This window comes from Pseudonaja textilis, chromosome 3, assembly GCF_049901715.1.
Source record: "Pseudonaja textilis isolate UNSWEBS1 chromosome 3, rPseTex1.2, whole genome shotgun sequence".
NCBI classification, from domain to species: Eukaryota; Metazoa; Chordata; class Lepidosauria; order Squamata; family Elapidae; genus Pseudonaja; species Pseudonaja textilis.
In genome coordinates, this window is record NC_141992.1 from 200740181 (window position 1) to 200877594 (window position 137414).

The window sequence follows — 137414 nt, forward strand, 5'->3', positions numbered from 1 at the left end:
TAATTTCCTGGTTCTTTTCCTTCATCCAATTGTGCCATTTTTCCCAAGCTGTAGTATATTTTGAGTCTACTTTATCCCTAAGTTTTTGTGTGAGTAGGTCCATTTCAGCGCAGCCAAGAACCCTCACCATGAATTATCCAATTATTTGTTGGCATTTGGTCACCCTTCCAGCATTGGGTCAACACAATTCTTGCTGCCGTGATTATATGGAGAATTAAGTATTTCATTGCTTTTGCATAGTCCTCTTTTAACATTCCCAACAAAAATATTTTGGCCTTAAATTCTACTTGTATACTTGCAATTTCTTTTATCCAAATTCTATTTTTTTCCAGTACTTTTTACTTTTTGGGCAAAGCCACCAAGCGTGAAAGAAGGTACCCCTCGTTTGCTTACATTTCCATTAAGTCGGATTTAAGTTTAGGTACATATTCGCTAACTTTGAAGGTGCCAGATACCACCAATAACACATTTTGTATTGCTTTTCTTTATAAACAACCAATTTTGTTATTTTATAATTTTGTTTCCAGACTTTTTCCCAATCTTCCAAATTAATGTTGTGCCCTACATTCCTTGCCCATGTGATCATTGGGTCTTTAACTATTTCTTCCACTTTTTCAAATTCTAATAGATAATTATACATTTTAGAAATTAATTTTTCATCTATCCCTTCTAAAATTTTATCTAATTGGTTCGGTTTTACCTCAATTCCAAATTCTTCTATATCTTTTTTATATCTCATCTTGAGTTGTAAATATGGCCCCCACTCTATTTTCATCCCTTGTTCACTGAGTTCTTGGTTCGTCTTTAATTCTCCTTGGGAATTTAGGACAGCATAATACCAAATCTTTCTTCCAGTTTCTAAGGCATTGGGGTGGATCAATGCCTCCATGATGGAAACCCATCCTGGACTCTTCATGTAATGTTTATGTTTGATCTCTTTCCATACATCTAATAATGCGCTTCGAATTACATGTCTATTAAAGTGTGTATATCTCTTATTTCCGGGGTTCCACATGAAGGCATGCCACCCCTCCTCTAGATCGTGCCCTTCTGGGGTTAAAATTCTTTTATTTCTCAGATTGGCCCATTCTTTAATCCATGTTAAGACTACTGCTTTATAGTACACTGCTCAAAAAAATAAAGGGAACACAAAAATAAGACATCCTAGATCTGAGTGAATGAAATATTCTTATTAAATACTTTGTTCATTACATAGTTGAATGTGCTGACAACAAAATCACACAAAAATTATCAATGGAAATCAAATTTAGCAACCCATGGAGGTCTGGATTTGGAGTTACACTCAAAATTAAAGTGGAAAAAAACACTACAGGCTGATCCAACTTTTATGAAATGTCCTTAAAACAAGTCAAAATGAGGCTCAGTAGTGTGGGTGGCCGCCACATGCCTGTATGACCTTCCTACAATGCCTGGCCATGCTCCTGATGAGGTGGCGGATGGTCTCCTGAGGTATCTCCTCCCACACCTGGACTAAAGCATCCCCCAACTCCTGGACAGTCTGTGGTGCAACGTGGCGTTAGTAGATGGAGCGAGACATGGTGTCCCAGATGTGCTCTATTGGATTCAGGTCTGGGGAACGGGCGGGCCAGTCCATAGCATCAATGCCTTCGTCTTGCAGGAACTGCTGACACACTCCAGCCACGTGAGGTCTAGCATTGTCGTGCATTAGGAGGAACCCAGGGCCAACTGCACCAGCATATGGTCTCATAAAGGGTCTGAGGATCTCATCTCGGTACCTAATGGCAGTCAGGCTACCTCTGGCGAGCACATGGAGGGCTGTGCGGCCCCCTAAAGAAATGCCACCCCACACCATTACTGACCCACTGCCAAACTGGTCATGCTGGAGGATGTTGCAGGCAGCAGAACGTTCTCCACGGCGTCTCCAGACCCTGTCACGTCTGTCACATGTGCTCAGTGTGAACCTGCTTTCATCTGTGAAGAGCACAGGGCGCCAGTGGCGAATTTGCTAATCTTGGTGTTCTCTGGCAAATGCCAAACATCCTGCACGGTGTTGGGCTGTAAGCACAACCCCCGCCTGTGGATGTCAGGCCCTCATACCACCCTCATGGAGTCTGTTTCTGACCGTTTGAGCAGCCACATGCACATTTGTGCCCCGCTGGAGGTCATTTTGCAGGGCTCTGGCAGTGCTCCTCCTGTCCCTCCTTGCACAAAGGCGGAGGTAGCGGTCCTGATGCTGGGTTGTTGCCCTCCTATGGCCTCCTCCACATCTCCTGATGTACTGGCCTGTCTCCTGGTAGCGCCTCCATGCTCTGGAAACTACACTGACAGACACAGCAAACCTTCTTGCCGCAGCTCGCATTGATGTGCCATCCTGGATGAGCTGCACTACTGAGCCACTTGTGTGGGTTGTAACTCCGTCTCATGCTACCACTAGAGTGAAAGCACCGCCAGCATTCAAAAGTGACCCGTCCATCAGCCAGAAAGCATAGGACCTGAGAAGTGGTCTGTGGTCACCACCTGCAGAACCACTCCTATCTTGGGGATGTCTTGCTACCTGCCTCTGCTTTCCACCTGTTGTCTATTCCATTTGCGCAACAGCATGTGACATTGATTGTCAATCAGTGTTGCTACCTAAGTGGACAGTTTGATTTCACAGACGCCTGACTGACTTGGAGTTACACTGTGGTGTTTAAGTGTTCCCTTTATTTTTTTGAGCAGTGTATATTTCTCAGGCAGGGAGTCCAAATCCACTCCAGGAGTCCCTTGCAGGCCACCACCAGAGGCCAGGTCTGAGCAGCCTGACGCCCCTTCTCCGGGGGAAGAGAGCCCACCCCACATGAAAGGGAAGGGGCTTCCACGACCAGCGCCTAAACACCGGAGCCCTCCGGCGGGGCAGCCCCGCAAGGGCGGCGGCTCGGTGTGCTCGAGCGGGGCCACAGAGGCACGGCCGGACTAACTCGGGCGGCGGCGGCGGCGGCCGATCCTCCGCGCCGCCCCGCGGTAACGCCCGGCTGCGCAGCGCGGACCGCGAAGCAAAGAGGCGCGGCGGCTGGGCGTCCAGGGGCCTCCCGGGAGCAGCGGCGAGCGAGCCACGGCTGGGCGAGCGGAAGCGGACCAGGCGCGCGCAGCCGCGCAGGAGGAGAGCCCGTGTGACCGCTGGCAGAAGCGCAAGTAGCAGGGAGCCGCGGGCTGGGGCGGCGCGGAGGACCGGGGGAGCCGGCAGCCAAGCGCCCGCGCCGCTCTCCCGGTCCCGGGGGCGGGTATAGCTCCGGGAGCGGGCGGCCCGACTGGATGACCTTCGCCTGCGCCTCATCCGCAGGAATGCTGCCCGACGAGACCATTTTACGTGTTGGTTTACTTATGACCCGGTCGAACTGCATTCCCCGCTCCTCAGAAGCTCCTACGGGACCCGGGGTTTCTCATTCCAGCCTTTGCCTACAACGCTCACCCCGCGAGGTAGGCTCGCTGAGACGGCCCAGCTCTCTCCCCGCCCATCGGCCCCACCGCACCCGCCGGCCGCTCTGTCAGCGCCTGGAGCCGCCTGGCAGGAGGAGGGGGCGGGGGCTGCACCCCGGCAGTTCCAGGCCCTCCGTGGTGGGATCGGGGCGCCATCCCGGGACACGAGGAGCCTCCCTCCTGACCGCCGGCTCTCGGCACCCAGCACCCGCCACCTTCGACTGGCTGCCGGCGGAAGGAGGGAGCAGGGGAAGCGGCAGCTCTTCAGCTGGGGCAAAGCGCTCTTCCCCACTCCTGCCCAAATCCCGCTCCCTCCATCCCTCCGAGGGCCTTCTGCGGGTGGAGGAGCCTTACTTTGAAGGGGGGGGTGGGGGGACAGTGTCAAGGGACGCTGCCTGACTGTCCCAGGGTCGTCGTCGTCGTCCTCCTCCTCAGCCTGCCCGCCCAGCAAAGGCATCGCAGGGTCTCCGGAATTTGGCCATTCAGCCTAATTTAAGGCACCAGCGCAAAGCTTCCCTGGGCAGAGGGGTGGGGAGGGTGCACACCTGGCCTCGTTGTGAGGAGGGGCTTGTGGGACTCCTGCACAATATCATGGGGGGGAGGTTCCTACCCTGCCTGTCCTTCTCCCTGGCAGGAGGTGGCTGCCTGGTTAGCTACCCCAGATCGGGCAATACGGCTCCTGGCCCTCGTTGGAGCTGCCCCCTTTGTCCTTCCTCTCCTGCTCCCTGGCAGAGGCCACCTGGGGTCCTCTCCCCCAGCACCCCCCAGCAAGCAGCCACCCTGGCCTTTTGTCCCCCAAGGGCCCTCCTGGAGAACAGGGCGGGAAGGTCAGAGTGGAGGAACCGGCCTTGCAAGTACATGGCAGCTGCTTCCCAGCTGGGCTTTCCAAGGTGCTTTGTTTGGCAGCACCTGGGTGGGGTTTGGAGAGCTTCCCAGGTGAGCACTTTGCCTGGCCAGGGTCTTTCAGGCTGCTGCCCACCCCTCACCTTCACCCTGAGAGCAAGTGGGGTTCTTTCCCGGCTCACCCACGGGCCTCGTTCCGCCAGCTCCTGGGCCGAGCCTGGCTTTAGCTGGCAGCAGCAGCTGTGCCCACGAGGCTCCCCTGGGAACCCTTGGGAGGGGCTGAGAGCAGCAGCCTCTGGCTGGCTCTGTCATGGAGCCCCCCTGGGCCCTCTGCCTCGGGTGGGGCTCTGGGTCGCCTGAGTTTCCTCCACCATATTTCTTCCAATGGCCGGTTTGGGAGCTGCAACGGGTCTCTTGGAGGGGGCCGAATTGGGGAGCCCTCAGGCTTTCTGGTTTATTGCAGCTGACCCCCCCCCCCCCGCCCATTGCTCTCGGATGGTCAGTGATGGAGGAAGGATCTTGCAGGGCCGGTCAGGGAAGGGCATCTGCTGGCTCTTGCCCTTCGTTTGCTCCCCGCCCCCCAGGAGAGGCTACGGCTCCCCCCTGCATTAGGGGGAGCCTGGGCTTGGCTGAGCTGCTGCTGTTGCTGCTTATCTCCCAGGGAGGGGAGGGCCTTCTCCCGGTGTGGCACCTTAGACGAGCGAGCGCCCCCTCCCCTGTGCTGCTCTCCACAGCTTTGGCTGGGCTTCCCTGAGCTTTGCTTCTCGTGGCCTCAGAGGAAACCTTTGTTGCTGCTGGTGGGCAGCCTTGGGGTGGGGCGGAGGTGAGCAGCCATTTTGCCTTGCTGGAAAAGGAGCAATGCATCACCTGTCGCCCCTTCGAGGAAGACCTGGTCAGGAAACAGACCCCCCCAGACAGAGCGCCCCACTTGAGGTGACCTGGGCTCTGTGAAAGCCCGGGCGGGCTTGGGCAGGGCGCTCTTGAGTTTCTTCCTCACCCGCTTCTGTTGTGCCAGGCCAGGCCAATGCTTCTGCCCAGTGGCTGCTGCCCAGCCTCTTTGCGGGCATCTCCATGTTACTTTGGGAAGGGGTGGGTATAATTTCTAGGCCAGATGTAGATCAGGCAAAATGGTCGTACATCCCATCCTGACTCTACAGCGCCAGTAAACAGAACATGCAGTTCGCCTGGGGGACGGAAGTGGTGTCCGTGTGGAAACCCGGAATGCCTGTTCTCTGAGGGGGGCGCTCCTCAAACCACCCACTCGGTCCTGAGCATTCTGGTCCCTGGTGCCTCCCTGGGTTCCCAAAAGAATCGCCGCCGGCGGGATGGCCTCCTGGATCTTGCAGGCAGTTGCCATGACAACGGCTTCATCCAAAGGCTCTCCTTGGCGATGGCAGCCCCCTGCCCTCTCCCCGCAGGGCAGGGCAGGGCAAAGGTGGGGCTAGCTAGGCATGGGGTGAAGGGCCCTTGAAGTGGCAGAGGTTTCCTCTCCCTTCCCTGGGCAGACTTGTTTTTCCTCTTGTGTATTGTTTATTTAGTTGAGTGTTTTATGATGAACACCTTAGGCACTGATGCTCACCCAGTATCAAGAGAGTTCATCAAAATGCCTAAAAAAATACATTAAAATACACCCTATAAATCAGGGGCAGTCAACCTTTTTATACCTACCGCCCACTTTTGTACCTCTGTTAGTAGTGAAATTTTCTCTAACTGTCCACCGGTTCCACAATAATGGTGATTTATAAAGTAGGGGACAAACCCCTACCGCCCACCATGAAAGCTGGAACACCCACTAGTGGGCGGTAGGGACCAGTTTGACTCCCACTGCTATAAATTATCCCTGAGAAATAAACAATACTAAAACCCAGGATCTAATTTTACCTGCAAGCAGGGGTGGGGTTCAAATTTTGTAACAACTGGTTCTGTGGGCGTGGCTTAATTTGTGGGTGTGTCTTGTTGGTCACATGACCGGGTGGGCATAGCTTATTGGTCACGTGGCTGGGTGGGCATGGCCAGGTGGCCATGTGACTGGCAAATACAAGTGGTCCTCGCTTAATGGCCAGTTGTTTAACATGTGTTCGAATTTATGACTGATCTCCCCAGAGCTACTTGACCTGTTTTTGGAGTTTTGACAGTCATGCGCGCACACACACACACACACACACACACACACACACACACTTCTAACCCTGCTATTGCTTTGATTCTGTAAGGATCTCCTGCTGGAGAAGGGGGTTGGACTAGATGACCTCCAAGATCCCTTGCAGGCCAGCCCTAGATTGCTGTGCTGCTTCAAAGAGCCTTCTGAAGCCAGGATTTGTGTCCTTCCTTCCGCTCCTTTTTTTCTGTCCCTCCCTCTTTCCATGTATTTATCTATTCATTCATATATCTCATTCACTTTCTCCTCTCTCCCTCTTCCTCTTTCTTTCTTTCTTTCTTTCTTTCTTTCTTTCTTTCTTTTTCTTTCCTTCTTTCTTTCCTTCTTTCTGTCCCTTCCATCCTCCCTTTCTTCCTTTCTCTCCCTTTTTCTCTTTCCCTTTTCTTTCTTGTGTCTTCCTTCTCTCTCTCTCTCCCACTTTCCCTCTTTCTCTTTCCCTCTCTTGCCCCCCTTTCTCCTTCTCTCTCTCCCTTTTCCTCTTTCTCTCTTTCCCTGTCTCTCCCTCTCCCTCTCTCTTTTTCCATCTCTCTTCCCCCCACCCTGTCTTTCTCACTCACTCACACACTCACCTGGTCTGGGACAAACTGTGATACGGTGAGCTTCAGTCAGGTCAGCAGCGGGAGGCAGGAAAAGGAAGAAAGGGGGGAGGGAGGGAGGGAGGTGGTGGTGTGCAACTGCAGCAGAGCCTTGAGCACCCCTCACCCAAGGCCTCCCAAAACACCTCTGCCCTGGCTGCCTCCTGTTTGCCCCCAGCAGAAGCGGGCAGAAGCGATGGAGACACTGTGGTGATGGTGCTGCTTACAGGCAGCAGCTGGGTCTGCCGCTAACCGGTTGGAGCACTGCCACATGGTAGGGAGAGCTGAGAGAGCCAGCCAGCTGAGCCCGGGGATGTTGGGGGGGGGCAGCTAGGTAGACCGGGTGAGGCCCAGGGAGCCCCAGGGACATTGGGGGAGGGTGTGACTTGCAGGCTTACCTGTGAGCAGGCAGATCAGTGGAGAGGCTCGTGTCAGCATCAGGCTGCTTCTCTCACCTGCTCTTGCTGGGAGAGCCTCTCCCGGCAGAGTGAAAAACTTGCAAGTCCCCCTCCCTTCGGGAACCGGCTCCTGGGCAGCGGAGAGAAACAGGATTCAACCAGGCTGCTTCTCTGTTGCCCAGCAGCCATTTCCCGAAGGGAGGGGGACTTGTAAGCTTTCTGCTTTCCCGCAGCGAAAGGCCGGCAGCAACGGCTGGCCTGGCGGGCAAAAGCAGGCTCAGGCATGTCGCGCATGATGTTGCGCATGTGCGATAGGGACTGACTGGGCAGGGAGCGGAGAAGCGGGCAGAGAGTGGGGGGCAGCCAGGGGGCTGTTTAACGGTTCTCCAAACTACCGGGAACCTTAACAACCGGTTTTATAGAACGGGGCCAAACCAATAGAATCCCACCCCTGCCTGCAAGCTGTAAAGACATGGTGGGCGAATCCACTGAGTGATCTACCCAGACGCAGGCCAGGCCTTGGCAGCCATCAGAAGTGAGTGGGGAAGGGGGTGCAAGTGGGGTCTGGGCCGAGGAGGTGCTCTTCCTCCTCCTCCTCCTCCTCTTCCTCCTCCTGCTGCTGCTGCCAGAAAGCCGCTCAGGCGCTTGGCTGTGCCTCCCCATCCAAAGCCTCCAGTCTCAGGAAAACAAGTTGGCAGTGCCGGTTGCTTCCTCCCTTTGCTGGGGGTCCCACTACTGAACCCCGGTTCCTCATGGGCCCTGGAGGGGGTGAGGGGAAGGGCCGCCTTTCTTCTGGGTTCCCCTGAGTCGGGGCTCCTGGGATGCCTGCTGCCCACCTTAGCCCAGGGGAGCCCATCAAGGAGCAGAGAATCGGCAAACCAGCCTTGGCTTCTGCAGGAGAGAAGCGATTCCCCCCGGGAAGACAGATGCTGGTAGCCCTGCTGGCAAATGGCAGAGGAGAGGATTCTGGCAGCAACCTCAGGCAGCCACCTCCCTCCTGAGGGGCCCTTATTTGGACCTGGGACTACTCTCCTAAAGCAGCTCCTGTAAAGCTTGGTGTGGTGTGGTGTGGTGTGGTGTGGTGTGGTGTGTGTGTGTGTGTGCAGTCCCCTCCTTGGATGCCCAGCCAAATGGTCCTGTCCTTGGGGGGCCCAGGAGAACGGCCCTCTGCCCTGTTTCTTTGGGGAGGGGGCTGCACTCACTCAGGGGGCTGTTGCCAGTGCTGTGGCGATTGCGGTAACAATCTGTAGCATGCTGAGCTTCCCGTTCAGGGCTCATCCTATGGGGTAAGTCTAGAGGTCACATGGGTCACATGTGGGCCCAGGAAATGTGTCCATCCCAAAGGGTGTAGGGGGAGACCCCCTTTCCCCTCGAAGGGGGGCCATCCAGTGGTGGCACAGCTGGAGGGCAGGAAGAGGCCTCACCCCTTCCTCTCACAGGCCTCTGGGTGGCCTAATCCTGCTGTGGGGAAGGACACGGAGCCAGAGGGCAGAGCCATGGGCGCCCCAGCCGCTCGGCTTCCCCTTCTCCGTGTCCTGGCAGTGGGGAGAAGAGAGATGCTGCCTCTCAACCCAGGGTGTGGCAGGTGTCGTGTGGGTGCCCGTTGGTTCTCTGGCCAGCCAGGCTGCTAAAGCTGGACGATGCCCATAGGTGAACCGAGGCAACATGCCAGGGCTCCAGAGCACGTTCCTGGCCATGGACACGGAGGAAGGCGTGGAGGTGGTGGGGAATGAGCTGCATGCCAGCCTTCAAGATCTTCTACCTTTGCTTCGCATCTTTCGGCTGCCATAAGTAGCGGGGGGAGAGGAGAGGGGATAAGTATGGGAAGCGAGCTGGAGGTGGCACAAACAAACATTGGATAAACTGGGGTGGGGGAGCACATTCTTGCTTAGGTTTCTACTTCTTGCTTAGCTTTCTTCTCTCTGCGCAGCTGCAAACTTTTATCAAAGTATGCCAAGGTCAACGGACAGAGGCCTCATCACTGCCTGAAGATGTCCACATGATCATATTCACAACTTGTAACTGGAAGACTCATCTGAACTATTGGGGGTGGGAACATTTCCATCACTTTGTATATGTGATTTACGCGCCTAATTCCTCAGATTCAGAATTCTATTGTAGCTACCACTTCATTTCCAGTAAAATATATCTTTTCTCTAACAAAAAGAGTCTAAGTATTTCTTTCTTGGATTTTGAATGGAGCTCAGCATGACACTGCAGTTCATGGACAAGGCGGCTTTCACGGGGCACAAGGTGAGTGGGGTCCGCAGGAGGAGCGGGGCCTGTGCCCAGAGCACCCGTCTCTGGCTGGCCCTGGCACAGGCTCCCCTCCCCTGAAGTGCTGCTGCTTGCCCAACAGGAGAAGATCAAGGCCCCCTTTGAGCAGCTGGTGGGTGTTGACCATCCCAACATCGTGAAGGTGCACAAATACTGGCTGGACATGAAGGGAAGCAAAGCCCAAGTGAGTTGCCGTAGGGCTGGCTGCCGAACCTCTGGGGCTGGAGGGCTGGGCTCAGGATAAGGGGCTCCAGGAAAGTCCCTCAGAAGCCAAGAGGTCACCGGGGGAAGGACACGGTGGGCAATAGGAGGGTCGGCAGCATCTGGCAGGCCCGGGGACAAGGGAGTGGGGCTGGGAAGGGTGGCTGGGAATAGGGGCACCCACTCTGACCTCTCCCGGGCAGGTGATCTCCATCACCGACTACGTCTCCTCAGGGAGCCTGAAGCAGTTCCTGAAGAAGACCAAGAAGAACCACAAAGCGATGAGTGCCAGGGTGGGTGAGCCCCCCCCGCTTGCATCGACTGCTCCAGGGGGCCCTCCAGAAAGTTGGGCGCAGGGCCCCTGGTGCCGCAGATGGACCCCCACGGTTGCCACATTGGGCCCTCAGGCTGCCAACAGCCTGGGAATAGAGTGGGGGGGGGGGCTGGATGGAGGGGTTACCCATGTCTCAGGCGGCCTTTCTTCCTCTGCTCTCCCCCCGACAGGCCTGGAAGCGCTGGTGCACCCAGATCCCCTTAGCTCTCAAATAAGTCCTGGGTTCACCTCAGCCTCTCCTCAGCCCTGCTGGTGCCCGGCAGCCCCTGTTGGGCACCGGACTCCCCCAGCACTCTTTCCCTGCAGTTACCTGCACTCCTGCAATCCCCCCATCACCCGCGGCTACCTCACCAGTGACACCATCTTCATTCAGCACAACCGGCTCATCAAAATAGGATCAGGTATGAAGAAGGTGGGCCGGGTCAGTCTCTGGAGCCCCTGAAAGGAAATCTGCCCGCATGGGTCCCCGAGAAAGACCTGTGCCTGTCCCCTCCCTCCTGGGACCTGAAGCCCTGGTCGTCGTCTCTTGGTTGGACCACTGCAACACGTTCTACGTGGGGCTATCCTAGAAGGCTATTCAGAAGCTGCAGGGGATCTAGAATGCAGCAGTGCAGACTCTATGGGAGCCTGTAGCATCGCTGTTGCTCATTTGCTTCCGGATCCAACTCAGGGTGTTGGTCCTTCCCTGTAAGCCTCCTGTGGCACAGCTCCAGGGTAGCCGAGGAACTGTCTCCCCCAATAGGGTTGGCCCTCCCCACTTGCTTTGGATCCCGTAGTCCAAACTGTTTGGGCTGGTGGGTCCAGGACAAGACGACTTTTCTGCTGTGGCCAACGCCTTCTAGAATATTCTCCCTCTGGAGGTGTGGTCGGCCCCCACCCTCATGGCCTTCTAGGGCAGCCTTGGCTCTGGCGGTTGGCCCAGGGCCCTGATGGGGCATTCTGAGCTCAGGGTGGCTGATGGGGTAGAGAGGAGATCCCCACACCCGCCTCACCTGTCCTCTTCATTTTTAGCTTATTTAATTTTTCCTAATTTAAAATGTTTCCTATTTTTACTTTTTCTTATTCTCTAAGCCACCCAGAGTTGCTGTGACACTGAAATGAGTGGCATATAAATTTAATAAATAAAATAAATAGGAACGGGGCCCTCTTTCCATTGCTTTCATGCACACGCGTGTGTTGGCTCCATCCAAGTTCTCCCATGCTTCCTATGACCTGCTAATATCCCACCGTACCCATGGAAAAGAAGAACTCTTGTGCGTGGACCTGCCATGGGCAGCCTGGTGTGGTGGGAAGCATCTTTCCCTGGGCGTGAGATGAGGCCCACGGAGGCGATGGCCTAGGCTGAAACGTCCATTTCCCAGGTGGGAGGGAGCTTCCTCCAGAAAGGGGGTGGGGGTGGGGGCAGGAGGCAGCACAGCCTGAAGCCAAGTAGGAGAGAGAGAGAGAGAGAGGGAGGCCCAGAACCTCCCACAGGGGCAGATTCCTTAGGCCAAGGGTAGTGAGGGTCCAGCCTGGCAAGGTTCTGCCTGCGGCGCCTAAGCAAGCCAAGAGCTGACCTCTGGCTGAATGGCTGGTCATCGTTCTTGGCCTTAGCCTGACACGTTGTCCAGGACTTGTTTGCTTAGCACGAGAGGCCTAAACGCACGAGGCTTTTGCTGGGATGACACGGCTGGCACTCTTCTGCAGCTTCCGGGTAGGAGCCCCCACGTCTCTGTAACGGCCGTCTTCTCTTCTCTCCCCCTCGACAGTCTGGCATCGTGTTTTTGCAAAGGGTAAGTGAAACTGCTGCCTGGGGTTGCCTCTTCCCGCCTCTCTGCCCTCCAAAGGGCCCCTGCTTGCTCCCATTTGAGTCAAGCCCTACAGCCCTCCCCCTGCCTCAGGACTGGGTCCGGGGCCACCTCCTCTGGGCTGCCACACTCTGATGCAGAAGGCCAGCCCTTGGCCTCAGTCTGTGCCGGGCGGCATCTGCCCCGGCCTCCCTCTGAGCAAGGACCTCCTGCTCCTCCTGCAGCCCTTCTGCCCGAGCTCCACAGCCTGGTCCATACAGAGCGGGAAGACCCGTGGAACCTCACTTCTTCCCACCAGAGTACGGAGGTGAGAGCAAGCTCCTCCCGTTGGGGGGCGGGGGGAGGGCCATGGTTGTTTGGGGGCAGGCATGCCAGCTCCATGGGATGCTGTTGGCTTTTCAGAGATGGCCGACGGCACAGCGGTGGACATCTTCTCCTTTGGGATGTGTGCGCTGGAGGTAAGAAGGGCCTGCAGGGGCTGAATGGGAAAAGTTTCCCCTGCCCAACTTCTGCTGCTGGGGGGTCTGGAATGCAGCTGCTGCCTGCGTGGCCAGCCCGGCTCCATCTTGGCCTCTCCCACAGATGGCCGTGCTGGAGATCCACTCGAATGGGGACTCTTCCGTGACCAAGGAGGCCATTGAGCGAGCCAGGCACTCTTTGGATGACCCCAACGTGCGGGTGAGAGGCAGCATGGCCCCCTGGGGTGGGGCAGGGAGTTACCGGATGACTGCGATCCCCTTGGTCTCTGGCAGCCTGGTGGTTGCCATAACCCAGTGTTCTGCAACAGCACATAACATTTCCAGGGATCCAGCTTTCAAGCAGTTGTCCGTATCCTTGCGCCAGAGCTCTCCCAGCGGGAAAATCGAATCCTCGAAAGAAAGGCATTTTGACACCTTTCAACAGCACTTCTCCCGCTGAAGAGAAAAGCAGGGGGAGGGGATTTGCCCCTTCCTGGCTACGATGAGAGGTTTGAGGGAGAGAGAACCAAAGTACAAAGGAACAGCATGCACATTTACTCCTGGCTTCAGTATTGCAGATCTCAGGGCTTCCGGATTCCAGATTCTTTCATTCATCTTTTTAACTTTTTCCAGGAATCAAGATTAACTATATTTCTACTGTTCTGCTTATTAACGTCTGGATGGCATAAAGCAGACAGAGTAACTGCACAAAGCATCCATACAAAGTCTTTTTTATTGGTTCATTAGGCATCCTGTCAACTTACATTTATGACATGGTTCTTCTTAATGTCCAATCTTTTGCATATCTGAATTGTGGTGTAGAAAGATAATAAAGTCTCAATCCCATGATGATTGAAGCGACTGCATGGTATGGTGGATTCAGGCAAGAGTGAGGGAGCTTCCCCCAACCCAACAAGGGTCAATTTAGTGACCAATCCGGATTATGCATGTGACCACATGACATGGACTACATTTCCCAGGATGCCTTAACTACATTTACCATGATGCATTTCCTTAAGGGGACAGCTCTCAAATCCTAACTATCCCAAATCCCATTAACTCTAAACTGTCTGGACAGCAGATAGCCAGAAACTGCAAAGATGAAGTCAGGAAAGCAAAGGCTCAGAGTGAATAAAAACTTGCAATAAAAGTCAAAGATACTAAAAAAATAATCTTCCAACATATAAATAACAAGAAAAAAATCAAGGAAACAGTCAGTCCACTAAAGAGAGAAGACAGCAAAGACGTAACAGGCAGCAGAGAGAAAGCAGAGCTGCTTAACTCATTCTTTGCATCAGTCTTCACGCAAAAAGAAACAATAATCCAACTTATCAAAAACGTAACTGTAAAAGACAGACTAAAAATAAGTTAAAATAAGCAAAACAATTGGTAAGAGAACACCTGTCTGATCTTGACGAATCACCGGGACCTGATGGATTACATCCCAGAGTTTTAAAGGAGCTGGCAGATGTCATCTCAGAACCACTGTGCCACATCTTTCAAAAATCCTGGGGTCCAGGGAACTACCAGAGGACTGGAACAGAGCTGATGTGGTTCCCATCTTCAAAAGAAAAAAAGGGAGAAAAAAAACCAGACCCAGGAAACCACAGACCAATTAGCCTAACATTAATACCTGGGTGCAGTGGTGGGATTCCATTTTTTTTACTACCGGTTCTGTGGGTGTGACCCACTGGGCATGGCAGGGGAAGGGTACTGTAAAATCTCCAGTCAGAGGTGGGATTTTCGGTTCTCTGAACTACTCAAAATTTCCGCTACTGGTTCTCCACAACTAGTCAGAACCCGCTGAATACCACTTCTGCTGGGAAGATACTGGAAAAGATAATAAAAAAAAAAAACCAGATATGCCAACATCTAGAAATGAGTAAAATAATAACTAGAAGTCAGCATGGGTTTGTTAAAAACAGATCATGCCAAACCAATCTTATTTCAAAAAAGTGACTAAATTAGTAGACCAGCCAAATACTTTGGACACAATAGACTTCAGCAAGGCATTCGACAAAGTAGACCACAACTTACATCTTGGTAAGCTAGAAAAAAGTACGATAGCATCACTATCAGATGGATTTGTAACTGGCTGGCTGACAAACCATAGTCAATGAGTAGTCCTTAAGGGTACTATATCTACATGGAGGGAAGTAAGCAGTGGGGTGCCACAAGGTTCCATCTTAGGCCCAGGACTCTTCAATATCTTCATTAACGACTTAGATGAGGGAATAGAAGGGGAACTTACCAAATTTGCAGGTGATACTAAGCTGGCAGGAATAGCTAACACCTAAGAAGATAGGCTCAAGATCCAGATGGGCCTTGACAGACTAGAACACTGGACCCTATCTAACAAAATAAAATTTAATGTAGAAAAAAGTAAAATCTTACACTTAGGCAAGAAAAACCAGAAGTACACATACAGAATGGGTGAAACCAGGCTCAATAGCAGTAACTGTGAGAGGGATCTTGGAATCTTAGTGGACAACCAGTTAAATATGAGCCAGCAGTGTGCAGCAGCAGCCAAAAAAGCCAATGCAGTCCTAAGTTGCATTAACAGAGGGATACAATCAAGATCAAGTGATTGAAGAAAGACTCTATAAAGCCTTAGTAAGGCCACACCTAGAGTAAGGCATCCTGTTTTGGTCACCACACTATAAAAAAAGAGGTTGAGACTCTAGAAAGAGGGCAAAGAAGAGCAACCTGGATGATGAGGGGACTGGAGGCGCAAACATATGAAGAACAGATGCAGGAACTGGGCCTGGCTAGTCTAGGGAAGAGAAGGACCGGGGAGACAGGAGAGCATCTTCCAATATTTGAGGGGCTGCCCCAGAGAGGAGGAGGAAGGGGTCTCAAGCTACTCTCCAAGGCACTGAAGGCCAGACAAGGAACAATGAATGGAAACTGAACCAGGAGAGATTCAACCTGGGAAGGAGGAGGAATTTCCTGACAGTGAAAACCATCCGCCAATGGAACCCCTTGCCTCTGGAAGTTGTGGGTGCTTCATCACTGGAGACTCCCCCTCCCCCTGCCTGATGAGGCCCCATTCCGATGACCCTAAAATGGGCCACAACCAGGCTGGGTCTGCCGTCTTTGTCTTCAGCCTGGAGGGCCCGTCCACTTGCTCTGGGAATGCCAGCAGGGCCCCTCTCGGCTCAAGGGAACCTTTCTGGCTGCCACTGAGCGCCAGAAAGCTTTTGCTTGCAGAACTTTCCATTCACTGAACCAATCAGCTCAACATTCAGCATCTGCCAAAAGTTTGCAAGAATAAATTAGCTTTCATCAGACATGGGAAATATCATTCTGCATACTTGGGAAGATCCTGCTTAGCCAGCTGCCCCCGCCATCCTTTCAGAGTTAGTGGGCCAGAGGACTCTCATCCGCCACCAACCGGAAGAAGGGTGTTGCACTGGCAAGGCTGGTCTTTGCCAGGACGGGCTACGTAAACCTAATCAACATGCCACAGCCGGTTTCCTGGTCAACTCTCACCTGTCCCTGTGCAGGGCTGAGCTGCCTGCCCTAGTGGGAAGGGAAGGCCTTGCTGTCTGTAACCATCTCTCCTCCTCCCCCCACCACCGCCGCAGGCATTCATCCTGGGCTGCCTCCTCCTGATTCCCAGCCAGGGGCCCGCGGCCCAAGACCTGCTCTTCCACCAGGTGCTTTTTGAGGTCCACTCCCTGAAGCTCCTGGCTGCCCATTGCTTCATTGCCCACCATGTGAGTTCAGGGGGGAGGCTGGGGAAAGGGCAGCCTTGGGCAGAGAAGGCTGGCGGCTCCTGGCCCTGGAGTACCAATCCTGTGTCTTGCAGACCTGTGGCCTGAAAACGTGGTGATGGAGAAAACCAAGGAGCTGGATCTCAGCAAGGTGATGGCAGAGATTCGGCGGGCAGGGCGGCTGCCAGTGCAGTGCAGGTGGGTCTGGTACGCCAGCGACTCCCCAGGAAGGCTCCCCTGCAACATGGAGGGTGCCTGCCTGTCCCCTGGGATACCTGGGTGGTTGCAGGCAGAGATCCTCCCTGCCCCCCGCCCAGCCCAGCCCAAGGCTGTCCCCATCGCCCTCCCCCAGGGGGTGGCCCAGAGAGGGCAGGCAAAACAGAAGCAGCGTGCTGGCTGCATCTGTCTCTGGCCTTGGCCTGGGGGTTGGGGGGGGTTGCTGGCAGCCATGGCGCCTTGATCCCTTCTGGTCCTGTTGGGCGGCTGCAGCTGCCACAGACAACTGGCCTAAATTTGCCCCCCATATTCAGAGCTCTCTTTCCTGGAATTGGACAAAGGTGAGTTTCTCCGTCTTCCGCTTCTCCCTCTGCAGCCACCCGACTCTTGGTTGGGGGAGCACTGGGGAGGGGCTGGGCGTGGGATGGAGAACTCCCCCACTTTCCTTGCTGGGACCCTTCCCTGACCTCTCTGCTCTTTCTGCCAGGAATGGCATTTACCCCCTGATGAACTTTGCCACCGTCTGGCCCCCCACCCCCCCCACCCCCGGCCAGTTCCCAGGCCCTGGAAGACCCCCGGAAAGCCCAAAGCCCCACTCCAGAGCCTTTGGAAGTGGAGATGCGGAAGGGGGGGTGGCTTTGGCGGGTCAGCAGCCCCCCTGCCTCGTTTGGAGCCCAGGCAGGCAAGAGGGAGGCTGCCCACGGGACTCTCCTCTCCTGTACCCTTTGCACCACTTCAGCCTGTTTTCCCCGGGGGCGGGGGGAGGCAGATCCTTCCCAGGGTAGGCAGCCAGGGGTCAGGCCAGGGGCCTCAGGACGTGTCATGGCGATGCTAAACCCTTCACAGGAGCAGAGGAGAAATCTGCCTCATGTGGCGGGTTTATTGGGAGAGGGGTCTCAGCCATGGGAGATGCTTCCATGCAGGCCAGGGAGCGGAGGAGCTCCAGGAGAGCTGCAGGAGCGGCAGCTTCCGGCACCCGCTACCAGCAGGGCCTTGGCTGTGGCGGGGGGGCAGGGGGCTTCTGCTGGGGGCTGCCTCTGCCCCCATCAGGTGGTGCAAATGCAGTGCAACGTGGAGTGGCAGGAGGAGAGGCGGCAATAGCACGTACGTAAGGCAGCTCGGGGAAGCCAGAGGAACAGAAGGCAGGACTTTCCAACACCCTCGCCTTGCCCTGCATTTGGGGGCTATGAAGATTTAAGGACAGGGAGGCGGTTCCCCTCTGGGTCAGACCAGGTGGGCACAGGCAAGCGCCTAGTGGAGATCAGGCCATGCTTGGGGGCCTGTCTGTGGGGCCAAAGAGCCTCTGGGGCTGAGGCAGCCCAGTCCTAAGAGGCTCCCAGGCAGGAGAAAACTTGTTTTATGAAGCTTCTTTTTGAAACTGTGCTCCAAACCACCAGAACCAGCCTTCTCCGCTATATGTTCGCTTTCCCAAGAATCCTTTCATGCAAGCCTGTGCCTCCCTAACAGCTGACCCTCCTTCTCACCCTGGGAGACAAGCTCCACCGCCAGCTGAGCTCTGACCTGTTCCCTGGGGGCGAGGGGCAGAGAGGGAGTGGGATGGGCCATGAGGCCAGCTGATCTCACTCACTCACTCACTCGGATCTGTTGACTCCACGGCCATGAAATCTTCTGGTGCCGAGGAAGAATTGTACCACACCTGACCCAGTCACCCTACAGGAGATCCCGAAGGTCCACTGAAGCAGCCACGGGCACTGCTTTGCAAAAGCCAGTCTCTCCCGGGGAAGCTGGCCCTGGGGCCACACTCCCTAGGAGGAGGGCCCTGTGGGGAGCTTCTCTGGCAGGAGCACAGGGAGACGCAGCCCGAGAGCTGCCCAAGCCTCGGGGGGCTTCACAAGGGACAACCCGCACCTTGGATCGCCCTCACAAGCAGTCTTGGGAAGACCACCTTGCACCCACCCCTGCTTGGGCAGCTGCACGAACCCGGGCTCGGGGATCCATGAGCGAACCACCCCTTCTCCCCATCCAAGGGGGTCCCTGCAGTGGTTCTCCGCCGCCTCCCTCCCTGGAGGGGAGCCTGCCGGCCAGCCCCCCTCGGCAAGGGGCCGCTCCGTGGGCCCCACCCTTCCCTCCGCTCGCCCGCTGCTCTCTTCTAGGACGACCGGGAGATGCTGGCGGCGTTCCTGGAAGGCGCCCTGCCAAAGCCCCGGACTCCTCCCGCCCGAGGCGCCTTTCCAGGCCGGCGGCCAGAAGGGCCCATGAACCGGCGCCGCCCGGACGAGGGACAGGACGAAGCCGGCTGCCTCTGCTGGGACCGGTCCCGCGGCCCGCGGAGGAAGAAGCGGCGAGAGGCAGCGTCTTCCTGGGACACGGCGGGAACGGGGCTTGCCCGGGGAGCGGCAGGCAGGGCGGCGGCTTCTCCGACGGAAGCCGCCTTGCCTCCCCCACGTCCCGCCCCGCATTAAAGCGCCAGTAACCGACGCTCCGCCGGCTCTTGCCGCTTCCCCCGCGCCACGCCCCTCGGACCGGGGAGGGCGGGGCGCCCGGAAGGGGCGAGGCGGGAAAGGCTTCGGCCGGAGCGCCTCCCTCATGAGGCTGCCCCCGAGCACCGCGTGGCGGAGGCGCGGGCCAATCAGCGGGCTTGCGCAGGCGCTTAAGCCGCCCTCCGCTCCGGAGCGGTCTCGCGTTCGCCCGGCCTCCCGCCGCCTGGCTCTCGCGAGACTCCGGAGCTTGGGGCTCGAGGCGGCGGCGAAGATGGCGGCGGCTGCGGCGACCACCACCACCACCACCACCGCGGCGCTCTCTCTGGTAAGCGGCCTCACCGGGCCGGTGGGAGCGGAGGAGAGCCGCGCGACAGAGATGCGGGGCGTCCCCGGTTGAGCCGCTGACGGAGCGTGAGGCGAGGGGGGGCGGGGCTACACTTCCCAGCTGCCGCGCGCGCCTCCCCTCCCCCGCTCCTCTCGCCCGCGGTCGGTCGGTCGGGCTCCTGCGCCGGTTCACCCCCCACCCCCGGGGTTGCAGGAGCTGCGCCCCGTAGTCGTCCCGGGTGCCCGGGTCAGCCAGGCAGTTTGTGGAACGGGCCGCGCCATCTTGGCCGGGTTGTTCCCCCCCGCCAGCCAGCCGGCCCCCCCGGGAACCTCCCCGGATGGCTGGGCGTCGTCGGCCAGTTGAGGAGCCCCCGCCCCCCAGGAGAAGAACCCTCGCAGGGCCCCCCGAGGGGATGCCGGAAGCTGGCCGGGATGGGGCAGCGGCCCTTGGACGGTGGGAGGCTCTGGGCCCTCTAAAGGCCCCAGGTGGCCCGTTTCTCTCGCCTTCCGGGGCCCCTTGTGGTTGGGGGGTCCGGCAGCTTCTCCCTAACCTTCCCCCCCCCCCGCATTAGACGGATCGCCCGAGAGCAGCTGGGTCCCGTGCGGGAGGCTCGCACGGATGGCTTCCAAAAGGGCATTGCGACACACGCACACGTCCCCCGGTTCCCGCGCGGGGCGGTCACGAGTGCTTGGATGCAGCCCCTTCAGAGCCCTGTGGGAGAGGGGTCAAGACCCCTGTTGACGGCTCCGGAGCCCGCTTGCTTAGAAACCCGTGCCGGATAAAGACAGTTATGATGCTGTTCCAGGCTTTTTCTAGCTAAGTCAACAAAGGCGAATGATTCTCTCCGCAACCTTCTCTACTAAGAACTCACCCTGGTACTCCATGGATTGTCTGGCCATCGTTCCCTAGATGGTCGGGATCGTAAAAAGTGAATCTTGAGGAACTGTAATGGGTTCCTTGCATTTTCAGTTTTAGCACCTCTGGATTGGGCCTCTGTACAACCTGGCTGGTGGAAATGGCCAGGCAGGGAACTGGGAGCTGTATTCCAGCTGTGGTCAATCTATTTGAAGGAAGGTGAGGCCCCAGAAGTCCTGGAAGAGGGGCCGTTCCTTTCACTCAAGGAGCTAAATCTGAATCCAGCAGTTCCAAAAGGACCCCTTCTTGGGGAAGGTTAAGAAAGAGGTGGGACTGCCGTTGCAAAAGGCTCCAGAGATAATTTGGTTTCATACCTGACCATGGGATAGAAACGGCATTGGTCCCTCTGATGGTTGACCTGTGGAAGGACTCGGATGAAGGGAGACCCTCCCAATGGGTTGTGATGCTGCCAATCACAGCATCCTCCTGAACCGCATCGGAGGACTGAGAGTTTCTCTGGTAGACCCACTCCTACCTGATGGTTTCTGTTGGGAGCAGCAGAGGAGAGTCCAGATTCTTGCCAGGTTCTCTGTTATGGAGCGTCCCAAAGCTTCATCCTTAACTCTATCGTGTTTAACACTTACTTTAAATTCTCAGGAGAGGTCATGTGTTAGTTTGGGGTGAGTTATTATCTGATATATTCTAAAAATGCCCAGCACTCTAGTACAGCACCACCCATTAATGGGAAAAGGAACTCCGAGCCCAAAATGCCCAGCTACAGTTAAAGACAAAATGTCAGGTACTGCAGAAGCTAGTCAGAGTGGTTACTCACTTGAGATCCAGGTTACAGATCCAGGTTACCTTCCAGGTTATCTGTTACTCACAGATCCAGGTTACCTTGCAGGATTGTGTATATTTCCTGATAGGTCAGGAAAGTAAAAGTGCAGAATGGATGGCGGTTGCCTTTTTTCCTCCTTTTAGTGGGTTAAATCAGTAGGAAATAGTTGAACATGTGGATGATATCCCTTATATAATTGCTGAGAAATTCTGCACAGCTGCATAAAGCGTCTGACCACTAGCAGAGAATGATTGTTGCTCCTAACTTGAAGGAGGAGAGTCTTCAGAACTGCTGCACCCAAATTCTGATTAGCATGCTACTTAAATACAGTCGGTCTAAATAGGTGGTAAGAGCTCATTATTAGCTGCTGGTCAGAGTGGAGGAGGTCTCCACTCTGGGATGTTTCAAGGCTGTTTTGATTAAAGACTAGGAGGAGAAAGTGGAAGGAATCTTGTGGGAGATACTGGTTAGCTCCATATGCCCATTGATGCCTTCCGTAGGTCTCAGCTTGGAGGAAGTTCTACAGGCATCAGTCTCGAAAGAGATGGGGAGGCAGAGACCCAGGGAATGGCTTTATCAATTGAAATATCAAGCAGATTATTCTGAACTTACCGCTATTGGTCCTGTTTCCCTGCCCCTCGGTGAAACAGAGCCTCCCAGCCCCCTCTGCTTAGGTCTCCTTTGTTCAAGCGGGCTTTCATGAGCATCTCTCCCATTTCAGGGCACCGAAACCGTCAAGGTGGAAAATGGGCAGAGCACGTCAGCCAAGCTGGGACTCCCTCCTCTTACCCCGGAGCAGCAGGAGGCTCTTCAGAAGGTGAGCAGCTTGGCCAAGGTCACCATCCAGCCTAGGCATAGCCGGAGAGAGAGGCACCACAGGAAGGAGTGGGCTGTAACCAGATTTGGGGATTTCATCCAGCTATATTCAGTGAGGTGCTAACAGATGCAGAACGAAGGAATGGGCATTAACAAGGCTTAGCCCAAATCTGTAACTGCATGGAAGTTGCTCTTTTAGGGCAAGCATGCATCGCTTTGTGCTAATGGCTGTTGAGTTAAATTCTGCTTGCGTGTGTATGTATTCCCCACCCACCCCAATCCCATCATAGGACTAAAATCCAAAACACAACTCAGGATGGACCCCCCAAGTCCCTCAAAGTAGCTGGGGCCAAGCCCTCCCTGGAATAAAACAGCTTTAGCAGTCCTTAGAAAACTGGCGGAGGGCTGTCCTGGATGAGGACCGCCATAGGAAAACATGCCCCAAGTACTTTAGCCTCTTGTCCAATAGGGCTGGACTCACAGCAGAGAACTAGTAAAAGTGTTCCATGTGTGCGACGGTTGTAAATTCCCTGATGGAATCAGCAGGAACTGTGTTGAAAATGAAACGGCTCCCATAGGGAGGACCGGGATTGTGATCACTCCTGCTCGAGAAAACAGCGACACACCTGGGGAAGGGGCATGAAACATAACCTACCTTATCAGGGGGCGATTCCCTCTAGGAAAAGTAAGAGGGTGGGTCCTTCGTAAATACAGAGGAGATGCACGTGTGGCATTGGGGATGTGTGTGGGGGGCCTTCTCCCTCTCCCAGTGGCAGGACTGGGGTCAATGCATGGTAACCCCAGGCGAAGAGAGCGCTGCTGCTTTACCAGCTGGCGGGCACTGATGCGAGAGGAGGAGGCCGATGGCCCTCCTGTTGGGCTTACTCGGGGCATTGAGTCGATCAGGCGGGGTGGTGGTGGTGTAGAGGTTGGACCAGAGCTTCAGCTTGCGGGGGGGGGGGGCAGTCAGCCAGTGCTGTGGGGAAGGCCAGTGCTGTCCCAGAGTCCTGCTCCCAGGTTTGTTGTAGAGGTTCCCTCAGCTCCTGCTGGGCGAAGGGGTCCTTCCGGAGAAAGCGGTCCCTGCACAGGGATTGTTCTTCAGGAGGACCAGCTGGGTGAGGCTTGTCCCCTTCTACTGTGGAAGCGTTAGGAAGCTAGCTTTATCTATATTCTGAAACACTTAGAAAGGCAGCCTGTCTTATATTGAGCTTTGAGTGGCTCCCTTACCAGCAGTTAAAATGGCACCCGTGAGGAAAACAAGATAGTACACGCCTAAGGAGTATACGGTTCTAAAACTCTCATCCCCATAAAACTGAGAAAAATGGTGCCCCGTAGGACCTCAGATGACTAACTTACACAATGGGTCCAAAATCTGGGACCCATAACTCCCACGGAACTGAAATCTGGCAAATTTTAGAAAACATTTTATGATGTAAAATTATCGCAAGGCATTTTATGATGTAATAGGGAACGTTCCACCTGGCCTCATAGGGGAGCTGGCGGGGGGGTGAGGAGGAAAGCTGAGTCTGTCTTAGGTGCTCCGGCCAGAGGTTTGCCAGCTGCTGGTCTCTGTGACTTTGGTTTCTCTCCTCTCTCTCCTGCCAGGCCAAAAAATACGCGATGGAGCAGAGCATCAAAAGTGTCTTGGTGAAGCAGACGATTGCCCACCAGCAGCAGCAGCTCACCAACCTCCAGGTGAGGCCCTGCCAGGACGCCCTTGCTTTGACATGCCCTCGCCTCCCTCCTCCCCTCCCCCTTCCCCAGGGCCGCCCCTTACACACTTAGAGCCATTGCCAGTCCCCAGATCTGCCTGGAGTGCTGCCTTTGGCCTGTCATGACCTTCCAGGCCTAGACCCAGCCACCTTGGAGGGAAGCTTAGCTGCCTGGAGGGAGGGAGAGAATGAGAGAGAGAGAGAGAGAATGAGAGAGAGAATGAGAGAGAGAGAGAGAATGAGAGAGAGAATGAGAGAGAGAGAGAGAATGAATGAGGGGGGGAGCTGGTGTGGAACGCAGCAATCGGCCTCACTCGGGCAGGGAGGGGCAGGGAGTGTCTTGCAGGGGAGGGGGGCTGCCAGCTGCTCTCCGAGCCCCTCTTCCCGAGGAGTTAGAGCGGGGGGGGGGAGACCAAAGCCCTTGGGGCAGCTCTGGCTGCTGTGGGTGTGGGGGGGCTGTCCCTGTAGTTAGGGGTCTGCTGAGGGCTGGAGACTGTCCTGGACCTCCCTGCCTTGGCTGCCCAGGGTTGGCCGGGGGTGTTCAGTGAGGAGGAGGAGGAGGAGGAGGAGGCAGGCAGGCAGGTGAGGCCTCTTTCTCCCACTTGAGTTTTGACAAACCCCGTGGTGGTGTGCTCAGCTCCCACAGACTGAACTCTGTCTTTACTGTCTTTCAGATGGCAGCAGTGACAATGGGCTTTGGAGATCCTCTCTCACCTTTACAATCGGTCAATAGACACATTCACTTCTTCTGGGCACTGGGTCTTAGTCAGGGCCTAGCCTGGGGGAGGACGTAGCTGTGACCTCCCTCTCCCGCCACTCCCCTGCTCTGGATATAACCCACCCCACCCCCAGCCAGCCAAGGCCAAGTGTAAGCTCCCAGGGGAAGACCTTGGGCTGGGGGCAGCTGGGATCCCTGGAGGCACGGGGCAGGGAGAGAGAGAGAGAGAAAGGGAGAGCAAGAGAAAGCGTTAGTCTCAAGCAGCGGGAGAAGTGCCTCTCTAGGGATGCTGAGGTCCTGGCCTCAAAGTAACTGCCAAGGTAACTCACCAGGGGGCCAGCGCGGGATGCTAGAGGCTGGTGGCCGGGGTCTGGGGCTCGGCCAGCTCTCCTAGACGAGTGGAAGGGTGCTAGGAAGAGGGGCCGCTGGCTGGTACCGGGGCAGAAAGATGGTGGCCACGGGGCCTGCCTGCCAGGGCGCTGGTCCCTCGCTTTTGGAGCCTTGGCCCGGGCCAGCGTACCAAGGAGGCCAAAGCAGCAGGAGCAGGCCCATCCCTCTCCCGGGGGAGAGGTGCACCCAGGCAGGAGCCAGAGGTCCCCCTTCATGTGGCGGTGGAGGATCTTGCATAGGGCCCCAGCTCCTCCTCCTGTGGCCTGGGCTGGTCCTCTTGGAGCTGTTGAAGAGCCCGGCTCATCGGAGCAGCCTCTGGGGTTAGGCCATCCTCGGACGGGCTTAGCTTAGTTTCCGTGGGGCAGGTGGAAGAGAGGCACGACTGGGTGCCCACCTCAGTTCAGCCCCTCATCCTGGATCTGGTTCTGGGATGCTAGATGGCCGGCCGGCTGGCTTGCCAGTGTCAGGGCTGGGGAGGAGGGGGGGGAAAGCAGGTAGCCCAAATAGCCAGGCAGCCCCCATGGGCTTCGTTGTAGATGCCCGTTTCCCCTCTCCCTAACTCTTTGCTCTGCTGGCTCCTGAACGCTGGGAGTGCGTGCCCTTCGTTGAGTTTGTCCCGTGGCACTGGCTGTCCCCACGTGCAGCAGAGAGCCTCTTCCTACACAGGGCCCCTCCACCCTCTTGGGGAGCAGCGAGACCTCCCCCACCCTACCCCCAGAATTGTCTGGAAGGGAGGCTGAGCTTGGAGGCCTTGCCTGGCATGCGCCCAACGCAGTTCTCTCCAGGGTTGGGGAGGGACCGAGTGGCAGGCGTGCCCCAGAGAGGGAGCAGGGAGAGCGGATATTTCCTAGTCTCGTGGGCCTCCTTGGAGTGGGGAGGGACTGCTGCAAAGCCCCCCAAGGCGCTCTTGGCTCTGAGGGACAGCCAGCCAGCCAGCCAGTATCCCCAGCTGGGTGGGCCTTTGCCTCTAAGGAGTAGCCTTGTATTTTTTTCCAGCTCCAGAGAAAAGCGCTCCAGCGGCTTGTCCTGAGCCTGGCTGTGCTGCCAGGCAGGGAGCTGCTGCCCGGCCACTGAACCCGAGCGGTGCATCTGGACTGTAGGCTGCCTAGACTTTTGGCAGAGGAACTAGGTCACCGCGCACCTTCTGCTACTGTACCTCCTTGGGACAGTGTCAGACGGTCCCTTGCACCAGCCGGCCCGGCGGCTGTTGGCACTGTGGCGGCTGTTTGCTCCCAAAGGCGCCTGCCAAGAAGAAGAGGCAGCGTCCTGGGGTGGGAGATGTCTCAGGGGAAGACAGAGACGAGGTGCCCGGTCTGGATCTCCTGCTGCGTGGGGGCAGAATCGTGGGGAAGGGCCCTTTGGGGCGGCAGAGGGCTGATCCCTCCGCCCGAGGGAGAGGGGTGGGCTGGGCTAGTTCCTCCTCAGGGAGACTCCCCCCGGCCACCCCGGAGCCTCCTGGGGAGGGCGGGCAGGGGAGAGCAGCTGGGCTTCCCTCCTGCTCTGACCGGCCAGACCTTCTCTCCGATACAGATGGCAGCACAGCGGCAGCGGGCCCTGGCCATCATGTGCCGGGTCTATGTGGGCTCCATTTACTATGAGCTGGGAGAGGACACCATCCGGCAGGCCTTTGCCCCCTTTGGGCCCATCAAGAGCATCGACATGTCCTGGGACTCCGTGACCATGAAGCACAAAGTGAGTGGGGCCTCTGGCCGGCGGGCGGGGGGGTCGCGGGGGTGGTGGGGGTGATGGTAGGAGCAAATCCTGAGCTTCACGCCTCCTTTCCTTCTCGGCCAGGGCTTTGCCTTTGTGGAGTACGAGGTCCCTGAAGCTGCTCAGCTGGCCCTGGAGCAGATGAACTCCGTGATGCTCGGAGGGCGGAACATCAAGGTACGTGGAGGGAGGCCGGTGGCCCCACCCCGCCTGTCTTTGCGCCCTGCCATGCCGCCTGCCTGCCTGCCCCGGCTCCTGCCATCTCTCCGGCAGGGCTAAGGTTTCAGCAAGGGCCTATTTAGAAGCAGGCCGAGGGCCTTGCCCAACACCATCCCTGGCCCCCTGAACTGCCAGTGGGGAACCCCTAGTCTGCCTGCCTGCCGCTTGCAACTTGCTTTGTGGCCAGAAACCCCGGGGGCTTCCAAAGCCAGCCTAACAAAACTTCCTTGCTGCGTTCCCATGATGGGGGGGGCCCAGAGGGAACAACGAAGCAGAACTGAATGCAGCGACTGGCTTAATACAAGAGCAGGCCAGGTTCCACCACCACCACCACCCCGGTCTGTTGTCACACCGGGGCTTGTGAGATGGGAGGGGCTGGGCTGCAACAGAGGGGGTCCAGATTCCCCTCGCTGGCCGCTGTCACTCTCTCATCCCAGCCTACCCCACCGGGTTGCCGTGGGAAAAGTAAAATTGGCAAGAAGAGAGACAGGATATGTAGCCTAATGAATACGTCTGGATGTGGGAACATGTTGACCCATAGTTTGCCGAATAGTGGTTTACAGAATGTCGGTTGGGCTGGTAGGAACAGGCTAGCCTCCCCCCCCCCTTTATCTGAGCACGTTGACTAGGCCAAGTGCCCCCTTGGCAGGCGGTTGAGAAGCTGGTGCTCTGGGGGGCCCGGCGGTGCCCAGGGGCCCTCACGGGTCGCCTTCCTGCAGGTGGGGAGGCCCAGCAACATTGGCCAAGCGCAGCCCATCATCGACCAGCTGGCAGAGGAGGCTCGAGCCTTCAACCGCATTTACGTGGCCTCGGTGCACCAGGACCTCTCTGACGACGACATCAAGAGTGTCTTTGAGGCCTTTGGGAAGATCAAGTCCTGCACACTGGCCCGGGACCCCACCACGGGGAAGCACAAGGGCTACGGCTTCATCGGTGAGCCCCGGGGCTGGCTGCCCTGCTGCTGAGGGCCCAGAGCCAGCGGCCAGGGCTCCATGTCGCTCTTTCTGCCCACTCAGAATACGAGAAGGCCCAGTCCTCGCAGGACGCCGTCTCCTCCATGAACCTCTTCGACTTGGGGGGCCAGTATCTCCGTGTGGGCAAAGCGGTCACTCCGCCCATGCCTCTGCTGACCCCGGCCACCCCGGGAGGCCTGCCCCCTGCAGCGGCCGTAGCCGCAGCCACTGCCACGGCGAAAATCACCGCTCAGGTAAGCCGCGAGGGCTTGGGGAAGGAGGGGGCTCGAGGCTGGATTGGCCTTGCTGCTCTGAGGGTGGCCTGCATTCCTTTTCCTCTGCCAGCTCTGGCAGGTGGGGAGTCCTAGGGGCTCAATCTGTGTAGCTGCTCTGCAGGCTCCTGTCCCTGGAAGCCCGCCCCTCCTCCGTCTGCTGCCTGCCATGGCTCGGTTGGGCCTGGCTGATGTCTCTAGGGCTGGGCAAGACCACCGGGCAAGGAGGAAAGGCTAATCCTGGCCTGAGGTGCCCCTCCTCCCTCAACCCGCCCACAGGTGGCGATTGCCGTTTACCTCCCAGAGATGTGCCCCTCCCCCCACTCCCTGGGGTAGCTCCTGGCTGCTGTGGGCTTTCTCGCGTGGACCCCGTGGCTGTAGAGGCCGTAGCAGAGCTGACTTTTCTCTTGTAGGAAGCTGTGGCAGGAGTGGCAGGTGCTGCTGTCCTTAGCACATTAGCCACCCCCGGACTGGTGACCCCAGCCCTGACCCTAGCACAGCCCCTGGGGGCCTTGCCGCAGGCTGTGATGGCAGCTCAAGCTCCAGGCGTCATCACGGGTGAGTGGCTGGGCAGCTGAAACGCCCGCCTCTTGCTGCCTGGCCTGGGACGAGGGAGGGAGCTGCCCTGCGTGGGGGTCTCTGCCTTCGGCCCAGCCATCGGGTAGGAGGCCGTTGCATCCTCCTTGGAGAAGTAGTAGTCTGGCCTTGAGGAGTTTCCATAGGAACGGAAGGGCTGCCAGTTGGTGCCACCTAGGCCGGGTGGGTTGATGGCATGGCGCTTTACACCCCAGGGAAGCAGGAGGAGCCCTCCTCCCCCCCGCTTCTCAGTTAGGCGGTCGAGCTCTATAGCCCCGCCCCAGGGAGCATGCTGGATTGGCGAGTGTTTTAGTTTGGGCAGTGAGGAGACCCTCGTGGTGTTTATGGGAAAGCCTGGAGGGGGGCGGCTTTGGGCCAGTTGGTCCTCTTAGCCCGGAGGCCCCTCTGCGTGGGAACCTCCTTTTGGGGCCCCTGCCTGGCCAGGTGGGAAAGAGGGTCGTCACTCTTGGGGGAACCGTAAAGCCTCTTGTCCTCCTCTCCTGGCTTTTGATTGGCATCTTCTGTATCCGGTGGGCTCTTGGCTCAAGAGCATCGGAGAAGGGTCTCTCTCAAAAGCCTCTGACAAATTCTCTAGCTGGTGTTTTCTTTAGCAATTTGAATGATCCTAGCTTTACAAACCTTTCTCACGAAGAAGCAATTGGCCCCACTAGTGGTGGTGGAGTGCTGGTGTGTGCCTCTTCCCCTCTGGGGCTCTGCTGGGGCTAGCCCCACAGGTGTCCTCCTGAGTTCGGATGGTTGTTCCCTCTCACCCTCCCAAGCGATCACGTGGTCGCCCTTTCGGTGTTGCATGTATGGCTGTCTGCAGCGTCCTGTGGTCACACGACTGCATTTTACGAGTTTTGCCCACTCAGCAAAACCGCATCACAATGAACAGTAGATATAATAACTGCTGCAAAAAGTGACTGATCCGTTTTATGACCGATGATTGTAACAGGCAAGCTCCCTTACGGTTGCGACTCGAGGGCTGCTTTTCTTCCTCCTCTTCCTGTTTGTCTTCTGTGGAGTGGAAGGATGGGTTGAGGGGTCTTGAGCCTCTGAGATTTTCGCTCCTTGTTGATACAACTAAGCTGAGGTGCTTGTGAGTTGAGCGAGTGCCCGTTTCTCTAAACCCGAGTTGATCTCATGTATTGACCATCCTTGCCGGAGATGCATTGGATATTCTGTTTAGCTTTGGGTCTGGAGCACGAGGGCGTATGACTAGTTCTTTTCACGTACTTCAAAATGTGTTTTTCCTCCAGGTGTCACACCAGCTCGCCCACCTATTCCTGTCACTATTCCCCAGGTGGGTGTGGTGAACCCCATCTTGGCCAGTCCCCCAACGCTAGGCCTGCTAGAAGCCAAGAAGGAGAAGGAGGAGGAGGAAGTTTTCCAAGAATCTGAAAGGCCAGAGATGCTCAGTGAACAGGAGCACATGAGCATCTCTGGCAGCAGCGCCCGCCACATGGTGATGCAGAAGCTTCTCCGGAAACAAGAGGCGAGTTCTTCAGCGGTGCTGGTGGAAGGGCTGCCTAGGGTGATTTGGGGGGGAAATGCCTTGAGTCCTGAGGGGTGACGTTTCCCTGCTTTTTTTCTTCACACAGTCAACAGTCATGGTTTTGCGGAACATGGTGGACCCCAAGGACATTGATGATGACTTGGAAGGAGAAGTAACAGAGGAGTGTGGCAAATTTGGGGGTGTCAACAGAGTCATCATCTATCAAGAGAAGCAGGGTGAGGAAGAAGACGCGGAGATCATTGTCAAGATCTTTGTGGAATTCTCCATGGCCTCAGAGACTCACAAAGCCATCCAGGCACTGAACGGGCGCTGGTTTGCGGGCAGGAAGGTTGTGGCCGAAGTGTATGACCAGGAGAGATTTGATAATAGTGACCTCTCCGTGTGAACTCTTTCACAAAGACTTCTCTTCCATTTTCCCCAATGTTTTCTGGAATATTTTTGGACCAGCATTATCCTGTGTTGTACACATAGTTGTCGGTAAAGATGCCAGGAAGAAAATCCTTCCGTTGTCCGTGGTCTGTGCGGGAGTATTACCTCCACAGTGGCAAAACGTGAATGCAGGTTGGGGCAGGTAGCCATTCCCAGGCAATTTATTATTAGGCACCAGATCCAGAACAGTTGGGGCAATTTCACTTGGCCTCCCTTGTTAATTCCAACTAATGGAAAAACACCAGTTTTAACAAGAAAACCAGTAAGTCCCAAAAGTGCTTTTTTTTTTTTTAAAGAGGCAACTGGACTTTCTGGTTTTTCTTTTGAAGACGTTTCACTTCTCATCCAAGAAGCTGCTTCAGCTGACCTGGATGACAGAGAGTCTCCCCATAGACGAGAAAACCAGGACGTGGGCTCTTTGCTTAATGTCCTCTCTTCCACGCTAAAGGTAAAGGGGTTTGCCCTGCCTGACTCCAGGGGGCCAGTGCTCACCTCCATCTCTTAGCCGAGGGAGCCAGCCTTCTCCAAAGACAATTTCTACAGTTGTGCTCATGAGTCCATGCCTTCCCGCCGAAGTGCTACCTGTTTACCAACTCACGTTTGGAACTGCTGGGGGAGCAGGCGTTGGGGCAAGTCAGGAGAGCTCACCCCATCGTGCAGTGCTGGGGCCTGGAACCCCGGACTCTCAGCTTTCCAGCTGGCATACATGCTCCATCTCTGAACCACCATACCCTTTTTCCCCCCAACTACACAAAACACAAGGAGAGCCTCCAGCTGTATTATTTGCTCCAGAAACCCGTTTCCTGCAGGGTCCGGTTTGGAGGAGGTGGTGATCCCAGCAGTAGGAAAAAGCCCAGAAACAGGAGGAGCCTCTTCCTTGGGAGGGACACGTCCGCTTCTCCAGAGCCCATCCTTGGACTCGACCCCATTGGGTAGTGTCGGTCTGGGCTCCCCCCTTCCCTTTTGGGGGAGCATCGCTCAGAGGATCCTGGGGGTCCCCTGTCGTCCCGCCCCCCTTTTTTCCCCTCCCAGGCTGAGGCGCGGGAGGGAAAGAGGGCGGGTGGTGCTGGAGAGGGAGGCCTCTGGGAAGGTTCGACCACCTGGGCTGCCTCCGCCGGGGCTGGGGGGCTAAAAAGGGCGGCATTTTGCAGGGCTGCCTCCCTCCCTCCGGCTGGTTCCCATCGTCGTGTGTGTGTGTGTGGGGGGGGGAATAGATCAAGCGCCAGGGCTCGGGAGGGCTCCGGGTTCTTGCCCCTCCTCCGCCGCACCATTCACGGAGGCCGCCGGGAGAGGACCGGCAGCCCAGGGCGCCTACGGCCAGTGCCGGCTCCGCCCTGGGTCTGAGGACCGGGGGGGTGGGTGCTGTCTCCCCGGGGCCGGCTTGGCGATCCTGCCGGTGCAGCTCGGCCCGTCCTCCCGGCTGGACTACTGCCGTGCCCTCCGCGCGGGGCGGCCCTTGAAGGGGGCCATCTCGGAATTGCGCCGGCCACTCGCGGCACCACCGCCTCTTTCGAGCGTATCTGGTCGCCACACGGCGTTGGAAGGGCCCGGAGCCGGCGACCTCCTTCCGCGGAGGGCTGAACCGGATCGGCCTACGGAGACCCGCTTCTTCCGGAGAGTGGGGGCGCCGCCTTGGGCCGCAGGAAGAGCCAGGCGGGGCACAGAGAGGCGGGGAAGGAGCGGCCCCGAAGCCTGCGCAGACGGCGGAACGCGCTAGGCCGTGCGGTCTATGGTTCCGGCCGGGCGCTCTGGGAGCTGTAGTCCTCCGCGGCGGGGCGGCGCCGTCCCAGAGTGCCTCGCGGCGGATGGCGAGGAGGAGACCTGCCGCCGGGATGCCGCGCCGCCGGCTTGGCCGCTGAGCCCGCGCGGCCCGGTGTGCGCCCGCCCGCCCGCTCGCCCGCCCCAGCGCCGAGGATGCTGCGCTGCATGCCGCCGCTGTGGCGCTGCAACCGGCAGGTGGAGACGCTGGACCGGCGGCACTGCTCGCTGCAGGCCGTGCCCGACGACGTCTACCGCTACAGCCGCTCGCTGGAGGAGCTGCTGCTCGACGCCAACCAGCTCCGCGAGCTGCCCAAGGTGGGCCCGCCGGGCTCTTCGCGCGGGCTGGGCTGGGCTGGGCTGGGCTGGGGGGTCGCCCGCTCGGAGGCCCCGCCCCTCCCCTCTGCCCGCCCGACCCCCCGCGCACCTGTCGCTGTTTGACGGGGGGATTAGGGTGGGTGGGTGGGGCTGAGTCCCCCGCCCCCGGCCGCCTCTTCTCCGGTTTCCCCTCGGCCGCCGGGGATGGTGGCCGTAACTCTGGGACCTTTGGCAGAAACGGTGGGTGCGAGGCCGGTTCCCCGTCCGCTTTCCTGCTCTGCCGCCCGCCTGCCTCTCCCTCTGGAAGCGGAGGAGGAGAGTCGGTGCCGCCTGGTCTGGGCTTCCTTCCCGCGGCTGGTCCCGAACCCCGATCCCCTCGTTCCTGGGCCTCCGGAGAGCCCGGAAGGTGCCCCAAGCGCCGCCGCCGCCCCCGCCCCCGCCCCCCGCCGGTAGGGATCCCGGCCAGAGGGGCCCCGCTCTCTCCGCCCGGGCCGCCTGTCTAGCGGGGCGGAGGGAGCGGGGAGGGAGGGAAGGACGCCCGGCGTAGGAAAATGACAAGCTGGGCCTGCGGAAGAAGTCAGCGGCCTCCAGTGGCAAGGAATTCACCAGGGCAAGAAGGAAAGTACCGAAATGCTGCGTGCGCCTTGGAGCGAGAAAGGGGAAAGTGGATGGATGGATGGATGGATGGAGCCGACGAATGGAGTCGGCGGCGTCGCGGGTCTTTTTTATGAACGATGAAAGAGTCGAACTGTGGACTGGTGCCTTCAGTTTTTGATGGGGAGGGGGGGACCCCGAGTAAGACTCTCTAAGTGGGGGACAGTTGCACCTTATTACCTTCCGGTGGGTGGTGATAATGGAAGAACCGGAGACGGGGATTGGCAGGAATTGGGTCCTGAATGCCTGTGATGTAGGGTAGAAATATTCCATCGGATGAGGTGGATGGATGAGCAGGCGGGACCCAGAAATGGATGAGAATGGTGGTTGGGGAGTACTTGCGCAGATCAAGTTTGCTTCGGATGTAAGGCTTCAGCATAAGTCTCCCTCTGATTTGTAAGGGGCCCCTATTCCATGGCAACTCCCGCTGGTGTACAGGATTAAGAACTTTAGATTTACGTGTAAACTTGCGGAAGCTGTGAAACTAAAGGCAGATTTGATTGAATGTGGAAAGTCTGGGGATGCTCTTAGTACCAGAATGAAACATTCTAAACGTGGAGCAGACTGTTTTCTAGTAGGGTCAAAAGTGGATCTTGGGGGGGTGGGGGGGTGGGAATTTACACACACAGAAAAAGTGAAGCGACTCTCTCGTGGCTGATACCATTTGCATATATTTGGTCATCCTTCCTCCTCTCTGCACAGCCAGACCATTTCAATGTCCTTTTGTCCTGGTCACCCACTTCTGCATGCAAGCGGCTTTCTTCCCATTGTCTCCAATTTCTTTCTATGGTCTCCATGGCCTATTGAGCGCTCACTCGCGGGTGGGAGCTATGCTAATGAGAAACGCAAAAAAGAAAGCATGGTGGAATGAAGATGTGAGGGGGGGCTCTAAACGAGGGGGGAAGGATTGCTGCAAAATGTACAAATGACAAATCATATGCACATTGAGAGAAAAAGTTGCAAAAAACAATAGTGAAAGAGAACAAGGAACAAAAGAGGCAAAGCGGTGAAGACTGAAAGAACAACTGTTTTGCATGTGAGGGAAGATGACCAAATAAAGAACCTCCAGCAGAAGGAGTAGAAATGAAACGACTTGGGAGGAATGGAAGTGAGAAGATTTTAGGGATTTGCATGGAACTGGTGTGGGTCTGTTAAAGAGTGGAATTGAAACCAACGCTTAGGAGTGCCGCGGTCCAAAAAGAGAGAGAAAGTAGATGTGATTTACTTACAGAGTGGATCCGCAGCTAATTTAATGTGTAGGGGAAGCTTGCATCGGTGCTTGGTGAGTGGAAGGATCAGGATTATTGTGTCACCACAGCAAGAGGGAGCACAAGAACTGTAGGAGTGTGTCCTTGGGAATTTTATTCTCACCTGAAAGGAGGGAGAGCTGTCAGTGAGCAAAACTGGGAGAGGCAGCGCGGCTCCCACCCCGCTGGTCCATGTCTTTCCTTCAAGTTAGGCATCCGGCAGGAATCGGATGGAGCAGCTAAGGGGGACCTAGCAGGAGCATAGAATCCAGGTGGAGGAGCAAGTGGTCCCTGTTCTCTGGCCTCCCAGGTTCCTATGGAGTCCTGCGTCCAGTCCTGCCCCCCCCTCCCAATCCAAGAAGCCCAGGTGCTGCTTGGAGCCAGGCCAAAGAGGGCCAGCAAGGGGCTGAAAGGAGGAAAGAGTTGAGTTGAGGCCTGCTGATTCTTGTTAGCGTCCAGGGGTGGAGGGAGGACAGCCGCTTTCCTACGCCTGGAGGGTTGTCCTGCAGAAGAGGAAGTGGGCTCGTTCTGTAGCTCCCCCCCCCCCAGAGCTGGTCAGAAGTGGCGGGGGGGGGGGAAGCTGCAAGAAAGGAGAATCTGGCTAGACCTCCTCAGCATGGCAACGGATGTCAGCCAGCGGGACAGACTGCCGTCACAGGAAAGGAGCTGTTTTACTACAGGTCTTTAAAGAGAGATTATCAGAGAAGCTCTCCTGGACGGAGCGGGATGCAGGATGTTTGACTAGATGTGGCTGTGGTTTTAGGATTCCAGACTTAAGTGCTTTGATTGAGAAGCAACCTCATCTTTTGATCTTGATATTCTGCTTCCGTTGCTGCAGTCTAGAGTGGCACTTGCTTTCTTTGCGATTGCACTGCGTGGTTAGCCCATGTATTGGTTAGCATCCTGCTGCGGTGCCCCATCCTAGCAGGTGGGGTGGGGGATTGTCCCTGGGTGGGACAAGGGAAAGGGTGCCAGGAGTGTATAATCTCAGCAAGATCACTCAAGGCGAAGGGGGTATCCCAGCTGCCCGGCTAAAACAAGCAGGCCCTTACTGTATATTGGGCAGCAGCGACACAGGGCAGCACTGCTGGATGATGCGCCCCTCGGGTCATAGGGCACTTGGAGAGCAGCTGAGCACCTTTCAGGGTGCAGACAGCCCTCGGGTTTTTAACCCTAAGGGAGCTTGTCCATCAGGGTCACAAGTCAACTCTTTGTAAAATGAACGGGGCTCATGTTTATGACTTTTTTTTTTTACCCCGCTCATTAAGCAAATCAATCGGTCATTAAATGAAGGGAGATTGGGCTCACTGTTTGCTTTGGTTCGTGAAATGACCCTCACCATCCTTAAATGAACCAAGAGGCTTGCCAGGGCTCCCCAGTGGAGCCTCTGCAGGGAAGGTAGGTGCTTCCAGGTGGGTGCCCGGGTTTAAATTGGCCTGGGAGGCTGACTTTGCAGGGCTCAGTACTGTGAAAGGTGAAAGGACCACACGGCAACATCTTGGAGCATCATCAAACTGAAATGTACTCAAACAGGACACTTTCAAACAGACGCGGTTGTTTACTACTCAAGGCATGAAAACCAGAGAAGGAACCGCGTCGCTTTTCTAACCAGGAAAGAGGTATCAGGGACAATGTTTGGGCACGATGCAGTCACGGGGGCAGTCCCTGAACACCACCATTTAAGTTTATGCTTCTATCCCTGATGCAAAAGAAGAGGAGTTTGGGGGTCAAGCTCAAGTTGAAATCGATGAAACATGTAGGTGTGATTGGAGCCTGGAATGGCAAAGTTAGAAATGCTAAGGAGGACAATGTAAAACTTTTGTAAAAGGTTCTGTCAATCTGTTGCTTTCTTGGTAACTCAGACCCCACCCTCCCACCCACCCCCCAAAAAATGATGTTTATATGTAAATATCACCAGTGAAACACACAGAAACCAAATTGATTATGCTGTTACCATAAGGAAGCAAAAGAACTCCGTTATTTCTCGGCTGAAGAGCTGAGAGTTAAAAGACGTAGCCAGAGGCTTACTGTGAAAGACAATAGAAATCGCTTACGCACAAGTTCCAGGCCAGGCTCAAGTGGACATTTCTACCGAATGCTCTTGAACGCATGCGTGTCATTTTCAAGGAAAACAGGTTTGTGCGCCAGTGGTGGGTTTGGCTCTTTGGTCTGAAAGTTTTGCTGTCCCAGGTAGATGTTGAGCATTTGCAGGAAGAGAGGTGGGGTGTTTGAAGGCCGTCGGTCGGGGTCAGCGTCCTTGGACAGTGGAGCCAGAGACCCGAAGAGGCCCTGCCTGGCTCAGCCATGAGGTTGCATGTGAAGGACCAGTAGTCACCTTCTGCTCTGGGGAGCCTCAAGGGTGGTGTGGCCCTTGTTGAGGCTTCCTCTGGACTTGGGTGCAAAGGGGTCACCAAAGGCTGCTCTTCCCTCCAGTCCGCGCTGAGCTGCCGTGGCCCCTTTGCTTCCTCCGGCAAGAAGAGCAGGCAGAGCCGCTCCCAAGGGAGGAGGGAGGGAGGGAGGGGGGTGCTTGGAATGGGGGCTGGCCGAGGTTTCCCTCCATCCGGTAAGCAGCCCCTTCCTCTCTGCCCGCAGCCTTTCTTCCGACTTCTGAACCTGCGCCGGCTGGGCCTGAGTGACAATGAGATCCAGCGCCTCCCTCCCGAGGTGGCCAATTTCATGCAGCTGGTGGAGCTGGACATCTCCCGCAACGGTGGGTATCTCCGTGCCTGGCGGGTGGAGGCAGCTGCCGCCGTCTTCCTGGCCTGTGCTGGGCCTGGCCTGCGGGCATCGGGAGCGAAGTGGAGCTCCGGGGCTCCAGCCTCAGCAGCAGCTCTCTGGCTTGTGTTTGGCTACCCAGGGTGGTCCAGTCTTTAGGCTGCGGCGGGGTGGGTGGGTGGGGGGCTTGCTTCGCTCTGAGCTCGTCTCCCTCGCTGACTCCTGCCTGCCTGCCTGCCTTCCTTGGGCTGCTCGGCTCCAGACATTCCGGAGATTCCTGAGAGCATCAAGTTCTGCAAGTCCCTGGAGATCGCAGACTTCAGCGGAAACCCCTTGTCCAGGTAGGGGAGAAACGGCTGCCTGGGGGTGTCTGTCTGTCCTTCTGGAAGGACCCCTCTGACCGGAGGGGACCTGGCGGCTGCATGGAGGGTCTGCCCCACGGGAGCTTTGGGGCTGCCGTGTGGGTGCTCCGTTGGAGAGGCAAACGAGCAAAGGCCCGGGGGCGGAGGTTGCCCTGGTAGAGGCCAAAATGGCCAGGGCCGAGCTCAGCCAGCTCCCTTTCCTCTGGGGTCGTGAGGGCCCCAAACACCAACTGCCCTGAGGGGCTCCATCTGCCCAGCTCCCTGCACCCCTCCAGGGTCTCCCTGCGTCTCTCTCCCCAGGCTCCCCGAAGGCTTCACCCAGCTGCGCAACCTGGGCCACCTGGCCTTGAACGACGTCTCCTTGCAGAGCTTGCCCAGTGATGTTGGCAAGTGAGTCCATGGCCGGCCGGGGGAGTAGTCTTGGCCGTCTTCTGCTCAACCCCGGCCCTCCTGTCTCCCCCAGCTTGGCAAACCTGGTGACCTTGGAGCTTCGTGAGAACCTGCTGAAGTGCCTCCCAGCGTGAGTGCCAGCCTGTCCCTGTCCGAGCTGAGATGGGGGCGCAGCTCCCCTGCTCCCAACGCCCCCCCTGACTTTTGTCTCTGGCTTGCAGGTCACTCTCCTTCCTTGTCAAACTAGAGCAGCTGGACCTCGGGGGCAACGACCTTGAAGTGTTGGTAAGGAAGGCTGGCGGGGGGACGGGGGGCGGGGAAACGGACACACCTGCCTTTCTTTTCCCGGCCAGGCTCTCGCCCTGTGTCCCCAGCCTCACCTGCTGGCTCCGCAGCCCTTTCCCACCCAAGCGAGGGGTGCTGCGGGGCGGGCAGGGCCTGTCCCTGCTTCGGTCTCCTCTCTCAGCAGGCCCCTCGAGGGCTGGGCCTGAAGGCACTGGGGGGTGTCCCCGAGAGGGTGTTTGCCACGGAGAGTGACGTTGCGCTCCTCTCCTCCACAGCCAGACACCCTGGGCGCCCTGCCCAACCTGCGTGAGCTCTGGCTGGACAGGAACCAGCTCTCCTGCCTGCCCCCGGTAAGTATTTCCCCCGCCCTGCGTTGGCCTCGGGTGCCTCTTGTGGGCTGCCCCCCACCTGCCCCCAGGAGCTCCAAGGGGAAGCCCTTGGTGGGGGCGCTCAGGCAAAGCCAGATGGAAGGCCGGGCCAGGGAACGTGGGCCGAGGGGCTTCGCTAGAGATAAGGACGCTGCTAGAGCAAGAAGCCCCTCACCAGGGACAGGAAAGCCGGCTGGGCTCATGCCGGCCGTTGCCCCTCGCTGCTCCCGCTTTCCCTCAAAGGACGGGCAGGGAGCAGGTTTCGGGGAGGCCTAAAGGTTGCCTGCTGGGCTGCAGTGGGGTGACGCTGCTCCCGCCCAGTGGATGGGGAAGGGAACCAGGGGGCTGCTGGGGGGGGCGCTTCGGTCACCCTTGCCAAGGTCTTGCTGGCCTTGTTGGGAAGGCCCCACGTCCGGCACCTCTGGTGCAGTTGGGCACAAGGCCGGACGCCTGCAGTTGTCCCTCCAAACTGGATAGAAACTAGGAGCATAAATGGGGGTCCTGGGACACTGGGCCTTCCCACCCACCCGTGATCCCGGGAAGGAGGGCCGGAGAGGGAGGTGCAGCTGGGGGCAGAGTGACCCCTCCCCCTTCGAGCAGCAGGCCTGGGTGGGAAAGGGAGTCCCAGAGGGGACTGCAGGCAGGCAGCCCCCTCATGATGAGGGACCTCCCTCGCCCTCACGCCATCCCAGAGAGACGTCTGGAGGGCCTGGGTTTACGGTGCCCATCACAGTCTAGCTGCCAACAGAGGGGTGTAGTTTGGCCTCAGTCCCAGGCAGTGCCTGGAAACGGGTCCAAGAATTGCTGGGACTCGGGGAAGGTCCTAGCCTCCCGTTTGGCCTACGATGATTGCCAGGAGGAAAGAAGAAAGCAAATGCCAAAATGTAGCCTTTTGTTTAAAAAAAAAAAAGGTTGCAAAAGAGAGCAAGAGGCCTCTGAAAAGGCTTTGAAGTGAGTCCGAGCGGCCCCTCCGGAGGCGCTTCTCAGGCTCCCTCTCGGGTGAAGGAAGGGGCCCTGAGCCCCGCAGTTCCCTTCAGGCGTCCTGGCCAAAGGGGCAAAGGAGCGTTCGTAACCAGGTGCAGGCGGCCAGTGGAAAGAGGCAGGTGGACCCTAGCATGAGCCACCCAGGCAGTCCCACTCAGCTGGTGGACGTGGCCAGGGCCTTTCCCGAGCAGACGGAAGCCCCGGGAAGTAACAAGGCTTGACGGGCAAATTAAAAGTCAGTGAATAGTCGGGTCCAGATGATTGGAGGATCCTTGAAGAGCTCTCTTCGGAAATAGCCGATTGTCCACTGTAAGCAGGCAGCTTCCCGCTAGATCAGTGGATGGAGAAGTGGCTGCCATTCTTGAATAGCTGGGAGAAAAGGAGAGGGATCCAAAACCTTACCTGGGGGTGGGGGGGGCGGGGGGGCAACGCTGCCCAGGGGAAACCTTGGGCTCCCCTCCCCGCCTGCAGGGCAGACAAGCCACCCAGTCTTTTCAGTCTGGAGAAAGCAGCGATAAAGCCCTTCCCCCGAGGGTGACTCGGTGGGCTTTGGCCCATGCCCGAGCTGCCAGCCCCGTCCCCTTCCTAGCCTAACCAGGGGACCAGCTTGCATCTGCAGGAGAGAAGGAGGCCCGAGGGCACGGCCTGGGCTCAGCCTGCATTCTGGGACTGGGCAGCCTCCAGCGCGGGGTGGGGCGCAGGTCGAGCATTGAAACTGGGCCGTTGGTTGGTGGGTTTTGCGCTGAGCAGCAACCGAGCAATCAGGCCCCCCCCGAGCCTTCTTGGGGTGTCCCCCTCTGCCTGTCCACAAAGGTTCTGCCAGCCTTGCCCCTGACGGGTGGGGTGAGCCATGCCCCCTCCCTCAAGATATTGCAAGGGGAGGCACCGGGACCCGAGGAAGGTGGCTCTGGACTTAAAACCAGGGTGGGGGGTATCTGAGGAAGAGCAGACTGGAGAAGGGGAATTCTGAGCTGTGCCCACGTTTGCCCCGCATTGCCCATGCCACGTGAAACCAAGCTGGAGAAAAGCCCGGCTCTTAAAAGCCCAGCTCTGTCTGTTGAGGGCAGCCTTTGCTCCGAGTGTCGCTGTCGGGGCGTTCCAGCGTGTCCAGAGGCAGGTGGAGGAGGGGCACCCTGGAGCCGATTGCGCTCTGCACCCCAACTTCCCCGAGAGTCCCCCGCCAGGTGTCTGGGCAGGGCAGGGTGAGGCTGGGGAGCTGGAAGAAGGAAAGGGCTCGAGGGGCAGGGGGTCTTCAGCTCTTCCCAGAGGTGCTAAGCTGCAATTTGGCTGCTGCCCGGCGAGGCCTCGCTCGGCCGCGGGGTGGGCACCTGGCGCCTGCAGCAGGGACCAGAGGCGGCAGAGGGGATTGTTCCTCTGCTCTCTGTGGCTCTTCCTGAGCCCTTTAGAAAGTGGGGCGCATAAGGGGGGTGCGCAGGCTTTCCCCGACCACACAGTGCTGGGATTGGTGGTTATACAGGCAGAATTCCTGCACCTCCCTGTCCGTGGGTGGTGTGGTTGGGGCGTGGCCTCAGGAGCAGCCAGCCGAGTCAGCCTGCCTGGCTTCACTCTGTGCAGGAGCTGGGCAACCTGCGCCGGCTGGTGTGCCTGGACGTCTCTGAGAACAAGCTAGAGCAGCTGCCCAACGAGCTCAGCGGCTTGGTGGTGCTGACGGACCTGCTTCTGTCGCAGAACTTGCTGGAGGTGATTCCCGATGGCATCGGTGAGTGTGGCCACGCGTGGGGGTGGGGGACGACCCTCGAGAGAGTGGGGGGGCGGGGCGCTTTGGAAAGAAGGAAGCTGTCTTGCAGTGGCTTCGGCCTTGAAATCTGCTTCTCGTTTCTCTGTCTCCTTGTTTCTGGAGTTGGGAGGAGCGTCTTTGAGAACCATTCCTCGGTACGGAATCTTGCTCAGGGGGCGGAAGGCGAAAGAAATGGTTGGTTGGGAAAAGGGCTTCAGGAAAGTAAAACCTTTCAAGCTTTCGGCCCAAATTAAAAGTCCTTGCTGGCATTGGGTTGTTTTTTTCTCGATATATATATATATATATATATATATATATATATAAAGTTTTATTGTTCTTTAAGACAAACGTAGACAAACAAAACAAAAACATCAAGCCATCTTGCATATACATATACATACATATATATATATATATACACACACACACACACACACACACACACACACACACGCACATACAGTGTGTCGGTTGGTTTACAAATTGTTTTGTTCTTCCACTTCGTAGTCTTCAATTACAATTACATTGTATATACTCTCATATTGTCAAATATTCCAAAATACATTAATATCATTATTAATTAATCATTTGACTATAGTATTATTCATTCATGTTTTACAAGATAATCCATATTTTATTTAATTTGTTTTGAGACAGTTCAAATTATCATCTCAGATCTATCCTACAATCATTTTGTAGATATAATAAAAAAAATACATTTTTATATATTATGTTCTAAAAATCTACATATTTCATTCTAAAAATCTACATATCTTATTGTCTAACCATTGATAGAATTGATCCCAAATTTTATAAAATTGTTTATCATCTTGTTCTTTGATTTCAAATGTCAATCTACTCATTTCAGCTCATTCCAATATTTTCTTAATAATGTCCTCCTGTGATGGCGCTTTCTCATTTTTCCAGTTTTTGGCAAATACAATCCTAGCCGCTGTTAAGACATTTACAATCAGGTATTTCAATTCTTCACCATATATTTCAGGTAAAATTCCCAGTAAAAATATCTCTGGTTTCAAGTCTATATGCTTTTTTGTCATTTTTTCCAACCATGTGTAGATTTTAGTCCAATATTTTTTGGCATCTGCACAAGCCCACCACATATGGTAATATGAACCAGGTACTTGATGACATTTCCAGCATTTTTCAGATTTATTCTTGAGCATTCTTGCTATTCTTGTTGGGGGAAAATGCCACCTGTAAAACATCTTATACAAATTTTTTTTATATGCTGTTGACGATGTCATTTTATAATTTTGAGACCACAGTTTTTGCCATTTCTCTAAATCAATCCCATATCCAAAATTCTTCCCCCAAGCAATCATTGTTTCTTTAACTTGTTCTTCTTCTAGTTTAATTTCTAATAGATATCCATACAATTTTTTAATCACCTTTTCATCAGTACCTGTCAAAATCTTATCTAAATCAGTCAATTTATCATAGAAACCTTCTGTTTTAGAATCTTTATCATACCTAGAATGTATTTGTGCATATGAAAACCAATTCATCTTTATACCTTGTTCCTCTAGTTTTTGCATAGATTTAAGTTCACCCTTTTCATTCAATATTTCACCATATCTAACTGTTTGTTCCTTTTGTATATTATAGGATAAGAAAATGCTTCAATAGTCGATAGCCAGACTGGAATTTTCAAATAACATCGCCTTTTAGTCTTCTCCCAGTTTAACCACAGAGACTCCTGTATATAATGTCTTCTAAAATAGCCCTGTGTTTTAGTTCCTTTATTACCGTAAAAAAGCATGCCATCCCAACAACAGATCATGTCCTTCTAGTGTCAACAATCTAGCATTTCTTAATGTTATCCATTCCTTAACCCACATCAAATTTGTAGCTTGGTAGTACAACTCCCAGTTAGGCAAACCAAATGCTCCTCTTATTCTAGCATCTTGGAAAAGTTTTAATTTTATTCTCGCTTTCTTACCTTGCCATATGTATTTCAACACAATTTTATTTAAATCTTCAAAGTACTCTTTTCCAAGCCTAACTGGAATTGTTTGAAACAAATATAAAATTCTGGGTAGTATATTCATCTTCATGGTTGATATTCTCCCTATTAATGACAGTTGTAAATTTTCCCATTTCGCCAAATCTAGCGCTATCTGCTGCTTAAGTTTAATATATAGTTATTCTCTTTTAGTGTACTACATCTTGCTGTCAAATGTATCCCCAAGTACTTGATCTTATTCGTGACCTGGATTCTTAATACATCCGCCAGTTCTTCCTTTTGCCTTAATAGCATATTCTTTGTCAAAATCTTTGTTTTGTCTTTGTTTATTTTCAAGCCAGCCACCTTCCGGTATGCCTCTATCTTGCTGGCATTGTTATTGTTTGTACCGTTTGTCTCGGCTGCACTTTCCTGCTAAAGGCGCATAAGATGCTTAAGTGCCAGGATGGGAGCATAGAAGCGCCCTGGGGGCCAATCAGTTACGGCTTCTGTTCTTCTGCCCTCGGACGCCCAAGTGGACGTCCATTCTTCTGCCCTTGGACGCCTTTCCTTGAGGAGAGGAGCACTGGGGAAGGGCTGCTCCAGGAAGCGGCTGGGCCGCTTCCGGCTCCTCTACTCCCAGATAATGGCTCCGTTGTTAATCCCCGTGAACCATGCGAATGGCACCGCCGTTCTGAGGGAGGGATTGCCATCGCCTCCTGCAGAGCCCAGCCTGGAGCCTCCCCGGCTGCGCAGGGTCACCTGTCCTCTTTTGACCTTTGCTCAGGCCAGCTGAAGCAACTCTCCATCCTGAAGGTGGACCAGAACCGTCTCACCGAGGTGACCGAGGCCATCGGGGACTGTGCAAACCTGTCGGAGCTTATCCTCACCGAGAACTTGCTACAGGTGGGTGTGCAAGCGGGCTGTGCCTGCTCTGTGCCTTAGGTAGCCTCTCTCTAGGTGGGCTAGCCGGTCTGCCAAGAGTGGCGGTCTTATGCCTCCCCCGGATGCTCTGCTCTCAGACCCTCCCCAGGTCTCTGGGGAAACTCGCCAAGCTGACCAACCTCAACGTGGACCGGAATCGCCTGACGGTGCTTCCAGCAGAGATTGGGGGCTGCAGCAGCCTGAACGTCCTCTCCCTTCGAGACAACCGCCTGGAATTGCTGCCCCCGGAGCTTGCTGGCACCACTGAGCTGCACGTCCTGGACGTAGCAGGCAACCGGTACGGCTGGGGTGGGGAAGTGGGGAGCAGGAGGGAAGACGTTCAGGCTTGGTTCAGAACTGGCGCCCAGGGCACACGCACAGCCCCCCTCGTGAGCCGCCCCCCCCCTCGGTGTGTGTGTCCGCCTTGTTTCCAGGAGGGCCTGGAGGTGGCTAAAGAGGGCAACCTTTTGCCAGTGACTGGGCAGAGAGCCTCTCTCGGACATGCCGTAAAACGTATCGATTTCATGCTTAGAATGAAACAGCCCATCGTCACCTGAAATCCAATCAGTGAGTGAAAATCTCAGGAGCAATTAGCAATTAGCCTCGCAGCCTGAGTATAAACAAGAGCCACGCGGGTAAGCCAGACAGGTTGTCCTTGACTTACAACTGTTTGTTCCACAACCCTTCAGAATTCTGGCATGGCTGAGCGAAGGGACACCCGAGCCCCTTCCGAAGTTCCAGGCGTTGCAGCGTCCCTTCGCGATGAAAACGTAGCCTCTTTGCAGCGCTCCTGCTCTTAAGACGGCAGGAGCTCTGCAAGTCTCCCCCCCTCCGCGGGCCTCATCTGGCTAGGCCCACTGGCTAGGAGCCTCCCTCCCACCCACCACCCACCCCGTCCTGGCCCTCTCCCGGGGCCCGGCTGCGTGGGTGCACTGGCCGCCTTCCCCCTCTGTGCAGCTGCTGACAAGCATGCTCAGCCGACGTGAAGCACAGCCACGGTGGGACCCTAGCCCTTGTGACGTTTCCCAAAGGAGTGTGATGACCCGTAGTCTCTCAAAATAACCCCAAACCCAAAACATACATTAAAGTCCAGTAATGCCTCCAACTTAACTTCACTGTTTTATTAGGCACAGTTTAAAGTCACAAATATAATGAGGCAAAAAGAAAACCAAAACAAACCGCATTGACGAGAGTTCTGAAGCAAGCCGAGATAATTAATCATACATTCCAGAAAGATAACCGAGGAGAGTCCATGGGAAGAACGCCAGCAAAGATAAACCTCTTTCAAAGTAAAACACTAAACTTTGACTCAAGCAATTCTGACTGCGCAGTTACAAACTTATATACATAGTTCCCACCTGCAAGCCACGAGGAGGATCATGGTAATCTCCTCTTGAGTAGACCTCGCTTTTCCCTGATCCTCTCCTCCCTGCGTGACCTAGGATGGATAGGGGATGGGCCTGGATCCTCCTCTGACTGCCCAGCCGGCCTCTGCCCTTCCCCAGCCTCCTCAACCACCTCTGGAGCCACACTCCCACTCCCTGTTGGCTGTTCCTCCTCTTCCTCAGAGTCAGTCTCCGCCAGGGGCATGACAAGGAGAAAGAGCCCCACGCCGTGGCAAGGGCTGGCACTCGTCCTACAAGGTTTCTTGTCAGCCTTCGGGAAAGGCCTGAGGGCTGCCCTTCCTCCAGGGCGGCTCTGGAGCTGCCATCTCTTTTTCCGCTCACTCCTGCTTTCCTGCAGGGCTGGCTGAATTAGCAGGCAGAGAAGCATCCACTGGCACTCCTCTGCCCTGGAAGGGCCCAGGGCCAAGGGTAGGCCTCTGCTGGTCAGAGCTCCCTCCGTTGTCCACAATTGGTTGCTCTCCTCCCAAAGGCGTAGCTCCCTGGCCTGCGAAGGCTGCCCGAGGACAGTCTCTCTGGGACGGGGTATCAGCTCGAAGCTGGTGGTAGCAATCCTACTTCCCAACCTATGTTCCATGGAATAGCAGGAGGTCCCCGGAGAGGCTGTTCGCTCGTGGATGCACCTGTTTTTATTGCTAGAGCTGAAAACGAAACAGCCCACAGCCTGCAATAAAAATGTTTGAAAACCTCAGATAAAGATATTTCTTCCAGCCTACTTAGAAAAGCTGGACATAAGTGAACAAGTAGATGGAAAAGAAATTGGTCTGAGGGTGTAGAATATAAATTTCTCCTCCCTGTTGACGACTGGGAAAAATATTTCGTTGGATTGTTTGTTTAATGAATTGTAATGAACAGGACACTTTTGCCATGCAGCTCAGAGTAAATGAAGTCATCAGCGCAATAGTAATGCAGATAGTCCTTGGCTTCCGGTCACTACATAAGCTAAGTGATCCGGTCATTAAGTGAGTCACCACAGGACCATGCCTGATGTTACGGCCATTTGTGCCGCAGGGACAAGTGCATTACAGGGCTTCCTCCCCTGACTTGGCTCCTGGGAAGCTCACTTTGCCCAGAGCTCTCCCAGCCCCCCCCCCCAAAAAAAAAAAGTGTAGGGGGAAAAGTCAGAGGAGATGCCCTCCCCATTTAAGGTGGCAGCTTTTGGACGCGGGACGGACACACAAACGCACGCACACGCACACAAAGGGAGGCTCCTCCCTGACGGCTCTCCATGGATGCAGGCTGCAGCACTTGCCCTTCGCCCTGACCAACCTGCACCTGAAGGCCCTCTGGCTGGCAGAGAACCAGTCGCAGCCCATGCTCAAGTTCCAGACCGAGGAGGATGAGAAGACGGGGGAGAAAGTGCTCACCTGCTACCTGCTGCCCCAGCAGCCGTCTGCCAGCTCAGGTAAAGGAGCTGTGGCGGGACCCAGCCTCTCCAGGGGCGTGGGGCAGCCCACCTCGCCCTCACTTCCAGCACCCCTCCTGGTCTCCCCTGCAGAGAACCTCCTGCAGAACAGCCTGGACGAGAGCTGGGCGGAGGCCAACCCCAACCGGATCAGCGTGATCCAGTTTCTGGAGGACTCCCAAATGGAGGAGGAGGAGGAGGAGGAAGCCGGCACTGAGAAGAGGGTAATGGCTGAAGGAGAGTGGAAGGACTGGACAGCGGGGGTGGGGGTGGGGGGAACCGGCTTCCCCAGCCTGGCTGGCAGGGAGGGGCAGCTGATCCGCCTGCTTCCTGGAGGGAGCAGCCGGAGCCTTGGAGGGGGCCTTGCCATGCCCTCACCTGCCTGCTTCTCCGCCCCCTCCCCCACCCCTGTGGTTTTGGCAGGGGCTGCAGCGCAGAGCCACTCCGCACCCCAGCGAGCTGAAGTCCATGAAGAAAGGGATGGAAGTGCGGCGCAGCGAGGCCTCTGTGGCAGCAAGGCGAGACTCCGCTAACTCTGAGGTGGGCATCGGTGGCTTCTGCCAGCGGTCAGGTGGCCTAGCAAAGAGGTGCCCGCTTGGCCCTGGTTCACATGCGCCCTGACCTCCGCACCAGCCTGGTCTCTTGGAGAGGAGTCCAAAGAGGGCAGCTCCTGGGCCTTGGCACTCCTTCCTCTCCTTGCCTTGTGCTTCAGAGGGGCGGTTTTAAATGGGGGGTTTAGTGAGGAGAGTGGGGGCCTCAACAATTGACCCTTGGGGGGGGGGGAGGCTGTCATTCAGCTGAGGGCCATGTTCAGACTGGGCCAGGCCAGGTGGTTCTGTAGCAGATAGGGTGACATTTGGGCGCTGCAGCTGCAAAGCACCCTGCCAGGACCCCCAATTATTCTCTCCGGATCCCGGAAAGGCGTCGGTGGTTTGGGAAGAGCGGCCTTGGGTCGCAGTCCCCAGCTTTGCTCCCGCCCAGGGGAGGTGGGCGAGGGGAGCCTCCCAGTGACTCTGATTCTGGCGGGGATGTGCCCAGGTCCTCAACTGGCTCCCCTCCCACACAGGGCAAGAGGCTAAGTGCTGCCTCCAACCACAGCGAAGACTCTCACGTCTCTGGTAGCACCCTCTCTGCCAGTGGAGGCCCAGAGGAGGGGCGAGAGGCGCCACAGCCAGAGGGCGCGGCAGAGGCTCAGCTGGAGGGAGGGCGGAAGCTGGTGGCCGGGGAAAAGGCGCCCCCAGAGGAGGGGGCCACGCTGGAGGAGACGGCGGGGGACCAGGAGGAGGAGCCGGAGTTGGACTACTCTGAGGTAGGAGTCGGGAGGCCTGCCAGGCAGCTCCCCCAAAGGCCCCGGGCCCCGGTCTCTTTCCCCGCCGTGCCTGAGGCCGCTGACCCGAGCTTTCCGGGGCCTTTTGGACAAGGAAGGCACCTCACCGGCTTCTCCCCGAAAGCCTCTTGGCAGCCCAAGGGTGGAGCGGAGCGGGCGAAGGAAGGGCAGCGGGTCAAGCAGAGGCCCAGGCGCTGGAGGCCATGATGTTGGGAGGTTCTGGTGGTTCTGGCCCGTTGCTCTTCCGTGAGCCTGGTGGCAACACAGCTTTTTTGGAGACCTTAGGGATGAAAAAGTCACAACACCCAGCAGTCATTTTGTCCTTAGTTTTTCTGTGCTCGTAATTCCTGGGTTTGGTTGGCATTTTCCTTTTTATTAACCCTCAATTTCTATAAGCTGCCCAGAGCCCAGCTTGGTTTCAGGCAACCGGATGCATTTTGCCAAGAGGGAAAAGCTCAGAAGCTTAGCTGGGTGTTCGGCCCAGCCGGCCCCTCCCTCTCTCCCTCCCCACAGCTGGCAGCAGAGCTGGCAAGGAGAGCCGGGTGGTTGCGGGGGGCCCCCGGCTGCCCCTGCCCGGCTCCTCCGAGTCCTTTCCCTGCCTCTTCCGCACAAGCGGAGGGGCTGCCCTCCGGAGAGCGATGGAGAGGAGGGGCCAGCCCGGTCTCCTTTCCTGGAGGGCCCTTTGCCAAGAGCCACCGTCCGTCCTACAGCCAAGACCTCGGGGCTGACGAGGGGGAAACCTCCCCAGGCGAGGGGTGCATGCGTGGCTTCCTCAAGCCGCCCAGAGGGGTTGCCTGGCGGGCAGGGCAGCCCTGTGTTTCCCCCCATGGCCTGGGAGGGGCCGGCCTGACCCTCCCTGCCTTGGCGGGTGGTGGTCTCTTTGCAGCCCACGGTGCACTTTGCGGAAGACACCCTGGTTCGCAGTGAGGACGAGGACGAGGAGGCCCCCCCATTCCCCACGGGAAAGCAGCGGCTGATCCGCAAGGACACGCCCCACTACAAGAAGCACTTCCGGATTGCTCAGTTGCCCCACCCGGAGGCGGTGGTGGCCCTCCTGCAGGGCTTTGGGGCCAGTGGGGGCCCCCAGGAGGAGGAGGAGGAGGAGAAGCCGGAGGAGCAGGAGGAGGCCCTGGAGCAGGCAGCATGGGGCCAGGCAGAGGTGGCCAGCGAGGGGGGCCCAGCGGTCCCCCCCTCGATCAAGGTGAGGGCCTTCCGGGGAGGGGGACTGATGGGCGGAGGCTGGGAGGGAGACCCGGGCCTTCTCCCTGCCAGGCCGGCAGGGTCACCCGCTCCACTGCCTGGAAATGGCAAAAGCACCTGGCCACGCTCGGTGCTCCCCCCGCAGCCCCCCGGAGGGCGGGGGCGTCCGAGGTGGACCGCAGGTGGGGTTTTGGCTGCTCATCGCTCTCTCTCCCCCCGGGGAGTCCCTGGCGCAGGAGCCCTCCAGGGTCCCAGACCCAGAGCGGCCTGGCTTCCGGTTGCCTGCAGCTGCCTCTGGTACCTGCAGCTCTTCGCCTGGCCTTGCCAAGAGGGGCAGCGAAGGGCCTTTCCCAGGGTCGGGGTGGGGGAATGGGACAGGGAGGAGGAGGAGGAGGAGCCCCCGCCCGCCCGCTCTTGCTCTCTCCCCGCCTTCTCTCTCTCTGGTGGGGTCTCTCGGTTCTGGGTGGGGTCTGCCTGCTTGCCTGCCTGCCTGCCTGCCTGCCTCTCCCCGGTGGTGGTCTGGGGCTTCCCCACTAATCTGCCCTCGGCCTCTGCCGGTTGCTGTCCTAACAGGGGGTGTCGTTTGACCAAGCCAATAATCTGCTGATTGAGCCCGCGCGCATTGAGGAGGAAGAGGTCTGTACCGCCCCGCTGGGTGGGTTTGTCTCTCTCCCTGGTCCAGCCACAGGTGGTGCAGGGGTGGCTCCTGGACCACCCTGCCCGCTGGCAGCTCCTCCTTCCCAGCCCCCTCCTCTCCTCTGCCTGAGCTGGGAGGGGGCTCACGGAGCCCCTCAGGGAAGAAAGGGCCCGGAGGGGGCAGAAAGCTGACGGGGGCGGCCCCTTCTCGGAGGCGGCGGCTCTGGGACCATCCTTGGGCCCAGCATTTTGGAGCTGCTTTGGGTGCCCGCAGAGACAAGGCGGCTTTGCGTCATCCCTAAGAGGGATCCGTGGTGGCCCCTGGGCTCCTTGCACTGCTGCTCCCTGTGGCCTGGCGCCCACTGCGGCCAGACAGCCCTTCCTCCCCCCTCCCCCGCTGCTCCCTCTTCCTCTCACGCCTGGTGCAGCGTTGGTGGCTGGGCTTCTGCCTCTGGCCTCCCTCCTGCGTTCGGAAAAGGGGGGGTCAGAATGGCTGCTCCACTTGAGCCCCTGGGCTGAGGCTCTGATCCCCCCGCTTTCCTGTCTCTGCCCCTCTGCTTCCCTTCTCGCCCTGCCGGGTCCTCTGGGGAGCTGCTGGCTTCCTGGGCGGGGGGGCTCTGGGCCTCTTCTGGGAAGGGGGGGTCCTGGGGGGAGTTTTGCTCATTGTTCCTGGTTGCCACAGATGAGTGTGCACAGGTGCGGGGGGAGGCAACGAGAGCAGCCTGTGACAGGTGTGCTGGTCTCTGGCTGGCTGGCTTGGCTTCTGTCCCTCTAGGGCTGCCCCCCCCCCAGGCCTCCCCCTTCAGTTCCTCTGCTCCCTAGTGGGGCTCCTACCGCAGTGAGGCCGGGGGGCTGTTTCCCAGCCAGTCGTGCCCCCCGTCCTCACAGCCAGCCTCCTCCCTGGCCCCTCTGCCGTCACCCCTGCCCAGGCAAGGCTCCTCCCTGGCTGCCTCTCTGGAGGAGGAGGCTTCCCAGGCGAAGATTCCCCAGGAAGCAGGTGGGCCCCCTGGGCGGTGGGTCCTCTGGCCAACCCAGGACGAGGGCAGGCCCCCCCCTCCCTTGCACCCATCGTCCCCGTCCACCCCCTCTGCTTGGTTTCCAGCTGGCTCTGACGATCGTGCGGCAGACAGGCGGCCTGGGCATCAGCATTGCGGGGGGCAAAGGCTCCACCCCCTACAAGGGGGACGATGAGGTGAGAGTCGGGGCAGCCCTTCAGGGGTGGGGGGCTCTGGGGTGGCTGTTGGGACAGTCCCCAGAGACTTCTCCCCCTTCTCCCCCCCACCCCAGGGCGTCTTCATCTCCCGGGTGTCAGAGGAGGGCCCTGCAGCACAGGCCGGGGTGCGCGTGGGGGACAAGCTCCTGGAGGTAGGATCATGGGGGCAGCCGCGGTGCTGGGGGCAGCGGTGCTGGCCGGCTGTTCCTCCTGCTAGCAGGACAGGGATGCCTGCCTTGGCCAAAGGGCTGTGGGGCTGGTGGCCACTCCATCCCAGCAGCCACTGCCTGCTCTGCCCTGCTGGTCCCTGGCCCAGCCGCCTGGAGGTCCTGAGCTTTGGGGGCCATTCGTTCAGGGGGCTCTCCCTGCCCCTCAGGTGAACGGGGTGTCCCTGCACGGCGCTGAGCATCACGTGGCGGTGGAAGCCCTGCGGGGCTCGGGCAGCAGCGTCTCCATGACGGTTCTGCGGGAGCGGATGGTGGAACCTGAGAACGCCATCACGGTGACACCGCTGCGGCCTGAAGACGATTACAGCCCGCGGGAATGGCGTGGAGGGCTGCTCTTGGCCGCAGGGGCCAAGGACGCCACCCAGACCGAACGACTCTCAGCCTGCCTGGTGCGGAACGAGCGGGGCCTGGGCTTCAGCATTGCCGGGGGCAAGGGCTCCACCCCGTACCGGCCAGGGGACACGGTGAGACGAGAGCGGGGGGGGAGCCCTTTCCTGCTGGTGATACTTGACCCTCCCCCCCCCTTGTTCCCCTGGAGGATTACTTCTGGGTCCCGCTGACGTGGGCATGTTCCCAGTGGGCGGAGGCCCCCACTTCCACTCCCTCGAATGGGGAGACCCCCCCTTGATCCGGCCCTTCCTTCCCAGGGGATCTTCATCTCCCGGATTGCGGACGGAGGGGCTGCCCACCGGGAAGGGACGCTGCAAGTGGGCGACAGGGTGATCTTGGTGAGCAAAAGGGCCGGAGAGGTGGAGGGACCCCCCCGCTGGACGCTCGGAAAAAGCTCCGTCGGCTGAGCCAGTCTCTCCTGACCCCCACCCCATGTAGAGCTCCTTCCTTCCCCTGCCCCACAGCCATGCTGGGGAAGGGAGCCCCAGACGGCCTCGTCAGTGCCAGCTTCCGTCTCCCTGCGCCCCCACACCTTCCCTGCTAGATGGGGTGACTTCCCTGTCCCCCCACAGCTCAGGTGCCCCCCACCTCCATGAGTGAGCCGCTGGGAGGCAGCATAGAACCGGCTCCCTTCTGGAACCCCGAGCCTGCCTTTGCCCCTCCCCCTCTGCTAACGCTCATTTGCCGCCCTTTTAGATCAACGGGGTGGACATGACGGAAGCCCGGCACGATCAGGCTGTAGCCCTGCTGACCGCCTCCCCGCCCACCATTGCTCTGCTGGTAGAAAGAGAGGCGGCACCCCAAGAGAAGGACCTGCCCGTGGGGCCACGAGGGCCCCTGGCCTCCTCGCCACCGCCTCTGCCTCCCCAAGGAGAGACCCTGCTGGAGGAGGCGGCAGTGTGCCGCCCCAGGAGCCAGCTGCCCGAAGGCACGGAGAGCCAGTACCCCACCGAGGTGGGTGGCCGGGGCTGCTCTGGGCTGGCACGGGCCTCTGGGCTCCCTCCCCCACCGGGAGAGGAGGCAGCTGGCCCCCCAGTGACCGCACGGAATCCCCGGCCTGTGCTTGCAGGAGGTTTGCCTGGTCAAGGCCGGGGGGCCCCTTGGCCTCAGCATCGTAGGAGGCAGTGACCACTCCAGCCACCCCTTCGGCATCCACGAGCCGGGAGTCTTCATTTCCAAGGTAGAAGCGCTGGCCGCCCCTCTTCTCCCCCCCACCCCCCACCGGGTGCTCAGGCGCCCAGCAGAAGGGCGCCGTTTTCCTCCCCCCCCCCCAGGAGAGTGGAGAGGGCTGCGGGGGGCTGGGGCCCGCTTTAGGGGCTCTCCGGCAGAACTGCCTCCCTGCTGCCCCTTGTGCAGGTCATTCCACACGGCCTGGCCTCCCGCGGCGGCCTGCGTGTGGGAGACCGGATCCTGGAGGTGAACGGCCTCGATCTGCGCCAGGCAACCCACCAGGAGGCCGTCAGCGCTCTGCTCTGCAGCAGCCCGGAGCTGCGGATGGTGGTTAGGCGAGACCCTCCCCCGCCTGGAATGGAGGTAGGGAAGCTCTGGCCCCATTTGGTCGAGGCCAGAGAGCCTCCTCGGCCCCACAGAGTGCCCCCCAAGACGCCCGTTTGTGTGTCCTGGCAGGAGATTTGCATTGAAAAGAGGCCTGGAGAGAAACTGGGCATCAGCATCCGAGGCGGCGCCAAGGGCCACGCGGGGAACCCCTTCGACCCCACCGACGAGGGGATCTTCATCTCCAAGGTACTGGGAGGGGGGAGGCAGCAGCAGAGGGGACCCCTCTCTTTCCCCCCAGGCAACCCAGAGCTTTGCGCCCACTTGGTTTGTTCCCAGCGTGTCCCAACGGGGCAGGTCAGCCCCTGGACCCGAAGCAGCAGCCCTCCCCTCCTCCCCCTGGAGCAAGGGGGTCTTCTGAGGGATCCCCGGGGGGGCATGGGGGGACGGTCACACCGGCACCGTCCCACTTCCTGGGTGCCTTTCAGGTCAGCTCTGCTGGGGCAGCGGCCCGCGATGGCCGGCTGAGGACAGGCTTGCGCATCCTGGAGGTGAACCAGCAGAGCCTGCTGGGCATGACCCACGCGGAGGCTGTCCAGGTCCTGCGGGCCGTGGGGGACCGGCTGTTGGTGCTGGTTTGCGAGGGCTTTGACCCCAAAGCCATGGCTGCCCTTGAGGTGGGTGGCCGCTCGGTTGGTGCCCTGGCACGCCCCTCCTCCCCCACATGGCCCGGCCCTTTCCCAGGGAAGGGTGCCCCGCCCTCTGGCGGAGCCTGCCCTGACAGCCCTTCCTCCCCTCTCCAGCTGTCTCCCGGAATCATCGCCAACCCTTTTGCGGCCGGCATGGGGCGCAAGAACAGCCTGGAGAGCATCTCATCCATCGACCGGGACCTCAGCCCGGAGGAGGCGGACCTTCTGCAGAAGGCAAGGGCGGGAAAGGGGCCGCTGGGGGGGCAGGGGGCCCCTCGGGGTCCATCCATGGGAGGGGCGGAAGTGGCAGCCGTCACCCTCGGCCTCCCTGGCCCCTCACTGGTCTTGGGCTGCTGGCCCCTCCCTCTGTGCGCGGAAGCCACCACCACTCCGCCCAAGGCTCCAACGGCTGCTGCTCTTGGGCCAGGCGCTCCCCCAGGCGCTCCCCCCTCAGGGTGGGTCGGGGGGCTCTTTCCACTCAAAGAGGGGAGTGGGTGGGCCCCGGCTGTCCGCATGGCTGGAGGAGCAGAGGCCGAGGGAGGCTCGGGGGGAGGAGGAAGGCAGCTCTGCTTCCCTTCAGTTCCCGCTTGGCCTTCTGTCTCCTTCCTGGGGGGGGGGGCGACTTTTGATGAGGCACCATCCCCCTTCCAGGCAGCTTAAATTGCCGCCAACGTCATCGTTGCCACCAAGGCAAAAAGGGAGAAGTGCACACACTCACTCACCACACAGTCCGTCTCCTTTCGTCTTTTTTCCCCAGATCCCCCAGTCTTGTGACTTTTCCTTCAGGGCCAACCCCGATCATTTTGTTTGCTAGTTTTGCGCCTTCTTCTTAAGCGGGGAGGGTGGGTGGTATTGTGTGTTGCTGCCGCTGCTGCTGCTGCTGCTGCTAATCCCCAGGGTTGCTGCCTGCTTCTCTCCGGAGGATGATCCAAAGGGTTTCCAAAGCCACCGTAGGAAGCGCACAAGAGAGAGCAGAGGACCACGGGGGGTAAAAGGGGGAGACAAGGGCTGGCCTGCCAGCGGGATGGTCCTTACCGAGAAGCAGCTGTGGGCAAGGCAGAGGGGCAGGCCTGGCCTTCTGCCGAGCAGACCTGCCGGGGTGAGGCCTACAGGGCCGGGGGAGGGGTCTTTCCTTTCCACCTTCCCTCCCGGGTGGTCTTCTGCGAGGGGCTCTGCTGTCTTCTGCCCCCTTTGCCCCCTCAGCCCTACCCCATTTCCTGCTTTTGAATGCTTGGCATCTCCTCCAGCCGGCGGCATCCTGGGGACAGTCCTGGCGGGGCCTGCCAGGTCCCTGGCGCTGCTGGAGAGGCTGCTTGTGCCTTTCTGCAGCCCGAAGGCCGGTGAGGGCAGAGAGCTGCCCTGAGCTGGTGCCCCCGGCTGAGGCCCCGTGATTTGCCACCCCTGGGGCCTCTCTCTTGCCGGTGGAGTTTGGCCAAGCGGGTTTCCGGCCACTTATCCCCGTTGCCAGCACCGGCTGTGCTCAGCATCTGGGGACCGGAGTTCTCTTCTGCGGGAGGCACTGCTGGAGCCCTGGGGCTGCGGGCAGAGGAGGATCCGGACTTGGAGGCACGGAGCCCTTGAGCACAGACAGGGCAGCCGCGTTCAAGTCCCTCAAGGGAAGCCGCAGGGAGGATGCTTCCCAGCTCCAGGGACAGAAATGGCTGGATTGCTTGCAGGCCCAGGCTGTCCTTCCCTTAGCGGCCATGGAGTCTGGCAATGACCGTTGCGAGTCAGGATGGCTGGTGGTTTTACGACCTTTATATGCCAGGGCCGTGGTCATTAAGCAAAACCCATTGTTTGCTATGGGGATTTTGTTTCCAGGAAACAGAATTAAATAGTTTCCAGGAAAAAAACATCGTAAATAGCAGTCAGGTGATCGGCATCAATGGGATCTGATTGCTGAGTGCCCCAAATATGGACACTAGACTGAGCCTGGGGGGCGGAGAGGTTCTCGGGACAACCAGCTAAATAGGAGCCAGCCGTGTGCAGCAGCAGCAGCAGCAGCCAAAAAGCCAGTGCAATCCTAAGCTGCATCAACAGAGGGATACAATCGAGATCCAGGGAGGTACTAACACCACTCTATAAAGCCTTAGTAAGGCCACACCTAGAGTACTGAGTCCAGTTTTGGTCACCACACTATAGAAAAGAGGTTGAGACTCTGGAAAAAGTGCAGAGAAGAGCAACCAGGATGATGAGGGGACTGGAGGCTAAAAGATACGATGAATGGTTGCAGGAACTGGGCCTGGCTAGTCTAGGGAAGAGAAGGACCAGGGGAGACAATGCTTGAAGGGCTGCCACAGAGAGGAAGAAAGGGGTCAAACTATTCTCCAAGGCACCCGAAGGCCAGACGAGGAACAATGGATGGAAACTGAACCAGGAGAGATTCAGCCTGGAAATGAGATATTTTTGGACAGGGAGAACAATCAACCGATGGAACAGAAGTTGCCTTCGGAGGTTGTGGGAGCTTCATCCCTGGAAGTTTTCTAGAAGAGACTGGACTGCCCTCTCTCAGAAGTGGTGTAGGGTCTCCTGCTTGGGAAGGGGGTTGGACTAGATGACCTCCAAGGTCCCTTTCAACTCTGTTAATCTCTAATGTCATAAATTGGGAACAGCTGCATAAGTAGAGGAGGTCTGTCATAACTTGGAATGGTTGCCAAGCGACCACTTACTCCAGAACAAACATCTGGAAAGAGTTGGAATTCAGAGGGATTTTGGATGAGTGAAAAGCAAACCCTCCTTCTGCGTTTTCCCAATTTTACAGGGAATTTTAAGTAAAACAGGTGACTATTTTGGTCCCCAAATGCCCCCAAAGCTCCTCCACCCATGACTTTTGGTCGTTCTTCTGTTGGCTTGCGGTCACAGGAGGCTTAAAAATGACCCCCCCCCCCATTTTGCTGCCAATATGGTGCTTTTTGGGGGGGGATAACCCAGAAGGGAAATGAGGGGAGGGGCTGGGGGGTGGGCTGGGATGAAGAGCTGTTGCCCTGAGGCCTCTGTGGGGCTGCCCGAGGCTGGGGGCTCCTCCCTGGCCACTGTTTGCTGGGTCTGCTTGCGCCCTGCGAGCTCAGAGCCAACCCTGACCCTCCCTATTTCCTTCTCTAGGAGGGGGTCAGCACAGAGCCCCTGCAGCTGGATTACCGGACGTTGGCAGCCCTGCCCAGCAACAGCAGCCGTCTCCAGAAAGGGCCCCGCAGCGTGAGTGACAGGGTGGGCCCCTTTGGGCCGGGGGGGGGCGGAAGCCTGCCCTGGCTGTGGGTGCGGATGTTGTCAAGTTTGCCCCCGGCTTTGCCTCTGTTTGACTGGCATGGAAGGGGCTGCCAGCCACAGCCAGAGGAGCTGTTCCCTCTGCTGGGGGCCCTTGGGGGGGGTTGTTGCCCCTGGCTGGCAGAAGGGGGCAGGCCCTGGAGTCCGTTTCCAAGCAGAGGAGGAGGAGGAGGAGGCCTCCTGCCTTGGCGTCTCTCTCTGCCACCAACTTTGCCCCCCCAGTGGAGCAGGAAGTGGGGGAAAGGGGGGGGGCATGGCTCAGGAGTTCAGGGGGGCTGTGGGGGTAGGGGACTCAGCCCTTTGGCAGAAGCAGGGTCAGGGCTGTGGTGGCCCAGACTTGTATCCCCTGGAGGGCCCAGGGAGGGCTGGGGGGCCTGGAACCAGGATGGGCCCTGCGTGCTTGCCAGCCTTCCCTGTATCCTGGGTGGCAGGCAAGGCGGCCTCCGCTCTGGCCCTCTTCCGCCCGGTCCCCGGCCGGAGCTTTTCACGGGGCCACCTTCGGCGTTCCTCCCTCCCACCCACTTCTCTTCTTGCCAGTTTCTGCTTGGTGAGATGGAAAAGGACAGGTGGCCGCTTCCCCTGCTGGACGTCCCCATGGCTCAGGCTCCCTCCTTGGACGTGGGGCAGGCGGGTGGCGCCAAGGCGGTGCTTTCAGAGAAGCAGAACTTGGTGGACTCCCAGCCCATCCCTTTCAGCGCCAACCCCTTTGTGTTGGCCGGTCGGCAGGGCCCGGCGTGCCTGGGGGGGCTGCCCCTTGGCTATGGCCGGGGGGCACTGCTGAAGACCAGCCTCTACTCCAAGGCAGGCGGCCGTGTGGCCGAGCAACTGGCGTGGCGTGGCGTGGCGTGGCGTGGCGTGGCGGGATCCCGCATGGTGCTGCCTCTTTTGCTGTGGCTCCATGTGGGGAGAAGGGGGAGCTAAGGCTGGCCTTGCCACAGGGGTCCCCCTCAAAAGGGAGGGGAATCTTCCCAGGGAGAGGCTCCCTTCGGGGTGGTCTCACCTCTTAAACTCCAGCTTCAGCTCTGCTGATTTGCTTTTCTAAGGAGTGTGTGTGTGTGTGTGTGTGTGTGTGTGTGTTTAACTTTGTATGGTACTGATTTTAGTTTTTGCTAAGTAAGGACTTTGCAAAATGCAACAATGAACCAAACCACCCCAAAGCCGACCTGGGTAACAAGGCAACCGAGAAGGAGCCCAAGAGCTCCTCCGTTCAGAGGCATTGAGGGGGCTGCCCAGACCAGCCGCCTGCCAGTGCTGTGGGTCCATAGGCTGTGGAGGCTGGACCACTGAGTTACTGATCAGCGGGTAAAGTCCAAATTTCTAGGATCTAGATTTAGAACACATTGACCTCTACGAAGGTTCTGTCTCTGAACCAGAACATATAAAGTAGCACCCAATCAGTTAAAACAAAAAACCCCACCAGAACCCACTCGAGGAACGTTCCCTCCGGTTTCTTTGCCTCTACCGCTCTCCAGCGTGGCCAGGAAGGGGCCTCCGGAGCCTCCTTCAAAGACCAGGAAGTCCCTGGAGCACTGCTGGCTGAATTAAGTTGCACAAAGCTGACTTACTAGGGTTGGTTAAGAGCTATCAAAGACAAGGTTTTCTCTACGACTCTTTCTCCCTTCCTCTCCCTTTTCTTTCTCTGTCTCCCTCTCCCTTCCCCCCCTTCTCTCCCCTCTCCCTCTCACTCCCCCCTTCTCTCCCCTCTCCCTTTCCCTCTCACGCTCTCCCCCTTCTCCCTCCTCCCCTCTCTGTTTCAGCTCTTCCAATGGTGCCCCCATCAGCAGGGGATCTCAGTCCAGCCCTGCCTGCCTTCTTTCCGGCCCTCTTTGCATCGTGGTGGGCCTGAAACAGGATAATTCAGTCCTGGTTGTTTGTGCCCCGTTTGCTTTCCTGGCTGCCTGAGACATCGGCTCCCACCGGTTCCCCTCCCGCCCTGCTTCTTCCGTGCCCATTTCCACAGCTGGTGGCACGGAAGGCCTTCCCCGCAGGGTTCTGATTTCGGCATTGAACGCACGGACGTAGAAGACCTGCACAGATAGTCCTCGACTTTATGACGGGTTATTTAACAGACATTCAGAATTACAATGCCCAGGAACAAGTGCTGTAAAGCATCACTGGCTAATGTAAAAGGTTGAGCCGCCCGCCGTCCTTTACAAATTAGCGCAGCCGGGTCTTGGGTAGGCAAATGCTTTGGGGAGCTCAGGGACCCCCCCTGAGATCTCCAAGGGGAGGCAGCTCCCCTCCACCCTCCGCAGTTGGGGGAGGGGTGTCCGTCCTCAGGGCCACCGCCTCCTTCTCTTGCAGGGGGGCCTGGTAGTGGGGGAAGCCGAGTCCGCCCAGCGGGAGCCTCCCAGCAGCCAGCAGGTAGGGAGACTCTGCGGGGAGGCCCGGTCTGTGCCAGTTGCTCCTGGCAGCCGGTCAGACTCTCTTTCTCTCTCCGCTTCCGCTTTCTCTGGCCTGGTCATTCTCCAGTGCTTGGCCCCGTCCCAGCCCTTCTGCCTGGTGGGCAAAGAGACGCGTTTTGTAAGTGCCCCTCGGTTGCTGCCCTCTGCCTCCCCCCACCCCGGCTTCTCGGTCCTGCGACCTCAAGCGGTCAATGGGCAGCGTGGGGAGGGGTGGCTTCCAGGGCCCGAGCAGCCCGTGCAGAGGGTCAGCCCTGGAATCCAGAGGCAGGAACGGCTGTTTCTGGGATCCCCTCTCGGCGGTGTTCTCGTGTGGCGGTCCCCCCGCCTCTGCCTGCCCTGAGGTGCTCTTGGCTTCCGTGTGCTCCGGGCAGCTCTCTGCTGGGCACAAGGCCAGGCTGCCCTCTGACCTGCTTCTCCCTCTGGGGGGCGTACAGACCAAGCCTGGGAGAATTCAGCCAGTCTCTCGCCTACGCCTGACCTCGGCCCTGGGCCCCGTGGAGGGGCAGGACAGTCCCAGCCCTTTTCAGCAGCCTGAGCTGGCCTCTAGCCCCAACGGTCTGGTGAGTGCTCAGGGAGACGCCCCCGTTCTTGGCCTGCCGGCCTGCCCCATGCCGTCTTGGTGGGGCCTGTCCACTTGGAGAGGCAGGGTGCAGGCATCGTGGGGGTCGCACCAGAGCCCAGGCAGCCTCTGGCGGGGTCTTCCTGAGCCTTGGTGGCCCTCCTCGGCCAGTCAGTTGCCTTTCCCGGCTCTCCCCATAGCCTCGGCAGTCCAGACCCCTCTCACCAAGTGAGGACCTCGCTCTCAGCGCCAAGCAGGCGTACAAGGCCTTGGCTGCCGTCCCAGGATCGCAGCTGCCGTTGGAGCCGGAGGTGAGGCAAGCTGGGCCTGGGCCCCGGGGGAAGGCCGTGGGCCCGACCTGTGCCGTGCTCATCCCACGCCCTGCCCCGTTCCTCCTCCCCCAGGAGCTGCCGGGCCAGAGTGATCCTGATCAGGGGCCCCCTGTCTCTTCCGAGGTAAGGCGCAGGGGAATGGGGAGCGGCCTCAGGGCAGGGTGCCTGAGCCCAGCTGACTCCATGCCACCTCTGTGTCCCTGCTCCACAGAGCCAGTGGGTGGGCCGCCCGCACAGCCCGGAGCAGCGGACCTTCCGCGAGAGGCAGAAGTACTTTGAGCTGGAGCTGAAGCAGCCGCTGCCTGCCGGGAAGCCCCTGAAGCGAGTCTCGCTGGTTGGGGAGGAAGACCTGAAGAAAATGAAGGAGGAGGAAGGTGGGGCCCGTGGTGGGGTGGGGTCCTTCTGGCCGGCTGCTGCTAGAGGTGGGCCCCCCACTCCTTGGGCAGGAGGCCCAGCACAGTCCTGGCAGCTGAGGGGCTGCGCCAACTGCTTCCATGCCACCCCCCACCCCGGAGTCCCTGGGGAAAAGCAGGCTTTGGCTGCTGCCCTTGCTGGATCAGCACCCGGGGGGGCGAGGGCCGCTGTGGGGCTCGGACCCGGCATCTACAGCCGGCCCTTTGGGAGCTGCTCTCGAAGAGGAGGAGGAGGAGGAGGAGGACTAGCAGGGAGGGGAGAAGCCCAGCGACTCCCGTTTGGTCTGGGGTGCTTCTCCGTTGGGCTTGTGTGATGTGTTGGGTTGCTCTCTCAAGTGCCTCCCTACCGAGGGGGCAGCCTTGGTCCCCACCCCGTCCAGCTGCTGTTCCTTGGGGGCAGTTCAGAGCACCTCCTCGTCCAAGGGGCTCCCTGCTTTGACACACACACACACACACACACACACACACACACAGACACCGGCCTCTTTCTCAGCAGCTCGGAAACTCCAGCAGAAGCGAGTCCAGCTGCTGGAGGAGGAGGAGGAGGAGGAAGAGGAGGAGCAAAGCCGGGGCCCCCCCTCCAGCATCTTCATCGAGGGCGTTGAGTACCGAGTTGAGAAGCAGAACGGGAACAGCCTCCCGCCATCCGCCTGGTGAGCTCATTTCCCAGCCATTGCCTCAGAAGTGCCTGGAGGGAGCCCCAGAGCAGGGCTGCCCCCTTTCCCTTGGAGGCCCTGGGCTGGAGAGGTCCTTGCCAGGCTGCTCCGGCATAAGGGGCTGCCACATCAGGGCGAGCAGCAGCACAAGCCCCCGTGGTGTGCCCAGCCCAGTGCCGGTTCCTGGGCTCCGTCCCCCTTCTCTGCCTCTTGCTGGGGAGGGTGGGGGCATCCTGGAAATCCGTTCTGTGCTTTTGGTGCCAGTGGAGTGTTGTCTGGAAGACCTCTGGGGGGGCCCTGCCTGTGGCCAGCCCTCCTTTGCACCTTTCCAGACTTCTGGACCCCAATGGCCCCCGAGGAGGAGGAGGCTACGCAGAGGACAGCTCGGCCCCCAGGCAGCTCTTTCCTCCTCCGGGGGTGGGAGGGGTAAGCAGGGGTGTAGGAGCGGAGAAGGGCCCCCTGCTGGGTTGAGCCTTGGCAAACTTCCTCTGACAGGATGAGTCCCATCTGCGCCAGAGGGGTGGAGCTGGGGGTGCCGGTCCGGACAGCCAAAGCCGAACGTCGGCATCAGGAGCGCCTGCGAGTGCAGAGCCCCGAGCTGCTGGCCACCCCGGAGAAGGAGCTCTCCCCAGCCGAGCGCCGAGCCCTGGAGGCGGAGAAGCGGGCCATGTGGCGAGCAGCACGGTAGGTGGGGGGGGAGTAGCTGGAGTGCCGGGGGCCACCTGGGAGCCCCGGGTCCATCCCGGGCAGGACCCACAAGGCCCCCGGCGGCTCTTTCTCCTTGTGGCAGAATGAAGTCTCTGGAGCAGGATGCCCTCAAGGCCCAGATGGTGATTGCCAAATCCAGGGAGAGCAAGAAGCGGGGCACATTGGAGCAGCTGGCAGAGTCGCCTTCCCCGGCCCCCACGCCTTCCCCCACGCCCTTGGAGGGTGAGTCTCCTCTTTGTTTGGACATTGGCACTGCGGGGGCCAGGGGCGGCCCTTGTCCCTGAAGCTCCTCTGCCCCCCCTCTTTTGCAGACGGAGCTTTCCGTGTCGCAGTTTCACCAGGCCGGCTGGTAGGAGACGCCTGCGCAGTGGAGAGGCCTCTCTTGGGGAGGCTAGGCATGGCACAGGGACTCTGGGGACCCCACCTGGAAAGGAACCTGGGGCCTTTGGCTTTCCCTCAGCCTTTTCAGCCAGGCGGAGGGGGCTGGGAGGGCACGCTGGGGTCTGGTGGGGACCCAAGCCCAAAGCAGCTGGAGGGGCAAGTGAGGCTTCCCTGGGCAGAGGCGTCACCTGCCTTCCTGGGCTCTGGTCACTCTTGTTCTCTCTCTGTCTCTGTCTCTGTCTCTGCTCCCCCCCCCCCCCCCCCCCCCGCTGGTCCTTCCAGTCTCTGCCTGAAAAGAAGTTCCTCTACAGGGAATTTGCGGCCATTCCTTCTTCCAAACCTGTATATGAAATCCAGGTACAATTTGCATGGAGCCGGGCCCGGTCAGGAAACCCCTCCCCCCCCAAGTGAGGGGGGCGGTCGAAGGCCTTCTTGCCCGCCTGGGGCCTCTGGGGTTCTCTGCAACTGGAGGTTGGCGCCCCCCACCCCCTTGGCCCTCTGCGTGCGTTCAATAAGTGGCTCCCTCACCCTCTGGCCAAGGAGCCCAGGGGGTTAATGAGGTGCTTTTGTCTGCTCCAGACCCCTCCCCATCGCCCTGGGGCTGCTGCCTCCCACTCTCCACAGGCCAAGGGGGTGACCACTTCCTCTCCCCCGGGGTCTTTTCCTTCGGCCAAGAGCAGCTCCCTTTCTCCTCGGATTTGTCCCACCTTCCTGGCTGTTTCTGAGACCATGAGTGGGGCGGGACAGGGCTCGTTGGGGGGAGGGGGGAGTCCAACAAGGCCTCCTCCTTCCTTTGGGGTCCCTGCACAGACGTCGTTCCTTGAGCCCCAAGGCCAGTTGCTGCCTTTCTCAAGCCAAGTTTTCCTTTGCTTCACCTGGTGAGCTGCGTGGGGGGGAGTGTTGACCCTCCTCCCTGTCACTTTGCGCTTCACCTGCAGGCCAACACCCCTCCGCTCCCCGGGTTCACCACTGAGTTTCTGGGGGCCACGGTGGTTAGCCAGCTCTCTGCCCCACCCCCCAGTCCAGACCATTTATGAAAGGGCTAAAAGGGACCAGTCCATCCACACCCCCAGTGGAGCTTCCCTCCCCCATCCCTATCCCTTCCCTAAATGGAGTAGCCAGGAGGGCCCCTTGGGCATCCATTGGATTCTGTTGCCTTCGATGGGGAAGATCTGCATTGGGTGGGCAGTCCGTGCCAATCAGGTGACCTTCCCCCCCCCCCGGGGTGCTCGTAGGTGGGCTCAAAGTAGGGACTCTCTCTCCCTCTTATAAAGCCAGCTCCTCTGGGAGAAAGGGGAGGGGCCCTGAGGGCCGGAGGCAGAGCTGCTCCAGCTGAGAGTCCCTGGGCTGAAGCAGCCGCATTCGGAGAGAGGTGCCGCCTTCTGTACGGATGCAGTGGGAGGAGAGGCAGCCCAAGCCCCCGGGGGGGGAGTCCCTGAGCCCCCAGCACCAGAGGCAGTTGGGGCAGCGGCTTCAGAGAAAAGCATGGCCACAGAGTGAACCTTTAAAAAAAAATTGGGTTTTTGGTATATCATTTTTTATTTTTAAATACAGTGGAACCTCAGGTTGCGAACGCTCCTGTTCGTCATTACAATAACACACATCACATCACATCATTACAATAACATTATAAATATTACAATTAAAGTTGTTAACGTTTTAGTATTTGCTCCACCATGTATATAATCCATCATCATTTAATTATTCAGTATTTTAATAATACTAATAATCATAATAATGTTATTTTAAGTGTACATAATACAATCATTTTTCAACTTCTGATCCTTTCATCTACATACTGATTTTAAAATATTATATAGGAATATGCATAATAATATTTTCCTTTCTAATTTCTACCTCTATTCTAAATCTTAATAGCACAAATCTTATATAATCTTAATAGATGTTATATCTATTTCTATCCATCATCTCTTGCTCGCTTTAGTATTTCAATTCTTGTTGATTTTTCTGCATGTTTTCCATCCTCCTCCCTTGGGATTTTGTATCTCCATGAATCATTCATATTTGATCTAAATGTCTCTACCTCTACCTCTTGCTGCCAAACCTTCACTATGCCTATCAGTGTCTGTATCCTCATTTCAGGAATGTCTATTTATCCAGTTCTTTATTTTTATCTCTTAATGTACAATCTGCCTGATCTATTTCACCCGTTTTATCTCTTCCTTCTCCTTGTCTTTTTGATTCATTCGTTTTTTATCTGCTCTGTCCTTTCTCTGTTTTGTCTATTTCCTTCTCTATTTCCCGGGGTTCCTGTTCATTTTTCATTGTCACTTGCTGAGCATTTTCTGGTCTCACAACTATATCATGTATCAAATCCTTTACCTCCCTGTGGTTCTTTGTTATAGTTTCATGAATACTTTGAAACATAAATAATATTTCTTTTTGAAATATACTTGATTTTTGCCTTTTGAAGCATTTTATCTTATTTAATATCAAAAGGTTACTCATTAATCTACCAAGGTCTCAAACTCTCAGTTGTCTATAGCACCCAAAAGCCAATATTAAAACAATTTACTCAGTCCCCAAATTATTCCTCAGGATGTACAATATTTATAGTTCTTTATAGTCCTCGACTAATCAGTTTACTCCTTCCAACTACTCCAAAAAGTCTCCCCACCTCCATTTTTCCTTCTTTCACCTCTTTATTATACAGTTATCAGTTTATACTCCTAGGTGATCCATCAGGTTTTCCCATGTCTTCATAAACCACATGATCAACTTTTTAATTTCAATGATAATTCCAGGTATTTGTAAGCCACTCTATTTAGCACTTCAAAAGTCTCAGAATTTATTCCTCCTTAGCCGTGAAACAAACAGGTATAAAACAATATGCAAAAAGACAGACTTCCAGGTGTTGTTTGTCTCCACTATTTTATTAATCCTCAGATTATTTCACGGACATTCCCAGCTTTGTAAACAAATAGTGTATATTCTTTCACCAGTAGATGGCACCATCACCTAAAATTTCAATGTTGCACCCAATCCAACATCTGAAAATCTGTTCCGATTTTCTTCATGCAATTTCTTCCAACCAAATGTTTCCCGGAATTTAAAATGCCTTTTCAAAATATTAACAATAAAATATTCAAGTCCAGTCTTTCTGTATTCAAAAATTGATATTCTCCCTTAGGTTTCACTTTCTTTCAATCTGTAATCTTTCTCTGTTCGCCGCGTTTTTACCACTTTAGAGAGCCTGTCTTTTCGGAGTTTCTTTTCTTTGGAATTAAATTTCTAGTATAGAAGTTGAAAATCACCTCACCCAGTTCCAGACCACTGTTCACAAACCACTCCAGCCAGTGGTGGGATTCAAAATTTTTACTACCAGTTCTGTGGGCGTGGGTTGGTGGGTGTGGCTATATGGTCATGTGACTGGGGGGTCAAAAGAGAGAAAGTCACTTTAACAATGCTCTTGGAGCAGGGGGTTGGACTAGATGACTTCTGAGGTCCCTTCCAGCCCTGGATTGCTGTGCTGTTTCAAAGCATTCTCTAAAGCTACATCTAGTACCAGGGTTTGTGGGCCTTCCTTCCTCTTCTTTTTCTCTCCCCCATCCATATCTCATTCACTTTCCCTTCCCTCTTTCTCCCTTCCCTTTTTTCCTTCCTCCCCTCCCCCTTTCTTTCTCCCTTCCCTTCCTCCCTCCCTGGAACCTCCTGGGAGCCAAAATGGGGCAGGGGGCACCACACCACCACCCCTGTGCCCCATTTTGGGCCTAGCAAGCCTCCCCAGAACGGCATGTGTGTGTGGAGCACACTGCACACCCACCTGTGTCCCATTTGGGGCCTAGGAGGCCTCCCTGCACCGTTTTGGCTCCCAGAAGCCAGAAGGGAGCACGTGGGGATCCCTAGGAGGGTTGAGGCAGGGTAGGGTGGGGCCAGCTGGTCGTCAGAACTACTGGTTTGATGAACCTACTGAATCCCACCCCTGGCTCCAGCACATTTTTTTCTTCGGTTGTCCCAGCTTCATGGTCGCCATAATGGCCGCCTCTCCTCTTCGTTGTTGGGTGGAAGGGAGCCACAGATCAAGCAGAGGAGCTGCCACAGTCTGCAACCTACAAAGCACCCCTCCTTTCTTTGTCACCCTTTCAGGGTGACTTTAGCCCTTTAAGGGCCTTCCAACAAGGAGGATTCAGCCTAGGTTCGAGAGCCCAGCTCCCTACAACTGTCCTGCAGTGATGGCAAGCTGGACGTCACCACAGAGTACACCTTTGAGTGGTTCCTTTGAGGTTGTCCTCCAATAAGGGAGCCCCAATTGGTTCTTCGGTGCGGGCCAAGGCCCACATTGGCAGGGGGGGCAAGATGGACGGGAAGCTTGTGCGAAGGAGGCCTTTCAGCTGCACAGAAGGAGTCCGAGGAGGCTGTCCAGCAGCTGGGTGGGAGCAGGATGGGACCCCTGGGGAAGGGACGCTGTTTTTCTGCTAGCAGGAAAGGGCCACTGGTCCCTGCCTTGAAACACTGTGTAAGTGCGTGTGTGCGCACGCACACACACACGTGACTTCAGCATCGCCTCCTGGCCACTGCCTTGGCCATTCCTGCCATTTTCTCTTGGCAGCCTCTGTGGAAGTGGTTGCCTCCTCTCCCCCCTCCCCCCCTGAGCTGAGAAGGAGGAAGTCGTCCTGGGTCTCCCAGCTAGCTTAGAGCCTTAGGCAGGACTCAAACTCACCTTCCACTCTGCCTTCTTACCCGCTACATCAGACAAGTCCTGCCGCACCTCGCCACGGATGCCGAGTGAACCTCCAGCAATGCTGGCCCCATTTGTCCCTGCCAGTTCGAGGGCAGGGATGGATGGTATGCTGGTTCAGATCTGAGGAAGTGCCCAGAGTTGTGGGTGGGCTGATTAAGGGCCCTCAAGAGGAGGAGGAGGAGGGCTGGGGGCCACGGTGGCTTCCTGGCTTCCCGAGAGCGTGGAAGGAGCTTCATTTCTGTTCCTTGTCTTGGCCCTTTCCATTCTTTTTCTTCTCTCTCTCTCTCAGCTGAGCCCCATAATGCTGGCAGAGCTAAGCAGCCATGCAAGTCATCACTTGGCTCTGGTTAGTGCCACTTGGCCCTCAGGTGCAAGAGCTGAGGCGATGGCAGCTGCCTGTTTAAACTAGCAGCCCCCTCGGACGCTTGTCCCAGCCCTGCGGCCAGCACTTACTCCCCTGCACCAAAAGCCTCCCTTTGAATCCTGCCCTCCTTGAAATATCCCCTTTCTCTGGGCAGCCCCAGCGGCGGAGGGGGTGGGGGAAGGCAGGTGGGAGGGTGGGGCCCTAATCCTCCTCTGTTCTTGCAGACTCCAGATGGGCGAGAATCCTGCAAACATCTCGGCAGCAACTCAGGTGGGTGGACAGCCTCTGCAGCCCCAGACAGCAAAGAGGGGAATGCGTGATCAAGCCATTGGGCGAGAGGATAGGGACCCCCCCGTCCCCCGGGGCTAACATGCTTAGCCAGTTCCTGACCTTGCTTGGAGAGAAGAAGGGGTGTCCGTGACTGAAGGCTGCTTCCCTGTCTGTCTGGGGGCTCAGGCCCCAGCTGCCCCCTCCTCAGCCTGCAGGCCCTGGTCCTGAGAAGAGGAGGGGGCTTCTGCAGGGTCTTCCTGCCATTCGTGCTCTGCCCTATGGAGTGAGGAGCACCCTCTGGAGGGCCACGTTCCCAGAAGGCAGTTGGCTGAAGAGCAGGTTGACGCCTCCTTTTTCCTCTCCTCAGGGCGCCAGGACTGTGGTGGGACCTCGGAGCCCCTGACGACCCACGGTCCCTCTGTGGGCCAGGAGCTGGGCCTGTTTGGTGACGAGCTCAACCTCCAGCAGGCCCAACACAGCATAGAAGCTGCCGTCCCGACATAACATGCCTGTCGTTGGAGACTGTGCGGACACTGCCAGGCCAAGGGGACAGAGCGGGGTGCTCAGCTGCTGGGCCCCTCGATGGACCATGGGGCTCTGGATCCCCTTGCAATGCGCTGGGGCAGATTGTGACAAATCAGAGATGGAGCATTGGGGGCGAGGGGAACCGAGGGGATGTGGGGTCTGTAAATAGTGGGTGGAGGACGGCCACAAAACTGTTTCCATTTGGCATCAGCTGTGGTCGCCAGAGACCTGCCAGGCGTAGCCAACCAGCAGTGGGGGCCCCGTGCCTGTCCCCCACCTTCCCTTGGGGCCCCAGCAGCACCTGCTGGCGGGGCGGGGGAACGTTTGGGCGCTGCCATGCCAGGCAGGATAGAGAAGGGTGAAGCCGAGTAGGGGCAGACTAGTGGTATTAGGCGTGGCAAGGCAGAGGTTGGGGGTTGGAGTAGTGTGTGGGGAGGGGCATGGGGGCCTCTGGTGGTCCCAGGATTGTGACTGTGGCCCCCACCGGTGCTTTGCAGCCTGGCCGGTGGAGCTGCAGGGCCATCTGGGAAGGGGGGGCTGAGGGACTTTCCTGGCACCCACCAGGCAGGCTGCCACTGTCCACGGGATGGGGGCCGTCGCTTAGGCCAAATCACTAGAGAGGCTCGTTTAAAGGGGCTGTTTGGTTTTAGGAAAGTAGCGTGGCTGGTCTCTCTCTCTCTCTCTCTCTCTCTCTCTCTCCCCTTCTCTCCCTCTCCAGCTACAAAGGCGGCTGCCTCGCCCCCACCTATTAGAGCGTTTGTTTTTAAACTAATTTTAGCATTTAAGGAGCAGCTGGGGAGTGGTCAGGCAGGGATTCAGTGGCTAACTAACTTATAGGTGCTGGGCTGTGATCCATCGCTCCTCCCCGCAGGTTATTCTGGGGGAGATCAGGACTGTAACTAGTGACATTTGTACAACCAAAGAAATCTATTTTGTGGTTCAATGACAATAAAGTTTACTTTACCTTTTAGAGCCCCGGATCCTTCCTTGACTCAGCCTATCCCCAGGGCTGTTCTCCCTCCCCCACCCCGAAATGAGGCCAACTGGGGAGGGGCTGCCTTCCAGGACAGATTGCAAAGAGCAGCTGAGCTACTTTAACCCACAAAAGGATCGAGACCCAAAGCAGTGGAGGGGCAGCAAGGGGGCAGAAACGGGGGTGTCTGAGCATGGGCAGAACAGGCGAGGCCTTGGCAATGACCTTTCCGTATTGGCTGGTGGTCTGGGACCCCGACGTGCAGGAGGACGGGAGCTCCCTTCCCTGCTCCGACTGGCTCCCTCCCCTGTGGGCCTTCGGGAGGAGCCCCTGGAGCAGCCCAGCCCTCTCCGGCCTCGGCCTGCCTTCCTGTTCGGAGCATTACGTGGGGCAGGAAGGCTGGCCAAGACTGACCGCTTCCTCCTGTCCAAGGCCACATTGGTCCAGGCTGACCAGCAGGAGACGGTGAGTTCTTGTCCCAGCTTAGCCATGACACTAGCTGGATGACCTTGGGCCTTCCAACCCAACCCACCTCACAGGGTTGTTGTTATGGGGGGAAAAGGAGGAGGGAGGCGTGTCGGAAATTTTCCGTGCCTTGGATGATTTGTAAAAATAAAGGCAGGATACAAATGGAACGAATTGGAAAAAAGAAATAAGGCCCCAGGCAGCTTGCAGCCAGCAGGCTCCAAAGGAAACCCCACAGACAGACAGACAGACAGACAGACAGACAGAACACACACACACACACACACACACACACACACACACCGTGGCTGGGCCTGCCACCCTGCGACTGCAGCCATTTCCCGCAGCTTCCCTCAGTCCAGGCCTCAGTCTAGGCTTCCTTCCAGGGACAAAGTGCCTTAGTATTTCCCTGCTTGGCCCTCCAAGCTAAACCTAGCAAGTGACCCCTTCCCTGTTTGGAGAACGTAATGCCTGGTCCCGCCATCCTCGTTCCTGCGGCTGTTGGTGCTGCTCTCATCCGTGCTTGAATGGCAAGGCCCAGGAATGGGGAGAGAGGAGTTACAGGTGTCTCCTGCAGAAGACGGGGGTGGGACTGCCACTTCCTGGGAAGTCCCGTTTCTCGGGCCGCAGCCCCTATGGACAAGCCCCCTTGCCGCCTGGTCTGGAGCCCGTGTGGTTTACTTGGAGGTTCCCAAGACGGGTAGCGGCCGCCCTGCAGCCATGAGGGCACCTGAGCATGTGTGCACGTGTCCTGGAGGCCGCCTCTGTGGCCTGCCATGCCTTGTCCTTCCTCTGGGGCATTAGCCGGCCCAGGGGTTTTGCGTCAGTCATTCTGGCTGCCCCTCCAGCTGCGTCCTTGTGGAAAAGAGGGAGGGGCATTTACTCTCACCAGGGTCACCCACCCTTTCAGCCAGAATGGAAACCAACATCTGTGGCTGCTTGGCAAAAGGTGTGGCTGGCCTTTTTTCCCCCCTAGGCTTCAGCCAGGTGCTGGGAGGGGCTTCCTCTTCCCCACCCCATTACTTTGGCCCAAGGATGAGGGCTAAGTTAGGCTGCCTGCTTGTCTTGCCAAGTTTAGCAACTTGGGCCACTGGATTAAGCCAGGATAGCTTTCTCTTTGGCCACCTCACTGGACTGGAGGGCAGGAGTTGCCCTTTGTGAAGGGGCCACTGTTGTATGACTTGGATAAGAACTGGGGGGAGCAGCAGTGGGCAGAGGCCACCGCCCAGGCATGGGGTGGCACAGGGACCGTCCTGGGAGGGACAAACTCCAGAGGTTGGGGAGAAAGGCTGAGAGGCCACCGTGGGACTTCCCAAAGGAACAACTCTTTATTGGGGCTCACGGCCTCTGGGAGAGAGGGAGGGGGGTCTGCAAAGGGAACAGGAAGGCCCCCTGGGCTCCTCCCTCCCACTCAGCGCGTGGGGCTGGCAGGAGCCACTTGGGGGAGGGCCGTCTTCTGAAGCTCCGCTTTCTGAAAAAGAGTTGAGGGTAGTCAGGGGAAGCCTGGTCAGCTGCTGTTGCACCAGGGGGTGGGCACTGCCCACCCGCCATGGGGTCACTGCAAGACAAGCACGCACCCCTTGGGGTGGGGGCGCTGTTGAGCCGGGCACTGCCGAGCTGTGCCTACCGCCTGGCCATTCCGGACAGGAGCACTTGGACCGGGAGGAAGGCCTGCAGCAGCTCTTCAGGGGGGTGATGGCGCTTGGTGACCACAAAGAGCCTGAACTTCTCCATCCGGGAAACTTGAAATTCCGTCTCTGCATATTCCGGCCCGTCCGTTGCCCTCAGTAAGGAGCGATACCTGCCCAAGACAGAGGAGGAGGCGTTTGGCCTGGCCGTTCTGGGGAGCGTTGGGGCCACCAGCTGAGAGCAAGGTGATGCACGGGGAGGGAGGGAGGGAGGGGTTGGCTTGCATCTTGCGGTGCCGTCTCAGGTGGCGAACGTCCTGGGCTGCAGGCGGGGGGGGGGTGAGGCAGGGCAGTCGAGAACAGCCTCTCCCTCGAGGCCCTCTGTCTCCCCGAGGGTGACTGGTGGGGCGCAAGCCCTTCCTCCAATGGGGTAGCGATGGGTCAGCCTGCCACCCAAATCCTCCAAGATGGAGGACACTGGGGGCAGGTGAAGTCCAAGGCCGGACACTAACCCTCCCACCCCTCCCCTAGGGAGTTTAGGGCTAGGGGTCCGGAAGTGCCTTGTGTGAGTCCAGCTTCCAGGGAATGGGGGTGTCACAGCCCTAGAAAGCTGAGAGGGTTCCAAAGAAAAGAAAGCTCTGGGGAAAGCATGGAATTGATCCCCCAGGAGAAGAGCACCTGCATTCTGCGCTCTGCTCACAACAAAGCTTTCAATCAGGAAGACCCAGGGCTGCCTTCTTACAACGCTCTAAGCTTGGGGAGAGCGGACGGTTCAAATGTTCTGTTCCTTCGCATGTAATGCCAGCTCAGCCCTGCTGATTCCCCTGTGACGTTCTTGTAAACCCACTAAGTGGTTTGAATCTTTGGTTAATCTATCATCAAGAGACTCCTCTGCTATGGGCCATGATGCATGAATGCAGCCACCGCGGCATAGTGCATCTCTGGGTTTCTTAGGCCAAATGATTTTATGGGGATGGTTGGCTTCCTTTCTGAGTGCCAGGGACTCCCTTTTGGAAGTGGCCAGAAATTGCACCTCCGCTTGTCTCAGAAGAGCCATGGCCACAGGAGGCCTCAGGCTGACATCTACTGAAGGTGACCCAGGAACGTTCGCAGCTGCTGCTGGGAGACCATCCATCTCATCCCAGAACCTCAGGATCCATTTCCTGCACCCCACGGCCAGCGATTCACCCACCCCTCTTTCCTTCAACCGCTCCATTGGTGGGTTTTCGGGCACCCGAGAGGTCTCTGGCCCATCAGTCTTGCTTGGTGACACATAAAGAAAGGGCTCACCATTCACTCTCCAGGATCTTCTTGCTCAACACCGCCTGAGTGAGGCCCGTCTGCAGCCGTTCCAGCTGCTTTTTCACTGTGTCAAACATGTCCAGTTCCATCATGTCAAAGACCAGGGGCTTCCCATAGCTGGCGATGGGTGGAGCAGAGCCAGGCAGGGGGAGGAGAGGGGGAGAGGGGGAGAGAGAGAGAGTTGTCCCTCATGGACATAGCTAGCCATTGGCCAGAAGCCGCCTCCTCCCCCTCCCCCCCCCCCCGTGCTCAACAGAACCCAGCTTCCCCTGCCCATCCGTGTCATTGTTTCTGGCACATGTGCTGCCCGGCTGCTTTCTGGATCAGTGCTCCATTAGTGGGAAGGGGCCTCCCTCCCCTCATGGCAGAGCCCTACCGAAGAGACCCCAGCAAGGCCAGGCGAATGGCTTCCACGGCCATGTCGGCGGGATTGGCAGTGTTCAGGTAGTTGGTATCACGGTAGCGCAGGAAAATAGCTGCTTGCCCGGAGGGGTCAATGATCAGGGGCCACCTGGATGGAGGGAAGGAGAGAGCTGGGGGCCTGAGCCAGCCACCTCCCGCTGGAGGCCAGAAGGCTCGGCTTCCTAGGGAGGGCTGCCAGGGAGGCTCCCACCACTCACCGCCCGTCGGCCTGCATTTTCCCACCCACGTCCTTCATCAGCACATCGTCCAGCTCCTGCATGGAGCACTGGAGACCCGGAATCTCGGAGGGTGATCCTACCAAGGCAGAGAAGACCAGTGAGGGGCCAGCCAGCGGTTGCCTTCTCCACTGCGAGGGAAGCCCAGCAGTGTAGCATTGCCCTCTTCCTTGGGGGCCTCTTTCCCAAGACCTGCCAGGGTTGCAGAAGCCGACTGGCTGCTTTTATGGTGTCCAGCCCCACCTGGCAGGATTCTGCATCCACTTCCTCAAAGAGGCATCTTCCTCCTCCCGCTTCCCCAACTCAGCCAGGGCAAGGAGGACCCCTGCTTTCTTCTTGGGGGCAAGGGGTTCAAGAAGGGTCCTGGCTCAAAAGGGGCAGGGAGCCCCTGGGAAGGACGGCTGCGAGGCTGAGGCAGCCTAGCCCAAGCCCTGGAGCCTCGCCCCTTGCAGCCGCCATCAGCTGCCTCACTGACCCTCCTGCATTTGCTCTCGCAGCTTCAGGCGGGCCAGGGACAGCTTCTCCTCTGCCTCCTCCACAGCCACGCGCAGCTTCTCCACCAGCCCTTCCGCGTCGGCGATGGCCTGCCCCAGGAAAGGATGGGTGAGCCTGGCCCAAGAGAGCCTGACCCTTGCTGGGCAAAGGGGACCACCCCCACAGAGTGAAATGGGGTTAGCCCATTTCAGCCTCGCTCAGCTCTCCTGGCGCGTGATTTGACGTCCTGTCCACAGCTGGCACTTATTCGTTAGCCACTTGCAGCTGTCCCCAATTGCAGGCCCCTCCCCCAAGAGAGATATAGCCATAGCAATCCCGTAGTTCTTCTGAATTCTTGAGGGGGCCTGCAGATGGCCCGGCTGGCACCTGGGTGCCTGCACCCCATCACCCAGCTCCTTGGCAAATACAGAGGGCTGCTCGGCCAGCCTACGCTGCTGGGAAAATCTTGCCGTGCCCTGGCGGAGAGCCACCCAGCCGGGCAATTGGCAGCACCCGAGCATGGCCCTGGAGGGCACCTGGGAAGGGAAGTGGCGCTCACGTGCAGGGTCAGCTCTGCATTCCCCATCTGCTTCCGCTGGCACTTGTCGTGCTCGGTTATCCGTCGGTTAAGCTCTGCGTAGGCCGCCTGCAGCTGCAAAAGGAGAGAGGCCGTGTGCCTGGGAAGGTACAAGTGAATGAAGCCATCCTCCCGGGGTCACTGACAAGGCCACAGGGAGGCCAAAGCCCCAAGGCCAAGGACGCTATGCGGTGGGCCCTGCACCCCACCCCCAGCTGGGATGGGTGGGCCAGAGAGACTCCCTGGGACGGAGGAGGCGTCGGGGCTCACCTCCCTGCTGCATCTCTCGTGCTCCTTGGCCAGCTGCTCCACAGCTTCGGCTGTCCTGTGGGGACCAAGAGCTGCTTTTGAGGAGGACACTTTGCCCCCCCACTCCCGCCCCTCCGGGTCTTTCTGCTTTTCCAAAGGGCCAAGTCCTCGGAGTGGGGCTTTGGGACCCCTCTTGCCCTGAAGCTCCAGGTTCCCTCAAGGCTTCTTTGAGGGACGCTGTCACAGCCACACCCACATTATAAGAAAGAGGGACTACACCGTCTTGTGCGTTTGCTTTGCTTCTGTGCCACTTGCTATGCTCAAACACTGCAGAACTTGCACACAATAAAAGCAGCACAATAGATAATCAAACACTGCATTAAAACAATATAGAAATAGATTAAAAAGAGGAAAGGGGTGGAGAGCCCAAACAAGAAAAAGAGGGGAGGGGAGGGGAGGGGAGGGGGAGGGAGGGAGAGGAGCGATTCTTTGGCAATTTATCCTGAGCTGACGGTGTTTCTAAAGACCTCTCTGAATTGCAGCTGAGGGGTGGGGGGAGCATGGGAGGAGGCCCCAGAAAAAAGCCGGCACTGGTCAGTCCTCTGTGACTAGTCAGGACTCCAAGGGCGACTCCAAGGGGGAAGCCATCCTGGGACCTGCCCAGCACAACTCTCGCTACTAGCCAAGGGCAGCTGCGTAGGCAGCTGTCTTGAGCAAGCAGCTGCTACATCCAGCACCAGCTGCACACCGACAGCACCAACTCCAGGAGACTCTGTGTGTGTGTGTGTGTGTGTGTGTGTGTGTGTGTGTGTGTGCTTCCCTTGAGGAACAGGTGACCAGGGACCCTCCCAAGAGGCGGGGCTTTCTTGCAACCCAGTTCCTGAGCCCAGGAAGCCCTTGCCCCTTAGTGGCCCTCCATCACACCTTCAAAGCAGGAGCCGCACCCAGCTTCTCCCGAGTCGGGTGTGCAGGCCAAGTACATCATCTGCTGAGTGGCCACCCCACCCCAGGGGTTTCCTCTAGCTGGCACGGCTGCCAAGCTTTGTGGGTAGATGCTGTGTTCCAAGGCCATCCCTTCCCGGGGAGCCACCTCACAGGAATGGCCCAGGAGAATGCTGTAGCTGAGGATCCTTCTGCACAGGATTCTTCTTCACAGACCTGCGCCATCCCGAGGTCATCCCGAAGAGCCCCCAGATGCTGGTCCCTCACAAGTGCTGCAGCGGGCGGGGGGGCAGGGGTGGAAGGCACTCACTGGCGCACTTCGGCTTCCTGGTGCCTCTGCTTCTGCTGGGCTCTCCGCTGCTGCTCAGCCTCCATCTTTTGGAGCATGGTGTCTGTCAGGGTGACATCCCAGGCGCTCAGGATAGCCACCACACTGTCCAGAGAAGCAACCTTGAGAGGAACAGCAGAAGGTCACATCCTGAGACGCTCACAAGCAAGGCTAGTATTCTTGACCACTAAGGAGGCACAGAGGAGGTTGGCAAGGCTGCTCGTGAAGACGCAGCCCTGCACCAGCCCTGCACCTTCTCATCCTTCACCCCTGGGGAAGGGTGGTTTAACCACAGATGCTGGGGGAAGGTGTGATTGACAGAACCACCCGTTAGCTCTGATGCAGACCTCCCCAGCTTTTGTGAATACTGCCTAGTGCATCTTGGATCTTGTTTCTTAGCTCAGGATGTTGCACTTCATTTGTGGCCTTTGGACTTGGCTCTCTGACTTCGGACTCTTGGACCTTGCTTTGGTTTTTAGAACCCTGGACTCGATTCCTTAGGTAGTGCCGACCCGATTCCTTAGGTAGTGTGTCTTCCCTCTTCACCTCAGCTGGGAACCAAGGGATTTGGACTGAGGGTAAACAGAGGTCAGAGGTTCGCCGGCATCATTGGTGGGATGTTTGGCACTGTGTTAAGTGTGTAATAAAAGTGTGTGTCTACTTAACCTCTCTGCCTTGCCAATGTGACTTGGGCCAGAACACAAAGTGAGCCCAGCAAATGTAAGCGCATGGGAGGGTGAGACAGTGTGACACTGGGCTCCAGGCATGCGATGCAGGTGGCATGGGTGCAGTTAAACTGATAGTCCACAGCATTTGGCAAATGTTTAAGTTGACCAAGGGCCTGGTGGGTGGCTGTTGACGACCTCAACCTACATATCAAAATTGCACTTTGTAATGTAAAAGGAGTGAATGGCAAAGAGCATGAATCAACAAAGGAAATGGAATGAAGGAAGAACAGCCACTTGAAATGAAGAGATAAGGGAAAGACCGATAGATCTGAATGAAGGTGACCGGGTCACTGGAACGCAGCGAATGCAGGGTTAAGAACAGAGCTCAATGTCTGCCCAAAGCTGTGAACTGGCAATGGGTACAAACGTGGGAAGGGAGACGCTGCCTGAGACAGCAGCCCTGGAGGAACCAAGGAAGAGCTGGGGAAGGGGAAGACATGCAGTACTTTCAATAAAATTATTCCGTTAGGCAAACTAGCCTGTTGCCTGACATGAGCAGTTGAGTGGGGGAACAAGCAAGGCGGGAACAGAGAAACGAGTGTTGAAAATGAGGCAGAAATGAGCAAGCGGCCCCCGATGGACAGGTAGTCCTCAGGTTACGGTGGCAATTGGGACCGTGAATTCTGCCACTAAGTGATGTGATCATGAAGTGTGACATCACGCAGCCGCCTCACTTAGTGACGGCAATTCAGGCAGCCATGACAGTTGTTACGTGATGGCAGCTTCCAGCTTCCCATCAGCTTCCTGGGAGCCGGAGGGAAACCTTGGCCATCGCGATTCTGAGGCTGCCATGGCCAGAAATCTCCCTCTGTACCTTTCAAGAGTTGCAACCTGAGGACTACCTGTACAAAATCCCCTCCTCAGAGAGGCTCAGCTGGTGGCTGGCATTATTTTGGCACCTTCCTATTCCAGAGCAAACATGACATCTGTTTACTTGGTAGGAGGTGCACTGAAGGCAGGGAATTTGAGGATGTGTAAATGCTGGCGGTGGCTGGCGTGTCGAGAGCTTTTGCCCACCATGCTACAGGTGCGTTAGGAGGAGAAACACGAAGACGCTGAGAAGTGGGCACTGCTATTCATCCACCAACCACCACCCTTGTGGTGCTTCCTCACTGGGGCCCCAGGGCAACTGGTAGAGCCTCAGGCTCCTTGGAGGGTCAGGAGCGTGGGGGCAGATCTCAACCTGGGGAGGGGGGAGCTAGATGTTCCCAAGGAACAGGGCCATGGAAGAGAAGGCGCCTCTGCTGCAGCCCACCAGCCAGGATCCACAGCATGCCTCCTCCTCCTCTGCCGGCACGGGGGGAGCGGGCCCGTCCCATCAGGGTGACCTGGACCCATGCCAAGCAGGGCTTTAAAAGTGATCACCAACACTTGTCCATTACTCTGGCTTACAACTTTTTACGCTTGGCATAACGCTACTTACCTGGCAAGAAACAGCTAATGGGGCCTTTTCATGCAAGGCAGCTTCACTCCCAAGACCACAGCTGGCGGGGGGGGGAGGAGGAGGCGTTCTGTGAGGGCAACAAGACCAGGCATACCTGCTCCGGTGTGTTGCCATCATCGGCATAGAGTCGAGGGTCAGCCCCATGCTGGAGAAGCAGCTCCACCGCTGCCAAGTGTCCCCCGAAGGCTGCTCGGTACAAAGGAGTCCGATTAAAGGCACCCTAGAAAAAGAAAGAAGAAAGGATAGAGGATAAAGAAGAAAGGAAGGGAGGGAGGGAGGGAGGGAAGGAAGGAAGGAAGGAAGGAAGGAAGGAAGGAAGGAAGGAAGGAAGGAAGGAAGGAAGGAAGGAAGAAAAGAAAGAAAGAAAGAAAGAAAGAAAGAAAGAAAGAAAGAAAGAAAGAAAGAAAGAAAGAAAGAAAGAAAGAAAGAAAGAAAGAAGAAAGAAAAGAAAAGAGGGAGGAAGGAAGGAAGGAAGGAAGGAAGGAAAGAAGGAAGGAAGGGTTGTTGCCAGTCACATCACTTGTTGGGCGAGATGTAATACCAAAGGGGGCATCCTGAGGCTATCTGGGAGCCAAGTCAGAAGGATTTAAAGCCATCCTCTTAAGTTTCACTGTGAGAATCTCTGACAAAATTTGTGCCATGGAGCTGAAGCCCTTGCACCAGGTGGGCTCCAGAGCCTCCCCCCCCCCCCAGGGCAACCTCTGAATGATCGTCAAAGGGGACCCATGTAAAGCAAATCCACGCCACCATATGATGCCTCTCTTTTGCGGAGGCTTCTCTCGCAGCTCCCAAGCGTGAGGTAAGTCCGCAACGTCATCTCTAGCTATCATCAGCATGCTGATGATCCCTCACCCCAAACTGACCCATAACTTCTCCCTGTGATTTACATTCCTGCTAAAGGGGTGAAGGAGCCACATCCTGTGCAGCCCACAAAAAACGAGCCAACCGCTCAACTGTTCCTTCTCCAGCCCCAACCCAGGAAGGAACGGGGCCAGTCCTGAGAGATGCACCACCAGAAGGCTCTTCCAATGCCACGGGGCAGCCTCCCACACTGAGAGGGCTCCTCTCATATACAACTGCAGCAGCCAGTGTGGTTTCAACGTGCCCACCCAAGAGGGAGGGAGGGAATGTGATGACCCAGAGTATATCAAAAATAGAACAAAAGCCAGCGGTTTCCAGTGAGGCCGCGTCATGGCGGTGCAGAACTTGGCTCTGCTCTCCTGCATCAGGTTTTTTACCTTTGGATAGTGGTTCGTGGTGTGGTCAGATCCCAGAGGGATCACCAAAGTGAGGAGGAACTCTTGGAGTCTAATTTGGAGTTGCAATCCTGAAGCGGCGAAGAAGAGAGCCCGAAGTCCAAGGCGAAAGAGCCAGCCCATTGCGGGCAGACCCGAGGACGCGACGAGTCATCAAAGAAGGAAGCAGCAAGGAGATAGTGAATTGAGATTTGGCAAGCTACCGGTATTAGAAACGTTTTGTGGATTATAACTGGAGTACTGCTTGAATAAGAACTGCTTATATCATTGAAATTCAGAGTGAAAGGGGTGGAGGTGAAAAGTGGCAGCAGCGATCTAGCGTCCCACCCCCAATGCTGGGAAACAGTGGAAATATGATTTTAAAAAGAAAACTGAGAAGGAGAGGCAAGTGAACATTGCTGGAAAGAGCCTTCTGTTATTAACTGTTTTAAGCAAGACCGCTGAATTTACTCCGTCTGAGAATGGGATCAGGACAGAACTTTAAGAAAGCCTCGAAGAGACAGTGCAAACTCTGGAGGTGGCCATTGAGAGTGGCAACTGAAAGTGACTAATAGAACTGAGAACAGAACGAAACTGATACAAAATAAGTCAGATAAATGTTTATTATATTTATTGTTCCTACAATTGTTATCTAATATTTGAATAGATTTATTTATTGATTACTAGAATATTAAGGTAATAGTAAGATATTAAGAGACCTTATACCCTTCTCCCTCCTGAAGTTTCTATTCTTCCTTTGAATTTATTGGATTTGGATAGCTTTATTTTATATATATTTATCTTATATACTTAAATAATAAGAAATTAATATTGATTGATTATTTTACATAGAAATTGGCTTGGAGAGTGATAATTAATTTCTCTAATTTGTATTTCCCCCTCTTTTCCTTTTTCTTTATATATATATATAAAGATTCACATACAAATATATATATGTTTTCTGAGGTTCTCGCGGGTATTTGTATGTGGATCTTTGGTTGTTCGGGTTTTCTCCCGCATAAAATTCGAAGTATGTGGTAGGGCAGGCAGTGCATACATTGGACAAACTAACAGAAGAATAAGTGCACGCATTGAAGAACATAAGAACTCAATCAAAAAAGAAGAAATGACCTCTTCCTGGTCCAACACCTCAAAGCCACAGGACATGAAATTGATTTTAAAAATACCAGAACTATCGCCAAAACCGAACACTTCAACAGCAGAATAATCAGAGAAGCCATAGAGATAGAAAAACGCCCACACAGCATGAACAAACGAGATGACACCTCCCGCCTTCCAGCCATTTGGAAACCCGCCCTCATGAACAGACGAGTACCTAACATGAAGAAGGACACCAGACCCACACCCATGAGAGCCACACAAGATGCCACCACCACACTTCCATGTAGAAAACAGACTCACACCCACTCAGAAGATGAGACACAACCATGGACCAGAAGCTGCACTGCAGCTGCATCACTACCCACTTCAAACCCCTCCGAGCCATACATGAAGCAAACCGACACCCACTATGAAGATGCAGCACGACCACGAACTCGAAGCCAAACAGCAAGATCACAGCTCACCAACTCAAATCCCCCAGCAACTAAGACTAACCTGAGCACAACCAAGCCCCCACCTGAACAGAACACGCCTCCAACCAATCAGAACACGGCCAACCCCCAACCAATCAGAACACAGCCAAACCCCCTACCAATGAGAACACCCCCCACCCAATTAGAACACAGCCAAGCCCCCACCCAATCAAGTCCCACCCCACTAGCAGTTAAAAGGAAGAAGCAGCTGCAATCTCACATCACTCTGAGAAGCACAGAGCTGGAGACAGAAGCCTGAAGATGATGAATGAGACTTCATCGAAACGTTGCCTAGATACTTCGAATCTTACGCGGGAGAAAACCCGAACAACCAAAGATCCACATACAAATACCCGCGAGAACCTCAGAAAACGTATTGTGGTCTACTAAGACTTAAGAACTGTTAATTTGAACTCTGAATTTTATACGCTGTTTAGAAGAGCAATAGATGAAATATTATAACAAATTTAAACACTCATACTTGGCTATAATACTGCGGGACATTTGCTTATTTGATTAACTTGATTAACTACCAGATAATTTGACACCTGATATTAGACTATATTTATTAAGATTTATTAATACCTTAACCTATTGCTAATAGAGAAGCTAGACTAATATTGATTGATTTGCCTCTGAGAGATTGAGTATATAACTGGGCATTGTCTGCTCTGAGCTGTTCCATGGTCACCCCACGAAAAGCAGAAACAAGTTGAAGGGGTCCCTGGAGACAAAACGTGATGGCCCGGAGTGTATCAAAGATATAACAAAAACCAAAACGTAAATAAAGGTCCTTTAATGCCTTCAACTTGGCTTTACTGTTTAATTGTTCACAGTTGAAGATTAAACTATTTTCAAAATAACATTCCAAACGAAAGAAATACAGTTCAAATTGAAAGAGCAGATAATGAAGCAAAAACCAAAAACAAACCACACTGAAGAAAGTTCCACGACAGACCAGGATAATTAATTACAAACTTCAAGAAGATAATCAGGTATAGTCTGTTGGAAAAACGCCAACCAAGATAAACCTCATCCAGGAATAAAACACTAATTTGTCTACAGCCTCTGTTAGCATGCAGGTCCAAACTCTTACGCAGATCTCACACCTGCAACCCATGAAGAGGATCATGGCCCTCTCCTCCCGAGTAGACCATGTTTTTCCCTGATCCTCTCCTCCCTGCATGCCCTAGGATGGATAGGGGATGGACCTGGGTCCTCCTCTGACTGCGCAGCTCATTTCTGCCTTTCCCCAGCCTCCCCCACTACCTCTGGAGCCACACTTCCACTCCCTGTTGGCTGTTCCTCCTCTCCCTCAGAGTCAGTCTCCACCAGGGGCATAACGGAGAGGGGGTGCTGACAATCCGCCCTTCATCTAGCATGCTGGTGCCTCAGCACTTTCTCCAGAAGATGCTCTTAAAGGGGGCGACTTGGGCATGGCTGGGCCCAGAGATGGCCATTTCAAGGAGTCCCGCAATCTTCTGCCAGGCATCCAGGGATACCTCCCCTTGCCAAGGGGCTTCAGATAGTTACCAGAATAACAGAGCTGGCAGGGACCTTGGAGATCATCTACTCCAATCCTCTGCTCAAACTGGAGACCCTGTATCGTTTCAGACAAGTGGTTATCCAACCAGGGGAGCAGCTTCTGCCTATGAACAGTAAAGGAACCGGCAGCCAAAAAATACCAGCTGGCCTTGAAGGAAAGGAGGTTCAGCTGTTGGAAATAGCTACCCAGAGAAATATGGGAATTGTTTGGATTCTGCTGAACTGAAGGAGTTCCTTGGAAAATGAGCAGTGAAACGTTTCAAACCAGCAAGGAAAGAAGTCCAATTGCCAAACCTCAACTTCCAAACCATTTTACCTGGAGGATGACTGAGAATCTTTGTTGACAATTGTTCAGACAATGGTTTTCTATGAATGGGAAAGTTTGAAGAAGCAGGATAGAAACAATGTTGGCACTTTTGAAATTTATGCTTTAAAAGGCTCTTGAGAATACCATTTGTGCTGTCCCAGCCAGTCTATGGGAATTGGATAGTTACTTAGGAATTACAAGCTGTCCCTTTAAGGGAATGCATCATGGGAAATGTAGTTAAATGTAGCGGGAAATGCATCATGGGAAATGTAGTTCATGTCATGTGGCCACATCTGTAATCCCGATTGGTCACTAAATTGACCCTCAAGGGGTTGGGGGAGGTTTCCCTCATTCTTGCCTGGACTCACTAACTCATAGCAGCTTGTCCTACCGCTATGAGATGGGTTAGGAGATAACCATCTTTTACCTGCAAGGCTGATATACAAAGGATTGGTCATTAAAGAAGAACTTTGTCACAAATGTGAGTTATGAAGATACCTGATGTACCAATAAGTGTACTTTGTTATGGATTTTTTGTGGAATTATCTATCTGCATCTGCACAGCTACAAATCCACCCCTGTGCATGAGACAGAAAAGTAAAAGATGATCCTGAAACCCATCAGTATAAAAAATTGTTAATTTGGATTTGTGATAAAGCAAAGTCATATTGAAGCCAGGAGTGAATATGCCATGTTAATCTAAACCTGCATTTCCCACGGTCTCTCCCTGTGAGCTACGGAACTCTTTACATGCTGTTTGCATGGTGGGAGGGGGTGGAATTCCCCCACATGCTACAAACAAACAGAACCAATAACCCACCCAGCCACCCCTTCTCCATTTACGCAAGAGACTTTCAAACATCCTATTCTCTGGCTTCATCTGCATCTTCCCATTGTTGGCCAAAGTAACCTTACAGCCTGTTTGGAATTGAAGGAAGGGGCCAGGTATTCCCCATCTATGTCTATCTCCAGTTACAAACCCTTTCCAAACACAACGGAAATTTTGAGAAATCTTGCATGTATTGCTAAAAGGAAAGACTTTGCATTCTTTTTTTAAAGTTTTTTATTTTCCAAACAAACACATAAAAACAACACATAAAACAATACATAAAAACAATACATGAACAATACATAAAAACAATACATAAAAACATAAAAACATCTTTCAGTTACATACAGTATGTCGACTGGTTGCAATTCTTTTGTGCTACGTGTCCACAGTCCTCCTTCACAAGTCACATAAATTCTCATATTTTCCATTTTATCTATCTATCTATCTATCTATCTATCTATCTATCTATCTATCTATCTATCTTTCTATCTATCTATCTATAGATAGATAGTATTATTATCATTATGGTTCTTTCATTTAACAATAACTAATTGTTCCACCACTTCATAAAGGATATTCAACATTTTAAACCAATATGTAATATAACTTCCATTGCCACTTCATCTAATAAAAAATACATTCTTATATCATTTTCTCTTAAATTCTACTATTTTTATATTGTAAAGTTATCCATAAAATATATCATTTCCACACTTTTTTTTTCTAACCATTGATAAAATAAATCCCATATCTTATAATATTGTTTTTCTTCTTGTTCTCTAATTTCAAATGTCAATTTACTCATTTCAACACATTTCACTATTTTCTTAATTACTTCCTCCTGTGTTGGTATTTTCTCATTTTTCCAATTCTTTGCAAATACAATTCTAGCTGCTGTTAGTACATTCACAGTCAAATATATCAGTTCTCTACTGTATATCTCTGGTACAATGCCCAATAAAAATATATCTGGTTTAAAATCAATATGACTTTTTGTCATTTTTTTTAAACCATGTGTGGATTGTAGTCCAATATTTTTTTGCCTCTGTACATGTCCACCTCATATGGTAAAATGAGCCAGGTATCTGATGACATTTCCAACATTTTTCGGATTTATTCTTGATCATTCTTGCTATTCTCGTTGGGGGAAGATGCCACCTGTAAAACATCTTATGCAAATTTTCTTTATATGCAGTTGACATTGTCATTTTATAATTTTGAAACCATAGTTTTTGCCATCTCTCTAAGTCAATCCCGTATCCAAAATTTTTCCCCCATACAATCATTGTTTCTTTTTTTTAATAATTTTTTTTATTTTAATAACAAGATAAACATAAGCATACATAACAAGATAAACATAAACATACCACAAAAAACATAAAAATATCCTCCTTCTTCATGAATTTACATACAGTGCATCGATTGGTTTACCACTTTTTTTTGTGCATCCATTTCCTAGTCACTAATTATATTACATAATAGCTCATATTATCAATCAATAATCATTGTTTCTGTAACTTGTTCTTCTAATTTAACCTCTAATAAATATCCATATAATTTCTTAATCACCTTTTCATCAGTATCTGTTAAAATTTTATCTAAGGCAGTCCATTTATCATAAAAACCTTCTGTTTTGAGATCTTTATCATATCTAGAATGTATCTGCGCATAAGAAAACCAATTCATCCTTATACCTCGTTGCTCCAGTTCTTGCATAGATTTAAGTTCACCCTTTTCATTCATAATTTCGCCATACCTAACTGCTCCATTTTATATATCACTGGATATGAAAACTCTTCTATAGTTTAAAGCCAGACTGAAATTTTCAAATAGTGTTGTCTTTTAATCTTCTCCCAATTTAATAATAAAGCCTCTCGCATATAGTGTCTTCTAAAATATCCATGTGTTTTAGTTCCCTTGTACCATAGGAAAGCATGCCAACCCAACAACAAATCATGTCCTTCAAGTGTCAATAATCTAGTATTTCTCAATGTAATTCATTCCTTGACCCACATCAGAGTTGTCGCTTGATAATATAACTACCAATTTGGCAGACCGAACCCACCTCTTATTCTAGCATCTTGTAACATCTTTAATTTTATTCTTGCCTTTTTCCCCTGCCAGATATATTTCAGCACGATTTTATTTAACTCATCAAAATATTCTTTCCCTAATCTAATTGGAATTGTCAGGAACAAATATAAAATTCTTGGTAAAATATTCATTTTAATTGTTGATATTCTCCCTATTAATGATAATTGTAAGTTTTCCCATTTTGCCAAGTCTGTCACAATCTGTTGCTTGAGTTTATTATAATTATTCTCTTTAAGTGTGCCACATCCTGTTGTCAAATGTATTCCTGGGTATTTAACCTTATTTGTAACCTGGATTTCCAAGACTTCTGCCAATTCTTCCCTCTGTTTTACTAGCATATTCTTTGTCAGAATCTTTGTTTTATCTTTATTTATTTTTAAACCAGCTACCACTCCATATTCCTCTATCTTTTCTATCAAGCTAGTCACTTCTTTCGCTTCTCTTATATCTCTAGTTAGCACTTCTAATGTTAACACAAACAACAGAGGTGACAGCGGGCAACCTTGTCTTGTACCTTTCTTTATAACAATAGAATCTGTTAATTCCCCATTAATCATTACCTTTGCTGTTTGATCATGATATATAGCTTCTATGGCTTGAACAAATTCCTTACCAAAGCCCATCTGTTCCAATTGTAATAACATAAATCGCCAATTTACATTATCAAAGGCTTTCTGTGCATCTAAGAATATCAAGGCCATTTGTTTTTCAGGATGTGCCTCGTAGTATTCCAATGTGTCCAGGATAGTTCTCGTATTGTCTTTAATATGTCTCTTTGGTAGAAATCCATTTTGATCGGGGTGAATAAACTTATTTAAATATCGTTTGAGTCTTTCTGCCATTATTGAAGCAAAAATTTTATAGTCTGAGTTCAATAAGGAAATGGGTCGATAGTTCTTAATTAGTTGCGGGTCCGCTTCCTCCTTTGGCACAAGTGGAATATATGCTTCTGACCATGATTTATGTGTCCTCTTTTTTAACATAACTTCATTCGTAACTTCCAGAAGCAAAAGATTCAACTGCTCCTCGAATGTCTTATAAAATTCAGCTGGCAATCCATCCGGGCCTGGTGCTTTTCCATTATTTTGTTTTGTAATTGCTTCCATTAGTTCCATCATCGTTATGTTTCCTTCTAACATCATTTCAATATCTTTTGGTATCTGGGGCAAATTCGCTTTCTGTAGGTAATATTTAATTTTCCCTTCCTCTATTATCTCTTATTCATATAACTTCTGATAAAAGTCCTGTACAATTTTTTTCTTCTCTGTGTTTCCAAAGCAGGCTTGCCCTTGGTCATCTATCAATTGAGCTATTTTTCTTGATTCTTTCTCCTTTTTCAGTTTATATGCTAACCATCTGCCTGATTTATTTGCATCTTCAAAATAGTTTTGCTTAGCATTTCTAATTTTCTGTGCTAGTTCCTCTTTTTCCATTAGTCCCATTTTGTGGGACTTTTCCATGATAACCGTAGGGCAGCGGCCAGGTCGTCTAAGTGGGATGCATAAAGTGCCCTTGATATTTCAGCAGACTGTGGCCCTAGCCATGCTATCAAGTGTCCAATTATTTCATCAGGCTTCAGGCGTGCCACCTGAACGGGGCGCAGGAAAAGTTTCTTCCAAACTAGATATTCGCCGCCTGGCTTGTTAGAGAATCTGCAAACTCCATTGGCGTGCAAATTTATCTTTCCACTCTGTACAGCCAAGTTTCTCCAGTGATCTTCAGCATTTGCTGAGTTGGGAGGAGGTATTGACATAGAGGGTTCTCCCCCTGGATTCTCATAGGGTGGGTTTGGGTTGTAAGTCAACGACGGGTTGTAGTCTTCTTTCCATTACTTACGGAGGATGTCGTCCTCCCATACTGGGGATGATGGTCAAGCGTCACGCTGTTGTGTAGGTTGGGCACGGCTACCTTGTGGTACCTGGGAGCCGGATTGGTATTGAGGTTGTGGCAAGAATGCTGCTGCCTGTGGATTGAGTGTGGCAGTTGTGATTGGTTGCAGGTCAACTTGTTGAGAAGTTGGTGTGAGCACTGGTGGGCTTCGTTGCTCAGCCAGCAGGGCGTGAGATGTTGCAGTAGGGTTGCTGGAGTTGGGAAGAGAATCTCCAACACCAGTTGGGGAAGGTTTGCTGTTGGAGGGAAGTGAATCTTGTATTTTAGGTCGTATGTCAGTAGCATAACTAACATGTAGAGTCTGTGGTTGAGATTCATCCCTGTGTTTCTCTGGTTGTGGGAGACTGCTAGCGAACCGAGGCGGCTGCATCTGCTCGTTGCGAAGCGAGTGCTGCTCATCTATGTAGGCTTTGACCCATGTATCTGGGCTCTCTTCTCCCAAGTCTTCGAGGTTGAATTGGAGGGAGGAGTTGTCAGCTATCTTCCGCCATGCTGCAGCCCGTGCCGTCTTTGTTGCTGAATCTCTTCGTAATTCAGTCAACTCCAATTTGGCCATTTCTGCCTTTGGTTGGCCTGGGCTTCGGCTATTTCTGCCTGGTGTTTGGCCTGGGCTTTGGCTATTTTTGCCTGTTGGTTGGCCTGGGCTTTGGCTATTTCTGCCTGTTGGTTGGCCTGGGCTTTGGCTATTTCTGCCTGGTGTTTGGCCTGGGCTTTGGCTATTTCTGCCTGGTGTTTGGCCTGGGCTTTGGCTATTTCTGCTTGATGAGCCGCTACTGCTGTCTTCTGCTGTGCTACCTCTTCTGTGGTGCTTATCTCTGTGTCTGCTACCGCAGCTTCTACTTCAGCTTCTGCAGCCCATTCGGCATAACTTGCTGCTTTGGAGGCCTGAGATGCTCTGCTATGATGGGAGGATGTTCTGGAAGGATGGTGGGAACCAGCAGCAGAGAATTGGTGCAAGACACGAGAACCTGCCTGGGATCTAGCCGATTTAGAATGGAGGGAAGAAGACGCATGTGATCGAGGAGCTATGTCAGATGTGGCCTGCTCCCTTGATGCTACTCCCTGCCGAAATGCATTGTGGAGCGCTGCCAGGAGGGCTGCCTTGTTTTCCTCAACATAGTCTTCGCATTCCTTGTGAAACTCCACAAAGTATTGGATGTGTGTTAGGAGTTTGGGGTCACCCAGTTTTGACTGGATGGACTTGAGGTTGTTTTCACTGCATTTCCACTGTGCAAAAAGGGCATCTAGGTCATCTAGAATGTACGGAGTTTCTTGGGGGGGCAGCTTATGTATTGGGGCATCACAGATCTTCCCAAGCTTCACCCATGAGTCTGTGTAGCAACAATATTGCTGCTGCCAATCGTTCTTCAAGAGTTCTTCCATGGATTAGGGTTGCCCACTCTTGAAAAGAAAATGACTTCACTGTAAATTTCTTCTTGACCACCAGATGGAGCTGGTAGGTTATAGGTAGTCTTGGAACATTTGAATTAAATTGATTAAATGCTCACAATAATTTCAAAAGGAGTTATCAATGCAAACACGTATTGGAAACTCAGGGAGATTTTTCTCTGAGTACCAGACTCAGAAATCTTACAGAGTCCTGTTAAAATTCCTCTTTGTAATCCAGACAGATTCCTGATCATCTGTGGGTGGATAGAGAAAGAAGGGGAGGGATTCTTCCTAGCAGCCAAATGGTTTCTTTTGGAAGTTGAGCAGAGAAGAGGGGAGTGGGTTAGAAAACACTTTGTTTGTAGCATATGGGGAACTCCAACCTCTCCCACCATGCAAACAGCATGTAGAGAGTTTAGGACAAAGGGGTCTGATGAGGTATTTTAATGACTGACTTCCTGTTGAAGCTTCTGGGTGGAATCAGTCTTTGTGATTTGGGGGGAGGACGGTGCTTCCTTGCTTTGGAGATGGAGGAATGTTGATTACCTGGCTTCTGTATTGCCTCTACAAGAGAAGCCCTTCTTTTTAGCAAACAAGCAAGATTTCTGAAACTTTCTCATTGCGTTTGGAAAGGGTTTGTAATTGGATGAATACAGGGATGGATGAGATATATGTGGTCCCTCTCTTGCTTTGCAAATTAGCTCTTTCCAGTTAGGAGTTGTAATTTGAGACACAGCCTTTCTTTTGCTGAAGAGAAAAAGAGGAGGAATTAGCCCCTTCCTGGAACTGCAATGTATCTTTATCAGTTGTAAATTGGCTGGAGGGGGTCTGTTTTATGGCTTTGTCTCCATGCCAGATGAGCATAGCAGAGTCAGCTTTAGTTTAGTTTCTGTTTAAAAAATACAAGCAAGATTGCTCAAGCTTTTGAGAACTGGGAAATTTCTAACTCTCTTTATTATGCAAATAGAGTCTCTAAGATAGCAGGAAGGCAAATTGAGCAGAGAGGAGGGGCGGGTAGAACGGTCTTTTCCTTTGTAGCATGTGGGAAACTCCAGCCCCTCCCAACATCCACAGCCATGTAAAAAGTTCCAACGCTCACAGACAGAGAGATGACAAGACATGCAGGTTCAGATCAACATTGCACATTCACTCCTGGCTTCAATACCACGTTGCTTTATCACAAATCCAAAATTAAAAAATTTACTTTGATGGGTTAGAAATCATTTTTTACTTTTCTGTCCTGTCTCATGAGGTGGATTTGTGGCTATGCAGATAGATAATTCCACAAAACATCCATAACAAAGTACATTTATTGGTACATCAGGCATCTTCATAATTCACATTTGTGATGAAGCTCTTCTATAATGACCAATCCTTTGTATATCAGCACTGCAGGTAAAAAATGGTTATTTTCCTAACCCATCATGTAGCGAGAGAAGGAAAGGTGTTATCCGTCCATGAGTGCAGGCGAGAATGGAGGGAAACCTCCCTCAACCCCTCGAGGGTCAATTTAGTGATCAATCAGGATTACAGATGTAGCCACGTGATGTGAACTACATTTCCCAGGATACCTTTAACTACATTTACCATGATGCATTCCCTTAAGGGGACAGCTCACAATTCCTAAGTAACTATCCAACTCCCATAGACTGGCTGGGACAACACATCACTGTTTAAAGGCAAATCCTCTGTGAGCTGTGTTTTGCTCCTGGGTTGTCTCACAATAGTAGTTATGCTCCAAACACTCTGACACTATTGTATCACTGTTTGTGTATTTGTGCATTGTTTGTAAATGGCGTAAGTAAAAACGGTAAAAAATTCCTGTCTGGAGACTTGATTTTATTTTTCTGGCCAGATAACCTGGGAGAGGATGGAACTGACTCCTAACAGCTCCCCCTGCTGGTGGATGGGTGGGCAGGAGGTGCGATGAGAACGGGAGAGTCTATTGCACAAATCTCTAGGGGGAAGCCTGGTTTCCAAATCTGGCTTGACTCCAGTGCTGTAACTGGAAATAACACCTCTCAACTTCATGCCTCAGAAATCATATGCATCTCTTTCCACTTCTTCCGGTTCTGAAGGAGTCCTTTGGCAAGGCTTTCATAGGAGCTGTGAAAGAACGAGGGTCCCCCCACCCCCCGCAACAACCCACTCCTTGGTCTGGATTGGGCTTCACTTTGCTAATCCTCATCCAGTCCACATTCTGAGCAAGCGCGACCTCCACCTTGCTTGGCAGAGCTGATGAAAAGAGGGAAGAGCGTCTCAAATCTCTCTGGGTCGGGAAGAAACGGGATCCTTGATTTCCTCATTCGACTGTCTCGTATATAAATAGGTCAGGAGACAGGATAGAACTCAGTAGATTGGGCCAATGCCATGCAACACACACACACACACACACACACACCCCTCTCTGAGAATCACTTTTGGGGGTGACCATTCAAGGCCAGGAAAGGTGGAGGCCGCACTTCCTGGCTCTTTCCCATGCACAAGCCAAGCAGTTTTCACCCAAATACCAGGTCAAAAAGTCCAGCTGAAATGGATCGAGAAAGTCCCTGGAAGAGATCTAAGAATACCCAGACTGGGTCAGCCTTTCCCCATTTAATGAATTTGCCCAAGAATGGAAGCCCGGCACTTGGCCAGTCCAGAGGATGCCTGGGTCAAAGACTGTTTTCGGGCGAGGCTTCAGCCCATGCCTGCTCCTAAAGAGGGCAGAAGTTTCTCCTTGGCCCACAGGCTCATTTCCTTCCTGCTTGATGTGATAAATTGGGGGCTGAAAGCTGAGGGAACCTAACTTAGGACCGTAAGGAAGGCATGTTGGAACACGTACCAAGGCCTGCTTGGTGATCTCTTCCCATCATCATCATCCATTTAAATTAGGCAGAGTCTTACCTGGAAGTGTGTGTGTGTGTGTGTGTGTGTGTGTGTGTGTTAGCATTCCAAAATGCAAGGACTGCACAGAACCAGCAGCACAGCACAGACCTGCTCTGTGTGTGAGGCCGCTTGTCCTTGTGAGAAGCATGGGGCACCGAGGTCACAGGCCACGAGGGGCAGCAGAGGCCTCTGCAACTGACCTGCTCCCGGCATACCCCACCCCCCACCACCTCCTCACCCTGCTGTTGGGATGCCCTCCGTTTTCTATCAGCATCCGGATGGCTTCAGGGTGGCCCCCTCCAGAGGCTTCCGAGAGGGGGGTGTTGCCATTGGCATCCGTGCAGTCCACCATGTTGAGGAGATGCTGGAGCCGGACTAGCTTCCCCTTCTCATCTGTCCCCACACCACTCTTGGTGTCCAGATCCGCCACCTTGAAAGAGCAAGTGGAGGGTTTGTCCAAGGAGAGAGGAGAGAGAGGTAAGAGAAGGTGAGGCAAAGCAAAGGTTGATGAGTGCTGCACCCTGGCCCCTATCCCACTCTTTCCTAGTGTCCCCACTGGTGTTTGTGGACCTGCACCATCATGCAACAGGTCCAAAGCCATGGCTTTGGGAAGTCTTCCTCCCCTTCTCCGCCACCAAGAATGCCTAGCACTCCCGGACTCTTTGTGCCAGCAAGTGTGGCAGGCCAGCCCCCTCCCACGGTGGCTGGAGGAGCCTGGCACCGGTGAGTGGAGAGCATTGATGTGAGTTGTCTTACGAAGAAAACTCACCCGTGAGGGGTGAGGCTCAGGAGGTAAGGCAAGCTTTCTTAATATTTAAAACAGTGTTCAAATTCCAAATACCCAACCATGTCTGACTGACAGAGATTGACCTAACCATCTTGCAATTCCATAAAACTTTAACTAGACTTTGACACGAGCTTCAGGTAAAGCAGAATAACTCCTCTATGCTAGAAGACATGACAAAGTCTGGAATCTTTTGAGGTGCAATTGGTAAGATCTTGAAGTTGCTTCAATCTCCTATTGAGTGATTTGGGGAGAAGGCGTTGCTTTGGAAGAGCTCTCACAGGCCCCTGGGACCTCTCCCAAGGCACACAGCGTGAAAATACGACAAACCCGGGCAAGGGGCATCTCCCCTGGGAGGGGAGGGGGAGAAAAAGCCTCCCCCTTCCAACCTGGCGCTGGTTGGGGTGCAGAGTTGGAAACAGGAGGCACAAGCTCATTTTTACCTCTTTCAGAATGGCCTTCATCTCCTCCACGTCGCCTTCAAAAGCTGCCTCCAGCATCCGTTTTCTGCGCTGCTGCTCCTCTCTCTGCTTCTTCCTTTCTTCCTCTTCTTTCTTTCGGGCCCGCTCAGCTTCTTCCTGCTCCCTTTTCACTAGAGCGACAAAAGCCTGCAACATGAACAGCCCAGCAAAGGAAGACTCCTGGAGGTCCCTTGAGAGCCAGGATGTGAGGCTGCCAGCCAGCTAGGCCCAAACTGGAAGAGGGAACTGGACCCACCCAGGACACACCCTTCATCCTTCATCCGGTTTAGCCTCCGGACCCTTCGTCCTCCTGGCTGCTCTTCCCTGCACTCTTTCTGGAGCCTCAGCCTCTTTTTGCTATCGGGGCAACCAGAATTGGGTGCAGGATCCCAAGCCTGGTCTCACCAAGGCGGCGTAAAGCAGAACATCCCCTTTTCATGATTTCGCTGCTATCCTTCTGTCGATGCATCCTAGGGCCACGTTGAGGCCACCACTGGCTCACACTTAAGCGATGGTCCACTGGGACACCCCCTGACAGTTACACCTGTTCAGCCAGGTGCCGCCTACTTTATAGTTGTTCATTTGTTTTTTCTTGCCTAAGTGTAAAACCTGACTTTTCTCACCACTGGATTACATCCTGTTGGATGGGGCCCAGGGTTCAATACAAGTAGCCATCCCGGCCCGCAAAGATGAGTGGGATTCAGCCCCCTCCCCCATTTGGCCAGTCAGCCCTCCACCCCGCCCATTCTGCCATCTGCTAGCCAGCCCTTGCACAGAATGGGCTCCCCTCCTACCGCCAGAGCCCTCCTGCCTCTCACCTCCTTCTGGAGGTGATCCATTAATTCTTCGTATTCCCGTTGCTCCTTCAGTCGCCGCTTTCTCTCCCGGCAGGCCAGGATCCGACGGAAGGCGCACTGCAAAGTGAGCGCGGCTTTTGCCTCACGACTCAGGCCTGGGGGGGCAGAAAGGAGAGGCCCAGGGCCATCGAGTGAGGTTCCCAGGCCCTCGCTGGTCCTCGTTTCTTCCACGAAAGATTAGGGAGGTGGATGGACTTCAGGGAAAGACCACCTTCGCCAGCTTATGTTCCAAAGAGCTGTTGGACTGTCAGAGGTTGAACTGGGGACCCGAAAATCAGCCTTCAGATCCCGAGCGTCTTCACTGGGGGACTCAAAGCCTCCTGAAAAAGCTCTGCTCAAGTTGCCCAAAGTCAACCCCTCCCCCATTTATGAGCGAGGAGTTCAGAGGTCCAAGGCCACGGACTCTTAGCTGAGGCTGGCCTTGTGTGGGTCCCTCCCTAGTCTCGAATACAGCTTGGCAAGGGGATGGCTTGGGCCTTGGGTGTTTGGCAGCTAGAGTGTAACACCTGCCCTGCCTCTCCCTCGTTATCTTAAATAATGTTTAAGATACGTTATAAAATGCAAATATCAGTAATAAAACCCCAATTGCAACTTTCTCCATACTGTAATCATTGTTGTATGATTCTTAGGCTGATGGTTATTCTAAAGATTGTGATATTAACTGGATGAAAAGGAGGAGGAGGAGAAAGAGAAAGTAGAAGCAGGAGGGGTGGAGCGTGTGGAATCACGGGATTGGAAGGGATCTTAGAAGGGATCTTCCACCCGCTGCCGAGGTCCTCAGACCTACTCCAGTCAGGTGGTGCCAGCCTTTGCTTGGACACCTCCAGCGACGGAGCTGCCATCTTTCCAGGAGGCAGCCTGCCCCACTGCGGAAGGGCCCTCTGGGCCAGGAAACTCCCCCTCTCGCCTCCTGGGTCTCCCTACAGTCTGCAAAGCTTCCACCTGCTGTTCCTTGTCCTGCCTTCCACACCTCTCCCCTGGGACAGCCCCTCGGGTGTGGAAGGAAGGCTGCCGTGTCTCGCCCCAGAGCCAGCCTCCCCTTTCTTAGGTTAACAGGAGCAAGTTCTTTGAACTATTCTTCCTAGGTCTTAGCCTCAGGCCCCTCACCATCTTCCTCGCTCTTCTCTGCACTCTTTCAGGCCCCCAGTGGCCTTCCTGTACTGGGGTGTCCAGAACTGGACACGGCATTCCCGAGCACGAGGCATCCGGCCATTCTGGGGCACCAGCACTTCGTATGAGCCAGCAGTGTGCCACAGCTGCCAAAAAAGCCAAGGCAGTCCTGGGCTGCATCAACAGAGGGGCAGCCTCCAGAGCACCAGAAGCACTCCTGCCTGCGTCCAGTTCTGGCTGCTGCAATAAAGAAAGGGGGCTGAGGTCCTCAGCTGCCCCCGACCCCCCAGCTCGGGAACACAGCCAGGCTTTTAGGGCCTTATGAAAGGCTAGGAGGGCTGGGGGATGTTCCACAGAAGAGCGGCCACTGTGAAAAGGCTCATCTTCTGGCCACCCTCTAGTTCTGTGGCACTAAGCGAGCTTTCAGGGACACCTTGACTGACTGACTGATTTCATTTGATTTCTATAGCTACCCATCTCAACAGCTCACAATTCAGAACATTATTTTTAAAACATTTTATTTATTTATTTATTCATAAGATTTTTATGGCTCTAGAATCAGTGACTCTGGGTGGCTTACAAGCAACGAAACACCCCACATAAAAGGAGTAAAATCTAACACCCACACTCACACTCCTGGTGACAAGAAGCAATCGAAGAAGCCACTTGATTCCACCACTCGGGGTTCCCCAGGTCTTGCCAGGAAATGTCAAAGTGGAGGCCAGCCCACTCTCCATGGGGACGATGCTCCAAGGAGAAGGCCCTTTTTCTGGGTCCTGCCAGAGGGACCTCCTCAGGACGGGGGGGTGCGCCCTGCCTCCCTGTTCTGGTGGGTGTAACTGGGAAGAGACGGTCCTTACAGCTAACCTGCTCTTAAGCCACATAGAGCCCACCTGGGTCCATTAGTAGCTGGTGGCCAACCGACTTAGTAAGTCCTGCCCTCCTCCAAGGGGGTACAGCTCTAGAGAAAGTCATTGCCATTAGACTGTGATCTGACCAGGAGAAGGCACCAAGGACAGGCCCACCAATTCCCTGCGCTTGGGAGCAGCAGAGCCAGTTTTTTAGAGCTGTACGGAAAGCTAGCAGGGTTAGGGCCATTCTGGTCTCCAAAGAGAGGATGTTCCACAGAGTAGAAGGCTCCCCTTCTGGTCCCTGCCAGCTGACGTCCTGTGATTGACCTGGTTGGAGGGGTAGAGACTTGGGACCCTGAGGTACCCAAGCCATGTAGGGCTTTATAGGGAACCACCAGCACCTTGAATTACACCCGGAAACATACCAGTAACCATGGCAGCTCATGCAGGAAGGGTGTTACCTGTGCCCTGTATCTGGCACCGGTTACAGCCTGTGCAGCTGCATAACCTTCTGAATAACCTTCAAGGGCAGCCCCACATAGAGTGCATTACAGTAGTCTAATTGTGAGGTTACGAGAGTTACTCTGAGCTTTTTTATTATTATTTTGGCAGGAGCTCATCCATTTCCACTCCCATTTAAAGATAGGACAGGTGCCAGGGCGAGACCCAATGCCCACCTACCTACCTATCTACCCACCTGTGGGATGACTGCTGGGGGCCGCCTGGCGGTGGACAGTGTCGTCTGCATCTTTCCCATCTGTTTGGTGGCCTGAAAAGGTCACAGGAGGAGAGGAAGTTCAAATGTAAACTAGACGTCACCCTCAATTCCCTGAATTATAGTCCCCGTTTTCTAGAATAGGATGACCTGAAGAGCTCAGTCTATGGGGATGAGAATCCTTGCAAAGTGCCTGGGTGTCTTTGCAACAGCTCTCCAATCTCCCACAGTTTGATCACAGTTTGATCTCTCCAGTTTGATCACTAAACTTGGTGACCTTGGCATCAATACTACTCTCTGGAATTGGATACTGGACTTCCTGACAAACAGACCACATCATGTCAAGTTGAATAACTCCACCTCATCTACCATCACACTAAATACTGGCATTCCCCAAGGCTGTGTGCTGAGTCCCTTCCTGTTCTTTCTTGTAAACCTATGATTGCAGGCCTAGGCATGGCTCCAACACCATTATCAAGTTCGCAGACGAGCTGACAATAACTTATTACTCAACACTAACAAGACCAAAGAGCTCATTGTGGATTTCAGGAAGAATGTTTACACACATTCTCCCTATATAAATCAACAGGAGAACGAGAGAACGTGTCATCAACTTCAAGTTCCTGGGGATCCACCTCTCTGAGGATCTGTCCTGGCAGATCAACCCCACCAGCCTGATCAAGAAAGCTCACCAACACCTCTTCTTCCTGAGATTACTGAGGAAGAACCACCTTCCCCCAACTATTCTCATCCAATTCTACCACTGTGCAGTTGAGAGCATCCTAACCAGCTGTATTTCAGTCTGGTATGGAAATTGCACCATTAAAGAAAGGAAGGCATTACAGAGGGTGGTGAAAACCGCCCAACGCATTATAGGGATCCCACTTCCTGCCATTGTGGACATTCAGAGGAAACGATGTCTGCGAAAAGCCCACAGCATAGTTAAGGACTCCTCCCATCCAGCCCATAAACTATTTACCCTTCTTCCATCTGGAAGGAGGTTCAGGTGCCTGCAGTCTAAGACCAGCAGGCTAAGGAACAGCTTCTACCATACAGCGATCTCCTTATTGAATTCCTCAACTTGTCTATTCCCACACAGACACTGATACTTTCTTTGATAATATATATGTTGTATAAACTCTCTGTGCATTGTACAGTATTTATATTCAATATGTTCATAAACACTCTATACATTCCTATATATTCCTTCCATACATATATTCTGTATATTCATAGATATTCTGTATATCTATATATAGTTACATATTTTGTAGATCTCTCTGTCTGTGTATATATATATATATATATGTACATACATACATACATGCATACATACATACATACATACATACATACACACTTCATTGTTGTTTTGTACTTCTGGTTAGATGCTAACTACATTTTGTTGCGTTCATGTGCAATGACAATAAAGTTGAATCTAATCTAATCTAATCTCCCCAAACCCTTCAAATTCCACTCGCTTATTTTGCAGACTATGGCTGTATTTTAAGTACCACAACAGTAGAAAGCTTGGTGAAAGAAAGAATATGCCCAGGAGCCGAGACAGTGCTTCCTGGAAGAAAACCGTCTGGTGGGTTTATCCAAGAAATGAAGGGACTTTCAAAAGAAAGGAGGAAGCGGAGGGGAAGGACCACTTCCTGTTTGTTTGTTTATTTATTATTTAACATCACTATAAATGGTCACCCAGGTTGCTAAATGGAACTTTAGTCTGCTAATAAAAATTATATAAATAATATAAATTAAATAATGAATAACAAAAATATCAATATCTCTTTCAATATGTAAGGACAAGAGTTAGGTCTGGTCAGGAGGTGGCCAGCAAGTACAGGTAGTTCTTGACTTACAGCAATTCATTTAGTGACGGTTCAAAGTCGTAATGGCACTGAAAAAACTGAATTATGACCGTTTTTCACATTATGATTGCTGCAGCATCCCCAGAGGATCCAAATTCAGATGCTTGGCAACTGACTTATATTTATGATGGTCCCAGTGTCCTGGGATCATGTGATCCCCTTTGCAACTTTCTGACAAGTAGGAAGCCACATTAATTTAACAATCGTGTGATTAATTTACACCTGCAGTGATTCGCTTAACAACTGTGGCAAAAAGGTCGCAAAATGGGGCAAAACTCACTTAACAACTGCTTTGCTTAGCAATGGAAATTTGGGGCTCAATTGTGGGCATAAGCCGAGGACTACCTCTACTTGGCATCCAGCTGCAAGGGGCTGTGAAAGACCACCAGCCAGAAGCCCCTTGGCAACCCACTCCACGACCTCGGCCACACAGGCTCTCCTGTGCAAAGGGGCCCCAGAGGTCTTTGGGGCTCTCAGACTGCCCCCCTCCCGGCTCCGGGCGAGAGGGAAGGAAAGGCCCAGGAAGCCTTTGATCACAGACCGTAGCCCCGGCTTGCCAAGGCCACCTCCGACCCAGCTGTGCCGTGGTGAGACCCTGGGGGCTTGCTTTCGGAGTCCAGGGCTTGGAGCTGGTCTCGGGCTGTAATGGAGGAGGACGGCCTTGTTGCTGAACTCCTTTTCAAGCAGATGCCCTCCGCAAATAGGGCTCGAAGGCCAGCTGACTTGCTCCTTGGCAGCACTTTCCACCAGCCACCAGCCCAGAATCTCCAAGCCATACAGCAGCTGCTGATTTAGATGATACAAGGGGCATTGAAGGGTTAACCTACACAGATTAGTATGGGCCCCTAGGCTCGTGGGGCCCACCAGGCGTTAAGACAGCCCTGCTCCCAACGCTCGGCTACCTGGCTTCCCAGAGGCTGCTCCGGACGGCTTAGCTCCCTTTTTCACCGGACTTCTCCCCGCGGCTTTCTTGGAACTCATGCTCCCACCGGGACTGCAAGAGTGAACGGCAGAAAGGCCGAATCAATGTCGCCAGGCTCCGGGCTTGAACTGTGGCGGAGCCACCGGGGGTCGGGGTCAGGCGCTGGGATCCTTCAGCCCTGGGAGCCCCCTCCCCGCGAGCGTGGGAAAGGAAGGCGGGAGTGCAGCCTTGGGCTCCTCCGGTCGGATCCTCCAGGGCCTCCTAATCCTGGCCCTGCTCGGCGCTCCTGGGACCACCCCCCACCCCCCCGCTGCTCAGAGCTGCAGAGGCCCCGGCCAAGGCCTGGACCCGAGCCAAGCAAAGGGGGCGGGGGGCTCTTTGCCCACGGGAAGCCCTTGTCCCGTCCGGGCGATCGCTGCCGAGGGGTGGGGCGGGGACCGCGGAAGGCTCCCTGGCGTCCCTCGCGACCCCCGCCCATCCGCGGCTGAAAGGTGCGGGGGCTGCGCTCGGGGGACACCCACCCGGGGGGAAGCCTCCCTGCTGGCCGGGCTCGCACGCGCGCCTGTCCCCGTCGCCCGGCAACCAGCGCGCCCTCTCGGCGCAGGCGGGGCCGGGCGCGCTGCCTGGCGGCGGTGCAGGCGCAGAGGGCCCAGTTCCCGGTCTCGCCTTCGACTCCGTATGCCGCGGTTCCGGCGGCAAGAAGGCACGTCGGAGAAGCCTTCCGAGGGAAGACCAAAGAGGCGTTGCCCGGTCGGCCCGAGCTCCAGAGCGCGCAGGGGCCGGTCCTTCGCCCCTTCACCCGCGCCGCCAGCCGGACGGGTTGGGAAAGGCGTCTGAGCCCTCCGGGGACACCACCGCCATCCGGCCCCGCGCCGAAGGGTGGAAAAGCGCATTTAGCGGGGGTCCATCCCACCCTGGCCAGGGAAGAGGGGCCCGGGTGGCTGCCCACAGCATGGGGGGCCGGGTCATCCGTGGGGCTCACGGGGTGACGTTCCAGTTCTGTGTTGCTCCAAGCGCCCCCCCAAGAATGGGGCTAAAGGTTTTGGGGGCTCCTCCATTCCCCTCCCTCAACTCCCCCCCCCCCAGGTCGGAACCCAGAAAAGAATTCTAGAACTGGCGGTACCAGGAGGGATCTTGCTCGTCCAGTCGGAGCGTCTCTGTTCCCAATGCACCAGCACAGGAGGCAGCCCCGTGTCTGGCAGCTGTTTCCGTGGGCTGGGCAGCCCGTAGTGTCCCACCACAGGCCTTCCTCGCAGGTTCAACTCCCTGGTTCTCGTCCGGGGCAATAGAGAAGGAGCCAGTTCCCTTTTCGGTAGCTACATGACAACAGCGGTTCCAGCCCCATAGCCATATTTTCTATGGGCCAAAGTTTCCTCCCAAGGCTTTGTTTGCAGACCCCCACTTTAGGAGGCCCCCTCTGTATGTGCACACAAGGCGTCACCGAACTGGAGGCAGCACTGCGGATGAGACTCGAAATTGAAGGGGTGGGGGTGCTCTTGCTACCACTCGAGCCTTTCAACCCCTTGAATTCCTTCGCTCTCCTCTAAGACATGTGCTGCTCCTCCTCCGTGAAGGAAAGCTTTGGATAGACGTGGTTTTGTGCCTCCTGCTCGAGAATTCCTCATTAAGTCACCATTTCACTTGGAGGAAAGCTTCAAATGGGGGGAGGGAGCACAATGCTCCCCCCTAAGCTCATTCATTATTTTCATCAATGGGAGAGCTGAGGAACATTTACCAAGTTTGCCGATGATGCCGAAGGAAGGATGGCTATAGTCTTAAGGTGGCAGGGAGAATCATTCGCAAAGTTGGGCTGAAATGAACAGGATGGGTCTGATCTGGATGGGCAGAATGTAGGGTAGAAATAGGCACGGGAGACACCTGGCTTGGGCGCAGCTCCTGTTTAAAAGGATTCAGAGGTCCTTCCTGACCACCAGTCGATCACGAGGTGCAGCCTGATTCAGCAACTAAGAGGCAAACCCTGTCTCTGGGTGCATTAATCAGAATGGAGAGGACTTATCCTGTGGTGAGAAGTGCTCCAGTTGAGGCTGAATCTTTGGTTGCAGCCCATACACCTAGGGACTGTTTCCAACTCTTTGATTCTATCAATTGATCAGTCAATCAATCAGAACAGAGCTGGAAGGAACCTTGGAGGTCTTCTAGTCCAACACTCTGCTCAAGCAGGAGACTCTGTGCAATTTGAGTCAACTGGCTGTCCAGTCTCTTAAAAACCTCCAGTGATGGAGCGTCCACGACTTCTGAAGGCAAAGCTGTTCCACTGGTTAAATGTTCTGTTTGGAAGTTTCTCCTGAATTCCAGGTTGCTTTTCTCCTTGATGAGAGTATCCTCAGTGTTTCTTGTTCTGGCTACAGGTGCTTTGGAGAATAAATTGACCCCCTTCTCTTTGTGACAACACCTCAAATCCTGGGATACTGCTATCATGTCACCCCAGTCCTTCTTTTCTCTAGATTAGCCATACCTAAATCCTGCAAACATTCTTTATGTTTTTGTCTCCAGGCCTTTAATCATCTTAGTTGCTTTTTTTTGCACTTTTTCCAAAGTCTCAACATCTTTTTGTAATGTGGAGACCAAAACTGAATGCAGTATTCCATGTGATCTTACTAAGGATTTATAAAGTGGTACTGATACTTCACGTGATTTTGATTCTATGTTTCTGTTTATGCAATCAAGGATTGTATTAGCTTTTTTGGCTGCTGCCTCACATTGCTGCCTCATATTTAAGTGATTAAGTTATTTGATCATTAAAGATGGCTTCTTCTTTGTCCCAATCTTCTTGTTCTGCAAGCGTTTCTTGTTGCTTCTCATAATTCCAGATCTCCATTTCTAAGAATTGAAACACGAAGCCAAAAGAACTTCTCCCTTCTTGTGCGTCTTCTTTCCATTTTTTAAGTTCCATTTTCAGTTCTTCTAAGAGTGATACCATTTTAAAAACTTTTAAACAACCACCCGGTTAATTTTAGTCATCTAGATGCAAAAACCAAAAATCACCAAATAATCCAAGGCTGTTTCTACTTGCTTCTTTTTTCCACTTTCTCTTCCTGTGGTTCTATTATTTTGTTACAAAGTTTCAATTAAAATGTATCTTTGAGGAATCTTGTTAAAATTTCACTGTAAGTTCCTTTTAATTACAGTTCCATTCCTTAATTCCAGGCAATCTCCTCCATTTTTCCAGATCCTGCCCTTTTATTCTTTTTTTTTCTCCTTTCCTGCTTTTAAAAACTTTTAAATGTCCAGAAATCTTTTTTATCCCTTTGACTTTTATTTTCAGCTTAGATGCCTATTAATGTCAAAGTCGATTTTTTTTTCAATTTCTTGCTTAAGTCTCTTAGCAATCAGTATAAGGAAGGGAAGAAAAAAAGTCTAACCTTCTCTCTCTCCTTCGCAGCTTCAAAATCTTCTTTGGGAACAACGTTGTTAAGTTTAAATTATTTGTTGCTTTTGCTGTTTGACCCGGTCAACCAAATTTTTCTCTTCTTATCTTCCTCCTGCACATTCTTTTCCGGTCGAGTTCTTCTTCGCGGTGGCCATTTCTGACCACCGCTACAACCGCCTTTGGGAAAGGGAGTAATGGCCAGCTGGGGAGGAGAGATGCGGCTCTCCTCAACCCTGCAGGCAGTCTCCCCCCTCTTCACCACCTCTACGGGGTGGCTTAGCCCCAAAACCAACCAGCTCGGGGCGCTCCAGCGGTGAGCATGGATCGAAGCCTCGGAGAGACGAGGTTTCGGTCTGTCGCTGAAGAAGCTCAAACCGGAAGTCCGTTTATTCCCTAGATTTTGAGCATGAGTGTATAGGCATTTGAGTCCTTTTATGGGTCTTGGATATATTTTTATATTTCCTACTTTGTAACTGGGTTTTCCAACCTTCTCATCACTCTCTACCCCATGTCAGCTAGTCTTTGAAAACTTGCAGATTTGCACACAAATCACAAACCACCATGCAGAGCAGAAAGCAGGTTTCAAGCGGTTTTAATGTCAAACAACAAAGTTTCCATCTGCCAAGAATGGTATCCCAACTGGTCTATGTTAGCTCTGGAAGCTTCTTCCTTACAGTGTTATTTAAAGGTATAAACACACCCACCTAAACGCTTCTATCCCCTATCCATGCCCCTAATTATTCCCTTAATCACCCCTTATTCCCATCATCCAGTTTACCTAATGTCCACTATTTCCTTCCCTATCACCTATCCATCGCTCATGATTCCTATCTCATCGCGAGTAAACTAAATAGTTAAACATACACCCCCATTGCCCATTTCTTCAACACAGTTGATTCAACTGTTGCACTGGCTGTTGTTATCTCTCTCAGTTTGGCTTCTGCAGAATCATCTAATTAACTTCCAACAATCCATCAAACACACAGATAGGAGTTTCCCTTCAAGTTACGCACGTCATAATTCTCCGACGCTGCAGCTGTTGCAATTACCCAGAAGCATCTATCATTGGCAGGGTGCGATGGCTCCTGCAAATGTGCTGACGGGCTCAGATCATCTATCATCCCTAACAGACCCCGACACCCCAGAGGTCTCCAAACTTGGCAACTTTAAGACTTGTGGACTTCAACTCCCAGAATTCCTCAGCCAGCTGCCAAATTTGGAGAGCCCTGCTCTACCCCATTATGTTTTTCTTTATTTCTTCTTTCTCTTTAATCCCTATCTCCTTACATAATTAGTTATCTCTTTGCTTGGAATTAGGATCTAAAGGTCATAAAGTTTGTCCCTTCCCTCAATTTTAGATTTTTGGTTGACCAATTTTGGTGACCTTGGTATTAACGCTACTCTTTGTAATTGGATACTGGACTTTTTGACAAATAGACCACAACATGTCAAGTTGAATAACTCCACTTCATCTACTATCACACTGAGTACTGGCATACCCCAAGGCTGTGTGCTGAGCTCTCTCTTCACCTATGACTGCAGGCCTGTGTATGGCTCTAACACCATTATCAAGTTCGCAGACGTGATACTACGATCAGACTCATCAACGATGACGACGATTCAGAGTACAGAGAGGAGGTGCAGTGCCTAGCTACGTGGTGCGCTGACAATAACTTATTACTTAATACTAACATAACCAAAGAGCTCATTGTGGACTTCAGGAAAAACAATGGTCACACACGCTCTCCTATATACATCAACGGGAGAATGGTAGAACGTGTCACCAGCTTCAAGTTCTTTGGGAACCACCTCTTTGAGGATCTATCCTGGCAGATTAACACCACTAGTGTAAGAAAGCTCACCAGCGCCTCTTCTTCCTGGGATTACCGAGGAAAAATTATCTCTCTTCAGCTATTCTGACTAATTTCTACCGCTGCACAGTCGAGAGCATCTTAACTAGCTGTATCTCAGTTTGGTATGGAAATTGCACTATAAAAGAAAAAAAAGGCATTACAGAGGGTGGTGAAAACCGCCCAACGCATTATAGGGATCCCACTTCCTGCCATTGTGGACATTCAGAGGAAACGATGTCTGCGTAAAGGACCCCTTCCATCCAGTCCACAAACTGTTTACTCTTCTTCCATCTGGGAGGAGGTCCAGGTGCCTGCAGTCTAAGACCAGCAGGCTAAGGAACAGCTTCTACCATACAGCGGTTTCCTTGCTCAACTCCTCAGTTCGTTTGTCCCCACACATATGCTGATGCTTCCCTTGATAATATACGATGTATTTTGTATAATTATCTGTGCATTTGTATTTATATTCAATGTGTCCATAAAAATTTGGTACAGTTGTATATGTTCATATATGTGCAGTCACACTTACCCTTGTATGCTCGTGTACATACATTTTGTTGTGTTTTCCATTGACATATTCATAGATGCCTTGCATATTTGCATCCATATATTTATACTTAACTGTTGTTTTGTACTTCTGGTTGGATGCCAACTGCATTTCGTTGCCTGTATCCATGGCAATGACAATAAAGTTGAATCTAATCTTATCAAATCTTAAAGCACTTCTGATAAGACCAGCCAGTTGTTTTCTGAATATATTCTTTCCAGTACTTGTGAGGTGCAGTCCTTCATGTCAATAATGCAGACCATGGTCTAGGAAACTGAAGTTCTCTTGATGACACCAATTTTTAAGCCAGCAGTTTGTTTCTAAAATATTTTGCTCCCTCATTGGAAGTTGGCCTTTTGTTAGAAATACAGATGAAAACATCACTTGTGCTCCTAATTCTGTAACTTTCTTCCCTAGCTGTTTGTAATCTCTTGTTTTCAGATTCATTGTTGTGTCATTGATTGTCTGGATGTCATGCCTGTATTTTGGACATCTGAAATTCATTTTTGAAACAGTTGATCTTTTTAAAAATAAAGTGTGACTTCTCTCTTGTGATTTGGCCTGTCTCTGATAAGGCTGAAACCACTAGCCACCTGCTTGTAAGCTATGCAGACAGGAATGTGTATTTATAGAGGTTATTTCATCTTTTTTTGGCTAAACCATTATACCTAATGAAAGTGTAGTAGGCCAGTAGCTTTGTGCCAAGATTTGTATGGCGTATCTCAGAGCTCTGCGCTGTTTGATATATTTAAACCAGGTTTGGATGAGGGATTAGGAAATAATATATTGGTAAATGACACAGAGGGCAGAATAGGAAATGGGGCACCATCAAGATTCAGGAGGAACTGAGCAAATTGCAACGAAGGATATGAACTAGCAAGATGTGCCTGAGTGTGGTGCAGCTACAGAAAATAAATAAATAAATAAATAAATAAATAAATAAATAAATAAATGTTATCAGACCTGCCCCAGTTTGATTTCTTAGGGAAGTAAAGCTCTCAACTATTTGAAGTGAAAAGGTACTTTTACTAAAGAATACTGGTTGCAGTAGAGTCAAGCAGAATCTGAAATTTCCGGGCAGAAGTACAGAACACCCCCTACCAGTTTCCACTAACCCTCCTCCCTTGGTCCATCCAAGCATAGCCAATCCAGCATTGCCATGATGTTAGGAGGAAATCTGAGGTGTTTGGGCTGGTGAAATTCCACATCCAAGGCAAATGGCCCGGAGGATGCCAAGGTGCCCGCTGGAACAGGATTCCAGACCGCTGTGTCTTTCTTCAACCGTCAACTCCCCCCTTCTCAATTTCCCATCATAAATTTCTGTTCTGTTCTAAAAGTATACAGCAACCTGACCCTTTGTCCCCCCCCCCCTTTGTTCCCCTCTCTTCCTCCACTGATGATGGAATGCCGGGAGGCGTGAGCCAAAGCTGCTGGTTCTGACAGTATGTTATTCTGGATGTCTCAGTAGGGTTTGTTTTGGCCCCGATTACAGTCATAAGTCGAGGACTCCTCAGAGTACAATAATATCGGCTAACAGAGGTTACCAATTGTTGGGATGGGATGGAGGATAGACCGCTTTCATGTTAAGCCAAGACTGCAAACCTACATCCTTTGTAGTTGGCTGAGGTTAATTAATCTAAATTCTTCAATGTAGAGCTGACATTTAAGTCACTTTAACATTATGGACCACCTAAGGGCACGCACATCTCTGTGGGAAATGTTTTCCCTGTAATCCTTCAGCTGCCTCCTTCCCTCTTTTATCCGGGTGTGATGACCCAGAGTGGGATACAAAAGCAACAAAGTCACAAAAACAGGTGACTTTGTTTTAATTCCTTCAACTTGGCTTCAAAGGTCCAAATATGGACTGGAGAAAAAACTCCCCCACAAACAGTTGCAAAAAGGAAGAACTTCTGTTCAAACTCAAAATGCATATAAATTATAAATAGAAAAAAAACAACACAAACCACACTGAAGCAATTAAGGAGACCAGGCAGGATAAGGGCTTAAAGGTGTCCACAGATATTGAAATACGCACACTGGGAAGGACACCAGAACTCAGATAAGAATGGACAGACTAGAGATATTTCCACACTTTGTTTCCAGCACTGGCCCATACACATGTCAGTCTTTTTAAACAGTCCTCAGAGCTGCAGCCCATGAGGGGATCAAGGCCCTTTCCTCCCCCGTAGACCACGCCATTCACATTTCTCCCTTATCCGCTCCTCCCTGCATGCCCTAGGATAAAGAGAGGATGGACCTGGGTCTTCCTCTGAATGCCCAGCCGGCCTGTGTCCTTCCCCAGTTTCCTCCACAACCTCTGGAGCCACGCTCCCACTCCCTGTTGGCTGTTCCTCCTCTCCCTCAGAGTCAGATTCTAACAGGGGCAGGACACTGGGTCTTGAAGTAACAGCTCTTTCTCAGTTCCGTCTGTCAATAGTATTCCAAGCCCATTTAAGTCAATCATCGTGTAGGATGCTCCAGGCAGAGTGTGCAGGGCTCCTGCAGCTGGTTAAAGGCCAAGCCCAGTCACCTGTTACCAGCAGGGATGCCCTTAGATCTTCCAGCTCTTAGGGTCAAAGAGTTCCACATTTGCACATCAGCCACTTGTTGTCCCACGGGACATTTGTGGCTCAGTCTGTCCCACTGTGAAAGGGAGCCCATTTTGCTTTAATTGCTTTAAACAATCGCTCCCAATTCAGAAGCCACAACTATTCTCTAATGTGTTCCGTCTGTTGCCTGGGTGCTGTGGTGCGGGAGTTTCTTTCCAACAGTTTTAAACAACCTGTATAAGACAACATTTGTTGCGGTCTGCTCTGTTGATCTGTTTCCCACTTTGGTTATAATGGCTGCCAGCTGTGGGTTTCCACAGTCACAGAGTCCAAATTGACGGCCTAGACTTTGAAGCTATTTATCAAAAAGTTGGTTGGAATGCGCCACTTTCATCTAGTGGACGGTCATAGAACGCAACAGGCAATTGGATCCCACTGGGCATGTTGTTTCACCCCTGGATTTTTGTAGCAGCCCCACTTTGCTGCTTAATTTGAACCCCCAGGGATGCCACTCCTCCTTTCTGGACCTTGCTGTGCCCCACCCTCTTTTGGGGACATGTTGCCCATTAATTATAGATTGGGAATCCGGGAAAGATGCTCAGTTAAATAGATGCAGTTGGCAGAGCGTTATTGAGTGGGGAAGACAGTTTGGAGGGCAACCACCAAGGCACCTGGGTGCAGCATTGGATTAAACAAAAGTCTTCTTTGTGGCCCAGTGTCATGTGAACAGAGACATCCTTTGGGATTTGGGGAGGGGGTTTACTGCCTTCTTTAGGAATGACCTTTTCAGGAATCTTGGAGAAATGGAGGAGGAGACAGGTGTAAATCAGATTTCACTATATGATAGGCTCAAGATCCAGATGGATCTTTACAGATTAGAACACTGGACCGTATTTAACAAAATGAAATTCAATGTAGAGAAAAGTAAAGTCCTACACTTAGGCAAGAAAAGCCAAAAGTACACATATAGACCGGGTGAAACCAGGCTCAATAGCAGTAACTGTGAGAGGGATTTTGGAATCTTAGTGGACAACCAGCTAAATATGAGCCAGCAGTGTGCAGCTGCCGCCAGAAAAGCTAATGCAATCCTAAATTGTATTAACAGAGGGATACAATCAAGATCAAGGGAGGTGCTAATACCACTCTATGAAGCCTTACTAAGACCACACCTAGAGTACTGCACCCAGTTCTGTTCACATTACAAAAAAGGTGTTGAGACTCTAGAAAAAGTACAGAGAAGAGCAACCAGGATGATTAGGGGACTGGAGACTAAAACATACAAAGAACTGGGTTTGGCTAGTCTAGTAAAGAGAAGGACCAGGGCAGACATGATAGCAGTCTCCCAATATTTGAGGGGCTGCCACAGGGAGGAAGGGGTCAAGCTATTCTCCAAGGCACCCAAAGGCCAGACAAGGAATAATCGATGGAAACTGAACAAGGAGAGATTTAACCTGGAAATAAACTTTCTGACAGTGAGAACAATCAACCAATGGAACACCTTGCCCTCAGAAGTGTAGGGGTGCTCCTGCTCCTGCTGGGCCGGGGGGTGGTGGACTAGATGGCCTACAAGGTCCCTCCCAACTCTGATTATCTGTTATCTTTATCTTTCTGTTCTGTTTTCACTTATCTTCTAGACCTAGTTTCACTTGCTTTCTACTTCTTAACTCTTTTACTGCGCTGTGGATGCTGCTGCTGCTGCTGCTGCTTTCCCCCCAGGGAAGGGTGTGGCGGGTGACTTGCAAGGTCCCCATCATGCTGAAAAGCGAGCTGGGTCAGTGCAGGCTAGGCTGCCCTGCTTGGCGAACAATCTGGCAAGGTAACACTTAAGTACAGATTCGCAGAATGACACACAGTGACAGAGAACTGAAGTGAAAATTGGCAGGCAGTGAAGAGTGTGCCATGGTGCTCAGTCCTGCAAAGACCTGGGGTGGTGACAACGGTAGCCCTTCAAAATCTAGGTCAATAATTTTGATGAACAGCTGGAGGCGATAGTGGGTTTCTGGTCCAAATACAACCGGTTCTGATTGCCAAGATAGAAGGAGGAGACTGTGGAACCAGAAAAAAGGTGAAGGAAGTTGAGGCTAAATCTGTAATGAAAGTTAGAAGACAGACGGCAGTTCCATCCGTGGAGTTTTTCAAGCAAGGGTTGGCAGCCACCTGACTGGAATAGTCGGAGGATTCCTGCCATAGGCAGGAGGTTGGGCTAGAAGACCTCTAAGGCCCCTTCCAATCTCATGATTCCATGAAACGAGCCACCTTAAAGCGGGATAACTAGAACAGCGCCGCCACCGTCTTTTACGTCGGGCGAGAAAACTCCGGGAGGACGGGGCGCTCACAGCCCGCCTCTTTCCTAGACGGCTGGCGAGGGGCCGCCCAGCCTTATCACGCCGAGCCGCTCGGCGGCCGCGCCAGTCCAGGTGCGACAGGAAGGCGAAGGGAGGAGCCGGGCCCGGGCCCCCGCCCAGAGTTCCAGCTCGGCCTTGCGGCTGCCCCGCCTCTGCCCCGGGCAGACCCGCTGAGGCCGCCTTGCTCTCAGGCCCGGCGGCCAAGCCCGCAAGCGCAGCTGCCTCTACGGAAGTGCCTCCCGCGACAGGCACCGGGCCGCCCGAGGGCAGGGCTCGGCCGGAGTCGCGGCCGCGGAGCCCGCAGGAGGTGGGGGGGCTCGCCACGCTCCACTCAGCCGCCAGCCGGACCCCTGTCCGCCTGCTTTCGGGCTGTGTCCGGGTGCGCCGAGGGACAGGCTCCGCGCCGGGGTAGAAGTCCTTTCTGCTGCCGGTGAAGTTTGGCGGCGGCCGCCGGGCTTCGCGACACTCCCGTGGGCCGGGCGAGGCGGGGGAGGCGGAGGCGCGCCAGGAATGTGCAGAGCGAGCGGGAGCGCCTTCTGGCTTTCGCCGCCTCGCCGCCGGCCGACTTCGCTCCGCTTCCCCTCCGCTGCTGCCCTGGGTGGAGCTTCACACTCGCTCCGAGGTGAATCAGGCGCCGGGAGCGCCGGGGGTGGGGACAAGCCAGCCGAGCGCCGGCCAGCCCCACAGCCTCTGAGCGCGGCGGCGGCGGCGGCGGCAGCGGCAGCGGCAGCAGCAGCAGCAGCAGCAGCGAAACCCGCCACCTGTCCAGCAGGAGCAGCCGCCGGCCGGCCCCGAGAGCCCGGGAAGGTAAGGCGTGCGCTCGCGGGGCTGGATCGGGCGGTCGAGGAGCAGGCGAGGAGGTCGTCCCTCTTGCGCGCAGCGCCGAGCCTCGCGTCCGGCTGCCGGTCCCCTTCCTCCCGCGGCAGGGAGCCTCTGCGCGGGCGACCCTAAAGGGGCCGGGGGCGAGGCTGGAACTTCGGGAAGAGCGACGCCTTGCAGAGTTCGGAAGTGAGCGAGGGCGGGGAGGGGCCGGCGGCGTGGTCAAACCGGTCCCGAGAAAGGACGGCGGGCGCATCTCGCCAAGGGCCAGAACCCCCTGAACTCCGCCGGGCCGTGGGCGAGCGCCCCAGGACCCGTCCTGCTGGCCCGCCCGCTGGGGCAGGGAGGAGGGCGCTGACCCGGGGTGGCCTGAGTTGCCCAGGCAGAAGACCGGCGGCCCGGGGAGCTGCTGCTACCCCCACCCCACCCCCACATCCTCGGCGCCAAGCATGCCCACACCTTCCCCAGCACTCGCTGTGCCAGTAGCACCCAGGACGTGCTGCGGCAGGCAAGTCGCTGATGGCAGCCCTGCAGAGCCGCGTGAACCCAGGCGGGCCTGCCAAGGGAGCGCGTGGTGCCTCTCCGGCCTTGGGCTGTGTCCCAGCGCCACTTGCGGAGGCTGACCCCAGGGAGCCCAGAATCTCTGGCCAGAAGTCAGCCTGGTGCTTGGATCCCATCAGGAAACTTCCTGAGTTAACTCTCCCACTGGGTTTACTGTGACTTATGGACTGATACTGTCTCACGAAATGGACCCTGGTTGGGCTGTGCGCTATGGGAGAGTCAGCTAGGGAAAGATGGGTTTCTCAGGAGAAGAAGGGGGGGGCCTTTCAACCCTGGGCCTGAGCTTTAGTAACTTCCCTTTCTCTCTGCCCTACTTCCAAGGCCCTGGGAGACTGGGACTGTTGCAGGCCAGGCAGGAGAGGAGAGGCCGCCTGATGCATGCCCGGCTGAAGGCCTATTCCCTTCACAGCCCACCTAAGGCTGGAGCTTAGGCCCTGGGAGCTTTGGGGAGCCCCGCTGGGTTCACACACTCCTGCGGACTCCACGGATCTCTGCAGTTCTCAGGTGGCCCTCCGTGGTGCCGGCAGAGGCCTTCCTCGTGCTCACTCCCAGGAGCCCTCTTGGAGGAGGGAGTGCGGCTGCCTTCTGGCTTTTGGTGCTGGAGCACAGCCAGAGGCCTCCAGTGGAGGAGGAGGAGGAGGAGGAGGAGGAGGCTTCTCCTGAGCTGCTTCCTCAGGCCTCCTCGCTGATGCTGGGTGCGGCCGAAGCAGCCGAGCCAGTTCAGCAGGGTGAGGCAGGTAGGCTGGGAACAGGAGGGCTGCCAATGCAGAAGCAGGCAGCGACAGGCCCTGCTGGGCGGGCTGGTGCAGGAAGGGAGGGAGGGCGTGCTGCGTTTGAGGGCCGAGTCCTGGTAAGTGCAGAGCAGCAACATCCTCCTGGTCCGCCTCCCTGCAGAGCTGCGACGGGTGGTTGGGGAGGCTGCCAAGCGGGTGGCACCCAGGACGAGAGTGGCCGCCTGAGAGGGCCGGGCCAGGCCGGCCGCCTTGAGCTTGGCGTTCTCTGGAAAGGAAGTTGAGGGCTTCCCTCCCAGGCTCTGCTTGTTCCCCGGAGCAGGCCAAGGGCAGCCCAGTAAGTGCCTTGTTTCCAAGCTGAGTTTGAGAAGGGTCAAAAACGCCACGATCGTCCAACGGGCCCCTCTTATATAACAGATATTATAAGCTTAGGTTTTTTTAAGACTAGGACAGCAGTTCTGCATTTTTCCCAAGTTAATTAACTACTCACTTCCCTGGAAGAGAACATTGTAAACAATCCTTGGAACCCTGGGTCCCCTTTGAGAGCAGCCTTGGAGGCTCACAGGGTCACTTTGGCTCCTCTGGGTCCCCCAGGATTGTTGTTATGGGGAGCCTCTGGAGCCCCCTTTGAGCTCCTGGAGTGCCGCCAAGATAGAGACCTAGGGAAAGGGAGGAGGGTTGCTTCTGGCTTCCTGGGAAACCTTAGCTAGCACCTCCAAAAGCAAATAAGTCATGGGGCAAATCTGATGGTTGATAACAGGGAACGGGAGACAAACTATAACTACCCAATCCAGCAGAAAGCCGTTAGTGAAATGGACAGCCGTAGTGTGGCTCTGCCAGGAGCTCCTGCTCAATCCTGGGTGCTCCCTTTGGGGGGGCCCACTCAAGGTTTCCCCGAGTCTTTGCAACTTGGTGCTTTGCTAGAACAGCCAGCGAAGCCAAACAGGGCACAGGCAGGAGGGTCCAAGAGGGGTTGGCGTTTTCCTGCCACACATGGTCACCAACTTGGATGACTCCAAGTGGAGGAGAGAACTCCAGGGAGGATAAGGCGCTCCCAACAGCTCTTTGTGGCTCCTTCTACCATTGCTTAGAAGAGGTGTCCACTCAACAGCAACGGAATTCAACTAGCTGCGTTTGCAACTGTCTTGTAATTTTTAGAGAGAGGAAGCATCAGGCCTTCTCCCTTGAATCATGGACAAGCTCTTGAATTCTTTTTGTTCTTGCCACCTATATATACTTTTTCCCTTTTTGTGTGTGTGGGGGGAATTCTTCCTTACTAATGTTGCTTTTATTTTTGGGCAGGTAATCATTTCCCCCCTTTTTTCTTTTAACTATAGATTCTAAATGTAATAAAATGGTGGTTGAATATGGAGATTCTGTATCTGTGAGCAGTACTAGAACATAATAGTTAAGTATAGAAGAGTTTATTATTAGATATTTGCCAAATGCTACAGGTCATAAAATCAATTGGTATTGGGAGATTGTTGAGAAGTGTGCCAAAATATAATTTATTGATGGAGTTAGTTTCAATGTGAGAATCTAACAACATAGTCTTAGCATATGTAGAATCATTAAGGACAGGTATTGCTTATTATTTACAGGAGACTCATTTCATGGAACAGGATGAATCTCTGCTAAGGGAGGATTGGGTGGGACAGGTTTATCTCACAGACACTTTGACGAAAGCTAAAGGTGTGGCCCTTTATATTTGGAAAGGGTGCCCAATTGATGTATAACTTATCACTGATGTAAATGGGTGTTATTTAATTTTATGGGTTAAAATAGCTGAGATTGCAATGGCTATGGCTATGGCCCAATGTCAATTCTAAATACTATGTCGCATGAATGTGTTCAGCTTTGAATCAGTACATTTATGATAAAGTGATAATAGGAAGAGAGTTCTATGAAATTTTGGTCTGGAGCTTAATAGAAACATACCAACATGAAAAAAAAAACCATCATTAAGGAATAACTCAATTCAAACAAGCACAAACACGCTGCAGCAACCCTGAACAACAGGACAAGGAAAGAAATCATCTACACAACATCTTCTGACAAAATGGATATCCATGCAGCTTCCAAACAAAAAGTGCCTGACCGCTCAACCTATTATCACACAACCAACAAAGGCGGCAAAAAGGATAACAGTCAAAGACCTTTCAGAAACCATCAATTACAATCCCATGGAATCAGCATACAAACCACCTAAGGCCCCCCAAAGCACTCCAAGTAAACCAAAAGACCCAGCAGGCCCCAAAAAGAAGAAAAGAAAAGAAAAGAAAAGAAAAAAGGGCTGGCATAATCTACAACATGCAGTGTCAAGACCACAGGCCATAGGACAAGCAGCCGTAGGACAAGCAGGCTTAGAAGACCAGCAAGCACACCCAGGAACATCAACTGGCAGGCAGAAGGCACGATGAAACCGCCTTCATTGCACAATATGTGGACAGACGTGGCCACCATGTCAACTGGGAAACTGTGAGACCATCCTAAACCAAGTCCAAAAAGGGAATTCCTGGAAGCCTGGCACTCTTGACCAATTGGCCATCAATGGACACATAGACATAGCAGAAGAACAAAGTTAGAAGGGACCTTAGAGGTCTTCTAGTCCAACCCACTGCACAGGCAGGAGTCCCTATGCCATTCCAGCCAAGTGCCTGTCCAGTCTCTTTTTGAAAGCCCCCCACCCCCGCCCCAATATGGAGCACCCAGAACTTCTGAAGGCAAATTGTTCCACTGCTTAGTCATTCTCACTGTTTGGATATTTCTCCTTAGTTTTAGGTTGCTTTTCTCCTCGATTAGTTTCCATCCATTATTTTTTGTCTTGCCTTCTGGTGCTTTGGAAAAAAGGTTGACCTGCCCCACCTTCTTTGTGGCAGCCCTCAAATATGGGAAGACCACTATCATCCCTAGTCCTTCTTTTCATAAGGCTAGACATACCCAATTCCAGCAACTGTTCTTCATATGTTTTGCCTCCAGTCCCCTTTGATCTTTGATGCTCTTTTTTGCACTCTTTCTAGAGTCTCAACATCTTTTTATAATATGGTGACCAAAACTGGATGCGGTATCTTTAGTGTGGTTTTAAAGTGATACTAATACTTTACATGATCTTGATTCTATCCCTCTGTTAGTGCAATATCTATATACTTGCAAAAAAAACCGCTTAAAACTCCTCCACCAGCAATCAACACCCAGATGAACGTAAGATTAACACCAAGATTAAAATCAGATGAACAATTAAAAAATAAACAAGTTTCCAACCAAGGAACTACCAAGCAAGCTAGTAGTAAGCCTCCCAACTGAAGAACCTGGAGGACCACTCCCACAAACACGGACCAGGCAAGCCACGAGAATAGAGACTGGGAGCAAACCCCACTCCTTACTAGCACTGATGATGTTACCTAGTTTGTGTAATGAAACTTTTTCAAGAAAACAACCAAGCTCAGAGAATACTAAGGTCCCCTCAATGAGGGCACTTTGAAGAGAGTTTTTCCATTGATGAGGGTCAGGTTTCAGATGAGATGGGTAATTGAAGCTTTTGAGCTGAAAACTGACAACTCAGATTGCACCTGGAATGCAACTAGCAAATATTTCAGATCTTTCCACCCAGGAATAATTGACCTGCCAGTAAGCAATCAGCTAGCCAAGGTTATTGATAATGCTCAATTATTTAGGGTGATTTAAAAAAAAAAAAAGACTGTGAAGAGCTCCAGAAGTAGCTCTTAAAGAAAGTATTTGTAGCTCAACCTATTTGTGGGCTGAAATGAAGGGTCCTTGGTATTCTCTGATCTTGTTAGTTTTCTTGCAGACATTTCATTTCCCGAACCATCAACATCATCTGTTTATGTAAGCATAAAGTTAGGTGTGTTGGGACAGACCCCTAACCTCACCCGATGGTAATTAGGCGGAGTGTCTGTAATGGACCACAAAGAAAATCGTGGAGTCTAAAGAGGAGGGCTTGGTGAAGATGGGACTTGGTGTGCAACAGCAGTGGGAAAGAGGAATTCCCTGTCGGAAATCGTCAACAAGGCAAGGGGCTGAAAATGCTGACCACGTGATGCCTATGTACACGTTATGGTGTCTTTGCAGCTTGGAAGAAAGGTGGCTTAAGGGAAATATGGCTGAAGACTGAAGGCTCTGGTTTGGAGGAAGTGGGCAGGGAGACGATCTTGGACAGAAAGAGATTTAACCATCCAAATGAAGGGTCTTCTCCACACCACATAGTATTAATCTGGAGATCTCATGTCTACTGCTCACCTCAGAAGCGGGTTGGGCAGCATTAACACAGAATATCTGTTGATCCTCCTCACCATCACAGAAATAGAAAAACATCTCTGAGACAGGAAACGGTGTGAGGCTGTAGAAGCCTCTTGACCCAAGAAAGAGGAAAAATCAAGTCTTCTCCTGGTGTTGAAGTCGATTGGGCCAACCTGGTTTCTGCAAGTCAAAAAATAGTTTGGGGGTGGGCGGGGTGGTTGGGAGAGGGACTGCTTTAATGTACCACACACACAAAAAAGAAGAGAAACGCTTTCCTGTGCTTTGTGGTATTGCATTGTATATAAAGATAGCTATACCTCCACTGAAATGCAAATAACAACAACCTCCCAACAATGAAAACCTTGAATGCATTTGAGTTAATGAGGAAAAAAAGTGTAAACCGCCTCCCAACCAAATAGAGGAAATACGTTTGGATAGTCAGTTAACTAAGGTGTTCAGGAAGCACACTGGAGCACTTCAGCTATCCTGACCTCAACCGGGAGACTAACTGCACCTACTGGGAGATCAAACAGCCTCCTGACAAACCCAGCAAACCACTTTGTGTCCCAAAAGGTAGAGAAGGGAACTGGAGGGTCAGCTGTACTGGGCTGAATTCTTACTAACAGAGATAAAATAATAGAAGGGGTTGAAATTGGGGGAAATCTGGGGGAGAATGATTATGTCATATTGGAATTCAACGTAATACAGATACAAGCAATAGAACAAAATCAAAGTTACGCTTTAAGAAAGCTGAATTTAACAAACTTAGAGCTTGAGAAGGATTCCCTGGCTATACCAAACCTTCTAAATACAAATACTTGTGCTCAGTTTTCTCAGAAGTCGATGCCACTAACAAACACAGGCAGGAGGATCATACCAGTCCTGGCAGGGCAAGGCAGGGCTTAATCTCCAAGTGGTTCAGCAGATTTGGAAGTTGGTTCAGGGGGTGTGGTGGTGGTTAATGGGCCACTGTCTGAACAGAGACCCGTCACAGGTGGTGGGGCCACAAGGCTTGACTGTTCTGGAGGAGCGGATGCATGTGCAGCCTGGAGGACAGAAGGGAAAGGGAAGGGGATGCGATTGAAGCCTTCAGAGATATTGGAGATGTGAATAAGGGTCTAGAAGACATTACTTACACTATTAAGCAAAAATCAAGAACCACGGGGAAGTTCTGAAGTATGAGTAGCGGACACCTGGAACCAACTTCCAGCAGAGGCTAGTGGGTCAGAAACAAACTCCAAGGAGGCAGACAGGTGGTCCACTGGGGCTTCTGACGTTTCTCTTTGTGAGCCTCCCTGGTCTGCTCATGGAGGCGTGTGAGGAGGCACGCCCGCTTGCTCTGCACCACAGAGACCTTCCCATGTGTCACTGCCCTGCGGCCTTTGGCACCTACCCCACACCACACCTGAAGTGCAGCAGCTGTGATAATATGGGAGGCTACCAAGCCAAGCACAGCAAGATGTTCCCGACTCCCAGGATCTGTAGGGCCAGCTTGCTTCTGGGCAGAGGCTGTGGGAGCTGGCACCAAGCAGCAGCTTGGTTTTCCTTTTTGCACAGACTCTTCCTAACAAGCACACAGCACACTTGGCCTAGTCACTGATTTGACCCATTTGTGCAATGTTTACACCTTGTTAACAGTTAACAGATAATCATAGTTGGAAGGGACCATGTAGGTCATCTAGTCCAACCCCCCGCCCAAGCGGGAGATCCTACACCATTTCTGACAGATGGCAGTCCAATCTCTTCTTGAAAGTCTCAAGTGATGGCGCTCCCACAACTTCTGAGGGCAAGGTGTTCCATTGGTTGATTGTTCTCACTGTCAGAAAGTTTCTCCTTATTTCCAGGTTAAATCTCTCCTTGTTCAGTTTCCATCCATTATTCCTTATCTGGCCTTCGGGTGCCTTGGAGAATAGCTTGACCCCTTCCTCTCTGTGCAGCCCCTCAAATATTAGAAGACCTCTATCATGTCTCCCCTGGTCCTTCTCTTTACTAGATTAGCCAAACCCAGTTCCTGCAACCGTTCTTTGTATGTTTTAGTCTCCAGTCCCCTAATCATCCTGGTTGCTCTTCTCTGTACTTTTTCTAGAGTCTCAACATCTTTTTGTAATGTGTTGAACAGAACTGGATGCAGAGTACTGCAGGTGGTGATATTACTAAGGCTTTATAGAGTGGTATTAATACCTCCCTTGATCTTGATTGTATCCCTCTGTTAATACAACTTAGGACTGCATTAGCTTTTTTGGCTACCGCTGCACACTGCTGGCTCATATTTAACTGGTTGTCCACTAAGACTCCAAGATCCCTCTCACAGTTAGTGCTATTGAGCCTGGTTTCACCCAGTCTATATGTGTACTTTTGGCTTTTCTTGCCTAAGTGCAGGACTTTACTTTTCTCTACATTGAATTTCATTTTGTTAGATATGGCCCAGTGTTCCAGTCTGTCAAGATCCATCTGGATCTTGAGCCTATCTTCTTGGGTGTTAGCCGTTCCTGCCAGCTTAGTATCATCTGCAAATTTGGCAAGTTCCCCTTCTATTCCCTCATCTAAGTCATTAATGAAAATATTGAAGAGTCCTGGGCCTAAGACTGAACCTTGTGGCACCCCACTGCTTACTTCCCTCCATGTCGACTTAGACCCATTAAGGACTACTCCTTGAGTACGGTTTGCCAGCCAGTTGCGAATCCATCTAGTGGTGGTGCTATCTATTCCATTTTTTTCTAGTTTACTAAGAAGTAGGTTGTGGTCTACTTTGTCGAATGCCTTGCTGAAATCTGAATATATTATGTCCACAGTATTTTGCTGCTCTAGTAATTTAGTCACTATGTTGAAGAATGAAATAAGATTGGTTTGGCATGATCTGTTCTTAACAAACCCATGCTGACTGCTAGTTATTACTTTTCTTGTTTCTAGATGTTGGCAGATCCGTTTTTTTAATTATCTTTTCCAGTATCTTCCCTGGTATTGATGCTAGGCTGATTGGTCTATAGTTTCCTGGGTCTGTTTTTTTCCCCTTTTTTGAAGATGGGAACCATATCAGCTCTTTTCCAGTACTCTGGTAGTTCCCCGGTGCTCCAGGATTTTTGAAAGATATGGTGCAGTGGTTCTGAGATGACCTCTGCCAGCTCCTTTAAAACTCTAAGATGTAATCCATCAGGCTCTGGTGATTTGTGTTCATCAAGATCAGACAGGTGTTCTCTTACTATTTTTTGCTTATTTTAACTTTTATTTCTGGTCTATCTTTTGGTGGGTTGAACTATAGTTCCGTTTTGCATGAAGACCGATGCAAAGAATGAGTTAAGGAGTTCTGCTTTCTATCCGTTGCCTGTTCCTTCCTTGCCGTCTTCTCTCTTTAGTGGACCGACTGTTTCCTTGATTTTTTTCTTGTTATTTATATGTTGGAAGAAACTTTTTTTATTATCTATTATCTTTTTTTATTATATACCTTGGATTGAATCCTATGTGAATTAAACAGGTAGGATTTGCATAAGACGTTGAGAGCCACCGGCAGTCAAAATAAACTCTAATCGTAGTTAAAACTTAGCAAAGCTGCCTGAATACGACGGCATCATCCACCTTGTGGTCTCGGCCTGCTTCCTCTTCCACCTCAGTCCTGAGGGATTTCTGAACTTGCCAGCCAGGAACAGCATTGAAAGGACCTGGTTGGGAGCGGGGAAGGCCCCAGAGATGTGGCACACCCACAATCCTGCTCCTGGGTTTCCATTCCCCTCAAAGGATCTCCCTTGCCAGGCCCTGCCTCGAGAAAGGGAGTTTGAGGGTCAGCAGGGCTCTTGGGAAGGCCTAGGCCTCCTGCACCCAGGCTCTGCCCTCCGACTTCCCCTTTTCCTGATTGACAGCTGCTGTTTTCTTTTATCTCGAGGTAGTGATATAGCAATCTTTGCTTCTGCCCAAGGTTTCTCTGCTGCCTCCCAATTTGGAGGCTTGCCAGAATCTAATCTCCTTTGTCTCTTAAAATACTAACTCAAGAGCTCTCCGTAGTGCAAAAACAGCATAATGCCCTTTTTGATCAATGGCACTTTTTACCTGGCCCAGGGACCTGCCTATCCCCTTCCAGGCCTTCTCTGTTAGGAAGGCCATCCTTCTTCCTGGCAACACTCACAAATATACTTCCTCTGTACAAAACACAGTGTAGTGTTTGAGCCACAAAGGAAGCCAAATTGCCCGGCTCAAAAGTTGAAATATCCTTTGAGCTCCACCGGTGCAAGTGAGGTGGGGAGAGTTTGTGTCTGAATCTCTGGCATAGAAAGTGTCGTATATCTCATACGCACAAAGGACGCGAGGCAGTGACTTGGTTCAGCTCTTTATTCGGGTAAAACACAAGTGGGGAAAGTGGGGAAGAAGCGCGGCTTAAAAAGACCTTCTGCTGAGTGCTGCGGCCAATCGGGTCGTTTTGAATCGCCCGCGATCGGCTCAGCCAATCGCGGGCGATCCCGAGCGACCAATCAGTGCCGCGCACTCAGCCAATCCGGTGGCAGTGCGTTTTAGCCAATCCGGGTTGCCGGATTTCGAGTATGTAGATTTCTATACAGAACACCCTCCCCTCTTGGTTTGGTCCCTACGTGACGTAGTCCCGTAAGTAGGCGGGCTCCGTATTTTCCTACTTGACTTTGCGTTGGTCAGTTGTCATCTGGTTGTTGGCCGGTTCGGGTGGGACTCCTGTCGCTCTCTGCCTCGTTGATGGAACCGCCTGGAAGGGTGAGTCAGGCCTCTCGCCGCGGCCCCTCCTGGTCTTCCCGGGTCGGTCGAGCTGCTGGCTCCGCTGCTCCCGCTCGGCTTTTCCGGGCTGGTTGAGCTGGCTTGGCTGCCCCGCTCGGGCTTCCGGGGTCGGTTGAGCTGGCTCGGCTGCTCCTTCCAGGCGAGGCTTCGAGTGGGTCGCTCTCCGGTTCTTCAGGTGGTGAGTACTGCTGGTTCCTTTCGGTGGGTTTGTTCTTTGGGGTCTTCCCTCCCCTCTTGGTTGGTGTCCTGCCGGTTCCCTTCTGTACCTGGTATCTGCGTGTCGGTTGTGTTTCGCGGTGGTTCTTGATCTCAGTTGGTCGATGTGGCGCTTCCACGCTCGTCCGTCAGCTGTTTGGAGGCGGTACGAGAGTGGCCCTGTTGCTTGGGTGATCGTTGCGGTACCCAGAGGGGGTCTCGGTGAGGTTTTTTGCGTAAACCTTGTCTCCCGGTGAGAATGTTCTGTGTTTGCTGGTAGAATCAGGGGGTCTTTCCGGGTTGTATGTGGGGTGCAGGCGGTCGAGCGGGGATCGCAGTTTTCTTCCCATTAATAGCTCCGCTGGGCTCTTGTTTGTTGTGGTACTCGGGGTTATGTGTTGAATTAGGAGCATTCGATTTATCTTGTCCTGTATGTCGCCGGTTTCGATCTTTTGGATGGTCTTTTTGTGAATTGGACCATTTTCTCCGCCCTACCGTTCGCCGCCGGGTGTGCCGGCGCTGTTAATGCGTGTCGGATCCCTCGTTCTGCTAGGAATTTCTCGACGGTAGTGCGGTGAACTGGGGCCGTTGTCCGATACGATGACATCTGGGAGGCCGTGGGTTGCGAAGAGTTTGCTGAGTTCTCTGATGACGGAGTCTGTGGTGGTCGTCTTCATGTTGCTTACCTCCAGCCAGTTTGAGTAAGCGTCACGGTTATCAGGAAGGTGTGTCCTTTGGTTGGTCCCTTGAAATCTACGTGGATTCGGGACCATGGACCCTGGGGGTTTCCCACTCTCGGCTCGGGCGGCGGGTGGGTTTGGTCTTGATTCCTGGCACTGCTTGCAGGAGGCTACCCAGGCTTCGATCTCTTTGTCCATCCCTGGCCACCAGACGTGGCTTCTGGCCAGGGCTTTTGTCCTAACGATGCCGGGTGCCCTTCGTGTAGCATGCTTAGGACTTTTTTTTGTAATTTTTCCGGGATTACGACCCTGTCCCCCACAATAAACAACCTTTTTGTGTTGACAGTTCTGTTTGTCGGCTCCGGTAAGCTTTGAACTCGCTGTCTTCCTCTTTTTCTGGCCAGCCTTTCCCCACCCATCTCAGGACCTGCGCCAGACGTCTGTCTTTATTGGTTGCTAGGGCAATGTCTGACGCGGTCAGGGTAGGTTGGGTAAGGTCTCGATGCTCAGGGTAGACGTGGTTGGTGCTGGGTCGTCGTCCAGGGTTGGCAACGGTGTGCGGCTGAGGGCGTCTGCGTGCGGAATTGTTTTGCCGGGCGGTGGATTAGTCGGTAATTGTAGGCGGCAAGAAAGCGGACCACCTTGTCATCCTTGGGGAGAGGATGATTGGTGTGGCCGGTCTCCTGCCAGTATTCCCAGCAGTGGTTTATGGTCCGTGATTATGGTGAAGGTCCTGCCGTAAAGGTATTCGTGGAATTTCTTTACGGCCGCGACGATGGCTAAAGCCTCCTTATCCAATTGGCTGTAGTTTCGTTCGGGTTTTGAGAGGGTCCTCGAGAAAAAGCGATGGGCGCTTCTTTTCCGTCTGCGAGGGTGTGGCTGAGGATGGCTCCTACTCCGAAAGGGGATGCGTCGCACGTTACCGTGATGGGGAGTGTCTCGCTGTACTGGATGAGGACAGCGTCTGATGTGAGAAGGTCCTTGGTTCTGTTGAAGGCGTCCTCTCTCGTCTCCCCACGTCCAGGTGGCTGCCTTGTCGAGCAGCCTATGCAATGGCTCCGCCTGCGTCGCCTTTTGGGGCAGGAAAACATTGTAGAAATTTATTAACCCCAGGAACGCTTGTAATTCCGTTTTGTTTCGGGGCTTGGGCTTCTTTAATGGCTTTTATTTTGCCCTCGGTGGGGTGGATTCCATGCTGATCTAGTAAATACCCCAGGAACTCGACCCTTGTTGTGTGCAGTTGGCACTTCTCTCTCTTAACCTTGAGCCCGCGTTTTGGAATCTCCTCAGTACTTCCCGTAGGCGGCCCTCTAATTGTTTCCGATCAGCCCGGCTACCAATACATCGTCAAAGTACGGCACCACCCCTTTTATGCCCCGGAGGAGTCTTTCCATCAGGCTTTGAAATACCCCGGGGCTACGCTGACTCAATTGCAGCCTCTTGCAGCGGAAGGCCCCCGGTGTGTGACTATTGTCTGCGCTTCGGCGGTTTCCTCGTCTACCGGCAGTTGCTGATAGGCTTGTGCCAGGTCGAGTTTGGCGAAGACCCTGCCTCCTCCCAGTGAGTGCAAGAGGTGTTGTACTACTGGGACGGGGTAGGCGCTTTGTTGTAGCGCGCGGTTTAGGGTGGCCTTGTAGTCCCCACAGATTCTCACCGACCCGTCTGGCTTTATCGGGGTGACTATGGGGGTCTCCCATCGGGCATGATCTGTGGCCTCGAGGACTCCTGTTCGATGAGCTTGTTTAATTGCTCATCGATTTTGGGTCGGAGGGCGAAAGGTACTCGCCTGGGTTTGAGGCGGATGGGTGCAATGGTGGGGTCTAGGCTGAACGATATTGGGGCCCCGGTACTTGCCTAGGTTCCCGTCGAAGACCTCCTGGAAGTCGCGCCGAGCTGTTCCTCCCAGTCTGCTTCGGCGATGTGGTTGGTGCCGGTCACTTCTAGTCCCAGCGGCGCAAACCATTGTAGTCCCAATAGGCTGGGGCGGTCTCGTTCGACGACTGTTAGCGGAAGTATTTCGGTGCGCCCTTTAAAAGTGACCTTGAAGTGCCGGTCCCCACCACGGGATGCGATTCCCCTGGTAATCTTTGAGGAGTGTTTGGCTCTCCAGCTCGTGCCGCTTCATGGAAGGTACTAGTCGCTTAATTTCCCGCCATGCGACCATGGACAGGTACGACCGGAGTCGACTTCCATTTTGCAGGGGCGGTCCTCGATCTCGACCTCCACGTGGACCTTCCGGCTGTCCCAGTTGGAGGAATGGCCGGCGATGACCGTTTGGTGGGTTTCCTCACGCTGGCGGCCTTCGTGTAAACGGCGGTTCCTCGCTTCCCGGCTCCAGCGGCTCTCGCTGTCCCGATCGCGGTTTCTTGGTGGAGTGTTGTTGCGCCTGGTGGTGTCGCGTCTTCGGGGGTTGTGTCTCGGTGGCGGGGCTGTGGTTCCTCTTTAGGCGGCAGACCTTTGCGATGTGTCCCGTTTGTCGCAATGGCGGCAGATCGCGTCTAAAAACGGCATTCTGACCTTGGGTGCTCACCCCGCAGCCGGCACACTGGAACTTTGATCTTCGGTTCCGTGGGTCGCGCCGGTCGCGCCCGTCTGCATGCGATGGACATCTTCCTCGTCGTCTTCCGAGCCTGAGGAGGACTCGAGGTCGCGCCGTGGTGCGTGGAGGTGGCTGTTCGGTAGTTGTTGTCGGTCGCGGCTGCGGTGGTCCGTTCTGCGGTGCTGGTTTGCTTCAGTTGGGCTGCGGATCTCGGGTCGCTTCTGCTGCCGTGGCGTCTGCGAGGGCATCCGCGAGGAGATGTCGCCTTTTGCCATGATCCGGCTTTGCAGGACGGAATCCGGAGGCCGAGGACCACGCGGTCCCTCAGGGCTTCGTCTAGATCGGTAAACCCGCATAGCCCTCCGAGGTCCCTGAGCTCTGCCACAAACTTGCTGACGCTCTCACCTTGCTTCTGGTCGCGGCGGTAGAATTCGTGCCGACGAATGAGGGTGGGCACAGCGGGTGCGTAGTGGCTCCTCAGCAGGGGTTCGAGGTCGTCCCAGTCCATGACCTTCACATCGGCGGCTTGGCAAGGGCTTTTGCCATTTTGAAAACCGCGGGGCCGCAGTGCGTGAGAAAAAGCGGCCCGTTTTCTTTGTCCGTTCGCGTCCTTGAGATTGTTGCTCTCAAGAACATGAGGAATCGGTCGATGTAAGATTCCCATTCTTCAGTAGCGGCGTTGAAAGGAGCGGGTGGCACGTTGCCGCTGGCCATGTTGCCGGTTGCGGTTCCGTGGGCCACGTGCGGTGTGGGATTTGCTAGAATCCCATCCTCGCCGCCAGTGTCGTATATCTCATACGCACAAAGGGACGTGAGGCAGTGACTTGGTTCAGCTCTTTATTCGGGTAAAACACAAGTGGGGAAAGTGGGGAAGAAGCGCGGCTTAAAAAGACCTTCTGCTGAGTGCTGCGGCCAATCGGGTCGTTTTGAATCGCCCGCGATCGGCTCAGCCAATCGCGGGCGATCCCGAGCGACCAATCAGTGCCGCGCACTCAGCCAATCCGGTGGCAGTGCGTTTTAGCCAATCCGGGTTGCCGGATTTCGAGTATGTAGATTTCTATACAGAACAGAAAGGAGCCCCAGTGCCTTGGGAGGCAGGTTGGTCGGCTCCCCCAGGCACTCACCAGCAACTGGAGAGGAAGGCAGGTGCTCTGGCTCACAGGCAAAGGGAGGACTGTGCAAAGCTTCAAAGAGCTGCTTGGCCACAACTGGCCAAGTCCTCTTTGGGGTCTGTGACAATTTTCTGTGGCCAACTCACCGCGGGTGTCAGCTATGGAAGCCAACAACTTGCCATAGGACAAGAATTGCACTAATATCAAAGAAACGGTGGAATAGGGTCATTAAAGAAAGGAGCCAAAAGGAGGGACAGAATAAAATGAGAATGGCAGAAAGTAAAATCTTTTTTTTTATTATTTTAAATAATTAAATAGAATTGTTAATCCTGCCTCAGCGAGTTGTCCAGTGGAGAGTTGATCACGGTGAGTTGTCCAGTGGAGAGTTGACCATGGCGAGTTGTCCAGTGGAGAGTTATCTCGTTCCATCCGCTTTGACAGGTCTCCTGCTGCACTGCATCACTTCAGCCACCTGGATGGGCTGCTGTGGGTGCTGGTGGGGAGTGCGGGTGGACCTGCCCGGAAGGCATTGCCACAGAACCAGAGCCCCCCACCAATTAGGGCTTCTCTTGCCAGTGGCCATGGCCTTTTGGGGCCGGGATGCCTCTTCCCTTGGTCAGGGACTTCCGGTGATAAGAGCAGAGCCACCCCATGAAATGAAGGGATACTGCTTGGCCCAGTCCTCGGGGTCGCTCTGGAGAGCAAGAGGGGCAGCATATGCACTGAATCAACCAACCGGCTTCTTCTTTCCCCCCACAGAGGCTTCTGCTGTCATGGCTCGCCGGTCACAGAGCTCCTCCCAAGGGGACAACCCTCTGGATCCCAACTACCTGCCGCCCCACTACAAGGAGTACTACCGCCTGGCGCTGGACTTGCTGGCAGAGGAAGGCAAGGAGAGCTACCACCGGTTCCTGGCGGAGGAGGCGGCCCCGGACTTCCTCTGCCCCTCAGAAGTTGAGCACATCACTCAGCACCTGCAGAAGCCACAGTGTGTCTCTCAGGAGGGAGGTGGCAGCACGGACTCCGGCCCGCTGGATGCAGACATGGACGGTTCCTCAGGCACTTACTGGCCAGTGAACTCTGACCTGGCCGTTCCAGAGCTGGATCTTGGCTGGCCAATGGTCTTTGGGTTCCGGGGAACAGAGGTGACTACTTTGGTGCAGCCCCCACCCCCGGATAACCCCAGCATCAAGGAAGAGGCACGCCGAATGATTCGGGCTGCACAACAGGTGGGAGAGCGAGAGGCAGAGCTGTGAGATTGTGGTTGTGGTTGTGGAAGGCAGGGAAGACGAAGGTGGTCGGAGATTCTAGGAGAGAAGCGGAGAAGTCGGCAAGACAGATGGCTTTCCCCTCCAGATAATAGCCTTTGGGCTATTTTTAGTTCTTGCTCTGCCCCCAGAAGTGTGTGTGTGTGTTGTGTTTCTTTTCTGACCTGTTGTCTCCTGTTTTTGAAGAGCTCTGGAACTGGAAGTGAGCTGCATGCCCACTTCTCAACGCAGGAGTCCAGTAAAGGGGGTTTGTCGTCCCCCCTGCCTCCCCCACAAGCAACTGACACCAAGGTTAAATTTCTCTTTCCACTGGGACTAGATGCCTCTTTCAAAACGGTGTTATTCTGATCACTTTCCAACCCTCTGATGCAAGAACTGTAGGGACTTGGTTGTCCCTCTCGATTGGCGGTGCATAGTTTCCCACTTGAATTTGTGGATGGATCATAGAGTTAGAAGGAGATATTTATCTCATCAGATCCCATCCTGCTCAGTGAAGAAACCTAAAAGGACACCCCGACCCTCATTCCCGCATGAGTTCAGTTTGAAAAGTCTGTGAGGCAGGGCCGTACCACCCACCACCAATAGATTTGTAGTCGAACTGCTCTGCTCTTTAGGGCTGCTTTCCTTACGTTTCCCCGGAATTGTTTCTCTCTGCTCAACTTGGGAAGTTAGGAATCCAGGTTGCCTGCTTCCTCATTCATCTCCAGGCAAGGCTCTGTCTCTGCAAATTTGCAGCTTTGACCATAGAGGAAAACCATAGAATTGTGGGGCTGGAAGGGACCTTGGAGGTCTCCTAATCCTTACCTCCGGCCTAAGGCAAGACTCTTTATAGCATCCCAGACAAATGGTTGTCCAACCATGTTTTGCCACCCTTTCCCCCTGCACCATCTTTGGGGAGTGACCTTTGCCCTAGGGCTCCTGAAGGAGACCGGCCACGCTGCTCTCTGCCTCCCTTACTCTTTCCTGCACTCTCCTGTTTGCAAGATGACACACCGAGCCGCAAACTAGTCCTGCTTGTCTGGTGGGCTGTGCAGAACAGAGCTAAAACCTAGAAAACCGAGGTGAATGAGCTATGATGGAATTGAACTGTGGGAGAATTCAGGGGGTGACCCGGAGGCCATTTTTGCATGAGGCCCCTCTTCATTTTCACTTCTGGGTTTGGACTATGCTCACGCAAGCCTCCTGCACCCCTCCCCATCCAAGGTTAGATTCTTTCTGCCTATCAGATCCGGGTCTTCTTATGATCTCCAGACTCAGAAAGGGGGCTTCTTTTGCAGTTAAGCTGGGGGACCCAGACCCGAGAGCCTGTTCAAAGGGAGGCTGCTCTGCACTGTCTCTGTGGTTGTTCTCCAGCCCGACTCTGGTGGTGGTTTGGCCAATTGGTGGGGACCCCAGAAAATCTCTTTTAAGAAATAAGCGGTTCCCCTCCTGTCCCGTCCCCCCGACATAGACACATCCAGACATGTGTAGTGAGCGTCTTTGGGGGTTTTATTGGCTGTTGCTGACTACATGTAAAATGTAAAAAAGTAAAAATCCAATTCTGAAATCCTCAAATGCAAAACCAAACCATTCAATAATCATTTTGATTTCCTGAGCCCATAACAGCGTCGTCTCATTTAGGCTTCCCTACTTAGAAAGGTATTTTTTAAAATGTCTACAAGATCATTGTGTATCCATTGTATCCGTCCCAATAAATTGACTTGCAATGATTAGCTAGTGCTTCAGAAACATTTTCAGAATAAAAATTAAATGGGTTTATATAGGTAACCATTGACTTACAAGTACAACTGAGCCCAAAATTTCTGTTGCCAGGTGAAACTGTTTTAAAGTGAACCGCTGCAGCGGTTAAGTTGGTCGCTATGCGAGTCTGGCTACCCCCAGGGACTTTGCTGGTGAGAAGGTCACAAAAGAGGATCACGTGACCCCCAGGAGACACTGCAGCCGTCATAAATACGAGTCAGTTGCCAAGGGTCTGGATTTTGATCGTGTGACCGTGATGCTGCTGCTGCAACGGTCGTCGGTGCAAAAAATGATATGAAGTCACTTTTCCCTTGCTGTTGTAACTCCAAACAGCCACTAAACGTAATGTGTTGTAAGTTGAGGACTGCCTGTAATATGATATTATGTATAAAAAACTACCCTTATTTTCCACAGAACACAATGTTTAGAACATTTACAAAACACATATTTACAAAAATGTCCAATTCTTTTGTAAGAGTTGGGCAAAGCTAAAAATGTTTAATTCACATTGCCTCCCTGTGACTTTTGCTAAAGTTTAATGTAACTTCCATACCCAGAATCTGGACCATATACTGGTCTATTGCTCTTGGGTCACTTTCCCCAGGACAGCATTGTCACCGTCCTCTCCAGGAAAGCTGCCGTGCTTGAACATCTTTGCGTAGGGCAGGGTGGCCCAGCCTGCCTCCTCTCTGCACCTCCGAACCCTTCCTGGGGATTCCCTGAAGGCAGAACTGGCCTCCTTGGGTGCTGTGGGTTGACAAGCCAGCCAGTGGAGACTCAGGGTGTCTGGTCTGGGCAAAGGGAGCTCATACTAGTGCAGTATGGCTGCGGCTCTCCTCTTATCAAAAGCGGGCTAGCTTGGACAAGAGCAGTGGAAGCCTGACTGGCTGAGTGTCACACAACGGAAGGCCTAGCCTGGAAACAGGCTGGCCTATCTGTCTGGGGTCGTAATCTGAGCTTTTTTCTACTCCCTCAGGTGGTCGCTATAGTTATGGATATTTTCACCGATGTGGACCTCTTGAGTGAGGTACTGGATGCGGCTGCACGCAGAGTTCCCGTGTATATCCTGCTCGATGAGATGCACGCCCAGCTTTTCCTGGACATGGCTGCCAAATGCAGAGTGAACCTCAACTTTGTGGAAGTGAGCACAGAAGTGGATCCGGAGGGATTTGGAGAGGGCAGGACAGGTGCCAGCTGCGGGAGCTGCCTTCAGTCAGTGGGCTCAAGAGAGGCAGACCTGCAAAGCCAAAGGATGGGCACAAGGGAGCCTCGTTATTTTTTGTCCGAAACGGCGTAGGGTCTCTTGCTTGAGCAAAAGGTTGGACTGGACTGGACTGGACAGAATGTTGGATTTCCGACTCTTCTGTTCTTCTGTCAATCTCTTCCTTTTGCCCAAGGGCTTGCTGCAGTAGTTGGTAAGCACCAACTCCCAATGGCTGGTTTTGTACAACATAGTCCAGCCATAGTCCAGCCAATGAAATGTTATTAATCTAGGACACTGTCAGCACTAACATAGCCCAATCTAATGTTTGGTTCACTATGTTGTGTGAACCCAGAACATTGGATCGAGTAAATCGTGATTTGATAAAAGTGGGAAAGTGTGTTTTGAGAACACAGGGCAACATCTTACCTCATTCCAATGGACATAGTGCACACTGGATATGCCTTTTGTAGTTGGCAGTCTGTGTGCCAGTTTCAGAAATAGTTTCTCATGGGAGGAGAAGTTTACCAAATATAAGGAAGAGTTAAGAACTGTTTCACATTTTTAGTGAAACTGTTTCAGTGAAACAGCATCACAAACTTCTGCTAGCCATTGTTGGTTTCCAGCTGAAAGGTCTGACACGAGAGGCTCTCGGGGGTCGGCAGGAGTCTTTTTCCAGCCGCCAACCCATCGGATCCTGTCCTGGTCGAAGATGAAAGCCACTCGAGCCTCTTGAGCAGGGTGGAAGCTTCAGAATGGATGCTGCCCTTGGAAGCTTGACGTCCAATGGAGTAAGAAGGTCATTGGGCCTCGGCATCCACTGATCAGCCTCTTTCTTCCTTTGCAGTTCCTACGCGTCCGGACAGTTTCTGGCCCCACCTACTATTGCCGCACGGGGATGTCGTTCAAGGGTCACCTGAAGGAGAAATTCTTGCTGGTGGACTGCATGGTGGTGCTGAGTGGCAGCTACAGGTGAGCAGGGAGGGGGCGGGCAGGTGGGTGGAAATCGTGGGCATCCTAGCAAGAATCTAGGGGATAAAACCAATTTCTCAGAGGAGAAATTGCTGATGAAGTAAGTCTTGACCATGGAACTCGGGTCCCACTAAGCCACCAGATTAATAAAGCGGCCTGCTGTCCAGCTGGCAATTGACCCTAGAGGTCCTCATGGCCAATGGAAACCAAGGGATCTGTGCCTGGAGGTGCTCAGGGCGTGGCTAGGGATAAGTGCTGTGGGCTGCAGCTCATGCCAAAGAGTCATTTTTCCTCCTCCTCCTCCTCCTCCTCCTCCTCCCTTTGCAGCTTCATGTGGTCCTTTGAGAAGATCCACCGGAGCATCGCTCATATCTTCCAGGGTGAGCTTGTGGCCAGTTTCGACGAGGAATTCCGCATTCTCTTCGCCCAGTCAGACCCGCTGGTTCCTCCGTCCAACATTTTAGTGAGGGCAGAGGCTCCGGTGGGGCCCTACAGCATGGCCACCCTTGGCAACAACATGCCCTTCTTTCCAAAGAAGCCTCACCTGCTTTTCCCCCGAGAGGACAACCTTTTCTCACCGTTTATGGACCGGATCGACCCAGACAGGTATTTCCTGTCTTCTTTTAGAAGAGACGACATGCTGCGTCACACCTTAGAGGGTTCCACCATGCGAATGTACTCCAAGAAAATGGAGATGGAGAACTGTCAGGCGGACCCTATGCGGGGCTACCTCCGTTCCAAGCAGCTGGAAATGGACTCATTTAAAAGGCACAGCTTCGCTGAAGGCACCTTTGAGAATTTTCAGTCCACAAAACAATTTTCTAAGCAGTTGTACATGAACAATTTGGACGAATTTAAAATTCAGTCCAGTCACTTTCAAAAGGATCAGTTTTATCAATACCAGTTTGAACATCCCCATGGGGCTAACAGGCCCCAGGGGCTTTTTGAAAGAATCCGAGGAGGCAGGCTAGGATTCAATGAACCAGAAGATTATGCAGATGGATTTAGGTGTCCAGAACTGGAATCCAATTTCCCCCAAGAAGGGCATCCACTGCGGCTGGATTATGTGCCTTCCAATTCTTCCAAAGAAGTGCGGCACGGCTCGGATCACCTGAATCCAGGAGGGAACGGTCTCCTCGGTCTCCCGTCCCTAAGAAGGCAAAACATGGGGCAGAAGTTTATGTGCCAGACCTCTCCCACGCAGAAGCAGAGCATGGAGCAGAGGCTTTTTCTGCACGACCAGGGCCAAGATGTGGAGCAAGACAAGAAGGTTCAGGAGAACAGGGCAGGGCTGCGCAACTGGAGAATTTCCTCCTACCTTAGTGGGTATCAGTCCGACCCAGGAGAGGAAGGCCTTCCGATGCCCATGGAGCCGGAGATGCACAACGAGGTCCTTGGTCCCCCAGAACCCCTTCCTAGGTACCCCAGCGACCTCCTCCCCACTTTCAAACCTCCCCTTCCACTTCCCAATGCCAAAGACATTTCTGGAAGTGACAGGTTGCCCGAAGAAGCCTCGGTGGTGAAACAGGATCCCTTCCGAAGCAGGATAAATCCCTTGATCCAGAGGAGTTCGCGGCTTAGATCTTCTCTTATTTTTAGTGCTGCCAAATTAGACCAGCCAAACTCATCCACCGAGAAAGTCCAGATGGTGCAAAAAGAGCAGACCTCCACCGAAACAATCAAGGATGCTGAAACCGTAAAAGCCAGCACTGTCTCTAAAGTGGCCGAGCTGTTGGAAAAGTACAAGTCGGTGGGGAAAGACTCACAAAGCACCACCCTCAGTCACACCAAAGCTATGTCTGCGTTTCTCCAGAAAGAATCCCAGAATGCAGAAAGAAAGTGCACTAAGTCGGTGCAGTACAAGATTCTGGAAAGCCAGGTGCTCGACTCCAAAGACTCCTTCAGCCCTTATAAGCTACACCCAGAGTCGGAGGAACAATTTGCAGGGCCTGCCTCAGCGACCGACTTGCTTAGCCCTATGGTCCACGGGAGCAGTAAAACGGACAAGCTCGCCTCTCGCTTCTACCCAATAGACCAGTCCAGTCTTCCAGAGAAGGAGAGCCTAATGTTTGTGGGAGAAACTCAGAAACTTGCCATAGCGGACAGGAAGGAAAACGTGTCTTTCAAAGGAGGAGATGGATTTGAAACTGAAGAACACAAGCCAGCACAAGCCCCAGTCAGCACCATCTCCTCCAAGAACCAGGGCTCCGACAGCGCTCTCAGTAAGCCCGATGAAGAAAGTTGCAAGCAGGAACAGAGTCCAAGAGAGTTTTTTAGGAAGGGATCTCTCAAGTTAAAACAGTTGTTGAATCCCAAAGCTGAGAAAAAAGCAGACGAAGAAACAGGCCTGGAGAGCTGGAGGCCAGATAAGTTGGGTGCAGGAGCCCTCAAGCGGATGTCCAGGAGCGATTCTCAGGAGATTACAGAAGAGGAGAAATCTCCCAAACCGGCCGCACCGGTGCCTGTCCTCAGGGCGAACCCAGCGCCTCAATCTCGACTGCTGCCCTCCTCCACGGCCAACGTCCTCTACAGCAGCAACCTCCGAGACGACACGAAGGTCATTCTGGAGCAAATTTCGGCCAACAGCCAGAAGAACCGGGCAGAGCTGGCCAGGCAGCTTCCAGCGGCCAGCAATCCTGAGCTGTCCAGGTCTGCCACAAGTTTGGACCGCAAAGGGGATGAGAGGAACACTGGGATCAGCAGATCGGAAAGCTTTGGGAGCCATAAGCGGGGCCTGCAGAGGGAGCCTTCAGAGGACCGGGATTCTCTCCTGAAGAGGATGGAGAGCATGAGGAAGGAGAAGCGAGTCTACAGCCGCTTTGAGGTTTTCTGCAAGAAGGAGGAGCAAGGCGAGGAGGAATGTGAGACAGACGCCAAGGACAAGAAGATGGGGAAGTTCATGCCAAAACTCTTGGGATCCTTCAAAACCAAAAAATGACATTGAGGAGGCTGCTGGGACGGCCCTGCCTGAGACCAAGGTTCGTGGCAGGCCTTCCATTTCCAAGCCCATTCTAGCATCAGGACAGCTGGGCTGAGGCTGGGGGAGAGGGGAAGAGGCGGGGGGGCACCAAGCAGGATTAAATGGCCCTGGGGGGAACTCAAAGGCCAGCATCCCACTAGACTTTCTTTGGAAGGGCTGGAGATTAGTCCCACACCTAGGAATTCCCTCCAGGCAGGGGAGAAAAACACACCAATATGAACAAAGAGGGGACAGTTGGCAACAGAGCTGCTTTATGTGCGTGTTCCATTTAAGACTCCCATTCTTAGGCACCCAGCTCAGGGCAACCATCCCGGACCACTGCCTCGGATCTTTTGTCCCTGTAGCAGCCTTTCCTTCGGGGCCCACCATTTCACTGGACATTTTCTTTGCGGGGACAGTCCATTTGGGGGTGGGGGAGAGGCTGGTCTAAGGAATCCACAAGGGAAGGTGCAGTCAACACAGAAAAACATAGAGGTCATCTGGTCCAACTCATTAGAACAGTGCTTCCCAAACCTGGGTAAATTATCCCAAATTGGGTAAAAGTGGGGTTTTGGGGGGGTAACGACACCTGACCCCATTACCCGATCACAACAGTCTTTTAAATGGACTTAAAGTGATTTTTCCTACATTGGGTAAAAAGGACTTTCTGATAGGTGGTTTTGGGTAATGAAGGAAAAGGTTTGGGAAGCATATCCAGCTCTCCCCCATCCCTCTTAGAGCTCTGGCAGCCTTTTGAATGATGCAGGCCAGGGTGGGATACAGGCCTCCAAGTGCGGAGGGTGCAGTGGGAGGTTTACTTCTTGGGATTTGGACTTCTGTGTTGCTGTAAAGGCGCCCAACGTAGCATTTGTCTGTTTAGCAGCTGCTCTTGTGTGGTTAATGAGAACACCCAGATCCCCTTCACATGTACTACTATCAAGTCATGCTTACCCCATCCTAGAGTAGTGCCTTACATGTTTCCCACTGAGATACAGAACTTAACTATTCTCCCATTCTAAATTCTTCGTTTCAGCTCAGTATTCAAGCTGCTCTAGACCTTTTCAAATCTTCTCTCTTGTCAGGTACTCTCAAGTTTTCTACCCACACAATTCCCTCCTCCAAGCCCTGTGCCTCGACACCACCACCCCACTGGGGTGTTAGGGCTGAATGAAACAACTGTAAGGTGCATTCACCATTGGCTGAGTAATTGTGCCCAAAAAGTGCTTTCTAATGGCTGCTCTTCAGTTTGGAAGGAGGTCTTGAGTGAAGAGTGTCTAGAAACACTCTTAAGAATTTGTTGAGATATTAATTCATGATGTCTGTAAGATTCCCCTTGTCTACTAAGCTAGTAAGTCTATCCAGGGTAATAGTCTGGGATAATTTCTTTGTGACACCCTCCTGCTGGCTCTTTCTTAACTGTTGTATTTCTTTCTCAAATGCTCACAAATAATCTGTTAGAAGACAATGCCCAGAAGAGGTCAAATGGACAGGCCAGTAGTTCCTCAGGTCCTTCTCCTTCCCCTTTTGAAGGTGGGATTTAATAATAGAATAACAGAGTTGGAAGAGACTTTGAGAGTCCAACCCCCTTCTCAAACAGGAGAACCTATACCATTCTAGACAAATGGTTATCCAATCTCTTTTTAAAAACCTCCAGTGATGGAGCACGCATAACTTCCAGAGACAATCTGTTCCACTGAGTAACTGCTATCACTGACAGAACATTTCTCCTTAATATTTGATCTTCTCCAGTCCTCTGCAACCTCATCGGTCCTCCAAGTCTTCTGCACTTATCCTTACACCCAAGAATGTAATCCATGTGGCTCTGGAGCATTCAAAATAACCTAATTTCTCTCTTGTCCTCATCTGTTGGGGTTAGGGTTAGGTAACCAAAACCACTTGTGGGTAAGCCCAAGTGGATATTGTTGATTACCTATTATTACAAGAATCCTGCCAGACTGTCTTCACTTGGGAAATCAATTTCCCAAACTGATTCTACACTGGATTGTCTCTCTATTCCCTGAGAAAGAGGGCTGAGTGGTCGGTCCCCTTTTGAACTTCCCCAGATGAAGTTTCCTCAGAGCCACAGCACCATTTCTATCCTGGGGGAAGATGCAAAGTAAGGCTTTGCACCGTCAGTTTCTCTTACAAGGGGCCTACAATCTGCTTTATTTTTTTAATACATTTATTGTCCCTCTTTCCATGTTCTGTATGTGTCTCTTTTTCTCTTTGGCATTTGAAAGAACTCCTGCATCCTTGCTGGCCTCTTCAGATTTTTCCACATTTTTCTTTGGTTGGGTTAATTCTGACAGTCTGTTACAGAGCCCCATTTCTTAGAATTCTTCTCATCTTTCTTGGACCATTTGCTCCTTTAGGATTTCAAGTGATTGGATATCACCTATTTTCCCTTGGAATTTAGATAATTCATTCCAACATTTCTCTTTTCAGTTCCCCTTCCAGATATTACAAACTCAGATAACATGTAACTTTGCCTACAGTTTCAGTTACTTTGCTGTGGATGAGGATTGGGCCTGGGACAGGAGGCCTCCTTGTTTGTTCATTCTGATGAATGAAGCTCTCGGCAAAACAGGGCAAAAGTTTATTTGGGATTTGATTTGCCAAATTCCCCACTTTATCTGGGTAACTGAGACCTCCCACTATTACTGACAGTCATAGAATCAGGGGCTGGAAGGGACACCCCACCTTTCCAGTCACCTTCCCTATGGTACCCTTTTGGGAATCTGAATCCTGATAACCTGGTTTTCCCCCACTCCTCCTCCTCTACTCCATCATCTCCTCCTCCTCCTTCCTGTGTTTTGTCACTCACCTCTGAATGTCTTCTAACCTTCTAAGACAGGGGTGTCAAACTTGATTTCATTGAAGGCCGCATCAGGATTGTATTTTACCTCGGAGGGCCAGAGTGGGCGTGGCCAGAGTGGGTGTGGTCAGCTCGACATCACTCATGTCAGGGGTGCCTGTGGTGGCCCGAGCCCTCTGCCAGAGAAAACAGGCTCCTGAGCTCCGTTTTCGGCTGCATCGGCCTCCTGTAAGTAACCTTCTGCCAATGAAAACAGAGCTCAAGAGGGCTGTAGGCAGCCCAGCCAAGTTCTGTTTTGGCTGGCAGAGGCACCGCAGTCCAGTCTTTCACCGTTTCCAGGGTGGCCCTACGGGCCAGATCTAATCACCCCGCGGGCCGGATCTGGCCCCCGGGCCTTGAGTTTGGCACCCCTGTTCTAAGAGGACATTTATATGGCTGGCTCTTGATTTTCACAATCCTGCAGTTTCTTCTTGCACCCCTTGAGAATCACCAAGGGATGAAGGGGGGGAAGGAAACAAGACCACCTACCTGCCTGCGTTCCAAGCTTTTTCCCTCTTTGCTCCCAGAAGCTCATCCTCTCAGCGAGAACTAGCCTAGACCGAGCCACCATCCACCATCCGAAGGGCTCC

General features: G+C 53.6%; 5 protein-coding genes across 19 annotated transcripts in view; 4 read left to right on the forward strand and 1 right to left on the reverse strand.

The window, feature by feature from the left end:
- Positions 1–9077: 9077 nt before the first annotated feature.
- Positions 9078–18824, forward strand: NRBP2 (nuclear receptor binding protein 2). The gene is given in 19 exon segments (XM_087930418.1): positions 9078–9152; positions 9633–9665; positions 9772–9873; positions 10094–10183; positions 10395–10446; positions 10515–10625; positions 11973–11996; positions 12236–12289; positions 12292–12318; positions 12414–12469; positions 12594–12689; positions 16057–16192; positions 16281–16383; positions 16684–16755; positions 16880–16946; positions 16948–17046; positions 17452–17505; positions 17869–17970; positions 18516–18824. Coding segments are annotated over 19 exon segments (1662 nt in total).
- A 267-nt stretch (positions 18825–19091) lies between these two features.
- Positions 19092–30240, forward strand: PUF60 (poly(U) binding splicing factor 60). 2 transcript variants are annotated; one of them, XM_026721849.2, is made up of 11 exons: positions 19092–19167; positions 21582–21677; positions 23282–23371; positions 24063–24113; positions 26027–26188; positions 26291–26383; positions 27145–27358; positions 27442–27632; positions 28064–28208; positions 29486–29721; positions 29828–30240. In XM_026721849.2, the coding sequence occupies exons 1-11, from the start codon at positions 19114–19116 to the stop codon at positions 30125–30127; spliced, it is 1632 nt and encodes a 543-aa protein (XP_026577634.1). In that variant the 5' UTR covers positions 19092–19113; the 3' UTR covers positions 30128–30240. The 2 variants fall into 2 exon arrangements, with proteins under 2 accessions (XP_026577634.1, XP_026577635.1); XM_026721850.2 differs by lacking the exon at positions 24063–24113.
- Positions 30241–31956: 1716 nt separating this feature from the next.
- SCRIB (scribble planar cell polarity protein) lies at positions 31957–69411 on the forward strand. 11 transcript variants are annotated; one of them, XM_087931911.1, is made up of 40 exons: positions 31963–32247; positions 36741–36858; positions 37126–37204; positions 37526–37615; positions 37689–37745; positions 37837–37900; positions 38176–38250; positions 40828–40972; positions 43741–43859; positions 43976–44175; positions 46519–46685; positions 46779–46909; positions 47109–47225; positions 47752–47994; positions 48899–49213; positions 49786–49848; positions 50951–51040; positions 51136–51213; positions 51438–51752; positions 51936–52016; positions 52375–52632; positions 52748–52858; positions 53035–53211; positions 53305–53421; positions 53661–53849; positions 53976–54095; positions 56964–57056; positions 59430–59489; positions 59598–59648; positions 59965–60090; positions 60290–60400; positions 60494–60544; positions 60633–60795; positions 61331–61487; positions 61986–62174; positions 62281–62420; positions 62510–62547; positions 62862–62936; positions 67870–67915; positions 68283–69411. In XM_087931911.1, exons 1-40 carry the CDS (start codon positions 32086–32088, stop codon positions 68417–68419), a joined length of 5118 nt encoding a protein of 1705 aa, XP_087788037.1. In that variant the 5' UTR covers positions 31963–32085; the 3' UTR covers positions 68420–69411. The 11 variants fall into 11 exon arrangements, with proteins under 11 accessions (XP_087788041.1, XP_087788046.1, XP_087788042.1 ...); XM_087931915.1 differs by lacking the exon at positions 49786–49848 and having other exon boundaries at positions 31957–32247; positions 61328–61487; XM_087931912.1 differs by lacking the exon at positions 59598–59648 and having other exon boundaries at positions 31962–32247; positions 61328–61487.
- A 1772-nt stretch (positions 69412–71183) lies between these two features.
- Positions 71184–99591, reverse strand: IQANK1 (IQ motif and ankyrin repeat containing 1). 3 transcript variants are annotated; one of them, XM_026721851.2, is made up of 15 exons: positions 99498–99591; positions 96704–96775; positions 94007–94140; positions 93171–93335; positions 92182–92373; positions 78283–78408; positions 75999–76138; positions 74768–74822; positions 74480–74572; positions 73922–74030; positions 73429–73525; positions 73185–73319; positions 72797–72925; positions 71506–71679; positions 71184–71349 (listed from the first exon to the last, which is right to left on the reverse strand). In XM_026721851.2, the coding sequence occupies exons 1-15, from the start codon at positions 99574–99576 to the stop codon at positions 71217–71219; spliced, it is 1833 nt and encodes a 610-aa protein (XP_026577636.1). In that variant the 5' UTR covers positions 99577–99591; the 3' UTR covers positions 71184–71216. The 3 variants fall into 3 exon arrangements, with proteins under 3 accessions (XP_026577636.1, XP_087788050.1, XP_087788049.1); XM_087931924.1 differs by lacking the exon at positions 99498–99591 and having other exon boundaries at positions 93171–93319; XM_087931923.1 differs by lacking the exon at positions 71184–71349 and having other exon boundaries at positions 71369–71679.
- A 10837-nt stretch (positions 99592–110428) lies between these two features.
- SACK1H (scaffolding CK1 anchoring protein H) overlaps positions 110429–137414 on the forward strand; it is a 28442-nt gene continuing 1456 nt past the window's right edge. The window contains exons 1-5 of one of the 2 annotated variants that reach the window (XM_026721882.2): positions 110429–111009; positions 126590–127059; positions 129815–129979; positions 130887–131011; positions 131339–133989. In XM_026721882.2, the coding sequence (XP_026577667.1) occupies positions 126604–127059; positions 129815–129979; positions 130887–131011; positions 131339–133949 (3357 nt within the window). In that variant the 5' untranslated portion in view covers positions 110429–111009; positions 126590–126603 and the 3' untranslated portion in view covers positions 133950–133989. Of the gene's footprint in view, positions 111010–126589; positions 127060–129814; positions 129980–130886; positions 131012–131338 lie in introns of both variants that reach the window. The other variant, XM_087931925.1, reaches the window with a different exon arrangement.

Excerpts from the sequence above, each read along its gene's own strand:
- IQANK1 (XM_026721851.2), bottom strand. The coding sequence starts at position 99,576 with ATGAGTTCCAAGAAAGCCGCGGGGAGAAGTCCGGTGAAAAAGGGAGCT. Across the intron at positions 76,139-78,282 it reads ATGGCAACACACCGGAGCAG|GTTGCTTCTCTGGACAGTGT; the intron begins GTATGCCTGGTC and ends GTTCCTCTCAAG. Across the intron at positions 73,526-73,921 it reads GCGAGAGCAAATGCAGGAGG|GATCACCCTCCGAGATTCCG; the intron begins GTCAGTGAGGCA and ends CTGCCTTGGTAG.
- PUF60 (XM_026721849.2), top strand. The coding sequence starts at position 19,114 with ATGGCGGCGGCTGCGGCGACCACCACCACCACCACCACCGCGGCGCTC. Across the intron at positions 28,209-29,485 it reads AGCTCCAGGCGTCATCACGG|GTGTCACACCAGCTCGCCCA; the intron begins GTGAGTGGCTGG and ends TTTTTCCTCCAG. Across the intron at positions 29,722-29,827 it reads AGCTTCTCCGGAAACAAGAG|TCAACAGTCATGGTTTTGCG; the intron begins GCGAGTTCTTCA and ends TTCTTCACACAG.
- SCRIB (XM_087931911.1), top strand. The coding sequence starts at position 32,086 with ATGCTGCGCTGCATGCCGCCGCTGTGGCGCTGCAACCGGCAGGTGGAG. Across the intron at positions 60,545-60,632 it reads GGCCCCCTGTCTCTTCCGAG|AGCCAGTGGGTGGGCCGCCC; the intron begins GTAAGGCGCAGG and ends CCTGCTCCACAG. Across the intron at positions 61,488-61,985 it reads AGCCTCCCGCCATCCGCCTG|GATGAGTCCCATCTGCGCCA; the intron begins GTGAGCTCATTT and ends TTCCTCTGACAG.